Consider the following 143,862-nt stretch of genomic DNA (forward strand, 5'->3'; position numbering starts at 1 on the left):
ATTGGATTCACCACGCAATGCCCTCATTATTGTAACCAGGGTAACCAGGCGCTCCTTCACAATCATCCCATTTTGTCATCCTTCTTAAAAGGGAGAGAAAAGGAGGCAGAGGCTTGGGTGAAGGAAGCGAATAGGAGAGGACAGAAGTTGTCCAAAGAGATCTTTTTTTTTTTTGTTATGTCTTCAACCCGTCATCCTCTGTGACTCTCACTCACATTAGTCTGTGGTTTCAGTTGAGCTGCACCATCCTCCCACTAGGACTTCATATTTCTGTTCTCTCTTCTTTTCCATCACCTTGGGTTCCTACCTGTCATGTTTTTAGATATCATGCTGGCATCAAGAACTTTATCTGGTAGTTTTCCCATCTGTCTCCTCCTTAAACTTCACCATCTGCCCACCTGTCTTTGTATTTGATATCTGTGGCCCGCCTGGGGTGACGTGCTGTTACAACATGCTTTTACTCAAGTTCCCTGTAGTCGGGAATCCAGTTTCCACAGGATTTATGAATTGGCTTTTTGTGTTGCAACAATATCCTGTTTTGTGACTGGTGTATTTTCCACTCTTCATTCACACTTGTTTCATTGTTTCTTTTATATTTCATTGTTTCTTTATATTTTTCTATTCTGCCGTCAGTATAAAAATGTGCTTTACAAATAGATTGAAATAGTTATTATTGCACCATCAAAATAAAGTCTGTAATCACTTAACTGCTAAATAATATTGTCCATAAATGTAATTTCTAACATGATACATCTAAATTGCATGTAAACTGCTAGAAAATAAAAGCTCCCAAATGTTCATAAAAAAATCCAGGACATGAACTCGGTGACCTCAATGGTAACTACAGCTCTAGTGCAACAGAAAACATAAATGACTTGCTGTGAACATTGAGCATTTCCATTCTCAGTTAAATCAGGGCGGGATTATTAAAAAACAGCATTTGAGTTTTGAAACTGTTTCAACCGAAAGTTAACTTGATTGAATGTTCTGTGCTTTGCTTTATGTTAAGATGATGTGGTTTTTAAGAGTCTTCTAGCCACTCCAGAGAAGAGTGAAACACAGCCAATTACTTTCTCTATTTTCTAGTTTTTTTTTAATGGCTCTTTATCCTTCTATGCAAATTAGCTAGCACCATATAATTAGCATGGATACTAATGACTTGCGGCTTCCATGCTAATAACGGATATTTTAGTCCACAGTAACAGGCGGCGCACTGATGCATCAGGGCCGGAGGAGCAAGTGTGTAGGAGGCTGAAGCTGGCTATTCATTCTCCTGGGATACTCATCATCTGGCTCGATTCAGATGCTAAAGAGCTCTTTTGTTTGACCCATTCAAACAACACCATTGTACCAAGCGGGTCTGATTGTGCTACTCTTTGCAATGCCGGAGTAACGTGTGTGTGTCTGTGTCTGTCTGTCTGTCTGTCTTGGTTACATTGTTGATAAATATTATGCAGACGTGTGTGTGTGTGTGTGCGCGTCTGTAGCATTGTGTGTTTGCATCCCAGCAGCATGCGTTTACATTTCCCGAAGCAGGGGTTTTTCTCTGGCGGTGACAACAATGTACCCAGTCATTGAAATGCAGCGGGGCAAATTCAGCCCAAACGTGACCCCGTTTTCTAGCACTGCTGCCTGTAAAGTAGCTCGTAGGCAGAAGCTTCTGCTGAGAGAGGAAAAGGGAAACAGTTGTTGAAATGTCTGGGACTGCTCGGATGTGGAACTTTTCATAACTGCATGCACCCTTTAATCTCAGAAAGGTACTGCACATAACTCATGATACAGTCACCAGCCATCAACATGTGATGATTAAAGCAGTGAGCAGATAGGAGTGGGACGGATCTGCTTAAGACAGTGGGCTTTGTTTTGCAGCGTGTTTTCTGTTTACTTGTCTGCATGACCAGTGACTCTCCATTTGCTGCATCATGTTTCTACCATCAGAGCACTAAGTCAAAAATATCCCTGCTGTTTTATGTGAACCATCATATTGGTTAGAGCACATTTAAATAGGAATTCAGTGTTTGCAAGCAGTTCATGTGTTTCTTCTGCATCCTTGTGATTCTAGATTGTTTTGTTATGCAATTTATTTCAACACTTCTGTAATTTCCTGTTGCTGCATGGGAAGGTGCTCCTTCATTTCTGTAGATTGCCTCAATAGTGTCTTCGCTCTTTAAGTTGTCCCTTCACTGATTTTAAGATGCATAACACTTGCATAACTCATACTGTCAGCAGGGTGTTTTCAAAATGCTGTGTCCCACCCAGTCGTGTGTGTGTGTGTGTGTGTGTGTGTGTGTGTGTGTGTGTGTGTGTGTGTGTGTTTTTTCTCGACTTAAAGGTTGAATTGGCATGATTCCCCTTCTATTATATCCAGAGGTTCTTGTACCGAGGTAGAGGTGTACAGTACATGTAGTACGAACACATTTTCACCTCAAAGTCTTTTTAACTGAACTACCTATAGCGGAGTCACTATTGTCACTGACCGAATCAGTAGCTTTTAACAGTGGAGCTTCTCATTTGTGACGGAAAGCACTGTTATCAGCTCAGCAGTGACAGTTGGTGTTATTTCCTCATTACAAGCTTATTAAAAGACTATATGAAACTGCAGAATAACATGCCTGAAAACGTGCACACAGTGTCTCTTTAACACACATAACCAAAGTCTATTTCTCACATCCTCCACAATGACCTTCGAAAAGTAGGAAATCCTCTCATCCTATACATTTCCAATACTCACTTTTAATCCAACAAGTTACACAAAGCTCCTCGTATGTATCCAGACCCCACATCCCACCTCCTGAAAGATGTGGTGCATCTGAGTTGTCTGGACCAGCCTCAGTGAAAATGAGTTTGCCTCCAGGTTCGTTCCCTCGAGCTTTGGCCTTAAAGGCAGGCGGTAGCAGGGGAGAGAAAGTCTAAAGGAAAAGTGATAATGAATTGACTTTAGGCCTAGTTTCTATTTTGGTTGGGAATTGCTTTGTGAAAATGAGGTGTGAGTCAGAGAAACTGCACAGTGTAGACAGATGGAGGCACGGTGTGAGACAGAGAAAGAACTTCTGTGTCTAGCTGCTTTCATGACATTTTTGAATAAATTAAAAAAAGACTGTATGCTAACACTAATTTGTGATGGGATATGAAATGCGTGAGAGGCACAGGGGCCTCCTGGAGATGGTGCAAAACTCTTAAAAAGCTTGATGAAAACCTTCACCCTGCTGACTGGCTGGAAAGTTTGACTTTATTCACAAGTTGCACCCAGTTTGCTTTCTGTGAACCAGATGTATCAAACATGTCTTAGTGACTGAGCTACAAGGGATGACGCTGAGGTCATTATATGTTAAAGAAACATACAGCATTGTCACACAACACATTTTTTAGCCGATCTAGCAGAGTGGCTCGAGTGATGGCAATGTTAGTCGGCTTTGATACAGACTGAAATATGTCTTGGCTGGATTGTCATTCAAATGCATACCTCTGGTCAAAATTTTGATCTGTCCAATACTTTGGTTTATGACATAAATGTAAAACTGATGACTTTCCCTTCAGCTTCAATTTGCACATTAGCAAATGTTAGCATACTAACAAAGACGGTGGAAATGGTAACATTTTAGCTTCTTAACATCAGTGTGTTAGCGTTTAGCTCAGAGCACCAACATACCTGTTGTCATAAAGCAACTCATTTGTGCAGCAAGTGGAATATTTATCATTGCAGCAGCTGGATAGAGCTGGATAGCTGGATAGCTTTTGATTCTAGAAAACAGCAGCATGTGGTGTCAAACAACCTGCGGAGTTGTAAAAGATTTGGCTCATGTTAATGTTTAGATGCTCACTGTGTCATTGATGATGACATTTGAGTCACAGAGCTAAAGTCCCAAATGTAAAAACTGTGACTATAAAAGAGGTAGAGATGGAGCCTCCTACGGTGTCTTCAGAGCAGGTGTGTGTGTTTATTTGCTGCATCCTGAGCGGCACCATGGAGACTTTCAGCGACAGCAGACGTTATCAGCTCTGCTGAGGCCCCCTCGATGTGGGCCAAGTGAAAAAATAGAGCGAGCAATCAGTGTGGTCCCATGATTCCTAGTGAGCTGTGAAGGAATGACAAGTAGAGTCACATCTCATTCGCCTTGTCACGTACAAACGAACACACACTTTCACACCCTTTTTGTGTCTTTGCTGGCTCAAAATACATAATCTAATTATTCCTGGTAATCACCAGCCTCTCAAACTGACTCATTCTAGAGCGCAGTACTGTGTATATGGACACACGCATGCACACACCACTGACCCTCCCCCTCACACACACATGCGCACACTTACTCATACAAGTGCTCTCCAAACAGCACACTCTCACTTCAGCTTTGCGCAGGATATTATGAAATCTGCACTGTTGCTGAAACTTAGTGAAGGTCGCTTGGAGTCCTCTCTCTCACCCACACCCCCACACACACACACACACACACTTCACCTGGCACTTAAACACACACACACACACACACACATCCTCGCACAGAGAGCTGATCTCCGCTCAGTCCCAGTTCTCTGCTGCTCGAGCGAGGCGTCTGCTGGTGATCGGACTGTCGCCTGAAGCGAAGAGGCCAAGCCGGCGTTGATTCAATTTTACAGCCCAGTCACTCCTTCTGAAGCTCCGATTAGTCAGCCGAGGGAGGCGAGGGGGAGAGGACCAGAAGAAGAAGAGGAATAGTGATGGCTATGGCCGACATTGCGGAGGATGACCTGGATGAGTTGATGCGCGATGAAGCAGAGGACGTCTTCTTCCAGGACGGTAAGGCTTGCCAAGGGTGAGGTGTAGAGTCTGAAAGCAGGCGTGGGCTTACAGGTGGGCTGCAGGGCTGAAACGGCAGCTTGAGGATCCCAGTGAGGTCACACGGGTTGGTTTGTGTCTTGTGGTTGTGATCAGGGTTAGGAAGAGGGCAAAAGTGATGGTTAGCGTGTGGGCCAGAGGGATCTCTTCAGCTGTAGGTGGGCTGGTTTTGCTGCATGGTTGAGTAGCTCTGATATGCACTAATGCTAAAAAGGTTACCACCAAAAATGTATTTATTAAGAAAGAGAAAAGCGTCAGTATGCCTACCAGTAGTTAGATAATTGTTATAATTAGTCAATGTAATGAATCTTTGACTTATGAGAGCTTCAGCTTTCCATTTCTTAAGAAGCTCTGTGCGGAGTTTGTTTATTGATTCTTCTACTTTCACCCTTTTTAGAAAGCCGAGAGCAGCCATGTCCTTTGCAGTGTGGGTGTTCTTGTATAACAGGCAGATGTTTTTAAGCAAGCATTATGCACCACAGTGTTTGTTTTAATGTCTAAACCAGCTGTAATCATAACCTACATTCAGTTGTATCCTGGGAGAGTGATGAGCAGTAGAGTTACTGCAGGACCTGACATCATTCAGAGGGAGATGAAAAAGGGGAAAACGCTGTCGTGTTGAATAATAATTGACGACTGTTCAATGTTTTTGAAACAATTGAAAAATTATCTCTGACCAGGATTGTGGCAAAAGCGTTATGCATAATGATGCTTCATTTATCAGCACTTATAATGTCCCTCTGTGTATCATAAAGTATAATGTGTTTTCTGTTTAAAAGAGAACCTCACCGACACGCGCACATCGGTTGCAAAATGACCGATTAAACACATTTCAAGCCAATTTCTCAACACGGAAACATGCTTGGCGCAAATGAACTGAGGTGTTTAATTGCACACCAACTGTTTGCACTGGACACATTGAAGCTAGTATATTTATAGATTTGAAGACATATTAAGCTCTATACAAGCTCAAACTGCTCTGCTGCAGCTTCACTGATGACAAGTGGACAGTGAGCAGGAGGATATTCCCACTTATTGCATCACTTGGTGTGTAAAGTATGTTAATGCCTCCACTGACCCACTTCTGACTGAAATACACCAATGATAATGTGACGTTCCCTTTGAACAACACAGCCAGGAGGTATGCATGCAGCCAGCTGACTCTCTGCAACCAACCATCCAATCACAGTGCACATGCATGTGGAGGCTGGCCAGCAGGCATCAGTGTGTTTATTCACAGACACAGCTGAAGGTTGCAGAATAGGGATCACTTATATTTTCTGTTCTAATTAGCTCTTTGAATTAGTGATGGAAATTACGCTGTGTGTTTTGTGTTGAATATTCAAGTTTCATTCTCATTGATCCTGAATGCAAATTTGTCACCACTGGCCTATTTTCTTTGTGAATCATTAGCAGTAGGTTTGCAAATCTTTGTGATTGTTTTTTTTTATTTTATTTTTGCCAACAAAAATAGAATGCAATGTTGAATGAACTTTGCTTGAAGAGTGGGATGTGTGATTTTGCAACAGTCTTGTGTAATGTTGTTCCCAACCTGGGGGTCTGAAGTGGGAAATACAGGCAGGAAATTCATAAATGTACAAATATCTTTGTCAAATATTTCTCTAATTGTTGCATATTTCTGCAAGCAAAGTGTGTTGCCGGTAAGGATCTACAGCATGCAACTTAGACGATGCTACATGTTGGTTTAGCTAGTATAATGTTAATGTTCACGGTCTTATTTTATTTAGCTTGTTTGCATGGTATAAAGTGCAACTGGGGCTGAAAGGAATGTCATTAGTTTAGGTAGGTATTTAGTTATTAGTTATACCTCCAAAGTATTGGACACATTGAAATGTTGACCCACCGATGGCACTAGAAGAAAAGCTAACCGATCGTTAAAGCATTACAATTCATCCTAATTAGAACATGAATATCTGTACAAAATTTCAAGACTACCAAAGTAATTTGCTACAATAAATGCAAAACATTGTGCCCATCTATATAATAGTTTTATAATAGTTATTTCACTGGATAAATTAGATCCTGTTTCGAATGCAAGATGAAAAATGGAGTGGGCAACGTAGAAATAGCTGTAAAATAGAAGAAGAGAGGCAATGAAGCGAGTAACAGACATCACACATATAAATATGGCACTGACCTCAGAGTTACAGTCATTAAGAGGGAGCGTATAAAATGTCTTTGCTCTGCCCTTCCAGAGACAATAGGTTGTACATGTCATGCTCACTCTTGCAACTCTAGCTTGTTGTTCTTTTCCTGCTGCGCAGCAAACTGAATTATGGAGCACTACTACTGGCCCGACAGCAGAGAGCCAGAGTGCCTGAGCTGATACAAGCCCACTCCCTCCCTTTTCCTCCCTCTCCTCCTCACTCCCACACAGGGAGTCCAGTTCAGGTCTCATGAGTTAGCAGAAAGACAGTTCACTTTGTTGTTCTTACGTGGCCCGTACGAGTGATTTAGGAAAACTTTCTGCATTCATCAATTTTCTTGTACTTTTCTTTTGGATACGAACACAATTTCCGAGTGTCCAGACCTGTCGGAGAAGTCATGTGCAATGAGTCTGCTGTTATCCAAGCATAAGTTTCTCAGTAATGGATTGTATATTTCATTACTTTGAAGCAATTATGAGTTTGAAAACCCTTCATAAACTAAACTTCACAATTATGTCCAGTAACATTATAAGGGACTCACAGTCGACAGATTGCTCAAGACATGTTGACTGTATAGTACGGTCTTATTAGTGGTACGCGTTTGGTACCACAGGAGTCTGAGTACACTAAGATAGTCCGTAATTAGTAGGTAGGGTGATTTGTGTCTGGATTAAAGTGGCTGTTCACCAAGAATACAAAATAAAACAAAGATTTTCTGTTGAAAAAGCAGCTAACATGCAACGGTCAAGTCCCAGCTGCCCCTGATGATCGCCCCCGCAAAAACTCCTGACTTGAACGACTCCATTCAGATCTTACAGAAACTACAGGCACAGCTATTAAGTGGTTTTACATACATGTTAGCACAAACACAACTCTGCTTTCTTCCCTTTTTATCACACTTTACCACACATGCACAGCACCCATTTCTCTGAAAAAAAGAAAAAAAAACGGCTACACAAAATGAAAACAGATATCAGTAAAAGTGCACAGCAGTTTTATTGAGACCAAAATAAACACAATGGCCTCTTTAACTCCATCTTCCTCCTTATGAGTTATTCAAAGGGCCTGATTTTGCTCTGCTCCTTTACTCATGTGGCTGGCAGCAGAGTGCCAAACAGTGCAAGCAAAGTACACTAGAATAGTGTGTCTTGAAGGGAAGGAAAGCCGCAGCAGTGGGGCTTTAATGGCAATAAAAATAAAGTTAAAGTAGAATATCAGATCGATGGTTGGAATGGTGTTTGCTGTCTAAATAGACTTGTGTTTGACTAACTAGGTCAGAAAGCAGGACAAAGCTGCCCTCAGTCACAAGTGAGAAGCTCCTGGAAAGCACCCTGAATTACGTTTACGCTCAAGAACCACATCGTAAATAACTCTTCCTTTAACACGTCAGACTTTACTTTAAATGTGTAGCTACTTGGCATTTGTATGTGTGTTAAACTGAACTAATTCCCTGTCATGTAATACAATTGTGACTTAGTGAAGAGTTTATCCGCTCTGATGCAGGAATGTTTAGTATTGTTCCTGGTTCTTGTGCAATAGGATGCGTCTCAACTCCTCCACTGACTACCAATTACATAGCAAAACCATTAATTGCTAGGCTTAACAGCTTTTGTTTGTTTGTTTGTGTTTAGTCTGTTTTTTTAAACCTTTTCTGGCTGAATGACATGTAAATCACTCAGACCTAATGAGAGTTTTCATACTTCTAACTAGTTTAGATAATAAATTAAATAAATCCTCAGGGGAGGGGTGTGAATGTAACCTGAAAGGGGTTAAAGCATTGATGTTGTGTTTTCACCCGTACTCTTTAAGCCTTTGCTCAGACTTTGCCAATGGGCTTCTCTTTAATGTCTCACCTGAACAACACCTGAGACTTGAAGAGGGAACAAGTGCAGCAGTAAAGGCAGGACACAACACGCAGGTCTATTTAAAAGGAGGAATGTCCAAAACACCAAATTTCTCATTTCCTCAGAAGGTTTAAGGAGCTTTCCTTGGAACAAGTGATAGGTCAGCATTCCTCCAGTAATCCAGTAAAAAGAAAAAATACAAAGAAAAGGTATCTATAGGCTTAAATTGAGCCACACACATTAACCCAATAATTCCCGAAGACACAGGTGTTATTTGTGTCGCCAAATCAACTAGCAGAATTTCTTCCATAGTCTTTTATTTAACATATATATTTCTGCATTACACTTTAAGCCACATGAGCCTGAATGTTCGTGTTGTTCTGATAATTGTGCACATTAAACAAAGTTGAGATTTATCAAACATATATCTCGTCAAATAGCTTGTTTACCCATTCAAGATAATATAAGGTGATCTAGAAATGGCTGTAAAAATGTCTGAACGTTTATTTATGCACAAAGTAGCTCTTATCGTTACTCATAGTTGAGACCGAGTGTGAATTGGGTCGTGATGGTTTGTAATTTTTAATACGAATTATTCAAATGTCTTTCATGAAAAATGAATAATATTGTGGAGCTATTTCTAAATTACTACTGGTACCACATGCTGCTTGGTGACCAACCTGTTTTATTAGAACTGCTTTTACGTTAATTAAGACAGGGAGCTTGACATTTTCAGTTGATCGTTAACAGTTAGCCTTCACCCTCACTGAAATCTAACTGATTCTATGTATCTTATGATAAAATGCTCATTCTAAAGAAACAGATAAATTTTAATTGATTGTGTAATAAAGCCAGAGGTTTGTACATTACAGCCTCATAATCACATATGGATTCAATTAAATGGAGGCATGAGTATATTGTAGCTTTATCCCACCTTCAAATGCGCTCTTTGAGGAGATCCCATTATGTTATCATGCTGATGACATGAAATCAATCTCTTTCTACAGTGCAAGCTTTCAACTCTTGCCCAGAGGGTGAACCAGAAGACACACCCCCACCACACACACTCACACACGACATTAGCTTGATATACAGAGCGCATGGAGAAGACTGCAAGACTAGACGCTAGGTCAGATTTCACAAATCCATTTCTCTATGTGTCTTGTCTGTACTTGCCCTGTGAGGCAAACCCCGGGAAACTGTATCCTCCTCTGAGCCCACATGGTGCCCACCGAGGCTCAGGATCACAGAGCAGAGAGGAGGCCAGAGATTCATCTGAGAACCATCTGATCTGACAGTTTAGTATTTATATAGAGGGATAGAATAAAGCAATGAACAAGCTAGTATTATAGTTATTAGAGGTTATATTATTAGGTGTTTGTTGCATCTTGAGAATATTTAAAAATGCTGTTTAATAACATAAACTGAACATTTCACAAAATATACATAATACACTTCAAATAACATGTTATGCCATTAATATTAGACAAAATGACTAAATCACGCAGTTTAGGTTAGTCATCTGAGATTCTACATACTGTTGACTGAAACTTACACATATATTTCTCATAAAACAAACCATGGCTACATTTACAAAGGAGCTACAGCCAAGTAATCTTTTGGCCCCCTGGTTAGTCAGTTAGTCAAATCACTAGTTTGAAACTAGCTGCTACTTACTAAGAACTTCTAAGAAAATAGTTTAGTGTTGGATTTACACAAATCAGTCCAGATTAGAATCAATACTAAAAAAAGCATATATATATATATATATCCAGTGGACTGTACTGTAAGGCTTGTCTTGTCAAGGTGTGCCAACTTTAAAACAAATTAAAACAGAAACTAACTTTTGAAGAGAATCATTACAATATCGATCTATTTCCTCGTAGAAAGATTATTTGGTAAAGTGACTTGCTTGACTTTAAAGAGTGTAAATTTTTTTTTTTTGTTTCTTTACTCTCTTTACTTCAAGATCAAATTTGGATTTGTTTTGGATTTAGCAATACAATACCTTCCTATCCAAGCATCCTTTTTCTGGAGCAAACCATTATATTTCTGAACACGACCCTCCTTTTATCACATGAGGACTATATTGGCTACAGTTAAAATGCCATGCAACAACCTTAATGCAGTCTCCAGGCAGCAGAGCAGTGGTTTCAGTCCTGGAGATTTGCAGTCTGACAAGAAAATAATTAAATTAATGTTCATTGCTGTCTGTGAACATTTTGTCAAATTTAGTGGGTGATAATTTGATTTAGTGTAAGTGCATATCTGATCTACAGAAGACATGAAGGACAGGAGAGGCTGCGTTAGAGCCAAAGGGGTCACTGCTGGAGGTTGGAGAATTATCTAAAACTGACTTGATCTCGTACTTACCGGACTACAAAACACACATGCACACACACACATTGACCGACTCGTTCCTCTGCAGCCTCAACATGCACACACTGACTGTCCACCCACACATACACTTGCACTGTCTGGCCATAGATGTCGTGTCTGCCCACAGCAATACAACACACTGAAGAACACGACAGGGCGGTAGTTTGTGCGTCATTGGCCGCTCAGTGTTGGTAATAGCTCTGACCTGAGGGGACCTAGACTGGAGCTCCAATATTACCACTCCGCATCGCCTCTTCCTGCTTCTGACAGTTGGCTCCACTGACCTACTTTTTCCAAGAGACTCAAATTATTTTTATTTTCTGCAATTTTCACTGACAGAGGAGATAACGAGTAATAAGGAAGGCTAAAAGAGCATTTGGGGACTGGGCGTGAATATTTTAATGCTGCAACAATTCAGTAAGCCAGATGATGCAAGAGTCGAAATCTTCCTTTCTTTGTCTCGGCCATAAGTGTAACCTTGTCTTGGTCACAGATGTTTACATGTGGCTTAAGTCTAAGATGGCATTTTCCCTGTACCGCTAACCTTTCCATGTGGTTACTATGACAATCTGTGCTATGCGCAACGCTGGGCGTGCAGGTTTACACTTTGTGGTCTGGAACCTTTTTCACAATGAGGTAATCCTGTTAACATGAAATGTAACAGACCACCCATGACTCTTCACAGAGGGGTTACCTCGTGGAAGTGGGGAGATCAAGTTTTGCTCCTTATTGGGCGGCTGGTCACATATATGTTTTGTAAATTATGACATTTTCTAATTGATGGTTGCTTTTGTAATACGACTTGTGCTCTCTGCCATTGCACCTTTTGTTTGACGTACACCTCACGGTAAGATGCTTATATAAAAAGGGATAGACACACATGCAGTGTAAGTAAGAGGCACAACTTTAGTATTCATTTATTTTTGTGTTGCTGACCATTGATGAATGAATCTCATGATGTCCCCACAAACTCCTGAGAAAGAAATCTTGCTCCTTCTTCAACTGCTGGTTACTGACTTTGTCTGTCGAGTCTTTCGTTAGCCAAATAGCAATTTGTTTATCAAAGCTTGAATTGCTGAAATCAGCTGCTGGCTGAAAACAGGGCTGATCAGAGAAGTTTGCAGACCTGAAAGACTGAAAAAAGAGACTAAAAAGCTCTGTGGAGCTAATGGAAGACCGCAGAGTTGTCGGATTATTCTCAATGGACTTTTCACTATGAGCAACCCAATTTACCTCTTTTACCTATATACATTTAATCCATGTCTCCATATTTTAAAAAAGTACTTTAGCTTCAAAATATAAGTAGTCGGAGAGAAAAACCTGTTCAGAATGAAAGAATTATTAATATTGCATCCCATAGTGGATGCATTTGCACTGAGATGATATTGTCGGCAGCCGCCTCCAGTCTGCGGGCATCTCCAAGCTCCTCGGGGGAGAAGCTCTACCTGCAACTTGTCATTAGGAGCCGTGCATACAGCCTGTTAATGGAGAGACACAGTTTGTTGTGCAACTTTGCTCAGACATATCAAAGCTTTAGATTTATAATTTAAGAAGCAATGCAGGAGACACACCTGTGTAATCAGAGATCCCCCCCACACACACACACACACACACATCATGTTGCACGTTTCTATGTCTTTGCAGTAAACAGAACCCAACGCTGAGTTGACAATGTCAGAATTTAGATTCAAGTTTGGCATTTACAACTATGGAAGTCCAACAATGACTCAACCTAAACAGAGCTAGTAACCGGAGAGGAGGCAGCATTTTCCTCTGGCATTTTAGTGCCCACACTCTCACTCTGACACACACACCGTCAGCTGTGCCCGGACATCGCCTTGCCTTGACCTTTCTGCCCTGCAGTCATGTGGCCTCTCTGACTCATCCTGGTTAAGTGGTTAGAATTTGTCAGACAGAGACGAAGGAAATGTTTAGAGAAAAAGACAAGTAACATCAATATTTAAATAAGATCAATATTATATGTAAAGGACATAAATGCTTAACTGAATGACACAGCAGAGAATTGTTGGTAGAGCGAGTGGCGTTGTTTCATGCGGCGCAGGAGACCGAAGGTGGCGACCAAGAGTAGTTGTAGCTTGTACGGAAGGAAAGGAACGTCTCTGCTAGGAGGTCAGTGGGGGTTGGCTTCATTCGTACTGCTGTGTATGAATATGTTTATGAATGGACATGCATACTTGATACATACTGTTTATGTACACAATGATCTATAGTTATGGTTAATATAGTGAGAGAGCATTTCGATAAAGTCTTGAGACCAAAATAAATGCATTCTAGCTTTAATAGTATGTTTTAAGTGCAATGGATTGTTTTATCCACGGTATTTAAGAGAAGAGTTTCTGTAACATTAAGCATACAAAGCATCAAACACAAATTCTTATAAAGTTGAATATTATAATGTAGATATTTAGATGTGTGACTTTAAAAATACCTTAGACTGTACATCAAAAAGAGCTGGATAATTAAAGTTGCTGACATTAAAGTTATAATTACACTGTGTTACTTTGTTGCTGACACTATATTTGAGCCAAAGTGAAATTTCTGCTTGCTGAGAAAATTCTTGAAAGGATTAGAGCCGATTAGCACGTTGCTAAATTACCTGTTGCTGTGCTTTTGATTAGCAACTACTATAAATATCTGGTTATGCATCTGTGTGAGTGTGTGTATGGTTTTCTCTTTGTGTGTGTGTGTGCGTGTGTGTGCGCGTGCGTGCGCGCCGGGAGCATGTGTGTGCACGCTGGTTCTTCAGTAAATATAGCCGCTAGTCGAGGGCTGTTGATGACAGCCATAATTACAGGCTGAACTGTTTAGCAGCTGAGAGTCTAGGAGGAAGAGAGAGGGGTGTGTCTGGGTGTGTGCGCAAAAATGTGTGTGTGTGTGTGTGTGTGTGTGTGTGTGTGTGTGTGTGTGTGTGTGTGTGTGTGTGTGTGTGTGTGTGTGTGTGTTAGCGCCAGCTGAGGGGCTTATGGGAAACCATACAGAGTTCCTTGAATGTGTGCTACACAGCATTTCATAGTGTATAGAGGAATGTAGGAAGGTTGGTATGGTTTTACATGTTTGCCAGAGTAATGTTTAACATTACATTTAAAGTACGAGTCCCCAAAGAACATTTAACTTTGGACCAATCATCACAAAGAGAAACTGGGACAGAAAAGGACTATATGAGGTCAGTTTGGTAGAGATGTGTGACTGAATTAATTTGGCAGTGAGGTGGGAAAGCTCACTGAAAGCAGAACAAGTGGAACTGCTGCATACGTCTTTAGCTTTAAGGGACGATTCTGGTTAAATAAAGTCAAATGAATGAATGAATTAGTGTAAATACAACATATTGTGGTTTTGCGCATGGTTATGTGGAGGATTGTTTGACTTGTGACTTCCTGGAGTCTTGTCATCCATATGAAGTTGCCAGGCAACCAGAGGAGACTCAAGGGAATGATTGTGTACCCGTCCAAGAAATAGATGCAATCAAATCAAATAAGTGTACCACATTGAATAAAAATAAAAAAATAAAGGTACCACATTGTAAAAAGAGAGATTTTCATGTGCTACGTAAATACTGTGAAACTCTCAACGCTCAATCCATGGAGAAATACACACACATACACAAGCCACCAGGAATTTTGTAGTTTTTACATCACAACTATACAATATATAGACTTTCACAGTTAAAATATATTCTTAAATACATTCTAAATGTGCCACAGTTTATTTCCGGTTGCAGGAAAGATTTCTTGTTGCTGTTTTTTTTTAAAGCTTACAGTATCCTCCTTTTGGCACTTTGCCAACAAACATAAGTTCCCTCAAAATTGAAACCACAAAGCTACTTTTCTTGCCAAATCTGTACTCACATTAAAAAGATGGACCAGAGGTGAACAATCTGTGAACCTTCCCTTTAAGATTAATCACAGCAACGAGTCATTATGAAATCCCTTCCTTTACTAATACCAAACTGATGGATCAAAAGGGACAAGCCATTTTCTGCTTCCTTTGCTTCTTGGAAGGACGAGCTGAATTGGATTTGTATGGACTCAGTGGAACAGCATATCCACTTATGGAGGGCAATTATGCTGGCAGGAGCACCTCAAGACCAGTCACTCTACATAAAACCAAGTTGCCCCACAGACATGTGTTTTCCCGCAGCACTCAAATAGCAGCACCTGTGAGTTTCAAGCTGTTTGCAGCTCCTAAAGATGGAGACGTTGGAGCTTTTCATGGTTTCCTTCCATGTAATTCAATTTGTCCAGGGAAAAGCAATCCCTGTAAACCCACTTGAAACGAACAGATTGGAGAGGTCATTTTGAAAAAGCCCCTGTTGTTAAGCTGTGTAATCACAGATAATCACTCCATCATTTTCACAACCTGTCAATACAGTTACGAGGACAAATATAACTTATTGCATGCAGTGGTAAAACGCTGCAGAAAGAGGCAGGTCCTACTGTACCTCTGCAGAAGTCTGGTTTGACGTCCAAGTGAACATGAAAGGTCTAAGTTTAAACCCACATGGCTGAGATGGTATCAGCTCTCACTCCTACTCTGGACAGCATCAGGGCCATTTTGGAAGAGTAAAGAGAAATGCTACAGACAAGTTCATAAGTTGACAGCGGGTTAAATCTGATGCTGAGGCGTGGATTCATCCTGCAGGCTGGACTGGTGTGCAAAGGGAGAGAGAGAGAGAGAGGGACCAGCTAATGCCTGTAGCAATACTACACAAACTACAATGTACTGTATATGTGTGCAGAGCAGTAGAGGGATCATGGTCTTCATATTTTTTACTCAAAATATGTGGATTTTAGTTCCATGTCATGCAGTTTACACTCACTTATTCACTTACCGTTGATGTAAAGGCCTGCAATTTTCGTATTCACTTTTCACACCAATCACAGTGATTGGCACAAGCATTTATTTACACAAATTATGAAGATATATATAATATTAGAATAAACAAAATTATAGAAAATATATATATTATTTATATTTGAAAAAGGTTTCCATTAGAGACACTGCACTCTGCAGACTAGTCAGTCTATGATCTTCAGACAGACAAAGAGAGACAGACCATACTCCAAATTTGATTCATGCCCCCCCCCCCCCTCCGGCTCACGACCGCTTGGCCCCGCCCTCTTTGTGACATCCTCCGCTTCTGATTGGCTCTCCGTCATTCAGGCGGAGCGCTGCGAACACAAACTGGAATGTGTGTGAGGGGGTTCAGTGTTTGCTCTGGACGGCGGCTGCACCGAGAGTCTAACCGGGGAACAAACGTCGACCCTTTATCGCTCATCCGGGCGGCTGGTTCGTTCTTGTGGGAGATTTATTTTTATTTCATCTTCATCGCGAACAGCAGCAAAACATCTGCGTTGAAAGAAAACAGCGCACTTTCTCTTGTTTGTATTTACGCATGGATGGAGAGGCGCAGGTAGACGGCCAGAGACGCCACTGAGGAGCCACTCGTGAAGTTTTGCAGAGGTAAGTTTAGTCCTCGCTAAGTGCAACTTCAAGGAAACTAAAAACACGGGCTGGTGTGACGCTCATAAGAAACCAACTGCTTACTCTGAAATGTGGGGGAAACGCTTCTCGGGGCAGTGGGTTAGTGGAGCACCGCGATGCGTGAGTTCACCAGAGATGCATCTCATTGGAGGATAAACCCACAAATAACACGGATTTTTAAGTCGAGTTTTCTGTACATGGATATCTGGATAGTGCAAAGGATTAGACAGTAGTATTAATATATCTTGTTTTGGCGATTGCTTTTCGGACAATTTAATTAAAATCATTTAATCATGATGTTACTGACCAAATATTGTAGGGTTGACCAATGTTTTTTCCACAACATATTTACACAATGATACTTTTGATAAATAATCATCAGTAATGTGGATGAAATAGCGAAGTGTGTAAAGACACATACTAGAACAGCAAGAACATTCCGGTAAGTTAAGAAAAGGGCATCACTTTACTGTGTTACAGCCTTTTAAACCAAGAAAAGGCACACGCTGGTCTCGTATCCCGATATCAATATAATATCGATATTTGCCCTAGTTGGAATCGTCTAATGGTACATGTTTGTCGCATCAAATTAAAGAAATCTGTGAATTACAAAGATTTGGAGCATTTCCAGCCCTCTAATTAGGCTACGTGTTGTGTTTTTTTCGCGTGCTCTGTCGTTACTCCTTTTGACAGATCATGTGTTTTAAAGAGCAGCGTCAGGCCCTGAACTTGCTTTGTGTTTCCTGGAGACACGAGAAACAAGTTTAATTGGGGTGGGGGTATTATGAAGCTTGTGCATGTATGTATCTGTGCATGTGGTTGTGTACTTTCCTGACGAGAGGGACACACACACTTGTGATGTGCATGTGAAACATGAGATAATTAGGTCAGGGATTTAAAAAATGCCCTTCCAGGTTTGTTGAGGATGGAGGTCAAAGGGTATCAGTCTTTTGTCATGCATTGTGCACTGATGCCACCCACAGTGGATCTGCCTGCGGAACCAGAGCAGCAGTACTGATGAAAATCTGTATGTTTGCAAAGTAAGCAGCCTTGGCTGTTCTGTCAGGAGATATTTCCAGTTGTTAGAAGATTTCTACCTGCCAGATGGTCTGCAAATAGTTATTTTCTTCCTGTGCTTTCTGGGCTGTGAAAACACCCCATGGACAAGTGTGAATTCCTTGATATCCTAAAATCCCCTCCTTTTGTAAAAGTGTGCCAACTGAGCCAGGGTTATCTTTTCAGCTGCATGTCCTCCCAAGTTGATCAAAAGCAACAATTTTACAAGCTATCGCAAGTCCACGATTCTCAGCCAACCAATACACTTGGAAATAAAAACAAAAGAACAAGAACATCTTCCACCCAAATAAGCATGCAGCTTGCAGCAAGGATTTCCCCCCGGCTGCTCATGCTGTTTCTGAGAAAAGGCTTCTTTTTTTTCAGAGCTAAATGCTCTTTCAGAGCAGCGCCAGGCTGACTTTGATATGGTTAAGTGGAAGTGCTTTACTTCCCTGCCAGCCTGTTCGGGCCATGGCTAAGCTGTTTGAAAGGGGCTGGAGACGAAGGGGTAGCATGCTTGTGCCAAGCCTAGACGGGCTGCAGGGATGCAAGAGTAGACTGTTCCCAGACTCCGCTCACCTTCCCTCTATTTTAGCCCAGCCGGCTTTTCATTCCCCGCATCTGCTCCCTCAGTCTCGGCCGGCTTTCTTCTCCCTCCTTCTTTTCACTCTCTATGTCTTTCACTTACTTTGTCTCCACTCATGCAGCGAAAAAGCACTCACACACACACACACACACACACACACACACACAGCCTATCCTCCGCTTTCTCTCTAAAGTCTCATTAAAGGAATTATGACTGTGTGGTTTGGACGAAATTCAGCGTCTCGGTCGTTTTGTTGGTTCTTTTCCCCCAAACTGCTAAAACACAACACTGCAAATGCGATTCTAAGGAATGTCGGCATCATCTAAACCAGTAACGTAGGATTATTTGTATTGATAAATCTGAAATTTGAACTACCGGTGAATTAACTCTACGTTCCATTTAGTTCAACCTTTTCTATTGTGGAGCACCTGATCCAGCAACTGAAACAAAAACATCATGTAGCAGATCGCAACTTTGGTCCAGACTGAAAGAGCTCAACAACTATTGGAATGATTGATTTAAACATGTTTATAGATATTTTTGATCTTTGGATGATACATCCTAATGACTCAGGTGATCCTCAGATTTCTTCCTATAACTCCATCGCTCTAGAGTTACCTCATTGGCCGTCTCACACTGCTAATTCAATAGAAGCAGATTATGAAGGCTATGTAAAGGCAAACCAAAAGGAGAAGAAATAGAACCGGGGTGTTGCATTGTGCTTGCAGCCATGATGAAGACTTTAGTGCTTTTAACTTCTATTGACGTCTCGCACACGGAGCACTTGACCTTTTCCTTTCTGCAGGAACACCCACTTGCACTTCTTGGGAATATTGCCTACCTCAGTGTGTGTGTGTGTGTGTGTGTAGGTGGCTGGCTGGCTTTGCGCAGCATGTGTTGCATGCACATACATATGTCTTTCCATCTGTGATTATATGTGTGGTTTGGGGGGGAAACATAGGCCTTACATTCTTACAGGAGGAGTGCCTCCTTAAGTTTTCACAGCTGATAGTTATTTCATAAGGCGTGTAGGCTGCTGAATGTTTGTTAAATATTTCACTGGGACGCACCGTGAGAGTTGGATGACAAAAACAACTTAAATAATGAAGTCAAGTCTCCTGCTGAGTTTCCATGATCCAAACATCCAAATTTAACTCGACCTCTAGTCTGCGCCTGAGAAGCTTCTTTGGTATAACTGGCAAGAAGTTGATTTTGTTCGAGTTCTCTGATGAAACATGAATCTTGCCTTTTGGGGAAATTGGGTCGCTATAGAAGACCGTATTTTGTATACGTCTGTTTCTAAAATACCAGTTCATTGTTACAGAGTGACTTCTCAACATTTCCCTCCTCTCTTGTTTGGGCAAAGTGATTCATCACATGCAGAGTTAACTGACAATCCTCCATTTAGATTGTGGTTTAGTGACACCAGGATCTGATAAAGAAGCTGTCGCGTCTGCTCCAAGTCAGAGGTTATCTGGTCTCAAGATGGTGGTCTGGCCTTGCTCGCCTGTCCCGACATGTCCTACTCTACGATCACAGCCTCCTCACGGGGGTGGGAGGTATTTGTGTGCGTTGGGAATTTCTGGTGTCAAATAGGTGGGTTGTGGTTGTTCGAATGGGGTTAAGTGGTATGTGGAGGGAGGGGCAGAGGCAGGGAGTGGAGGGTTGACTTGGACAGTTGAGGCGACTAGCTTGTTGGAATGAGGAGTGGAAGTGGGAGGCGAGACAGGAACAGAGAAAGAAGACTATGAATGTACAGACATTCTTTGACATTCATGAGAGAGAATACTCATGCTAGTGAACCCCCTCGACTGTTTACCGAGCGCCAAAACCTGGAAAACTAATGACATTCCCATCAGCCTCAGCTGTAGTTTGTACTTAGTGCTAATTAGCTAATGTCAGCATGCTAACACTGAAGTTCAACTAAGGTTTAACTAACAACACTAAAGATTGTAAACATTACCTGCTTAACATCAACATGTTAGCTTTGTCATTGTTAGCATGCCGACCTTATCATTCTGCCTCATAGAACTGCGAGTGTGGCTTTAGACTCTTATCTTGCTTTTAAAGTGTGAGATAACATGAAAGAAAACCAAAGTAAATGTCCTCCTCACAGGCTGTTCTCTTCCGCTACAACCAGTACTCTCAGCTGTGTATCAGTGACCATGGACCTATAGTTACTGAGGTCAGTGCTGCTTAACCACAAGCTGTGGCTCAGACGAATGCTGGATGACAGTGAGGAAAGAGTATGTGTAGCTCACTAGAAGTTAGTTTAGGTATAATGTAGGAAGTCGGTGTATCCTGCAACACTCACATATGCATAAATGCATGTTTGTGTAAGTGTGTGCATGTGTGTTTGTATTTTTCTTCTCTGCTGACCACATGAGTAAGAGGCAGTGATGTATGAAAAATGATAACCGGAACAATTACGTGCTGCTAATGGACTAATGAGTGAGAGTCTGGGGGGCATCCGTCAATGTGTGTGGTTGCTGATCCACCCTTGGGCTTTTCATCTTTTAGTACTTTATTATTTCCATCACTTTCCCTCCCTTCCTACCTCCACCCTCCTCTGTTTCTTACAGTCCCTTCCCATCTGTCCACCCCTCCCTTCTTCTCTCCTCCTGGATACAGGCAGAGAATTTATGGTTTGAACCCGTCCTCACCCTTCTCCCCTGTTGTCTCTGAGCATATCAGCACGGGGGTGGTAGAGGTGTTCCTTTATTAATTCCCTCGCCAACTGTGTTACCATGCTATGAGGGTCCACATATGCACCACATGGCATATCTACAATTGACGTCATGTGTGACACATATATGTGTTTACACACACACACACACACACACACACACACACACACACACACACACACACACACACCTCTGGTTGGAGCAGCTGGGAGCTGTAGCAGTGTTATGATTGCCATAAGCGTTTTAGGGTCTTAAGCTGATAATCTGTCTGTTTTGGTATTTGGTGCGCTTCCTCTACAGCATCCAGCAGCTGGATAAGACGCTCTTGGTTCACGTTTGTGTGTCATGATGGTTTTATATCCACTTCTTTGTTTGCCAGCATGAGAACAACATGCAGATGCAATCTCGTTGTGCCAGCAGGCCTGACAGTTTTCTTCATAGTTTCGTGTAATACGTTGTCGATGTGCTGTCGACATCGTGATGGATCTCTCAGCAACAATCAATGCTGTACTTTTCTTCCCAGCCTCCCGTCTCTACTGCCTCTGTGGTTATCTCGGTTGTCTCTTGCTGTTTTTCCATAGTTTTTTCGCAGATTTTGTTTTTGACACTTCATCCTAACCCACAATACAGAACGCTGAGTTTCAGTGCTGTGATAGGCACAGACACCGTTGAAACATTTTTTCGACTTTCTGCACCTTTTTGTGATTGGTTTCTTCCATCACAAAGTAGATTTATTTTTATTTATTTTTTCGGAGGCACTGGGAAGTGGGTGTTCCTGTTACCTAGCTGCCTCGGCGTGGCGGCGACACACAGCTGTGTAGTCACTTGAGGATGGGGGTGTGACACTGCTCCTTCGTCGTGAGGAGAGTTGTTACCAAGATGACGTTCTCTCTTTTAAACTGCGCATCTCCTCCTGCAACAATGTCACGATGTCTCGTGATCACTAAATGTCCCATCCGACTGGAAAATTGCATTTTTTTTATGTCTTTCTTTAGCTCGGTTGTAAAGGAAAAGGTCAAACGAAAATTCAGTTGTGCGCATAAAAAAACGGCATTTAAACTTTGTGGGCCGTTACACAGAGAGCTCGTCAGTCCCAAGACTCTTGATTTTCTTTTAGACTTTTCCAATTACTGGCGCTTGGACGGAAAATACTGTAGATATAAGAGTCTGTTGGGCTCCCAAAGACTTGGATTATGTTGGCCGTGATTCACCTGAGCTCTAATTATATTGTGGCCGAGCACTTTGTCTTTTTTGAAATGATGAATCACACTTCAAGTGATTCAGCTGCACGTCCCCAGCAAGCACTTATGCTTACTAAGCTACAACACACTGGGAACACAGTGAGTTTTTGAGTGTCTCTTGACCTTTTCTGCAAGTCCCCGCTTCTCTCCCTCTCATCTTCCCTACTCAGTCTCGGTTATACACTGCAGATAAAAGCTGACACGCCATGAAAAACAGAATAAGAAACCTAGTAATACATACAGGAGAACTCAGTGGGACCAGATGTGTGTGTGAGGTATGTGAACAGCTGTGGCTGAGGACGGTGAGTAGGCAGGTGAATGAGTTCACATGATGATCGTCTTTTTAAGTGGTGTAGTGGATGACGTGCCTGTATTACTGCTTATCTGCAGCATCGTCCACAAATGTACAGACTTGATTGATCTCTGCGTCTGAATCCTTTTGTTTCTGTCGTTGTTTTTCCTGTCACTCTATCTCTACTGTCACTCTTCGTGTTTTGTTTTTGCTGTTTAATTGTCTCTCTTTATGTAATGACTCTCTTTAGAAGCACGCCTACTTCCATAATCCAAATGATTAACTCTAATTATTCACATTTTAAAGTAGTTACTGTGCTCGTTACTGTCTGTTTGCAACTTTGATGTTGAATGTTCCAGTCTAATGTTTTTCAAGTGGCCAGATAGCAGAGAAAAATGCCCGTTTCCCTGCTGTGTCTTTACCCGAGGCAGCATGATAATCTCCACAGTTAGTTGAATTATTTAACTGTGAAACCACAGTTTAGGGAGAAGAGGAACAAGTATTCCCTCCGGTGTATTTCTCTCCCAGTGAGAGCTTATTTCACCCCCAGACAATGTCCTAGGTCATTCCCCTGCACATCCCTCCATGCCTCATATTTAAATACACTTGCCATTCTACTTTACACTTGTCACCTTCACACTACACTTACGTTTCACCTTAAGTACTGCCATCTGTTGTCTGTGCACTTTATTCAAATTTTATATTACTGTAGATTTAATTGTAAATATTCCTCCCATTATTGTACTTTGTTTATCGTTAAATGATTATTGTTAAATGTCATGCACCTCCCGCCAGGACAAATTCCTTGTATGTGAAAACATATATGGCAATAAATGGTTCTGATTCGGGAACATGTGGAAGTGTCTTTTTCTGTCAGCTTTCCTTTCTTGCTTCAGCTGTATGTTTTTATTTTTGCCCAGCCGCTCTGTAAATTGTTATTGTTGACATTATGGTTATGTCTTAGTCAAGGCAGCAGGAGGAACGAGTGGGACAAAAATCCACCATGACTTCTGTTTGTAAATCACACCGACGGTGTTTAATGCATTGCTGGTGAGGGAGAGTGTGCATTTAAGGCTGTACTGTGAAATATAACCAGAAAGCAATAGAAACAAAAGACATGAAGCGTGCGGATCATGGATGTAGACCATAGTACGTTTGTTTGCCTGCTGCCATGGACTAATTGTACAGTTGTAGCATGATTTGCTGTTTTCTGAATTTAAAGTGCAGTGCAGTTTTTCATACATTTTGTGTCATCCATGCAAATATTTTCCTGAAGCCGAGTAGCTCATCTCACAGTCCTGCCACCTTCCCATTATGAACTGTGACAATAGCTGGCAGGTTCCCCATGGTTGGCTAATTCACACAAAGCTGTACAGCACTTTGAGCTTGTATTATCACAGTAGCAGCAATCAGTGAAAAGAATGTTGTCTTTCTTTTCCTGCTAAAAAAAACAAATGGAGCTGAAATAACCAGCAAAATCCTGTTATGGTCACTGCATTCCAGCGCTGCAGCGTAGGTGGTCACTTTCAATCAGACTCACACATAACAGACAAATCAAAGAAGAGCAGGTGGGGAACTGGTTCTCATGCCGGCCCAAATTCACAGGGATGCTGCAGAAATTTATCAGACCTAATTTTCTAACTTGTTGGTTAATTGATTGACAATGTGTCATAAATACAACTGCTTATCTGTGTGATAAGCAGTTAGAAAACGTTTGATGTCATTGTTGTACTCGCAATGGACTGGGAAAAGGTTTCTAATCTGTGAACCAGACGCAGGGTCTTTTTTTTTTTTTTTGTATTCCATGTATTCTACTTTCTAGTCAACCTGATGCCTACATTACCCAGAATGCAACTCAACCGCAAATGGCTGTGTTGGAGATTCTGAGGTTTTATGCTCACCTAATTGATTCTTAAGCATGAGGCGTGATCTCTGGAGGTCTGATAAACTCACTTTGAGGTCACACTCCCAGATTAATTTAATTTTCTATCTTTCAGACCACACCAACTCACTCACCAGCCTTCACTGATCCCTCTGGAGACACAAAGTACTTTAAATTATGTTTTATTAGTGCTGGGCAAAGTTGACAAAATGTAATTGATTATTCGCATGATTTTTCTGTGATTAACAACGATTATCGCATTATGCGCAAAATTCAATAATGAATGAAAAACTAGTATATTGCACGGTTTTATTTCAAAGTAATGTTATCAGATGATATAACGGGCACTCTCGGCGCAACAGAAAGTTGACATACTATATCAATCTGTTTTCTTTCTTTTTTCTGAACGGGTACCAGAAGAAACATGTCTTTTATCACGTAACAGCATAACAGTCTATGTTCAGTAGTAAGGGTCCCTGTTAGAGTGAGGTGAAGTGGTCTAGCACCCAAAAAAAAGTACACAGCTGAAATTTACTGTGCAGGGGACTTTTTAGTCCGATTTTTTTATTTTTTTTTTGTCTTGTCTGTAAAGCCTACTCCTTCTTTTGTCCATGTTCAATTTGTTGCAGTTCTAATTCAGCAGCACTTGCTGGACTCTGTTTGAAGTGGCCCATAAGTAACCTTTCTGCATTTGGCCAGGACATTGTCAAACACACTGTTCTGGAGAGACTGTGACAGAGACACTGTTCTGGAGAGAGTACGAACGCAAGGGACTCGTAACAGCAGAAGTCTCGCAGCAGCATCATATTTCTTCACTATATGTGCTGACTTTATTGGAAACGTTCCACTGCTGTGCAACGTGAATACAATGACAGTCAAAGCAAGTGAAGCAGCACCCAGTTCATCAATATAATGAACTGTAACTCTGAGATAACTGTGGTTACCCAGCGATGTCCAGTAGTCTCAGCGAGAGAACAGTTGGTGCACGTTGTAACGTCGTCACTTGTGTAGTGCGCTCCGTTTCATACAACTTGTGTATTCTCCTGACGACGGTGCGTCTTGAGGCTCATACGCTCCGTCATCCGTTGCGATTCTAAGGACGCTGGTTGCATCAATGCTGTGTAACGCCTTTAAGGTACTTCAGACTCATATACTCCGGTGATGAGACAATTCCAGTTTGCAGTGGTTACAAATAGCTTTGCTTTTATCAACCACGCCGTCTGATAGAGATTTAAAAGTGCAGCACCTGTGTGCTCCCAATGCTCAAAAAACAAACATGCTGTTAACGCATGATATGATAAAACCATTGTCGCCGTTAATGGATTGCATTCATAACGTGCCCAGCCCTACTTTTTATGTAGCGGTAGTGCTCCTGTAAAGACCTGTGAACGGACTTCGTTGTGTAGTGGAGCATCAAAAATATGACAGTCAGTACAACATCAGTACGACATCAGTACATTTGATTGACGGGTTGTGTTTGATACCACTGTTTGACATGTAGTAATGATTAATTGTCTGTTAATACTCTCTGCAAAGCAGCATTGATACTGAGCGGATCAGGCTGGTGACATGGTGGATATGCAGCGTTATCAGAGTTGCTGGGGACAATGTTGTCATGGGACATTTACATTTGGCTGCAGCACCTAATGACGTTGTGTGTCGACACTCAAGTCAGCAACAGACACACTATGTGCTTATGTCGTAATCTCTCAGCTGCTTTCTACCATACTCTCTAATAATATATAGAAGGTCATGAAAGTCCATTAATCTGGATTGTACATTACTGGCTTGGTTTACAGTTCATACAACTGATTACACGCTGCTGAAATGTCAGCATCAGCTGCCCTTAATGTCGCTTTAGTCCAGACACGACTCCGTTAAGCTGGATCTGATCATCTGTACATTTAAATACCATCCTGGCCTTAATTTTTCCTGCATTCACTGCTCCACTAGGACACTTATGACCTATAATTAAAATGAAATATGGATGTACCCCACACTCACTCACTCACACTCTCTCTCTGGGGTTAAAGAGCAGAAGGAGTCTTTTGAACACAGAGGTGGACAGAAACAAGCTGTGGTTCTTGTTAAACATTATGGCTTAAAAGAAGGATTTATAGACACTAATTATGTACAGATTGAGGTGACGCATAAATCCAACACTGGCCTCTAAAACCCAAATCTGAAAATTAGATGTCAGATTTAATGTTGGCGTGTGTGTATTTCTGTAGCTTGTTGGCAACATTTCTGACCTGTCTCGACTTTCATGGGATGGAGCCGGCACTGGTCTCTTTTCTTACACACATACCACACACAACACACACACAGCAACAGATCCAGTTCCCAATCTGTCTGGTAATAAACCGCATCAGATGACTGAATCAACTACCAGCTGATTCTAGTTCGTATTATTTCTAATGTGACCTGATGATAAAGCTTTGGTTGTTTTTTGTTAAATCACTTGCCTTGGGAGGATGTCTGAGATCAGAAGCTTTGGATTATTTGGGTCAGGGTTTCAGGCTGCTTGATTAGTTTGGACACAGGGTGATGTATAAATGAACAAAATAAATGTATAATTTGGAGTAAAAGGCTTATTTCCATCCTGGCTAGAAGTGGAATGAGAAGAATAATATCAATCTCTGTGAATATGAAGCCACGGCTAGCTTAGTAGGAGTAGTGAAAATGGGGCTAAAACAAAGAAAAAAAGATTAGCAAGCTTTTTTTAATCTGTATGCTAAAATAAACTAACCGTACAGACATGAAAGTGGCATCGAGATCTTCTTTATTAGTAAATTACTCAAATGTCTTGGCAATTTTGCTTAGTGGTTCAAAACATTACCTTCACTAAGGAAGTCATTTTTTTGGTTCTGTTTGTTTGTTTGTTTGTTTGTTTGTTTGTTTCTCATCAGGATTATAGAAAAACTACCGGCACAGTTTTCATAAAACTTGAGGAAGAGAACCCATTAAGTTTGGGGTCGTGTCCGAATTACAAAGTAGATTCATTCATTATTTTTCACTTAAGGAAACGGCCTTGGCAGAGGTGTGTGCCCTTCTAGTGATACATTTGTTTAGCACAAGCGTACGTGTGAAATACTTTGTCGCTGCCACTTGTCAGTTCATGGTTTTTGACAAATGTTTGCGTTTCTTCAGGAATTTTCCACCATTGTGGCTATTCAAAATGTTACAAAGAGGCATTGTAGAGATGACTATTGACCAAGCTATTGATTCTTTCTGTACCTGAGGTATCATTGCTGCATACCTGCATCACACAGGAGGTGTTGACATTTCTGTATTGCCTATTGATTTATTTTTGCGTGTTTTGTTTGAGAGATGGGATCGCTGGAACCAAAAGCTGGTGAGTCTTAGTCAGAGGGTAAACATGTTATTCATCATCACCCAGGTGACTGCAGAGCCATAACAGGGTCTTAGGTTCAAAGGTGTGCGTGTGCGTGTTTCTGAAAACCAAAATAATGAGCTGAACTTTTCTTAAAAGCTCAGTAGACCTAAGGGGAACTGCAGAGTTGGGTGATAATTGTCTGAGTTTGTCACTACAAGCATCACCTTGTAAATACACATTGCAATTTAATCCATTTAAGATAACAAGATAATAGCAGCTTTAATTTCCTGCATCTCACATGATGACTAAACTACCTTATGTCCGTACTGTACGTTTATAAAAACCCACAATTGTCTTTTATGGATGAAAACCAAACTCATTAGTAGTTTTATAAAAGGTTTTAGATTGAGTGTTAATCTGTCGTAATGTTGTGAAAAAATCTCCTTAAAACAACTAGATTTATTCAATTTTCTCACCAACGCAAAAAATTTTACATTACATTTTGAACACATCATGATAACATTATTATTTACCTTCGCCCAATACTCATTTTCACTAAATGCATCACAATGCAACTCAAAGGAACCTACGTACATTTGCCATTGTTAATTATCCGCGGTCACATGTGAAGGGGTAAACCGTAAAGGAGTCCGTACGGATCGTGTGGTCGACAGTGGTCCGTTACACCACCACTTCTAAGTCAAAGTGTTTCGCCGGCATTAAACTCAGCGGGCTATTCTCTGAACCATCCTTATCATTAACGATGTTTCATTGCCACCTCCATAAGGTGATCTTGGCATGTTTCATCAACACTGTCATCTTTAAACAGTTTCCTCCCTTTTTCTTTTCCTGTCCTTTTAGCACCTTTTTTGAGAAGACTTAGTAAAGATGAATAAACCCTCCTTCCTCAGGTGGAACCTTCCTCAGCACTGATTACGAGGCTCTCTTATTCTGGAGTCAGTTTCCCTTTTTAAAGTACCGTAGATATAAATGGCCAAATCCAGCAGTCAGTCAAGAGGCAATATTATGATCTTTCAGCTGTAGAATCACATTTGCATGAGCAGCACTCTGGTTTCGCCTTTCATAAACATAACTGTGAATATGCGTCGGCATGCAGATGTGTCAATGACACTCACTTTACCTGCAAGTAACTTACTTTTGGATTTAGAAAATGTTCCTTCCAAAATGGTCAACAGGTTAATAGGACACGTGATGAAAGTGGGATTAAAACATGGTGCCTTTCATCTCAAAATTAATTTTATGCACTTCATGCATGCATGGAATTATGTCGACAGTTTGTAATCTGTAAAGAGTTAAAGTGTCAGGATTTCTTGCTGCAAGTCTTAAATCTTAACTTGTTTTTTTCTGAGGGATTTAAAGAAACTTTTGATTTACATACCCTGTTATTGTAGATTAATACGTGATAATATACAGTATATTGACCAAAGTGAAGGTCCCTTAGTTTCTTTTTGATCACAAGCGGATGTGCTCATGCAAAACCAAAGACATGAAAGTCAGGTTTCCTCACTTTTTTTCCAGTTTTTTTTTCCCAGATTACAGAAAAAGAAGAGGCAGAAAGAAACAGTGTAATATGTTTTGGCTTAGGGGTGGAAGCCTGCAGCCAGTTTGAGCTGAGTTTGGATCCACACCAGTTACCCTCCTCACTGAACCAGTTCACACAGACATGGACTCATCAAGGGAACACTGAGCAGCTTTCAGGCACGCAGTTGCAACCTGCAGGCTGTGTTGGAACAAGTCAGTCCATTTCCAGTCATGTAAACAGTATATCATCACTATTGCATTTATTCTGTCCTCTTTGTTTGTATCTTGTAGCCAAACTCCTGCGTCTTTTTGTGCACCTTTCTCCCGTCAAATCTCTTCTCATCTCTTTGCTGCTTTATTCTTTAATGTCTTCCTATTTTTATCTGCATTTCATGCCTCCCTAAATACAGAAGAAACACAATTAGAAAGGAACAAAAGGCAGTTTAAGGACGCTTTGGATAATATTTAAAGCGGCATCTGTAAACGATCTGAATATAAAAAAAACGTATTTTCCAAATTAAGGATTGGTGCTTTAAAAGCCTCGGTCCTGTAACACGAGGGTGTGTGTCCTACTTCTTGGCAGTTGGCTCTCATAAGCTTTGTTTTACGTAACACACTTCATCCCATTTTGTCTGCTGTTGCCATGGTGAGGCTAATTTATACAGGCATTAAAAATTAGGCCCCTGTTCTTAACATGCACTTCTGTGTGTCTGTGTCTATACGTGGGGATAATTTATTTAAATGTGTGTGGCTGTTAATAAGTTTGGGTGGAACTTGTATAAAAGATGAGAGTGATGTGAGTGAGTGTTTTGTGCAGCAACACCTGAGAAGACGAGAAGCTCAGAATCAATGTGATTGTCAGTGAAGATTTGAAAGGCTGTTTTGTTTACATACGCTCAATATCCAAAATATTAGGCATATTCCTAATATTTTATTGCAGCCTATTTTTCACGTTTTCATTGTCTTGAAAACCTAAAAAAAAATCTTACGACCCTCCTTTTCCATCTCCTCTTTGTGTTTTCTGCAAACTTCATAAAAGAAGTAAAGTTGTTTTGATAAAACAAGTCAGAACTGACCTCATCTGTATGCTGCTTCATGGAAAGAGGAATTGTTTCTAACAGGATTAACAATTAACGTACATGTTTATTAGTGAACGGAAGAAACGGAGGAACAAAGGAAGAAGAAAGTGAGTCATACTGTCAATGGGGAGAAAACAGGAGGTGACCTCGGTGGGAGAAATTATTGGAAAAATCAATTCTAATGTCGTCACCCGAATAAGAAGTGCTTAACATAACTGATTTAATTACACAGTAAAACAATATACAGATAAGCTTGTTAATCAACTTTTACTTACTAAAAATGTTTGACTCAAACATTCACTAAGGACAAAGTATACAATTGCATCCTTCCCAAATGTGTATTTTAGATAATCAGATTTGGAAAACTGCATTTGAGGATGCTGTCGATGTTATTTTCAAATTTTATTAAATACAATTCCGTTAAAATCCACAAAAGACTCCCTCCGGTCACAATGTCTGCTGGAGGAATAACTGATGATCAAGAGTCGTAAAAACAGCAGACATCCTTTTAAGGGATGGATTCCTCCTGAACTGTATCCATTAAAGAAAATCATAAACCATCTTTAACACACACACACACAGGTTAATAAGGGGTGATACTGGCATGAGAGGACAACTGATGTAATCTTAATTTGCTTTTAGCTCTCAGAGGCCCATGTGCATTAATGCATTAGCTCCCAACCCCCTGTGTATCATGTGTCCACTCTCGCCAAGCTGCAGCTCGGCATACTGATCAATCTAATGTTAACATATTCCTCAAAGAAAAACACTCTCGCACCTCGTCGAGGGCATTTCAGGCTGTTGGTGTGTGTGTGAGCGCCAGAGAAGAAAGACCAGTGAATGGACTGATTCAACGCGGGGTAGCGGCTGGCACCAAACCAGAAGAGAACCAGAGAGTTGGCATTGTTGTACCTATTCTGAAAGGCGGTGACACTAAAAGGTGCCGAGGAATGACTTCTATGATTCAGTGACTGTGTGTGTGTGTGTGTGTGTGTGTGTGTCTTTATACGTGGGGACCATTTATTTAAATGTTGAGTTTGTTTTGAAGGAGCTTGCTAAGGGTGGGAAAGGTTTTGGGAAAGTCCTGGACGTGAGTGTGAACGTTTAACACACAACTCGTGCCAAAATGTTTTTTACAAAACGCATCAAGAGTAAAAAGGCTATATTTTGTATAACTTTAAGTGAATGGCAAATATGTTACTTTACAACCAGTTGCAGAATAATTCCCAGGATCCAAGGTGTTGTTGATGTTTTGTCCGACTGTCGGTCTAAAACCAAATTAATTCTGTTTATTATCATACATAACAAAGAAAAGCAGCACATCCTCACATTTAGAAGCTGGAAACAGAATGTTTAAAATTTTTGCTTGAAAAAACACTTGCTTTCTAGAAATAAATGTTCATGTTAAAACTCAGGCATTGGCTTTGTTACTGAGGGAGAGAAGGCGGTTACCTTTTCATAAAATCACATGTCTCCAGGTGGGTGGGTGCCCCCTGATAAATGAATGTAGGACAAACACTGACTTCATTTCATGCAGTCTCCGCCTCACGGTCAGCATTAGATTTTAGTAAGCCCACAGTGTAACTCTAAATATGAAGCTTTTCCCACTGTTTAAATTGTATGAGTGTTGTTATTTCACATCTATTCTCTGCTGACCGTAAGTATACTCTCATTCACTCGAGTCCTCATCGTTGACAAAACTACCTGTTTGTACCATTTGGGATTATCAGGGTACTGCCGGGACTAAACTGCTTATTCTACCTGGTATCATTATGTCCAGTTTGTGTCCACATTCTCTGGTCCTCTGTCTAAATCTACGGGAAATCTTTGAAAAGCGGCTGAAGTGCAGGGCCCAGCCCATTCTGTGATTACCCAGAGAACATTAGGTAACAATGTACCGTGCATCATTTCTCTCCCACTGCTCTTCTTTTAGGAGAGTGAGTCAGAAAGTCAGAGACAAACCCGGCGAGGCAGACGACTGCTGTTTGAGCATTCAGAGAACAAAATGGGCTAAAAATGGTTCAGAACATTCGGACAAATTGCTGCTCTCCTTTTTGGTCTTTCGCCTGCTACCACCCGTGTTTAGGGCAAGCATTAATTGATTATTGCTTACCATGGTCATATCAACATACAACATGCATCTGGCAAATGTAAATTAGTATAAAGAATATTGATTTCTGCAGCTTTATTACTATTGTGATATTTATTTTAACCATTTTGCGTTGCACAACTTGTGATTAGCCCACAACTTGAAATTAAATCCAAAGAATATTATATATTTTTTTTCACAGATAATCCAGTCTGTAGAAGATATATTTTTGGCTACATCTAAACAATGAAAACAGGCCAAAGCATTGATCCAGCCGTCGGGGTCCTCTGTGTTAAAGTGAGCCAGCTTCTATTAATAGCCTCAACAGTATCGGACTCACCGTTCTATTGTTCCCCAAAACAACGCTCTTGTGTGTGTGTGTGTGTGTGTGTGTGTGTGTGTGTGTGTGTGTGTGTGTGTGTGTGTGTGTGTGTGTGTGTGTGTGTGTGTGTGTGTGTGTGTGTGTGTGTGTGTGCGCTTTTCATTTGTATGACAAAATGAGCCCCACACAGGGATAGTCTGTCCTCTGGAGAAAGAGACAGATGGGTCAGTGGCCAAAAAAAACAAGGCATGTACAAACACAAGTCCCCACAAACAGTCACACACAAATCGACAAAAAGGTCCCTCTGTTTTTCAGAGTTGTTTAACTGGTAACGCTGCGGGACGGTTTATCTTGTTTGTGTGAGGAAGAGAAGCCGGCTCACAGGAGAGCTGAACACAGACTTCACAGGATGACTCCTCGCTCGTCAGTGGAGCTTAATTTGATTGGACAAATCTGTCTCTCTCCTCCCGGCATTTTTTTTCCTTTTTAGCTCAGTTGTGTAGTGATACTGATTAACAGAAAATGACACGTCCTCGCTACAGTCCTCACATTATTTACAATGAGATCAGTATGTTGGTCAGTTGAGCTAAAGTTCTTCATTCAGGTTTACCAGTTTTAATTTTGACTTTCACTGCATAAACCATTGCTTTAAGGTAACATGAAGTGTCTGCGGCACTGTTGGCAGCTTGCTGTGACTCAACGAATGTAACTGATAGTGGAAACACTGAATTTATTAACGACATTGAAAAATAAACTGTATTTGTTGATGGGTCATGTCTGGCCGATACCTGACCTGCTTAATAAGGTCAGTATTGGCCCCAAAACTGCAGCAGAATGGTGGATCCTTGCTTTGTCTGATATGGAAGTTATTCACTGAACGGCCCTTTTAAGATTAAATACCAACCTGCTGCCATCGGCACCATAATCTGGACAAAATCTCAACATGCTCCTTTAAACTGAGATTCAGTCATCTCTCTGGGCACTTCATCTCCTCTTCATCATTATCTGACAGCTGTACGTGGACGTTTCTCTGTCTATTTTCAGCTTGTTCCCAAAGTGCCCACATGAACCAAGTTGCATTCCACATCATCTTTAAACAAAAAAGATGAAATCTGACATGCTGCTGCTGCTAAATATAGACACAGTGATGAAAGGTGTTTTAACTATAGCAGAAGCTGATTAGATAAGAGTCATAGGAGAGTGGATTGTTTTTTCTCTCCTGGAAACATGTAAATTAGAATTTCTTGAAGGCGAAGTTGCCTTTTTTAAAGCAGATCTGTGGCGCAATCATCAGTGACTTCTACTGCCACATTTAGAGTCCAACCTCTTAATTCAGGTAGAAAAGATGGATTTATGGATAGTGACACGTTTTATGACACCTGCTTGAGGAAGGAAAACGGCAACAATTGAAATATGTTTGCAGTTGAGTGGCTTCATGACTGATGGGCCAAGGCGCTGAGACATGTTGGTGCAGGCTCTGAATGCTGCTCGGCCGCATCGCACATGGTGAGCTTCACCAACAGCACCTACTTTGTCTTGCGTTGCACAATGCTCTCTCCACGCTGAATAACCTTCTGTTGACAACGTCTGGGTGTTAATTGAGTTTACGGCATGCTTTTGTTGTAAACGTGATCTTCTACTGACCCTGAATCCATCACTCGCCGTCCAAATATGGTCAATAGATTTGTGTGTAATGGATTTGTGTGTCTGCCTTTTCTCCAGGAGTGTCGTCCCGCGTCCCAGAGATCATGGCGGCCGGCACCCACTCCCCTGGAGGGCCCAATGGTATAATCCGGAGTCAGTCCTTCGCCGGGTTTAGCACGCTACAGGAACGACGTTCTCGGTAAGTCTTTCAAACTGGTGGTCTGCTGATGCTCCTCATCTATGAAATGACAATTGAAGTCAGGGTGTCAGATTGATTCATAAAGGGTATCGCACTGATTTAGTATTGAATAAAGTTCGGGGAGTTGCAAGAGACAGATTATAATCAAAGCAGAAAACGAATCCTCAAAAAAAGTTAAATCCAACTTTTAATTAGACCGTCTCTGCCCACATCTTTCAAATCTCACACCTTCTTTTTACTGAGGCTTTCTGTCCACAAGTGTGAACTCTGAAACCCAAATATAGATAAACCTGATGAAATCTTTAGGTTTATTTTCTCAAACTTTATAAAGATCCTCCACAGAAGACAAATTACCTGTTTTTACAGGTGGGATTATTTGCTGCTTTCTATGCATTGGGTTGCATATGGAAATCAGCACCAGCTGTTCCTGACCTGTAGGGTTAAGGACGGTGAGACAAAGTCCTCTTTTTTTTTTTGGTAAATCTTGCATTATTTTTTCTTAAATTGGCATCAAATAAAATCTTCTGATTTCAGCCAGTAAACCATAGTAATTTCACTAGCGTTCATTCACTTGCATAAGATACGGTACAAACAAAAACAATCTGGCAAATATATTTAAAATCTGTGATTTTGTTGGAGAGATGTTGATGGAAAAGACAACACATGAAAAAGGATGATGTTGAAGCCAAGATACGGGATTTTAAGAAAATGGCAGCACCTCTTGGAAACTTTTTGTTTTTATCCAATATTTTGTCTTTTGTAATGAAAATATCTATCTGTTGAGTCTCTACTCTACATAACCCTGCAGAACAGACACTGTTGAACTCAACATTTTTATAAAGTCCTGCAAAACTTTTATGTGCTGACCACTTTATTATTAGGTTGTACTTGTAACCAGGCCTAGATTTAAACTTGCAGACAAAGAAGGAATTTGATAACTCAATAATCTGGTGCCAACCTTTATTATGTTCAGCGAGCCACAGCAAGTCTTGTGATCCTGCAGAGGACCTGCATTTTAAAGGGATGATCAGCGTCTGTTGCATAACCACACAGCTAACTCTGTTTCCTGAAGATTGTTTCATTCACAGCCCAAAGCTGGTGGTGAGAAGTTGGAGATCGCTAAAGGTCTTGAGAGATTTTATCTGCGTTCCTTCCTCTTTGACTCATTTCTGACGGCTCACTCAGTCGTCACATAACAAAGACCACTCACAGAAAGAATCCCTTACTATCTTTAGGCTGTCAATGCCTGGTCCTCTTCATTAGCCGCTGGTCCTGCTGAAATAACCTATTTGAAGATGCTGTCCCCCCTCTTTTCTCTGCTCAGATGGTGAATAGGGTAATTGGTTGGAATGACTCGGGTGTGTGGGTGACTGACTAGTTACCATTCTGATAATGAGCGAGGTAGAAAGCTGCACAGATGATGAAGGGGAACTCTGAAACTCGGCATGGGCTTTACATGTGTGTAGACAGTGCATGTTTTGTGTGCATTTGCGCATGCATGCATACTGCAGACGTTGCAGTTTGTCACAATGATCAGTCGGTATGGAATTGTGTTTGCATCTATGCATATGTGTGTTTCTGTGTGTGTCCCTGCCAAGAGACCCTTCGACAGTACAGCTTGCGTGACCCCAAGGCGACGCAGCGCTCTCGTTCAGTCGTGCCCTACATTCGTGGCAGCTTAGCTCAACTTGTGCTGTGTTCCCTGGCACGAGGCAAGACGTGGTACGTTCCAACTTGTCGAGCGTTCGAATTTGATCAGTTTCATTAAGTCCAGGGTAATTGTCATTTGTCAGCCAAAATCTTTACAGGTTTTAAAAGCTGAGATGTGCATGAGAAGGAAAGATGAGTGTGACCTAGAATGGGTTGATGTGAGGAGAGAAAAAAGGCTTGTGAGGTGGCTACTGTGGAGAAGAATGGGCTATTTATTCTTTTTTTCAGCATACAAACTGGTTTATGGTTCTGACATATTTAATGGAGCTTTCAATCAACAAACTAATTCATTTTAGTGCGATATCAAGCAAAAATGCCAAACATTTGCAGATTTTTACTTTCTTAAATGTGAAGTGGCTGCTTTTCTCTTTGTATGACAAAATGTTATCGTTAATTAATAATGGTGTGTATCAGACAAAACAAGACATGATGACATCACCATTGACTCTAAGTGTTCCTTGTTGTTTGATGTTTTGTAGTCCAAACAAGATAACAAATACATTACAGATAAATAATTAGATGTACCGATTGCAATTTTCTTGAGCAATTTCTTAAAAATGTCTGACCTGCTGATTACGATTTTCTTTCTAAGACCTCAAATTAACAATATAAATAATAATTCCCTCTAATATTTATTTATTTTGTATATAGCTGCAAACACATCTATACAATCTTTATTCATTAAAGTTTCTCACCAAAAACTACATTTTACAAGATTTGTTTGAACGCATCAACATTGTAATTTACCATCGCCTCATTTTTACTGAGTAGCACTCAGAATGCAATGTAACCTCACGCAGTGGCAGCACCGCAAATGTAACTACAAAAATAATCTTTAGTTTTAGGGATGCACCCATCCACCTTTTTTACTCCTGATGCCAATTCTTGGGCTTTGGGTATCATCTGATACCGAGTAGCTAATACTAGTGTTTTATTTAATAAGATGTATGCTTCACTGTGTGGAAGTGACTGGGATCATTCTTTTATGTCTATGGCAATATCAGGCTTGACTTTAACATTGCTTTCTTGACTGTGTAAAAAAAAAATTATAAAATGAATTCATAGATATGTATTATTTATTTAAATAATGGTATCTGATACCAAATCCAGTTATCAGACCAATATGCAATGTTAGTATTGGTGCATCTCCAGCAGCCCTTTTGTACACGTACGATATTATTTAAAGGACCCTGCGTCGTAGTACATCAACGAATGAACTCTGTTTTACTCTATCCACATTTGTTGACGCCCCCCTCCTTGACTAGGTCACACTGTCTGTGGGGAAGAGAGTGAAGAGCACTGAATGTCATCGATTGCCGGGAGTGTGATTGCGCCCTCAGTGTGTGTTTTGTAAATTCACTCCAGCAGAAGATGAATAGCAGCCTCACACAGGTCAGACACAGAGGGTGGGGGCGGAAAGCACATGTTTGCATGTGTTACCAGATATATGCGCACACTTGTGATTTATCACACCACTGTGATGAAGACGTTCACCTCTGAGGTTATGCTGTCATGATGTTTGACAGGTTTTTGATATGATATGTATGCGTCAGTCTTGTGCGACTGTGTAATCTCGTGAAGAGACTTGACGAGCCCCTCCATCAGACACATGAGACAAATTCTCATCTAACGCTACATTATTATAAGCAGCTGCAGGACGAGTGATCTGAAATACTGTGGAAATCCCATGCTAAATATTTAATAGGAGATGTAATGTGTCTTTGTTCCCAAACTCTACGATACCGTAATTCAAAATCTCTGCTCTTTTTCCACCATTGCTCACAAGATTAAGAAAATTCCTGCCCCTGGGGACCCTCTTTTGCACTCACTAATGTGTGTGTCCGTGTGTGGTTGTGTGTAGGTGTAACTCTTTCATGGGGAACTCAGCGGTGCAGAAGAAGCCTCAGTCAAAGCCAAAGAAGCCCCACCCGTCGGGACACAAGGGAGGCAGCAGCTCCAGGGACCCGCAGCCCAAAAGACTGGAGGAAGTTTACAATGCACTCAAACAAGGCCTGGAGTAAGTACACGTATACTGTGTAATCATACACATCACTCAGTCAAGCAATGAAAATGTCTTCCTTTTCAATCCAGTAACTAATCAAAGGATCCAGAGTAATCATTTATTGTTACGTTAGTGAGACGTCTTGTGAGGGAAATGTCTCGGTACATAATCTCTTTTCTTTTAATTTTTACATTTACTGCCTGTTTTTTGGTATAAATGTTTATATATGTGTTTGTCAATCTCTGCGTTTAAAATCAGTGTATGTATATTAAAAAGGAAATACAAAGGGCAATCTATTTAAATGTGTAAAGTGTTTTCCTTTATTTTCCCGTAGTGAGTATCTAGAAGTTCATCAAACAGAGCTGGACAAACTCATGTGTCTGATGAAAGACATGAAGAGAAACTCTCGCCTGGTGAGAAGCTACCGTACATTATATTATACACAAGCAACAGTGTAGTCCTGCCTTACCCACATCTTAAAGGACATTTCAGCAAATGTGCTTCATCACTTTCTTGTCAAGAGTTCGATCAACAAGACTCAAGGCTGTACTGAGAATATTAAGTCAAAGCCAGGAGGCACTTAGCATAGCTTAGCATAAAGACTGAAGACGCAGAAACAGCTAGCCTGGCTCGTCAAAGGAACTTCTAAAGCTCACCAAATAACAAGTAGTAACTTGATTGTTTAAATAATACAAATATTTAATTATAAAAATGGAGTTTTAGAGGTGCTTTTTTTAAACTTTTGAACAGAGCCAAGTTGTTTGCGGAGATGCTATTCGAATCAATAAGCTAATCATCTTACTCTAGTTAAATATTCACTTATGTATGAAATTGCATCTTAGTCTCAGTAAGAAAACATTTCCCAAAATAACAAACTATTTATTTGAAGGCCAAAATAAATGTTTCATGTGGCTGTCATTGTGGCTTTAATCTCACAAAAAAAGCCGTAAGAACTAGCGTTTTGGCTGATGGGATCTCTTCAGATTTCCATTTTATTTTTATTTGAATGATCATGCATCACATACAACGCTAAACCATCGACTTAAACATCACATATTCACACATGGTGAACACATTTTGATTTGCTACAATGTACACAGTCACAAACACACACTCACACATATTGTACACGTTCAGATTCAAGGCTGCCAGTGGAAAGGGTGTTTAACAGGATCTTTTCTAATGGTAGACAACTATAGTCGGCGTTGCATTTATTAAGCAGCTTCAGCTCTGCCTTCTGTACTAACTGTGATTGTCTGTGTTTTTTTTTCTCTCCAGGGAGTGCTCTACGATCTTGACAAGGTAAGTTGATGGAGGGGAGGGTCTGCTGTAACAACTGCTCCAAGTTTGGCGTGTGCTGGAGGTGTGCTTTGATGTTAAACAAAAAGTGGAAGGGGGAAAAGCTGCTAAAAGCAGAAGAAATGAGGGAGGAAGGACAGAGTGGAGAAGTGAGAGGCTGAAGGGATCGAGGAATAATGCAGGAAAAATGATGAGAGAGAGAGATAGTATGTGATGGGGCAGGAGAAACCGCTTAACTAATGATCACAAATGTCTTTTTATGCAAAACTGTGTCTCATCGTGGACAAACAAATCATTATGTTTACAGTTTAAAACCAGATGTGGGCACTAGTAAAATATTGTGCTTTGTTTGTCTTTCTGCAGCAAATCAAAACCATCGAAAGGTACATGAGACGCCTGGAGTTTCACATGAGCCAGGTAAGAACTGATTGATATCAGCTCGTGCTTAAGATATATCCATCACAAGTTGTTTGGGGTTCTGTTCTGTATCTTTAGTCAGCTTTGTTTTCTGCATTCATGTGCTATACTTGGAAAGCATCCATCAAGTACTGTTTAAGATTTCACATCTCAATACCTCCGTTCACTTCAAGCCTCTCCACATAACACCAACACATTCACTCAGAAATCCACAATACTAGGGCATATTTCTGATCAATAGTTTGACATTTTGAGAAATGCGCTTATTTGCTTTCTTTATAGTTCAGAAGATCACTGTCACTCTCATATCTGTCCGTTATGTATGAAGCTATAGCCAGCAGCTGGTTAGCTTAGCTAAGCATGACTTTGCTCATTCCCTGTGTTTTCAGTCTTTATGCTAAGTGAAGATAAGCAGGTACGGGCTGTTGCTTCATATGCTGTCAGTCTTCCTCCTCTAACTCCCAAGCAAGAAACCCAATTAAGAATTTGTCATTGTGATAAACTAATAATTCACAGACTTCCTGCTGGTTTATGTTGAGTTTTAACTCCACGCTTCACTGACTTTATCAAGTTGGCTTCAGGTCAGGTCAGGGTGGTATTCCTGCTCTTTTCTGGTTTATGCATTGATGCATTAAGGATGTTTCCAGCTGTTGATGGTTGAGGTCTCCAGGTAGGGAAAGTTTTTTCCCCCGTCTCCTCCTTTGTAGTCTCCCTCCTGGTTGCCTATTTGGAACATTAATCCCCGGCAAGGTTGCGAAGCACATCCACATCCCGGTATTGTAGTCCTGTAATGGTCTCCCTCGCTGTGCGTCACATCAGACGTGACAGCAGGCAATCAGAATACACACACCCAAATAACAGAGCCGCTCTGAAAACAACCATGGTTACCCAAAGACGAAGCCTTTGTAGTCCTGAGAAACCAGCTGTTGGGTGACCTTAACATCTATGTTCACATATGTCCTGACGGACTATAAACACTCTCCTTCAGATGTCCATAAGCAAGCACGTGTCCAGGACAATAGGAAAGGAGACAAAGAGACAGTCCATGGACAGATTTGTTGAACTGTTTCTGAAGCGTTGAAGACAACAGGGAATCTGGGTCAGGGTAGTTGGTAGGCTGCAGAGGGAAGTGATTGTCAGGGTCCTTTTAAAGAAGAAGAACGGGAAGGAGAGAGATAGAGGAAATATAGAAAAAGGGTCTTAGAAACTCAGGGAATGTATCTGCCTGCATGCTCCACTTTGGCCTTGATAACAAAGAGAAAACACAAGCAGATACAATGCTTGTTCTGTCTTGTGAAGTTGTCACAGGATGCAGTTGAAACAAACACACACTCAAAGCCCTTCCACTTAGCATCCAGCATTACTCTGAAGCTCTTCTGTTCTTTCAGGCTGTGTGCAAAAATAGATTTGAATGCACTTGTAAATATTTGAGGTGACTTGATTTGTCTTGTCAGGCAAATAAAAAGCCTCAAAAACCAAAGCGTAACTAAAAGAGTTAAATCTAGCACGCCCTGTGCTCTTTCATTCTAAATGTGTTCCAGTGCTCCTTTTCCAAAGCCTTGTCTTTTCAGAGACTGTCTGACTTTGTGCAGGTTATTGGATGGAAATGAAATAGTGTAAATGTATCCAATTTGTGCAAATTCTTTGTCATTATTTAAACCAGTTTCTCCCCTGGCATTACTGTGCAACAGACGATATGATTTGAGTTATTTGACTGTAAGAAGTCAGTGAGTGTAGCAGATGTTTGTTTTACGTGTGTGTGTGTGTGTGTGTGTGTGTGTGTGCGTGTGCGTACGAACGAGATGGGCTGCAGCACTACATTATGGTCATTATGTAAGTGAACGTGAGATAACCAGTCTATTAGAATTGTTTTATTTGAAGGGAGTATATTTTAGTGTCTTAAACATAATTGATTGGATATGTAAACAAAGCATCGGCAGGTAGATGCAGTATAATTAGGACAACAAAAATGTCTTCAAAGTTTTATATTCAGCAGCTGTGAGCTATAGTAAGTATGTATGTATGTGTTTGTCAGTGTTTGTGCTTAGGTGTCCCTCTTTGTGCAGGACAGCAATCATCCATCAGCTGTGTGTGTATGTCTGTCTCACATCAGCCCGGTCTTTTGTTCGTGCTCCTGGCTGCCTGCAGATGTCCGAGCCGTAATTAGCACACATGGAAGAAGCAGGTGGCCCAATACAACCCCTATGATGTCCTGCATGGGATAGGGGTGTGTGTGTGTGTGTGTGTGTGTGTGTGTGTGTGTTGCATGGTTGCTAGTTTCAGCAGGGCATCATTAAGGAGATGAGTGACAGAGATTGAAGGTGGGAAGAGCAGCTGCCAGGGACCTCCTCTTCCCCCAGGAGAGGGAGAGAGAAAGTGTGTTTATGTGTTAATCGTGTGCCAAATTCAATCCAGGATGAGTGTAAATACTTTGCATGTGATTATTTTTTAATACAAGTCCTTTTTTCTTTCTCCTATTCCCTTGAATGCTAATCCACACACACACGCACGCGCACACGCATACGCACACACACGGTTCCCCAGAGACAAGCTTGTGTGTTTGATGCTGTTTGATGCAGCCCGCCTGTTTTAATCTTCTTATAATCACTAGCCCTCTGGCAGTAAGTGTTTGTGTGTGTGTGCACACCTCACATCCCTCAATCCAGGATAATGGCCATATTTTAAGAGGATTCTTGCCATATCCTAAAGATTCACTGCTCATATTTAAAATCCCATCGTTTAAAGTCAGATATACAGTCAATACAGAGTTAATCCTTTATAACTCCAAATGATGCTTCATAAAAACCTAACAAAAAGTGTTTATTATATAGTGATTTTACAAGGATTAGCTCAGGAGGGACCTAAAATAACAAGTCAAAATGGATGCTTCACCCTTCATAAAGGTGAACAAAATATTATCCTCATCCTGGGCATAATTGATTCCCCAATAAAAATGTTCCCGTAATCCTTCGCTGGGTCTCTGAGCCATTCAGGTTTCATCACGGCTGTAATTAATACAGGGACTCGGTGTAGAATACATTTACATTTAATATCCGTTCACATCTGGTAAGAGTTAATTAAGAAGGTTCTAAGGACGTTTTTATGGTATAATTTTTAATTCTGGTTTGTACAATGATGTATATTGTTTCAGAATGAATGTAACCAAAATAATCCATTATTTATATTAATTATTATACATTGTACATATTTTCTTGATTCCCTGTTTAATCTTTTAGTGTATAAAATGTCAGAATATATTTTAGCAAATATCCATCACAAGTCAAAGGAGGGCAAGGTGACTGCTTTGTCCAAATAAGAGTCCCAAAATATTAGATGAAATAAAAAATACAAATTATACTTTAGATCAGAGGTGGGCAAACTGCGGGCCGGATCCGATTATTATAACATAAAAAAAAAATAAAAAAAGTTATAGTAAAGACCGCTGTAGCGCTTTTCCTTTCCTAAGTAAAGTTTCCCGAAGCACGATGACCACAACAGACAGTTGATGTTTCTTCATGCTTATTTATTGCACAGCGCTCTTTTAGGCTTTCCGTGTGTGTTCTGCTGCAGCAGAAAGACCGCTGGTCTGCCTTCTGTTGCGCACACGGCTCTGCTGCAGAAGAACACACACACGAAAAGCCTAAAAGAGCGCTGTGCAATAAATAAGCATGAAGAAACATCAACGCTGGTCTGTTGTGGTCATCGTGCTTCGGGAAAATCAAGTCGGGAACAGAGAGGCGCAGCAGTTTGTACGCGCCGTGCGGACCGCTGCCTGCCGTGTTCTGCTGAACTAGAGCGACACACAACACTTGCTGTGCTGCGCTGGTCAATTCCACCCCTCCCCCACTGATGCCACAGACAAGGGCGACACTTTTTTTATATTACCGTAATATACCGCAAAACACTGAAAATCTCCACTTCTTAGCGGTCAGAATCCTTTTTAATGTCGTAAAGCGTTAACTTTAGAAGAATTACGGTAATATTTATCACTTTCTGTCGCCGGAGACTGGGTTTTTACTACAACAGTTTTAGAGTTGTAAAATGAACTGACAGCTGCATGCAGAGTATTTTTCCTCAGTATAACTAACATAACTAACCACATTGACCCACGGAACTGCGCCACCCTGCGCGCTCATGTCACGTGACATATAGGGTTCTGTCTGTCAGCCTCCTGCATTGATCCCTTCTGTCACAATGAGTGGACCCAAGAAAAGACAAGTCGACAGTGAGTGCAGAGTCTTTAATGAGTGGACTGCTAAGTATTTTTTCACCGAAGTACGATCAAATGTCTTATTTGCCAAGAAACCATTGCAGTATTCAAAGAATACAATATTAGCCGCCACTTTTCCGCCAAGCATGCTAACTATGCTAGCCAACAGTCAACAACAGAACAGGCGGCTACTGCTAAGAGGTTGGCAGCCAATTTAAAGAGTCAGCAAAATATATTTTTTTATTTAACCAGCGAGTTGAACAAAAAAGCTGAGTCATTTACGTTATATTCTCACACCGCCCCCTGCCGGCCTCGCCGTCGTCCAGTGTAGAGCCACGGGTCTCACACCGCCCAGCACCCCCTGTGGCGGACCACAGGCTCCCCACCTTCCCTTTGGCTCCAATAATCTGTTTTACCAGATACTCTCATGTGGTCTGCATTTGGGTCCGCAACATTGTCCTCCCGTGACAGGTTCACACAAACACTCTCCATCCATCTGATACTGGCCCGGCCCGTCTGTCAAATTTTTTTATTCAATGTGGCCCCTGAGCCCAAAAGTTTGCCCACCCCTGCTTTAGATCCATCTGAACAATTTCTATACGAATACAAAAAAGTCAGAAGACTAAAGCTTGACAATGAGTGTATGCTAGACATGGCATACCTGTAGACATGTATTATATGTTGTATGAAATACTTGTTTTGGTTATTGCGTGTTTTATCCGCCTGCCTATTTTTTAGTTTCCGTCTTGTCTTTGTTTGTGTTTTGCCTTTAATGTTTTTTTTTCTTATTTTCTGGGGTGAAATGCGCCCGAGGTGTAGCAATATGCTGAAGGCCGCCCTCTGGAGTGGAGCTTGGCTGACCTTCATAAGGACATTTCCTTGAAGGCAGCAAGGGGCGTTGTAATTGGGGAAAAATCAGCTTAATTAGCTCATAATTATATGATTACTGATTGCCAGAGAAAAATGATGGCTATTCATCCGCCCCAGTTTGTGAAGGCCCAATTTTGTGACGCACCATTTTACCCAAATGAATAACCTCCTTGTAGATGTCTACTCATTTGTGTGCGTACAATAATGTAGTATTTCTTGACTTAATCAGTGCTTAATCAGCGTCAAGTTCTTGACGTATGAATTGTCTCTTTTGACTGTAGCTCGGCTTCATCCACAACTAAAAATAGAGTTTGCTTCTCATGTTTTTCCTTGTTTTGTCATAAACAAACAAGTTTTAAAGCTGTTGATTGATGGTTCGGAATCAGCTGCGCTCGAATCTGAGAGCTGAGAAAAACAGTTGTGGTCGGAGGTTATTTTATAGCTGGCTCAGCTCAGCTGCTGCAGCCCCGTCGCATACACCACATACCACAGACAGACAGACAGACGGGGCTGGGTCCCAGTCGTGGGTGGGGGTGCTGAGCGGTGGGTGCCGTCTGTGTATTTGTGCCCAGATAAGTAAGTATGACGTCATCGGGTTACATGACCCATCCTAAGGAACACAAGCATCCCACTTTCACTTCCTACCACAACCCCTCATGTGCCAAACAACAACAACATGCTCTCTGTACAAATGTAAACATGTCCACATACACAGTCAGCGTCTGGTCACACACACATGCTGGCGCTTCATGGTTTAGACACAGAGATACACAAACAAACACTCAGAGAAGCTGTGAGGATGGCAGGAGCCAGAATGGCCCATTTTCTACCGCTTCTCCCTAATGAGTGCCCATAAAGAGCGCAAGGCATCAATATTTCAGCACTCTAGTCAGGCTGAAATATTTCCCTTTGATGAGGCTCACCAGAGGTGTTTTGTTTTGCCCGGCTGCCACTCCGATCATATGTGAATTCGTGGAAGGCAGGAAATCAGACAGACGGGATGCTGACAATCTGGATTGTAAATTGTGGTTTCAGGGAGAAATAACTTTGAGTGACTCAGCAAATTAAACAAAAAATAGATATTAAATGGATTACCATGCGATTGATCTTGTGATTCCCCGAGGATGAATCCTGCCAATGTTGGTGATCCCCTCACTTTTCCACTCGCACAAGCCTGAGGTTAACATCTGCTTCTGGATGACATATCTGGCTTTCCACCTTGATGCAATTGTTTGAGGGGGGGAATCCTGAAATATGCTAAAATGAAGAGAAAACAAGACTGATAATTAAAGTAAATACATTATTTTATATACTTGTATTTTTATATATACTTTTTTTATAATTAATTAGAAAGTACCTTGTTAAAAAGAGGAATGTGGCCTACAGATTTCAGACCACACAAGCTCCATCCCCTTTGGTTTTCCAGAAAAGTAAATGTTTCACTATTAAACTCAATACAACTATTACTGCTGTGGTTATAACATCATCTTATTCTGAAGATTTAATTCCAGTTAAAACTCCAACATTTCAGCTCTCAGTAAGGCAGCAGGGTGTTAATGGAGTCGTTCCCTCTCCCTGTGGCTTTGGGTTTGATCAGGCTGGTGCTGCAAACTGAAGTCAAGCAGACGTCTCCAAATGAGCTCTAAACGCCGTCTGTTCCCCCCGCATTGGGAGTGTCCCACTGGGGTTGCGCAATACAGTTACACTGATGCATACCAGCTGTATCTGCTCAGTTGAGGACTCTTCTACTCAGTTTATTTGTCTTGTCTCACTTGATAATTGTTCTCTCTAAATTTGTCTCAATTTATTTTCAAGTCTTTCATAGTTTTTACCTTTGCAGTCTCTTACTCTTTTCCTGAATATGAACATATCAGTCACAGTTTGTTATTTAGAACATATTTTATTTAGACCATATTTTAATTAATTATTGAATGCCTATTTTTGCTGTAGTTGAAGACCTGTTGATGAATGTTACTGACTACTACTGCTCAAGCCCAAAGCTGTGTTGGGCATCCTTGAATGAATCCCAGTGAGACGTGAACACATCCAGAATAATTTAGATGGCAGTTGGAAGTTTTTTGTGGAGTTTGCCTCCTGCCCAGGGATGTTTTGATGTATAACGTATGGAGGGTTTCAAAACTTCAAAGTCCTTTCATTAGCGCGGAAGTTTCTCTTTTGTCTGTTTGCAAACTAATGAACATGAAAGTTTGCATGTGTACGAATGCATGCGTGTCCCTGTGGAACACTTATTAAAGATGGAGGGACTCTGTGTGCATTCAGGTGGATGAGCTGTATGAGGCCTTCTGCATTCAGAGCCGTCTGAGGGACGGTGCCAGCCGGATGAAGCAGGCCTTCTCCTCCTCTCCCTCCACTAAAGGCACCAAGGAGAGCATCGCAGAGGTCAACCGCCGCTATAAGGAGTACACAGAGGTACTGGCATAAAGCAGCAAATTCTACGGAGGAGTTTTGAATGGAAACCCAGTGTTGCCAACTCTTTTCCAATGAAAGTAGCTAGAAGGACTAGCTCCTTAAGTCCCTACATCTAGCGAGAAAGTTCCCAAGCCGGCAACACTTATTGGTAGTTCACTCCGGTGAATATCAATCAATACATTTTGGCCAAATTAAATGATTGGATGGGCTCATTACAGCGACACAGATATACATCACAATATACTTTAATATCTATTACAGATTACTGCTTACACTGTCGTGTGTAAACACTGACGTGTACTGTCACATACTTATAAAATTACCTTTAAACCCTACACACACACACACACACACACACACACACACACACACACACACACACACCTACCTGTCCAGAGGGCTTACAACAGCTCTCCTGACTCCTCTGCAGTTTGTGTTGACTGTCTTTGTCAAAGACTGTCGAGATAACTTGATTGCTATTGTTGTTCTTGTCTCGCGTAACAATGGGCTGTTTATGTGATTAGTATGATCTATGTCTTCTCCAGAACATGAGCACGTTCGAGAGCGAACTGGAGAACCTGCTCGGGGAGTTTCATATCAAAATGAAAGGTGAGGGAAAAATGTCAAGTAAACGCACTCGCATACCGATCTTGATTACTGAAATAAGAGGAATTAATCCACTTATATTTACAAGAAGGTTTTTGTTGATGAGCTGACAAGGAATTATACTATATTCACAACACCACCTACATACTGTATTGAGCATCATTATTGGAAAAGTATTTTATGCTGTAATGTCCGTTAAGGCCTTGTGTAGTGTAATGAAGACACTGAACAGCTACATTGTAACTCAGTCTGCTAAAAATCACCTAAAAACAAACAGTTTACTTAGCTGTTTTTTTTTGGGGGGGGGGGTTGCCCATTATCCTGTACAAATGTTGTTTTTAAATTCGTATCCTTCCTCTGACAGGTTTGGCCGGTTTTGCGAGGCTCTGTCCTGGAGACCAGTATGAGGCAAGATCTTCTTTTTTATGTAACACAGGAATGTTAGTTAAGAGTTAGGACAGGACAATTAATATGTTAAGTTCAAGTAAAGAACTAAGTTTGGTATTTTCCAGCAGAATGAAATGATGGAATATCTAGTGTTATTGAAAAATACTGCAATAGGATAGAGCATATGCTATGACGCTTACTTATTTTTTTACACTGCCTTCCCATCCTTTCCATCCTTCAGATCTTCATGCGGTACGGTCGTCAGCGCTGGAAGTTGAAGGGAAGAATTGAAGTGAACTCCAGACAGAGTTGGGATGGAGACGAGATGGTCTTCATGCCTCTCATCACTGACCTCATCAACATCAAGGTACGGAAGAAATCCAGATAGGCAAGCTTTGTACTTCAGTAAATCAACGGTGCAGGGTAAAAAAAAAAAAAAAGCACTATGTAGAAATCAGGCGTTCAGCTCATGTGTACGTTTGTTTTCAATAACAATATCCAGGACAGAGTGGTGATTATTCTGACAGGCCATGACCATATTTAATAAGAGCGGGTGTCGGAAAACAATATTCACCAACAATTATCTAACTTCTGTCTTGATGACTTTGTCATTATCATCGTTTATCATGATCATTTTCTTGACCTGAGTTGTATATAAATGTTGTCTTTGGCCTCAGGTGACGGAGCTGAAGGGACTGGCCTCCCACATGCTGGTGGGCAGCGTGATCTGTGAGACCAAGGAGCTCTTTACTGCCATGCCTCAGGTGGTGGCTGTGGACGTCAACGACCTGGGGACCATCAAACTCAACCTGGAGGTCACGTGGTAGTAAGTTGACTTTTTATGTTATTCATCATATGTGTTATGTAGTTTTTTTTTTCCAATAAGTTTGTTGCTTTATATTCATTAAGGGGAAACTTCAGCAGGATAGTTTCACTTGAGCCAACACAAATATTAAGGGTAGATATTATGTGTATAAATCTAAGATTATCTGATGTTTTTGTTATTTTTTTTCATGGGATTAATTTAATTTCATGCTCAGTCCATTCAGATGAGTATATTTTGTTTTCAGTTTATGACTGAAATGTTTGGGGATAAACATTTAGTTTGTAGTCTTTCAACCATGTATTTCTACAGAGAACACTATGATCTTATCTCACAGATGTGCAACTCATCAGTATGGTACCATCAGTATGTTAATCACTGGTTTATGTTAAGTTACAACTGTAAACACCTACAGTAACTGTTATTAGTGTGGTTGCTTTAAATTCAGTCGAAATTAGTTGTACTTGTCTGCCATCTGGTGGAGAAACATGGTCGTTACAGGTTACGAAAGTTAACGAAGCAAAAGATATATATACACATATAGATAGATAGATAGATAGATATCTATCTATCTATCTATCTATCTATCTATCTATGTGTGTATATATATGTGTGTGTGTGTGTATACTTTATTCATCCCCAGGGTGAAATGTGTTTGTGGCAGCAGCAAGCACATTACATAGTAAATATTAAGTATGAAAAATACTCAATATATACAATAGCAGAGCAGAAATATTAATTTAAGAAAATTAAATAATGAAGAAGCTGCAAGTATATACAGTGAAAGTGGTGCTAGGGTTATTGATTATTCAATTGAGGGAGGATCTGGCCATAGGTGATTTATTATAAATTCCTATAGCAGTGGGCAGAAATGATCTCCTGTATCGATCCTTATGACAGCGGCGCTGAATCAGTCTGTTGGAGAAAGTGCTCTACTGTCCTTGCAGTAGGTGGTTAAAAAAGAATCCTCCTTTGTGATAAAACCAAATGAATGAGATCATGTATGCAGTACATGTAGGTAGGCATAGAGAAATAATAATACGAGTTGTGTTTCGATCCACCCCTAAGCCCCTTCGATGTCGAGGACCTGAGTTTGTCGTCTGGTAACGTGAGCAAAGCCACAGCACTCCAGAGACGAGTGTCCGTCTACAGCCAGGGCACGCCAGATACCCCCACTTTCCAGGACACCTCCTTCTTTGTGAGTCCAACACACAATCCTCCTTTAGCTACATTAGTGTGGTGGGAAACAGAAGTATTTGTGGAGCCGAGAACAGACGAGAAAAAACTCTGAACATTGTGTGTTTTAGGCTTATGACGGGGTCAATTGTGGGGAAAGTGGTGCTTTTTGTCTTTTACACCTCCATAGTGCCAGCAGACTAACCTGTCTAAACCCTGTGCATAGCTTATCATGGCCCCATGATATATTGCACACATTTTTTTCTGTTGATGCATCATGCTTATGTGAGCAATGTCAGTGCTACCCCTAAACTAACCCTCACCCATTTCCCTGCTATCCTCCTCTCCTTTGCATTTCCACATCCAAACCCCTTACCCACACTCTGTCCCACTACGAGTTTATCATCCCTTCCTGCATCTCACTCCCCTGCCCTCACTCAAATACCCAACACCTTGTCCTATTTGCCTGCGTGCATTGTGTGAAGAAGTGGCGGCCATATCCCGTGGAGCGCCAGCGCCTCTCCTTCCTGCACATGCTTCGAGACACCCTGCTAGAGAAGTTAAGGCTCAGTCGCTCGTTTGGTGACCTGGCCTCACTCCGGCCAAGGCCCAAATCCAGTCTGGAGGTCTATGTGAGTGTGTTGCGGCCCCTCAACCTTTTTGTGCCCCCTACCTCATTGACATGATGGGGTTGCACTGTGTTCCTCTGCTGATGTGGACACACTTGGGCTTGTCCAGTCCTTTTTCCTATGCAGAATGCTATGTGTGGCTTTTTGCATGTTTATTTGCACGTTATGTTGTTTTTCTATTCAGATTTAGCTTACTGACTGATTCTGTCTTGGTTGAACAGCTCCGGTCTTAAAAATTTAGAAAGAAGAGCAGAGTTAGATTGGATGTCTGCCATCTCTTTTTCCACTTGAGAGCTTTCTATTGTACTTTTTCATCTTACATGCACTGGTTTTAAGCTTTCTCTCATTCTTATAGCTACAGTTGGTATTTTCTTAATAAAAAAAATATTTTTAATTATTTTTGCTCAAATTGTCACTATAATCCTGACAGTAGTGAATGAGATAGATGTTCTGTGAAACAATCAGGTTCCTCTAACTTTATTTTAGTGCTCCTGATGCCACCGTGCCCGAAGAAAAACAATCCGTGTGGAATATCTGATGCAGCTGTCAAAACCACTCATCAAACTGTCAAACCAGGCAGCGTTGATCAAATACGAATCAAGATTTTGTTAATGCATTGCCAATTTCTCACCTCCAAATGTATTTAGAAATCTATTTTAGTGTACTTTAGTGACCCAGCCGCCATATTGAAAGCAGTTGAGCCAAAAACAAGCACCGCCCATCGACTGGAGCATTAAAATGACCAACTGTAGCTTTAATCTTCCATTGTTATTGTGACACATATTTACTGCTCTGTCTCTTCTGTCAGTCCACTTTACCAGACGATGTCTTTGAGAACGGGGGCTGCGGTGTGGCCGAGTGTAAGCGACTCTCCTTCACCTTTTCGGACACCTCTGGTTCCATGCCCAGCCCTGCACCGAGCTCCCACTCCCCAGGCCAGTCCAACCCTGAGATCACAGTCACGCCTCCAGAAATCGACCCGTCACCTACACAAATCCTTCCAACAAGGGAAGACTCCATCGCTGAGGAGCATTTAGTGGAGGAAGAGGAGGAGGAGGATGTGGAGGATGTGGAGGAGGAGTATGAAGAAGATGGGGAGACGGGTAGTCGAGGAAGTAGGGGAACCAGTGCCAGCCTCGCCAGTGATGAAGCCGAGGTGGCAGAGGACTCTGAGTGGGAGCGCACAGAGTCCCAGCGAAATTCTAGCTCCAACTGTGGTTCAGCCGTCCCGTCCCTCTGCTCCGACGGCCACCTGTCGACGGTGGCTCCAGAAGATGTTTTCTTAGACCACACTGACGAACTGAAACCTGTGGAGCTGGACACAGAGGAGGCGGGCAGCTTGACCCGGCAGCTTGTGAAAAGGCTGACTTCTTCGGAAGTTGTGGCGCCAAGTGGGAGCTCCATGGACGGAGGAGGAAATCTGAGCTGGGCAGGAGAGGGGAGCAGGGCTTTCCTGGAGAGCAGCCTGGAGGAGGCCATCCACAGCCTGCTGATGAGGCTGGAGTCACTGAATCACCGCTGCCGAGAGCTGCAGGACCTGGAGCAGGAAGTGATGCGTCTGGAGGACCTGCTCAAGGTGACTGAACCCTTCTGTCTCCGCTTCTAAGTTATATTTGCACAACATCTGACATGGGAAAGAACGTAATAAGAAAGCAAATATAATACTTTCAGGTAATGTTACTTCCAACTAAATGTTTTTTATATTTATTTATTTGTTTTTACTTGTATCTTGGACCACAATAGTAACTACCTACATTACACAATCCTTAAAACGTAAACTTCCTCAAACAAACAAGAAAAAATGCCAATGCAAAAATAGTGATGACTAAGTATCAGAACATTTCAACTTTCCACTGTACTTGGGGCTTTTATTTTGAAGAGGCTGTCTTCTGTAGTGCATCTGACCCAGATGTCAGTATATTTAAAAAAAATATATAACGATATTAATAAATCAAAAAGTTAGTTTGAAAGCAAAACAAGATTGACTGACTAAACTTGTTACTTTCGATGTATGTACTTATTACTTCAAAAAAGTAATTTGATTACTTGAGTTACTAGAATGCACTTTGACATGTTAAGGATTTATTGACCCATTGTCTCCTCCCTTCTTTTTCACAGTACCGTCTGCCGGGTCACAGGAGCCGGTCATCCAGCCTCAGTCTGACAGTAGAGAGCGCCCTGGAGAGTTTCGACTTCCTCAACACCTCTGACTTTGATGACGAGGATACTGGAGATGATCACACCGTTCTCAGTAGCCCCCCACAGAGGTCTCCGCTTTTTGATACAGACGGAGAAAGGATCGGGTGAGTGGGAGACATACGCATGAAAGCACTCTGTGTTTACTGACATTGACGCATGTTGTTATTGTTTCATGGCGTTCAACTGCAGTGTTGAAATGTCTGCACTGAGAATTTTAGATAAAAAGCTGTTGTTGCGGCCTCACATACGATGAAGTAGGATACTTCTTGCATGTTGCTGAACTATTGACAACCATTTATCAGTACAGTAGATCACTGTTGGTGACTGGGTATTTGTCTCTCAGTAGCCAGCACCCAGAGGCCAGAGGACACCTGAGCGAAGCCCTGACGGAGGACACCGGGGTGGGCAACAGCGTGGCAGGAAGCCCGCTGCCGCTCACCACCGGAAACGAGAACCTGGACGTCGCAATCGTCATCCACCTGCAGTACTGTGATCACCTCATACAGGTAGGGCTCCCAATGACATCTGGGATCATTTTTGGGAGTATAAATGAAGTCATAGTTGACACAATTTACTGCAACATGCCTTTTCTTTCTTCCTGTAATGGCAGTTGTTGACCAGTGGGTTAGGGGTGTGGCAGCGTCGCAGTCTTCTCCTCAAACTGTCTGAACAGACTGAGCTGTTAGAAGAGCTAGCGGAGCTCAGTGTGGACAAACTGGGAGCAATTACATCTTCTGCAGATAGTAAGTACTAGTGAAAACCAGTTTACTTAGTTTGTGTGTTGTGTGTGTTTACCATGCAACATTGTATCTCAAAAGTAGCAATCTTGCACCGATTTATGTTTTTATTATTTAAGTATTCTATGAAAGAGTATTACCGTGCAATAGAAACGTTTGAATTTTGCAGCGTTTGACCTTGTGTTTTATCCTTTTTCTTTCTCAGTTCTCCCGGGCCTCGCAGAGCGCCCACAGCTGATGACTCTATGGTCGGAGTGCAGCGGGTCGCCAGGACTGTTCCACACCACACTGGACAGAGTGTTCAAACACATGAACCAGAGCTACACAGCAGTGCTGCAGGAGAGACACCCACACAGCGCTGACACAGGTTGGATCATCCACATTATCTTTCTGCAAACATGCCAAAGGTTGCACTTAAAAAAATGTCTTTTTGTTTGTTTGCAACACGGCCTTGTTCCTGTGTTTTTTAATTATGGTTAGATTTCACTTGAGTCACTAATTTGGTTTTAAACTTTTCCCTGAGGGGAAAATGTTATCATTGTAGCTGCTAACAATATCACGTGGTAGAAAAAAAAAATGCGGCTAAAAGAAGTTGTCTGTCAACACAGATTTAGTATTTAATAGATCTATACGATGCAAATGTAATTCCAGTTGACAAAGCAACTTTCTCTAACTTTAAATGTCTTCCTCTTCTCTCCAGTGATTGGTGTCGTCGTGAGCGAGATGGTGGACAGGAGCTATCTGGTGGCAGCACACAGTCCTACTGCCGCTGAGCTCTCCCAGGACGTCCTGACCGTGTTTCAGTTCCACAGCTACATCTTACAACATGAAGTGCTGGATATGGAGACGCACCTCCTGCATCTGGCCAGAGAAGGTGAGGCACAAGGGTGACATTCACAACACTGATCAAAACCCTCTGCCATTGAGTCGTGTCAATTCCTCCACTATAATCATTCATTGGTCATTCAAAACCCCATTTATTTGTATATATGTATACATTTGTATATAAGAGCAGATCAGTTAAACCTATTTTTACTTGGACTTTCTCTCCACAAGCACCCAACATTGTACATAATAGAAAGTAGTGCTTTAATATATGACTTTAACTTGGTTATTAAAAAGGAGTTGAACACTGTTAAATTCCTGGATTGAAAATAAAAGACAAACTGCAAAGATATCAATCAGAAGCAAAGGTCATGTCATGAGTACAGAAAAGCCCCGTATGATTTACGCTCTATGCAATATATAATATCTAAACCTCTGACCTGTGTCTGTGTCATCCTTAGAGATGTTTGCTGAGGCTCTCTGCAGTCAGGATTATGCTCAGTGTCTAGCGGAGCTGGAGGAGGTGCCGGTGTCATCCTTGTGGCCTAGAAACAGCACCCTGAGGGCCCTGGCCTCCCTGCTCACTGCAGAGGACCCTCAGGTCAACAAGGCAGCAGCCAACTACCTCTCTTCTGCACCACACAGCCACTTCAGGATCAGAGTGAGTAGTGATACAGAGAAGGACTATGTTTGAGAGATCTGAGTGTTCAGAGGCAAACGGCCTTTGAAATGGTGTTGACAGATGCCACAAGCCATGTTTGAATGTTCATGTGGGTTTCTACAGGCATTGGACTGCTACACCCACGCACTGTCAGAGGCTGGAGTTCAGAGCCAGAGGGCGGCCTGTTCGGCTCTCAGCTGTCTGCAGGTCAGTGGCCTATTACATCATCTACAGCTGTGGTACTGGGACGATTTGGAGCTAGTTTAGGTCTCCTTTTGTGTCAATTGAGGCAAACTTTCTAAGAGAAACGATTATAAAAGATTCTTCAGTTCAGAGAACGCTAATATGAAGCTTTAACAGTCTGAGTTGAGTGGTGTCGTCTTTTGGAACAAAACGTGCAGTGCGTTTGCATGCTGAGCCCCAGCGGAGGGATACTTCCTGGTAGCATTTAGGCGTGTAGCTGGGACACAACACCGGCAACAACATCTACACCCAACTGCCAGGTCGAAGATAACCGCTTGATTTGGCTGATGAGACTGTTTTTACATCGGCTACAGCTGAAGTATGAGAAATGATTACAGCAACACAAATGTTCTTTCAATGTGCGTTGCATTTGGCATAAATGGTTTTCTGTTCAGATAATGTTCACGGCATGGTACCAATTTAATCTGTTTCTATTTTATTTTCAGTGGTGCTATGATGGCTAATTTAAAAAGAGGAAATAAAATGTTTTTTGTTGTTGTCGTCTTTGTACTTTACAAGTGCCCTCTTACAAAGCTCTTCTGTCCGTCTGCAGGCAGTAGAGAGCATCAAGGCGGTGGTAGCACTGTGTGATTCAGCTGACGAAGAGCTTCGCCATGTTGCCATAGAAACCCTGCTCACATTTGGTAAGTAACACATTTATGGAAAATCAAATGTTGCTCAGCTGGGTCTTTGCTCCACTTTCATAAATCACTTCACAAATCATTTGGGTCGCATTTTATACACAGCTGTCCCAGTACGTCACACTGAGGGATGCCACAATGTCCGATTTTCACCGCTCTACTTTTGTGGCCAAAAGAATTCACAATAACAATGTTATCTATAAAATGCTATCATATTCGTCTTTCACTTTGCTCCTTGTATTTTGAGTGTAATTAATTTGCCAAAAGAGACAAAACACTCTAGTGTAGGGAGATTTAGAGTATAATTATTTAAAAGGTGCTGGATTATTTACCCAATTGTATCTTTTGTGTATTATTAACATGATACCAATATTACATTTTTGAAATATGACACTCCAAGGCATAGCATAGTAAGTCATAAAAAATCTAAATAAACAAATTAATAAACAAAAGTCATAGTATGTCATAAAAACTATTAAAATATGAATGATGTGTATAAATGGTCTGTACGTATGATACAAAGACAAGTTTATTTTCTTCAGACATCTGTTGGACCTTACTTGATGTCCAACAGAAGGCAACATTTATCCCTACTGAGGCGTCACCAGGACAATCTAGAGTGTGGATGCTGCTGATTTTTATTTTATTTTCAGTGATTTGTACCATAACTCACATTTTGGCTTCAAACTGAACTACAGTATTTTTACCATTGCAAACTGAGAAGTAACATTTGCCATCATTAAAAACTGCTTGGGGGATACGGTGCTTACAGATGACCCTTTGTTTGTGGCAGGTGAGGAGGGGCGACTGGCATACGAGCAGCTGGACACGGTGCCCGGGGAAATCCTCCGCCTGGGCACGCGCCGGGGAAACGCCGTCACCACTGCCTTCTGAGCCATCGCCACCAAAAGCATCACAAACGACATCTCAACCCCACCTTGGAGGACAGCACTGCCACCGACTCGGCTACACCCCACACGGCACACCTCACAGGGCTGTTAATGACTGATCACTTTATTGATCTGCTTTTCTGCACAGACTTATGGATCTCTACACCGCCACATTAGACCACTGTTCTTACTGACACTGCCTTCTCATAGGAACTAACACCAAACAAACTGTGTCAACCACAGACACACAACCTATACCCCTCCTGTACACACACACATTTACACTCCTCGATTGTCCATCACACCCCTACGCTTCACCCCTTCCTCTCCCTGCTTTCTGAGCCAGGCGGACACATTGAGTTTAACTGGAGAGCACACATCTGACTGGAAGCAAAGCCGCTGAAAGCTGCTCCAAAGACTGAGGAAACCAGAATTTTGAGCAATGCATCTTCACCTTTCGCATAACCTCATTCAACAAGCCACCACACCCAACACTTATTTAATTTACCCATTGATAAATCATCATCTTGATTGTTACAGAGTCGGTTGTGTCATGCAATATACTAACTATGATCTTTGTATAATCACTGTCTATCATTAGAAATGTTTTCTGGCGCTTTTGAAAGATTTGCACTGTTGTAAGGCATATAAATGTGGCATATTTTACACAGCCAGTGTAATATATGTGCTTGTATTCAAAATATATTTTTAGGTTGTTTTCTAGTACGTTCCATTTTGAGTTTCAGGGATTCTTGTACAATTGAAAGATGTGTGGCAGGGAGGACCAATAATAAGTTGAGTGTCTTTCTCAGAGGAAGTGATGTCGTGGTTTAAAAGCCCGGCTTTAACAGCAGTTTTACAGTCTTGAGCAGATTTTGACCTCTGCTATCTATTATTTGAGGAAAAGGAAAACCTGAAGGGTAGATCTGAAACAGGTCAGCACAGTGCCCACGTTTCACTCGCTAAGCAGTTTATATCAGAGTTTTCTCATACTTGCAGTTGAACAAGTGCAATTTTCTGTACATACGTGACCTTTTTGCACCTAGATGACATTGAACGTCAGCTCTGGTCATTTACGCCTTGATGGTCAAGGAGGAGGAAGGTTTCCACAAATACACTCTTGTTGATATATTTTTTCTAACAGGCATAGAGCAAGTCCAGGACAATAGATTTGGTTTAGGACCGTGATCCAATACCTTTACAAAGCGGAGAATACTTTAGGTTAAGTAGAAGCCTCGTTTTGGCTAACAGTATGTGAGATAATGGCAGGATTAAAAAGGTTGCTTTTCTTATGATAAACTGCAGAATTACGTTTTTCTGTTTTGGGTCTGTTTTATTTTCCTCCATCCTAACTGTAATGTGGGAAAACTGACCCGACATAAGCGGCTATTCCAACTTTTCTCATTGTAACTGTACTACTGAGTCTTGTGCTGGTGCACAACGACAAAACGCATATTATTTATTATTTACATGTAATTCTAATATTATTTGGAGTTATACTGTAATAGTGCAGATGACATTATGTAAATGAAATGTATATTTATGTTCTATTTTGGATCAGGTCTATTTGAAATATTGTTTAATGTTTAAAAAGACATCCATGATATTATAAGGAAAATGATCTCATGCTTAATTTTAATTGGAGTTTATTTTGAAGGAATTATAATAGATGAATTATTGTTTAAATCATATTTCTTTTTTCTAAATGGTATTGAACATAATGGGACATTATATATTAGAAATGTTACTTCATTACTTAGAAGATTTACTGTAACCAAAGGCCGAATTAATTTTTAAATTTTACTAAGAGCTAATGATTCCTATTGGAGAATGTATTTTCAAAACATTTGCATTTTGGCCAGAATAATGAGACTTATATTTCAAAGCACACAATAAGACAAACCCATACTATATTAATCGTGTTATTTGGTTCTAACTGCACAGTCCAAAAGCCATATTGATTAAAAGCAAGTGGTAATATTTTTATGAAATTCATATTTTCTTTTGTAATATCTGTAAATGTGTGAAGTTCTTACTAAAAGCTGAAGATCAGTTGTTTTTTTTTCTTCTAAACAACCTTTTGCAAAACATGCTCCGTATTTTAAGTAATTTCTTCCATGATGCGAATAGCATTACAGTATTTTTGGGAAAGTATCCAATTAATTCACTCATTTAGGGTTTGTTGAATTTCTTTTTTTGAGTGAACTTTTGTTTTACAAACTTGCAGTTTACCAGTGTTAAGTCAAGTTGGTTCATTGGCTGTTCGATTCTTTATCTTCACAAAGTACAAGTTGTCAAAATGTGCACATCTTATCTCTTATTCAGAGAGTAGTTTTCAGAATAACTTGATACACTTCTTTGAAATTGATCTCGATCCATCTTTGTGGTCAAAAGCTTCTGTACTGATCCATTTAGTTGCATACTACAATTCTCCATTGTGTTTGGCAGCATTTCCTCTGCTCATCAAAAGATGCAATAAAGTTTATTTTTGCATAATTAAAACTACAAAATTGTGGATTTTTAAAATAACTGTTTTAGATGTCAGCTTTGAATGTGTGTTTTACATTTAAATGTTCATGGGATTGTCATAAGTGAAATGCAAATTACCTTCCACTTTTGATTTTATATCCAAAACAACTTTATAGATAAGGGTTTATTTAGCCTTTTTATGAAAAATAATTTAGAAAAACGCATATAGCTTTTTTTAATTGAGAAAGCATAGTATATATCTCGAAAAAGTCATAGGATTGCATGTCAAAAGAAATCATAAAATTAGCCATACAGACATGTTTTGTATGTTGACAAATGTGATACAAATGTAATTGTTTAACATGACAAAAAACTGTCAGTCATAAAGACACAGTATAGCTTCTCCAAAATAAGTATGGCGTCAAGTAAGTCACAGCGAAAAAAGTAGTATGTTAAACATGTATAAAAGTCATAGTATGTAAACAAAGGTCATATCAAAAAAGTCAGTATTGTACATTGAAAACAGTCAACATAGATATGTAGGAACAAGTCGTAGTATTGCATGTAAAAAAAAGGTCCTAGTATACAATATTGGAAACAAGTCATCATAGTATGTATATTGCAAAAAGGTATAAAAGTGCAGAGTTCAACCGGGTTGTCCTGAAAAAGGACGATCTAAGCAACTAAATAAAAGATAATATAAAAGAATTGACTTACTTTTAATAGATACCCTGGGGCAAAGGTTTCAAATACTATCTGCAAACTGAAGATGATTATTTTAACAATGAGTCTAAAGGCTTTACTGAGCTGGATACATTTCATTTAACAGGGCAACCTCCTTCCATAGGTTGAAGTTTAAACCTCACAGAAGTCCAGCTTGTCAATGAGCATATACACTTTCAAGGATCATTTGATAAACATTTCACTGTATTAAATTAAAAAGCACTGGTTCTGCAAAATATTCATTAAAAAGTTAAAATGCATCTTATCAATGGATTTGTAATGAAGGGAAACAATATAAAGAGCGATGCCTTTCGGAAGCAAGTGACTGTAGGTTCAAGGAAGATGTTTTACTTTTTAGAAAGGAATTAAAGCCGAGTAAAACTGTCTCACAATGTACAAATAAGTCTTGCAGTCAAAAAGTTTCTCTGAAAGTAAATTTACAGTATCAGCAAAACAGTATCCATTTATAAAGAATGCATATATACACACAGAAAAAAAGCCTCCTGTAATGATATACAGGAGTATTGTATGCAGCAACATGTTACTATTGTAGCTGGTTGAGGTGGAGAAATCGTGTGAGGCCAATTTATAGTGATCAATTATTTGTTTAACTGTTAATTAAGTACGGGATGTTGCCTTCTTGTACCCATAAGAACTTTGGTGACTGAATTCTTAACGAGTTAAAGTCTTCCCATCAAGTATCAGTGAAAAGAGCATTGCAGTAATCCAATAAAAAGAAAAGCACAAACTACTTTAACTGGTGGGCAAAGAAACAGTCAAATATCCACAACACAATTTCTCTTTAAAAAAAAGAATGTTTTTATTTGACATTGGGCTTTATGTACAAAACTGAGCCACATTGCACAATTTTACAGTGTAAATCAAAACACTACAGGGACATGTGCTCGGCTGCATCAGGCAGTGCATGTAGGCTTTTCTCCCCAGACGCTTCATAGTAGGAAAAAGGCAGCAGTTATGTCACTTTGTTGTCATTGTCCAAACAAGGTGAAGGGGCACATAGGGGTCCCAACCAGTTTGGGTAGAACATGCAGCCTTTCAGCATCAGCACAACCAGCAGCAAGTAACTGGTAGAGCTGCAAGGCTTGCTGTTAATTCCTTACTCAAAAAAATAAAATTACAAAAACATTCCCTCAGTGCAGTCATTCACATCATTAATGGCTCTGGTCTAGTTAAGTGTTCCAGTAAGACAGGACATTGCACCAGGGCACAATACCAGGGCCATAACACTGAAGCCAATAATAATGTAGCTATCACTCATTTTACTTATTACACCTGTGCATTTCCTACATTGACTTCTTACAATGTCTTCTGTGTGATAGTTTTAAACAACGGAAAGTACAGAAAAAGCTAAAAACAATAAAACCAGCCCCATTCTGTAAAAGGCTTAAAAAAAAAAAAAAAAAAAAAAAAAAAAACACAAAAAAGATTGCCATTTGAAGTACATCAATTACTTTGAGCCATTTCAGTCAAATGGATGGCCACTTGCTGCTGCCAAAGCAAAAATGCTGCAGACATGTAAGGTCAAAGTCCCATGACACACAAGAGGCGTGTCAGTTAGTCCTTCTCTCCTGAAGGTCCAGCTTGTTCGTAGTCTGAGGGCTCTTCTTCCTCCGAGTCACACCGACTGGACTCAGAGTCTTCCTCCTCACTCTGCGCTGCCACTTCACTGTGGTCACGCTCCTCCTCCTCACCCACGTCAAGAGCAATCTCCCTCAGTTCCTCCAGATTGTCTGGGCTCTCCCCTGTCAGCCTCTTAAAAAAAAGATATTAAAAAAAAAAAAGTAAATACAAGTAGGTTCCTCAGTGTAGTCTAGTTTACTAGTTTACTGGTTGTTGAAATAGCCCCATCTGAACATGTGATGACAAATTAAGCGGTAAAGAATTAAGCCAAGTCAAGCCTTCAGAGGTAATTTACTAGTATATGGTAAGCGTGTGACCAAAATTAAGTTATGAGCACAAAATGTTTCACTACAGACTTCAGGATATTACAAACAATAGCATTGTGCCTACCTCAATCATATCTGCCAGGTACTGTACGTGTTGCGCCAGTTCCTGTAGCTCAGCATTTTCACAAGTTAGCTGCGTTATCTGGTCGTCTTTGGCTTCAATGTCTTTGTGCAACTGGTTAACAAGGAGAAAAAAAAGATGAATTATAAACACATGCCTGAAAAAGGTTAAGAAGAACATGGCACAATGGGGAAACTGAACACAGCCATTATAAATTAACATTTCTAGAGTGCATTTTACAGATAATCATGGGCTAACCAAAACAAAAAATACAGTCGAGTAGGCCCAACTTCCAGATTCGCAAATTGAAAGCAAGTCTACTCTGAGTGTACAGGTTTATTATTACAAGATTGGTGCCAAAGATAAATAAACAGATTTCAATGAGTGCATTTAGGTGCAATGTTACTTTAAAACTCAGTGCCAGCTGGACTGAAGCCAGTTAAGGTTGAGACAGAGCGTGGGAACAATTCAATTGACAGCTAAACATTAGCCATCTCTTAGAGATTAACTCACCTTCTCATTCTCCTGTAAAACATTGTACAAGGCCTTCCGACGCTCATCTGCTATCTCTTTCCAGTAGGTGGAAGGAGGAGTTTCTACAAAAGGGACAGAAATTTAGCACTATAGAGAAAATAATTGTCCATACTTTGCATGCAATTCGTAGATTATGGAATGGATGCCTACCTACAACCATAAGGTCATACGCCTCATTGGACGTGCCATTTGTCAAACACTGAGTTACTTCAGTTTGTGTAGACTTTACTTCTACTTTCACCCTCTTTGGACGTCTGGTTTGTTCTGCGCTCCAGTGTTTCCTTTTGGGAATGACCTTTCCTACCTAAAGAGAAAATAAAAGCTATAACATTTTAAATGTTGAAACCCACTAAAGGCGGCAACAGATCAATATTTCTTTTTAGTGGAACAGCTCTATACAGTGACTTTATCTACTGCAAACATGGACACCCAACTTAAATGACCTCCTGCAACAAGTCCCAACATACCTGAGCTGACCTTCCCAGGTCTTTGTTGCCAGCTGAGGGTTGGAGGACCTGCAGGGTTTGCCTTGGGCATCCCATTGCCTTTTGAGAGGGTGTGAAAAAGCTCTGTGAGTGGAAGACAAAAACACTCAGTGTTAGCTTACAGAGTAGATCACAAATTGTAGATACGAGAATGGTTAACAAAAGGAAAAATCCTAAACACTTACCAGATGCATTTTGAGAAACAGAGTCACACGGGGTAAATTAACATGGACCTGTGTACTAATTTTCAAAGCCTCTATTCACTAGGGCTTAGCATCACTTTGCATGCTTTACTTTAGTTACACCGTCACCATGGGAGAGAGGGCATAAGTGAAGTGGCTTACAACACCAACAACACTGCTGCCATGTGCAACAGGCCCACAGGTGTCAGAACAGGGGCAGGGTGCAAAACGTAACAGCCGTGGGAAAGTTACTCCTCGAGACTCATTACAGTGCCACAAACATGCGCACTCTGTTAATGTTTGGCCACAGGGTTACAACTGCTTGTGTTTTTCATGACAACAAAAAGTCTGAGGGAGAGAATGTCCAACACAATACCCATGAAATAAAAAACATATATATTTTAAATCAAAACCATGCAGGACCCAAGGAAGCCAAATAGTGTAGCTGTACTTAAAATATCCAGTCTATTGATAAAATTTTTATTTCTGACATATATAAAATAATTGTAATGGACAATATTAACCGAGAGAAGGCAAAAAACATTGACAGATCCCCTTTTTCTAATAAATTTGACGCATAAGTACATCTTTCTGGTCTCTGGCCTACATATAGCTACCATCTAGTGTGTGACGATATCAGACACAAACAATGGCACAATATAGATCGTGATAACATCCTAAAGTTACTGTATATCAACGAAACCAGTGAACATTAAACCCTAAAGGGCAAGATAATTTGAAGGACACATTTTAAACAGATTAATCTAGTTACTCACCGTTAAATTCTCATTAGACCTTTGCTGGCTGTGCTTTAACTTTCCACTGAAACTCATTTTCTTTCGAGATACCTGGTGGAAAAACAGAGCGTCACTACACATAAACTTAACAAACTTGAGGGGGAAAATTACCAAATAAAATAGCGTTGTTTTCAAAATTAGAAGGTAACGTTATGCCATTAGCTTAACGTTAGCCTCTAAATGCGACAGTAGTTGATGAACGTGTACATTAATGCTACCTCCTTCGCTTTAGTCGCTTTAAGCTGCTCACACGAATATCGATAACGTGACATGTGTCGCTACCGCTGTATGAAAAGTTAGTCTCGTTTAAAAACACAGGCAAAAGGACAGACTTAACGCTAAATGTACGATGTTTAAGAGACAGTCGATGTGGAGATAATTAAATGAAGTATATATTAATGACGCTAAACGTTAAACCACTTACCGTTGTTGAGTAACACAGGTCGACGTTGCAAATACCCAAAGACTGCCTATTCTTTGCTCTCAGGATCTCGCGCCAGGGGCTTAAATACGCCTACTCAGTCACGTGACAAAGGCGCCCCCCTCACGGGGGAGTTTTTTTCCGCTCAGTTGTTTTTTTTATCCGCGTGCGGTCACATGTCAAAACACGTCACATCTTTGTAGTTGACTGTGCAGCCATTTTGGGGAGGCTGTCGTCGAGCTTGTGTGTGCCATTACCAGCTGCCTAAAACCACACAAAGAAACCAAACGGACAAACGTTGGACGACACGCCGTTAACGATGGGCCCGCCGGGAGACAGACCACGCCACACGTCGACTGAAAGAACGGAGGATTTCAGCTGGATTGTCGATTTATCTTGACATGGCATGCGGCGGGGCGAGTCGGAGGTTGTGACGACTGAAGAAAAGAAGAGAAAGAAAACAAGCGCAGCGAACACCTCGAAACTTCAGACGTGGAAAAGGGGGGGTTTTGTTTAGCTAACGTGTATTGTGTCATTCAGCGTTTGTCGTTGGTCGGCTGTTGATTCACTTGCTGTTTTTTGTCGATTAAGTTGTTGACAAGACGCCACTAACGCAAACCAGACCGAGCTAAAAATGCCGAGCACGAGCAGAACCAGTTAGTCAGTCACCCCTGCAGGTCTCTTGACTCTCACAACACTGGCAGTCGCGTTGAACCTGGCGAGAAAATGTAAACGCGTAGAAAGATGACTGTACGCTAGCTAGCCAACCACACGTGGGCCTCGATTAAGCCAGTCAGTCAGAAGATAAGATGTAGCTATATCATCGGTTCACTACTAGTTAGTGTTGGAAGTGAATGCCTAGATTAGCTTGCTAGCTCACCTTAGCTAGTGTGCTAAAAATACGCCCACATCATGACTATCGGCAGTGGCAGCACCGCAGGCCGTGGGCCAAGTGAGTGGCAGTGAAAGTCAAGGAAATGTCAAGGTACTTTCGCAGTAGTCTTCGATGTTACCCGGTGCCAATATCTCCTGGCATCTGTATTTACCTGCCATGTTCGTCTGTATCCCCAACCCGTCTTTAACACGCACATAACGCTGTATCTACAGAGAAACAAACATTAAGCGATAGCCATGGATGAGGGACTTTGAAATGACCCAAATAATATAATATTTCTATGCTTGCTAGTCTCTGTAGTCGTCAATTTCACTAGCAAAAAATATATGTATAGTCGGTATGGGTTTTTACAGTAGCAGCCATTTTAGTTGATTTCAGTAAAACTCTCGGTAAAAAAAAGTACAAATTTGAGTTGCTCTTTTCTTTAAAACTCTGTTGATCCCTTGTTGATGGCAGGTTGAAAAACGCTCATTTGGCTTAAAAATCATGTCTTAAAACATGGATTTATGAACAAGTAATAAAGGAGATGTAGTCTTAGCTTGTTGACCAATCCCCTCCTAAACACTGCCCGTTTACAAAAAATTTAAAAATGACTTAGTATTGTTTCTGATTTGTTGAACTTCTCAGTTGATAGTGGGGATTTTATAGATCTAGCATAGAGTTGTTTGATGCGTTGTTTCTGCAAAGGGTAGCTACCTCCATCCTTTATCCAACGTATGAATACAAAAGTACAGAGTTTTGCCAAAATATTCTGCACAAGAGAAGAAGACGCTACCATCAAAATCTAACCATGGGGGACCCAACTTCTCGAAGAAATCAAACAAGAAATCGACTACGAGCTCAACTTCGGAAGAAAAGGGAATCTTTGGCTGATCAGTTTGACTTCAAGATTTATATAGCCTTCGTTTTCAAAGAAAAGGTTTGTCAGTAAAATGGAAGAATACAGAAATTTTTGACAATCCTAAATTATACTTGTCTCATACTTTGACATCATTTTCTCCATCTCTTTGCACATAGCACGATTAAACGTTGGAGTCAAACCTGTTTCTTTGTATGTGCCCACAGCAAAACGACTTTAAATACAAGTTTGTTCCTGTGTTTATTCATTACAGAAGAAGAAGTCTGCACTTTTTGAGGTAGCTGAAGTGGTGCCAGTGATGACCAACAACTATGAAGAAAACATCCTAAGAGGTGTGCGAGATTCCAGCTACTCTCTTGAGAGTTCAATAGAACTCCTGCAAAAAGATGTTGTGCAACTGCACGCCCCCCGATACCAGTCAATGCGAAGGGTAAGTCGGTGCATCGTCTTAGGGGGGGACTGCTTGAAAAAGACAAAGTGCAACTGTGTTTTACATTGTTTTCTGTTTCACAGGACGTGATTGGCTGCACACAGGAGATGGACTTCATCCTTTGGCCACGCAACGATATTGAGAAGATTGTCTGTCTACTGTTCTCCAGATGGAAGGGGGCCGATGATGAACCCTTTAGGCCTGTTCAGGTCAGAACGTGGCACCTCGGCAGATTACTTGGGCTGTAAATGTTTGAAGACTGCTGTTATTTTGATTCAAATTAGAGCAGCATCCAAATTATTTTCATTACCAATTAATACGGCAATTACTTTCTAGATTAATCTGTTGATTGTTTAGTTAATAAAAGGTTAGAAACTGTGTTTAAAATGGTTTTGAAAATAACCTTTATGTGCATGTTATAATAACCAGACATTTTAAATCATACACTACCAAGTAATATTAATAAAATAATGAATGAATGAATTTGATTTGTGAATCACCCTGCTTTAGTCAATATGAAACCATGTATTTCTTGGCTCACAAGTCTCTCCTCTGACTTACAGGCCAAGTTCGAATTTCATCATGGAGACTACGAGAAGCAGTGCTTGCATGCTTTGGGTCGTAAAGACAAGGCTGGAATGGTCATGAACAACCCAACACAGTCTGTGTTTCTCTTCATGGATAGACAGCACTTACAGGTGAGTCAGTCCACTGAAATTATGTTACTGATTTGACTAACTGAAACCCCAGACAGCGTTCTAACACACTTAACAACAAATGTTCTCTGTCCATCGCTTTTGCAGACTCCTAAAACCAAGGCCACAGTGTTCAAGTTGTGCAGCCTCTGCCTATACTTGCCTCAGGACCAGCTGACCTGCTGGGGTGTGGGAGACATCGAGGATCACCTCCGCCCATACATGCCTGATTAAGGCTTCCTGCATCACCCAGCCATACAGGAAAAAGCCCTTCCCCTCCCTCCTGCCTAAGCCTTCAGAAGCAAATTGATGTACTCATCTCCATTCATTTCCTTTTTAAGATTTGAACTTGTGCTTGGATCTCTCCTGTTTTTGTCACCTACTCGTTCTCCCCTCCCTGACCTGAGCTGATTCAGTTCCCATCCTTGTCTTTTTTTCCTCATGCTCCCAATGTTCCTCCTCTTCTCTCTGCCATTTTTGGATTGGTTCCCCCATTTTTGTTCCTTTTACTCCCTCTTCATTCCCGCCTCACTCACTCATACATTTTTGTTCATTTGAACCTGCACGAACATTGATTTTGAGTGGTTGGTTGTTCTCTTGGAGCCGCACTATCAACAGCACCGGTCATTGAAGGAACTCTTTATGTTGCATCAAAACAGGAACAAACAATACACAGGTCTTCACGGTGGTTCTCAGATGGACGTGTTTAATATCCTTGTTGTCATAAGAAAGGATTGTTAAAGCTTGTTTGTAATGTCAAAGGGGTTTCTAGAACAACTTTACACAATCTTTTGACCAAGGACAGGTGTGAATAGGTTTTTAAACACCTGTAAAAGAAAACGAGATGAACAATATTTGTCAAATCATATGGTGTAGGTATTGCTTCTTAAAAAACGCCTTAGTTATTTTTTGCTGGACTTTTAAAAAAATGTTTTGGTGTCATTTGCTTTCCTCTAAGACATGCTGGGCAGGCCTTTGCTAAAATCTTCAGTGGCTTTGAAAGGCATTGTACACAAAGTTGAGACGTGTTGGTTAGCTGTTGGAGGTCATTGTCACCGTTAAAGCACCATTCATTTAAGCTACTGAAATCTGTTTTATGTTTTGTTTTATTTGGGGTGTGGGGTGGTGAAAAACTGAAATGGTGACATACTTAATGTTTAACTTGCATAACAAAGTTGCTAAAGCTAACTGATTTTTGTTTAATTTGACCTACTAAAATGAAAATAATTTGCTGCCATGCTCATCAAATTAAAATTGGGCTTGCTTGAAAATGAAGTACATAGTACATATAATTTTGCTCCTTGTTGATTCAGTGTGTTCAGTTAAAAGGGTATTAGGCTTGTAACTTCTGGGTTTTTTTCTGTTGATTCTCAAATCAATACTGCTGAGCATATCCCAATACAATGCAAATTCTGAAAGCATAACTCTTGTCTGTTTTATTGCATGTGCATGAAATGGTACCATCGATACAGTAGTTGGATCAGAAGTGACTGGCCATACAGCTATTAGTTTCTCTGGAACTGTTAATATATCTATGCAACATTTGTTTAGTAACCAGCCAACATGGATTTGTTGCACTCGCCACTGTAATCTCCTTCTTGGTACAGTCAGTGGATTTGAGCACTATTTTTCTTAGTCCCTTGTTTTGACAGTTCACTTATGTGATGCACAGAGGGGAGACGGCTTAGCTGCTGCCGAGGTGTTTTGTGTGTCTCCCTTGTGCTATGAGCTTCCCTGTGGCCTTGTTAGTGAGGTCCACAGTGGCAAAAGCCAGCGTCCGTCCTTGCTTCAGAACCTGAGCCGTGATGAGTACGTCCTCTCCAATCTTGGCAGCATTCATGTATCTGTAAGACATTGACATTTGTACTTTTATAAAGTTAATCTTCAACCTGACCTGTTTTTAAACATACTGAAGGTCAAGGCCTGAAAACAGGGCTGCAGATACCGCTGACGACATGGAAATCATGCCCTCTGTATTTCTTCTGGGGCATTTAGGGTCTTTTAGGAACATGGGTTTGTGTTTTACCACAACTACTTATCTGCCATAAGTAGTTTGAGCAAATATGGCGGCTGATTGAAAGATCCAAATAAAAACAATCTATAACATTTTAGATATTCTTATTGCCATACCTAAAATGTATTAGAATTCTATGAAATATGGTTCAACTTTAATAATAGATGTATGCGTATATATGCATGCAATTAAAAATACATGAGTAATTTGGAGGAAATAAAAATGAGAGCAGCTAGTCATCGAAATGGTTTTAACCAGTGTTCTCTGAGGTTACATTTGTTCATTTGAGAGCTCAAATGTCCTTTAATATCTACATTGTTCATGGACTCACGTTATATTCATATCCACACTGACTCCTGGTGCTCCCCTCTCAGTATACATGATAGCCATGGTGGATATGACATCGACCAGGGTGGCTGTCAACCCGCCGTGGAGCGTCCCTCCCCGGTTGGTGTGCTCCTCGTTCACCCGCATCTCACACACCACCTTCCCTGGAATGGCAGACAAGACGTCCACCTGAAGGACACACATGTCTACCTGTTACAGTGCAACTATGCGGATGATATTATTATTGGTCAAGAATTGCTTCAGAGTGTGTATATTTACCTTGCTCAGGACTTTGTCAAAGCCTGAATGATCTACCATCGCCTTCATTATTTGCTTTAACGAGTTTAAAGATAGTGAACCCATATTTAACGCTAAAGAAAATGGCAAAATAAAAGCGTTCAATGTCAAACCACCGTCTCTGGTCACACCTCTGTTTACCTCAGACCTCACACCGGAAATGGTTGCATTCGATAAATCGTCCGGGCGAAATGTACAGCTAATCGGCTAGCGTTAGCTCAAGTGCATCGTCGTAATCTCGGTTAAGAAGACAAACAGCTCCAGGTTAATACTAATACAATGTAGTTATTAATTGGTAACTGCCCGTGTAATCTAAAGTTCTTCGTGTTTAAGTATACGAAGTAACGTTTCTATTTTGCTTCGCTGGGATTGGTTGGAACGTTAACTGTAACTTTTAGCTACCCGAGAGCCTTTCACGGGTGCACCTGAGATAACGTGCAGAGAAAACATGGACTAATGTTTGCGTTAGTCTACTTATACTGTGGTTAATTCTGAAAGTAAAACTAGTGGCTGGAAAACATGGCTTCTAATGTTGTATCAGACTCGGACAAACCATCGGTTTCTAATGTGGAACAAAGCAGAAGTGGCCTCTGCGATGAGTTTGCTGCAATAACAGGAACCGATAGCGCTGTGGCTCAGTGCTACCTGGCTGAAAACGAGTGGGAGATGGAGGTACAGTAGACAACCGAGGCCTCTCAGTTGTAACATTAGGTCACATAGGTCACTATTGCAGCAAGATACAGAATGCCATGATGATTTTATGGCAGGTTTTTGCAATTCTACGTTGCTGCAGTTTATTCCACTGATTAAGTCAGCCTCTCAGGCTGGAAAAGTGCTAAAACATGTTTCCAAATATGTTATGGATGTCATGACATTCTTAAGAATGTCATGACATTAAGGCAGTTGTCCCTGATGTACATTTCCAATTGTCTCTCTATCAGAAAGCTTTAAACTCATTCTTTGAGGCTGATTTGGAGAAAGTATTTGAAGAAGATTTCCCAGAAAGTGAGACCAGCCCCAAAGCAAAGAGGCAGAAAGTTGAGGAAAAACCTCCAGAAGACTGGTAAGTCAACGGTCTTCCCTCCTTTGACACTCTCCAAGCTACTTAATGTGTTCAATAACTCCAAATGAATCAACGGTGTATGCACATTTTCTAGTATAGATTTGACAAAAGACAGTCCAGCCTCCACATGCAAACCCTCAGAAGAAGATGACAATAAACTGTCACTAATCTCCTGGAACGTGGATGGACTTGATACAGACAACCTTGGAGAGCGCGCCAGAGGCCTGTGCTCCTACTTAGTATTGTAAGCTTGTTTATCTACACTGCTACTCCTTGTTGGCATCACTTGATATTTGATTTAGTCTGTTTATATCAGAGGTCAGCTGCTAAGCACGCCTGAAGAAAACAATGGAAAGATGGCAGATAGCATTTAAAAGGTGAATCTTGTCTTCGTGTAGATACACTCCTGACGTGGTGTTCCTCCAGGAGCTCATTCCACCTTACGTCCAGTACTTGAAGAAACGGGCTGTCAGCTATCTAATCATTGAAGGTGTGTTATGCTCAACAGGCTTTTTTTTTGTTGCCAAATACCTTTTGACATTTGTCACGGGAGAAAAAGCACAGCTGCAAGTAATACAATGAATAATGTCTGAATTCCATTTGGCTACTTCAGTTTTAGGGTCCTGGTATTGTTCACTGTTACACTGGTTTTGCTTACTGGGACACTTGAATAGAACAGAGCCTGTGCTTTTCCTGATATGAGTCAAAATGTCTGCTGTTTAAAAGATCTATGATGTAGGTATTTTCACTGGAGATTTGTCTCCACTCTATTTGTATTACATGATGGCTGTCTGGTGGTTCCACAGTATGTTGGACTAAATACAAAAAATAATAAACTGAGGCTGAGACCTCTGCACTTTTGATGACCAGGTGGCGAGGAGGGCTACTTTACCGGGATGATGCTGAAGAAGACGAGCGTAAAATTTTCCGAGAGCGAGATCGTACCTTACCCTACAACTCAAATGATGAGGAATCTGCTTGTAGCTCAGGTTCGTTCAAGGATAGTTCAGTCCAAATACTCAAGCCATGTTCAGCTCCCCAAAGTTGATACAAAGTGGATTTTTATATCTTTGAAATCAGGTAACATTCAAAGGCCAGAAGCTGTGTCTGATGACGTCCCACTTTGAGAGCTGCAAGGGCCAAGCAGAGGAACGGATGAAACAGCTGCGAGTGGTGATGAAGAGGATGAGAGAGTCACCTGAAGATGTCACTGTCCTGTTTGGAGGGGACACAAACCTGAGGGACACTGAGGTCAGTCATTTATCTCGGCATCGAAACAGTGGTGTTCATGCTCGCATTTTTTGTTTTTCAATTCCCCCCTCCATGTAACAGTGTACCTCTCTAAAATGATTGCCCTGGGCTCCATATCAGGTTGCCAAGGTGGGTCTGCCCTCCAGTGTCTGCGATGTGTGGGAACGACTGGGAAAGCAAGAGCACTGCCGATACACATGGGACACCAGAGCCAACAACAATAAGAGTGTTCCTTACGTCAGTCGCTGCCGCTTCGACCGGATCTACTTCCGCCCGGCTGCCAAGGAAGGCGTCCCATGCCTGGCCCCTGACCACTTGGCCCTGGTAGGGCTGGAGAAGCTGGACTGTGGACGCTTCACTAGTGATCACTGGGGAATCTACTGTAGCTTCTCTGCTGTGTAGAAATGCACAAAACAACCTGAAACATCGCAGTTTAAGTTTTGGATTTGCTAGTGTGGTTTGTTTTGTGTTTTACGGTCAGTAAAAACACTTTCTCTGTAAAAGAAAATTATCTGACCTCATCTAAGGATGGTTACCTGTACATTTTATATTTTGATTTGATCAGTTTTATCTTCTAATGTGTCTCTTATTGGAGTCTCTTTTTTTTAATTGGTAAATAAATGTAGTAAGCACCACTACATTTCGCAGCACTGTGTATATGTAGTATTGCTACCTGAGCACTAGAGAGCACTACAGAGTTCAATGGCAATTTTTTGAAAATGTACATTTTCTGATTGCAGTGCAGAGTTCAGTATTTACATAAAAATAAAGAAATATCATTCTGAATAGTGACTCCGTAATTTAAGCGATAGGTCCATGAACATGACCCAAAAGCAAACTCCTCACAATTGTAGACAAACTCAAACATTGACAATGTTGCAATGCATGTGCAGCTGATTTAACCCATGGATCCAAAACTATGAGTGCAGCCCATATTTATATAATTAATACAACTGCGGTTTTTGTGCTATGTCACAAAAGTTGTGTTGTCAAAAAGGCATGAGAATAATATGATTTACTTGCACCTATAATCTACAATTATATATTATGACCTCAGTTCTACCCTAAACCTCCTCCTCACAGTCTCTGCCATCACATTGTCAGGACGAGTCCCTCGCCTCTCTCTGTAATGCACTCTTCAGATCTCAGTATGTTTTCGCTGCAAACAGACAGCATAGTTTCTACAGCAGTCACACAGCTGACCTTAGGAGCGGACACAGATGCGACTTTTCCCTGGAAGCGGGCGTCATCAGAGCAGGCCTCCCTCCCCCGTTTGTCCCCTGCTCAATGGTTCCTAATTAGCAAGGACACATGAGCTACGTCTGTCCAGCTCTAATGAGTTCACCTAAAGCTTGAAACGTGAAGTTCAAAAGAAAATACTAAATAGGTGATGTCTTTAAAGTTATGTCCCACTAAGATTCTAAAACCCAATACTGATATTCACATTTAAGAAAGAAATGCAGAAAATTCTAACATTTGAGAAGCTGGAACTAGGGACATGTTTTTGCATTTTTTTTAAACATGTAAAATGAAGATTAATGACAATCATCAAAATGGTTGCAAATATTTTGTTCTGTTGATTGTATAATTGATTTACTGTTGAGTTAGTGTTGATAGTCCAGTATGTCGTAATGCAATTAACTGATCAAAATAGATTAACGGTCAGCATGAATGGTCAGAGACAAGGGCATAGTCTACAGTATAAATACATTGATTTTAGCTTCAAGGCCTGTACTGATGAGCAGCAAAGTATTGTCAGATAATGGAGCAAAATGGTTTTCCAACATCCTTTGGAACTGCATTATTCTTGCCATATTTGTGTACCGAGCAATTTCCCGATCCACCAATCCATAAACATCCGCACCACTGCGTAGACGTATTCCAAGATCATTTCACTCACCCGTTTTTTTTTTTTCTACTACAATTTCACTCTGAGATGTGTATGTTTTTTTCAAGCACCAACAGCTTCCCAGAAGTATTTTTGGAGCTTTCCTCCAAAAGCATAGCCCTCAGTGAGATCTGGGGCTTTCATTTGAGGCCCGTCAAAATGAATGTTCTTGGTTTTGTGTGGACGTATCTGTGTGCTGGTGGAGAGGCTCTAGGATGAGGTTTGTCCTTTGAGGCAGGGTTAGATGATGATGGATCGGACACAGCTCCGACCCAAGCCCGGAAGAGATCGGTGGACTGTGTGAAGATCGGCAGACAAATATTTTCTGCAGCTCCTGGTAACAGATGGAGAAATCAAATGCAAAGAGTGTTGTCTGCTGCCGTGACTGGGCTCTCTGGGTTTTTGTATTTTTCTATGCATTGTGAGCAGATGGCCGTGGGCAACTTTCCCATTGTGCGTGTGTGTGTGGTTACATGGGCACAGCACTGTTCACAAGCAGGATCTATCTGGATCATGTCTGTCAGAATGTCCACACAAACACCCACCTCCCCCTGTACAGATAGTCTGTCACAGGCAGGGCAAGGGCAAGCGTAAGTGGTGCTCTACATCACCACTGCCACATCCATCACCACTTCACATCAAAATTGCTGTGACAAACTGCCCCAGAAGCCAGCATTATTTCTGACCGTACAGTGCTGCTTCTGCTGCATATTTGAGGACCGGCAGCTATTTAGAGATTTGCAAGATAAGGGGAATACTTCTGAGTGAGAACATTTTGTCTTCTATCACTCAAAGGGTTAAGGATGAAGCCAGGTAATATTAAAAGGGACTTGTGCTAGGATGTGGGGCGAGGTCATGACGTGTGGCAGGATTTTAAATGTCGTCAACAACATATTTCTGTGAAAACCTCTGTTGAAAAGTCTGTTTCGCCACTGATACCAATTACTTTAGGCTGCTAAAATCCAACAAGGTTGACACAGTTTAGTTAAAGCAAACAAGGACAGTATTACAAAGTATCCAGAGCTATAACTTATCAAACAAAAAGTGGATTAGATACAACACATTAAAGCAACAGTTTAATATTTTGGAAAATACTACTTATATGCTTTCTGGTAGTGTTAGATGAAAAGGTTGATCTCATGTAATTGTTGTAATCTGTAGTTTTATATTTCACATACAAATTAAAGTTTTTCTAATCTTTCCATCTATTTTAAAAAGTGAATAGGTAACTATTACTTTTAAATTAACTTTTCTTTTGCAAAGAGTAAATACTTTTACTCAGATAAAACATTGTTTTAATATAAAAAGAAAGAAAAACAGAAACAAAGAAGTTGTAACAAAGTCTGACAGTTTTTATTTTCTCTCATAAATAACACTGAACAAGCGTAGTACAGCGATAAATATCAATGTTTATACACTGTAAAATTCTCTGTATTACAAAATACAGTATATGTGTAATGCAATTGATACAGATGGGAAGTATTGCATTTCATAGCACCAAACGAGACCCTTAATGCGACCCTTTAAGTTTATGATCTCACATTTTACTCCTCCTTAACAGTCCAGTTTTGTGTGCAGTTACAGCCCAGATTCAGGTCTTGTGTGGGTGTCTATGAAATATACTTCCCGTAGGAATCAGTTGTTGCATAACTATGTCTAAGTTAAATAGAGCCCACCTAGGAGGAACCAAAGTCTTTACTGTAAAACTGTTCATCTTCCCACAATGTCAAGTTTTCAAAATCCCAGTTGACAGACTAAAATATTATGAAGTGTGTCCATGGTGGTCAATCAAGTTTCACATACTTGATTTTCGTATTAAACATGGTATAATGTTCACTTCTGAGCAGAACAGCTTCATCAAACCACACTTTGTTTGGAGGGTAGAGACACAATATCCCTGCTGTCAAGTCAATTCCACATCTTTGAAAAATGAGAAACAGAGAGTTGTAAGTAGATTTTATAAACCTTGCAGCCATAAAATGTTCTCATCTCCCTCTACGTAAACTTTCAATTCAAGTAAGAAACTGGAAAATGTGACTGGGTTGGATTCAGAAGATTTTCATGTGACAGGATTGAGGTTAACTTCAATAAGCGACGAGCAGGTTTAGGGACTCTCCAAAAAAGGTGATACAGATATGAACAAGCTGTTCTGGTCACACGTTTTATTTCTTCCACAGAACTGGCAGCTCGTCATAGGCAGCGGGAGGTAATAGGCAGGTTGAACACTGAAACACAAACCTGGGAATTTTAATACTTAACCGTACAGAGGAACATGATCAACTTAAAAACTAAAAATGCAGTTTCAAAGGATAAATACATGTTAAAGAGAAGATCTTCAACGTCGGGAGGAAACCGTTATTCCCAACACTTGGCAACACATCTTACTGCTAGGACTTTGATCATATTTTTCTTTGCTTTCGACTTTCAAACATTATTGCTGAATTTGGACATGAGGGGCCATTTCAACCAACATTTAGCATGAACATAACTCTACAGCTTTTAAGAGGACTGACAGCATGGAATGTGGAGGGGAAACATTAAATCTGGCATTGAAAAGAGAAAAAGAAAAACATTTGTACAAAAATAAAAAAACTAAATGTTTTGCCAGCATTACAAATATAGGGATATAGATCAATATTTCATATAGGAGCCCTTATAATTCCTCATCCAGACTTTGTCTGAGGAGCAGCATCACAATAATTCATGTAAAAATAAAAAATATTAATCACATTCATCACTTAGTGTCCATGTTGTGTTTGATTGTCGGCTTCTGAGACATCACTTTCAATTTTTGACCAACCAAACCTTCCAAGTTTAACATATCTGTATGAAATATCTGTTTGAAGTGGACTGTGCCAGAGAATCTACAGCATGAGAGCGTGTTGTATTATTAAGAGCTTAAACACAAAAGATGTTCATAGATCAATTCTATAATTACCAGCATCATTAATAAAATAAAGGATAAGTCACATGTAGCCACAGCTCAGGTAAGGCCAGTGTCATGGCGTCTGATAAGCTTTATCAAATTATGGCACATAAAAAATAATAACCTCTTTATCTCATCTAGCTTACTCGTCTATAATGTATATGTACAACTTGAAATAAACAGAGCCAGGTTAGTGTTATTTTGATGAATGAGTGCATTTCTGATTAGTTTGGTTTCAGCACTGAAATAGGACATTCATGCCATTTTGTCACTGTTTTTGATGTATTGCACAGAATTGTCAAAACTACCGTCTCAAACAAAACCTATGTGATAATCCTAAAGAATGATCTCACAGCTAAATAACATGTTTAAACAAAACAAATGAAAAATCACATCAAAATTAAGCATAACCATTTAGAGGAACGCTTGACATCTCGGCAGCATGTGGCTGTGCTACCGAGGAGCTGATCACGTCGCACTTCAACTTTCCTGGCAGAAACAGTCCTGAGTTTCCTGCTGTGAAATCTGTTCTCCTCCCCAGCTGCTCTTATCAAAACTGCAGAAGCGCCAAAATGATCTCCGGGCAGAAGAGGCCATTTCAGCCAATGTGGTCGTAAGCCAGCAGAAGTCACAAAGTAATGCTCGACGAGAGCTTTCCCCCTCGCTCCATAGTCCAAAAATAAGACACTTCAAAAAAGAAAATCAACTGGACTAAAAAGCCAAATCTTTCAAAAATATTAATAAGGCCCTTATTATTTGTACTGTGAATATGACATGGATGAATAAAACAAATGAGATGTAGTATGAAAGAAAGGTGCATAGGTTGGCATTCTTTTGACACTGAAATGGAAAAACAATTCCTTGGTTCTGTAAAAATCTCCAGATTGCACATTCATAGGGTTAGCAGGCAGTTAATGCCTAGCTATTGTTTTTAATGACTCACTTACTCACTCAGCCACCTGTAATAGCTCTAAACATCATCATTGCATTGACATCTCTTGTAAGAATAGGTTAAGAAGTACCTTAATTAAAAGAAGAAGAAAAAAAAAAAAACTCCCAAGATGATGTACCGCAAAACCACTTCCATCAGCATCGTTTCTTCAGAAGGTGAAGGTCCCACACTTCTAAATCACCGTACCTGCTGAAGACGTATGCTTTCCTGGTTCTCACACAAGGGTGGCCAGATTATGTTGTTGGAAAATAATGATCCACGGCAACAACACAATTCACACACCTTTTAAACTCAGCGGGTTACCTTAAATTCTTCATTGTTGCAATTCGGGAACCAAGTCGTACGAGCTACCGCCTTGTGAGTCGGTACGTGTTCACACCACATTAATGCAGTTTCCACTGCCTGCTGTCGCCCTCTTGCTGCAGTAGTTGAAGCCGCTGTGATTGCTGGAGGAGCCATTCATGTGTGACGACTTCAGCTCCATCTGGCAGGCGGCGATGGCGGCGTTGAGCTCTACCTGTGCCCGGTGCACAACGTAGAACATTAGGCCGATGCTGATGACGATCTGCAGAGGACAGAGGAGGAAGTCACGATCAACATGACCGCACACAGCAGTCATTTCTTCTATATTCGCTTCTGAGGCATTCAACGTACAACGACTGGAAACAGCTTACCTGACCAAGATTCTTGATATTTAGTTTGTTTCTTTATTTGTCATTGAATAAATACATATTTGTATGCATAACGTGTATCCTAGTTGGAAAAAACAGAAAGAGATAACTGGGCTCCTGTAGATAGAGTTTCCCACCACCAGTGTTAGAAAAGGCTTTTGTATGATTAAGGCCAGTTGTCAATTTGGAGCAACAGCTTTCCGTTCTGCATGAGACACCGATACTTAGTAAATCTTAAACTGACCCTTGACCTCGAACCCGCTGTGAATTTGTCAAATGTAAGAAACAACCCATTCCTTGGCACTTGTGAGGTTTAAATGAAGTTGAACAGGTGTTGGAGATGTGGTGACAGCCTTTAAGTGACCTTTGGGTGAGCTGAACCGAAGTGTGGGCACATTTTGCATATCTAGATAAGGCTTAGTATTCCTTTAGACGTTTACGTAACTTAATACTTAAGGGAGGAGCAGATGTCGATGCTTGTGCACTAGGATAAGGCTTGACAAGGGAGGGAGAAACACTGCTCCACCAGCAAAACATGTCACTAATGTTGATGGTCAAACCAAGACACTACAAAACACTGACTTTTAAAAACCAAATCCAGGGTTGTTTCAGGAAATGAGCATCTTCAGATTTAATGTATTATCACCATCAGCTCACCTGTAGGCTGAACACAAAGTAGCCGCTGACGCTCTGCTCAGCGATGACGTCCTCCATGGTGCGTAGCGTGGTGCCCAGGTAGGAGTTGAGAAGCTGAGTGGGCAACAAACCCACAGAGGAGGCCACCAGGTAGTTTGGCAAGGACACGTCTGTGATCTTAAAATAAAGAAACATCTTACACACTTTATGCATTCGTAATTAAGACTATGGGTTGGAGTTCAAAAGTATTTCCTGCACTGTTTCAGATTCGTGAATTTGGTTTGAGGAATCCAAGTCCCTGCCGGCCCTTGTTTAATAGGTTTAGGTTTATCTTTCAACAATTAAAAACAAGATAGAAATTATATTTTAGAACTTAAACTTCATATTCAAAGAGATAAAAACTAAAGCTAAATGACTACCTCCATGTTTTGTACATTTGCTAAAAATATTAGAGATAAAAGTTAAGTCAAAACCAGGTCAAAGGTGGATATCTAAACCAAACACTATTTGATTGAAATTGTAGCCATTTTTCACCAATCTGCTCTTTAACACACACACACACAACAATTTGTACTAAGGGTGTACATCATTTGTTTAAACATGTAATAATTAATGAGAGATATATATATATATATAGATATATATCTATATATATATATATATATATAGATATATATCTATATATATATATGAGAAATGATAAGAAAGAGTGGATAACCATCCAATCCAGAGGCACTAATAATAATTCACACTTTGACAAAAGGAATAGCCAAATGACTTGTCTTTAAATGTTTTTGATACAATAAATAAACAATAACAACTTTTGGGAAAATATATTCCATATTGAGCCACACAAAATAAATCTAACTTGTGTATTTTCCTTGAACTACAACCATCTAAATATATACACAGGTCTGCGTTGCTGTCACCCTTGATGAAGTGATGACATAAGCCACCGTGTGAGGAAGTGACCTTGGCACTGTGGCAGATAGCGGTGTGTCAGGGTCCGCGGTGTGTTGCTGCAAGACACTGCCTGGGCCAAAATGCTATTATTCTAGATCCAGCCAAAAGTGTCTCTTCGCATTGTTAAATCCTAAACCCTTTCCTGTCATCACACTAGCCTGGATTCCAATTCATAGGACATCAAAGGATATCAAAGCCTGGTTAATCAAGATAATAACATCAATTTGTTTATCCTCAGTACGTTCAGTTGAGCATTACTTCCTCCACACTGTCGTGCAAAAGGCCGTTCTCCTTGAAAGAACAGCACTGACGTGTCCACACCCTGTGTCGACACAATCAAAATGCCTTCAGGTGATATCTGTGACATGACATGTGAGCCTATCAGAGCTGCACAAGAAGAAAAGAAGTATATTCTCTTTCCCTCAGACGTCATTCTCGAGTAGTGACACAAATGTCCTCTGAAGTCTCTTCCCAACCCAGGCATCTAGCATATGCAACTGTATTATATATGACCAGGGAAGGGCGAGTCTGTGTTTTTCTAACCAAGCAGAGAATTCCAACTGAACCTCCTACTCGTTTGTGTAAGCCTGTGTATCAAGATCATCTCTGAATTCAAGTGAAAAAACACCCCATTCTAGGCTTAACCTGATTTATTCAGAGCAGTGGCAATGCTGGTCTGAGGAAGTAGAGTCTCTTGACTACATTGTAAATTACAGGATTGCTACAATGATGTTGTTTCTCTTTTTATCTGGACTCACTCTGGGTTTATCCTTTGTAATGAAGGGTGAAGAACAGGGCGTAACTAAAGGCTGTACAAACATTTGTGCCTGTTAGGGTCTGAGCATGAGGCATCACAGAAGGAATTTCCTCATCAGCCCATTATGACAGCAGAGGAATGGGGCTAGGCCAGTGAGCAGTGACACAATGTTATAAAACACATATAGGGGCCTGAATATTTCCACTTTGTCCACAATAGATTCACAAACATTTTTTCTGAGCCGTCCCATTGTTTTGCCAACTACTGCAGTCTTGGTGCCGGGTCGTGTTACCCGCTATACTGTAGCACCATCCACTTCAGCAGAAAGAAGCGGGGGGTACAGTGAAATGTAGCCTCATCCATAGAAAGTGCTCACCAAGGGCAGAGCGGACAACACATAACTCCACCACGAGCCAGCTCGGGACGGAAAGTACCCACCCACGGTTTGTGTCACCTTTTATCGTGGAGAATAAGATACAATTTCAGCTACGAGCAACCGGTTAAGATAAATTACAAGGTGTCCAGTCAAGAGCCTGCGTGCTGGCGCGCAGGCTCTTGGGATGTAAATATGTAACAGAGGAGGCAAGCAAACAGGGGGATTCAGCATATTGGCCTGCTTCTGTCAGGACCGGCTAAACTCCCTGCTGAAGGCTCCACTCTGACCTTCACTTCTCCAGCAGGAAAAAACACACTGAGGTTTGTGTGTGTATATGTGAGGAGTCGACAGCTTGACTTTTGTATTTTCTGCAGTCCCGCTGGCCTCGAATGAGGGTTTACATGTTAAACCTGCAATAACTGATTTAGGAGGCAGCAGAAACTAACATCACTTTCTAATTTGCCATTAAACTTGTTCGCAATCTACAAATCTGCTTATTTACACATCCAGCAGTTACGGAGGAGCTACAATACTCTTTTAGTGTTTCTGGCCATCTGGCAAGTCTAATACGGTCTCTTTTATTTCGGCACTGTAGTTGCTAAATGCCCGATGCTATTAAAGCAGTGAGAGTGAAGGAAATGAGGTCAAACCTTTGCCCAGAATGCAGGTGCTTTAGTAAAAAAACAGTCTATAAATATATAAACCTAAAATATGTCATCTCAAAAGTCATCACAATGAGTCAAACACAGTCAGGCTACATGTTCAAAGACAAACAGCTGTCATAAATTGAAACTAACCAACGGGAATATAGTATATTATTTGAACTGGCATACAACCAAATATGACCCACTTTTCTAGCAGCCATCATTTTTCATAAGTGTTTGTTTGCTTTCCCCTGTGGATAATGACCCAGAGCAAGCAGAAGCAAAAATAGTATTTTACAAGGCTGTCAATTAGCCAGCCTTTTAATTTGACCCTTGCAAATTGATTGTGGAGAACCAATAATGCCAGTGACAGATGTAGCAGCTGGTCAACATAGTGTAAACCGTCTGTGCCTTTGATTTTGACACCTCGTTTTCCCCTTAGCGAAGTGGAACAGAAAGTTCAATGTTGTGAATACGGTTAAAGCCACAGCCATGATCCTTGTACAATTGAGACACCGCAACCTTTGCACAGAGCTACAGTATGTCCCAGACATGGAGCCCACAGTATGAGCAGATGACAAACAGGTTTCAAACAAGACATAGAAACCTAGCCAATGGCTTTCTTTTATCTGACTGACTTAAAAAAAATGTTTTACAGGTGAACCGCTGGCTAAAGTCTGGGCCAAATACAGAAGAATCATTCATTTTTAACTTCACAAACTGTATTTTAGCTTGGAGCTCAGAGAAATATTTTCCGTGTAACCCTCACACACCGGCCTGAAAAATAACTTGTAGAAGAACAATCTTCTTATATTCTCAATTTAAAACATCAACACTTTAACAATGGAATAATGCATTTGCATTCAGACTCATCCTTCCTTAAACAATTGCAGCACAAACGTTTACTGCCTGCAATGACTCTTTTTCCTACAGTCAGCTGATTCCTGGGACTCTGACCTCACTGTTGCCCGATGACTACTTTCCCTTATCTGAAAGTGTTGTCTTAGTCATAAATATTAAGCAACTTGCTCCAGTGTCAACTGTCTAGAGCTACAACGAATAATCAATTAATAGATTATCTTATCTGATCAAAATATATTGCAGACTAATTTTGATGATCGATGAATGTTTTTGGTTTGATGCATTTGTTTGTCACAAGTGATTGTAAATTGAGTATCTTTTGAACCACTTGTCAAATGCAACAAGAAATCAGAATACATCCCCATGAGCTGTGGGACAAAAACTCATGAATGCCAATTTGGGACAAAACAACCAAATCCATTTTCCTTGTAATAATTACTACACTGTGAAACACTTTTTCTCATGTATGTTGTCACTGTCAACAGTCAGGTCTGATGTGTCAACTATAGACATTTAGCTGTAGAGGTATTATTGTTGAGAGTTACATCATTCTGAAAAAAGTTTCTAATATTTTGCACCCCTGTGTATTTAAATAGGTGTAGACGAAGCATTAGAAACAGCTTTTTACGATGATGAAATCAAATGGAAGTAAAAAATGGAGTCAAAAATATTTTTGAATGAGTTGCATGAAGTGAGTGTTTATTGTCGGGTGGTTATGAATGTTTATAGAGCGGTCAAAAAGCCAAAGCCCAAAGAAATGTCAAAGTAAATCAGTTACACCAGAAAACGTACTAGTTCTGCAACTTACAATAACTGTGCTCGTAAATCTCACTGACGTCATCTGTTTTTTTACTTTTCCAACCTCAGGCCTGTGCATCAACTCCGTTATGCTTTAAGCCATAAATGCCTTTCAAGAGACCTGATTCGTATTCACTTCTGGATGTTTGTGCTACTGTTGGTTTCTGCCTTTACCCTATTCTGATTCTCTTGTTGCAAGATATATTTTCCATAAACACAATGCAATATTCAAAATAGCTTAAGTTAAGAGGAATGGAAATATCAGTATTCACTTACACAGAATCTATAAATCCAGCTGCTTTCTGCCGTGTTAATAGTTTTAAATGGTGCAATCTGCTTTTGAAACGAGATGTTGCTTAAGTAGGAAAGATTCACATTTAACTGAAATAAACTAAACATTGTCCTTTTCGCTCAAACATTTCTAGTTATATTTTAGTAATTGTAAGTAATACACTGGTTGAGAGTCAATTTGACCAGCATCATATTTCAACTCAGAAAATATGTGGTTACATATTGATTAAAAAAACACCTGCACGGAGACTCAGATTTTTATTTTTTATAGATGGACGTTTCATCTCAGTCATCTTCCGTCAGATCAAAATCTTAGTTTTGTACGGATGTATATAGTGCCGTGCACATTAACAAACTGCAACTCTGCAGTTACTTGCTTAAACAGAGGATACAAGCTGGCAACCACATGAAACAAGTGTTAGTGCAACTCCAGTGCATTGAAGTTTTGATTATTTAAGCTATAATTTCTAAACTTTTGCAGCCTTATTATTTCATAATTTAGTGCGAACAACCCTATGAATATTATCCAGGAGACTAATGTAAGACAAGTAGGCTATGTGAAGGGAATTAATCTGAAACGAAGATACAAGTGAGGCACTTCCAGCTCCATGTGAGATATATTGTTTAATGTGAGGCAGTGATTAGTGTTATTTTAAAGCAGTCTGGCTCGAAATACTCAAGAGATCCAAGCCTGAATGGCCACATAAAATAAAGTTCACCCTCAGGTTGGTACTCTCCAATAACCGTTCAATTACAGCTGGCAAAACATCTTTCATTTGCATGAACTCAAAGCCAATTTTCTACAATATAGTAACACATGCCTCAAGGCTTTTACCATTTGGAGGTATCAATGAGTCGACTGAGATGGGTAATCAGCAAATATAAATTATTCATGCCATGTATGAAGGTCAAGGGCCTCGGGTTAAGTGTAGGGGTGCAGCTTAAAGCAAAATCCTGATACTGCTTAGCTATATAATTTAGGTCACATGGTGTTTGTTGCCTTGACCAATTAGTTCAGATTTACTTTACGGAAAAACAATGATGTCCATGATTAAGTCTACATTGTGTACATCACAAGATCATTATTGAGTTCAGAAAAAATATTGCTCCACATATGAAAACCCAAACTAGGACTTTAAATGTGGTACTGATAGTTTGAACTGATAAAACACTTGATGTCCCGAGGCAACAATAGAATATATTTTATAAAAGCATTTCCTCTATCTAGAAGAGGAATTTCCTTTCTCCAAGGACTGGCCTCAATTTTCCCTCCCTGCTATTAGACTTTGGTCTGCTTTGTGGATTCTTTACCATTTATTATTTATATATATATACATATATTTTTTTACTATGTCTCTTGTACTTTACCCCGTAATATATCAATAAAGGAATATTTGATCTTATCTTGAATAGTGAAGTAGCAGGTCACTTATTATGTTCAATGTCTAAAATTCATCACAACAACATGTGATACCACGGTCTGTTCCTTGGGGCTGGTTTCCAGCTACTTATGATGTATCCTTGTGGTAGATTGGCCTAGCAATAAGATAAGTATTTACTTCTAAAAATAAAAAAGGTCACAGGTTTGGTTCTCATGACTGCAATGATTTGTTGAACAGTTCTCCAGTAGGTTAATGAGCTCTCCTCCTGGCTGGTTATTTGCTGCGACCTTTCTGCTTAAACCTATGAGTTTACAATTAACACTATATGACTATCTAATGTGCTTCGAAACTGAAAAGGAAAAGCTGTTAATAGTGTTTTCATACTCACCGAGAAAACTGCATTTTGGAGCCCAAATGGTATAGGGGTGAGTCTCGCTAAGGCCACAACTTTAAGTCCACTTCCTCCCTCCACCACTCGAATGACAGCACTGAGCTGTTCACTGTTCCCAACCTTGTTTAGCACCCACTCAGTCAATAGACGTTTGCACGCCAGGTGTGCCACAAAGGTCCCTATCAAAACTCCCACCATAACCAGTCCCATGCCCAGCACAAAGCCGTAGAGGTAGCCAGCTGCCACATTAAGAACAATATATCCCCATCCACATGGAAACGATACGATAATCAAACCAACTATAAACAGCAAGGCTCCGACAAGGCTGTCCAGGCTCTCCACCCAAAGCAGAAGGTCCTTGAGGTATTGCCGAACCAGTGCAACCGAGGAGAAGCATACAGCTGTCAGAATGCACGCCAGCAGGGCGCTCTTGAAGCAAAAGGTTGTGATACAGCATGGGTGTCTGAAATCTCCACTGTTGCTGAAGGACATTCCTCCCGTGTCACTGATGACCTCAGGGTCTCCATCTGACTTCCCTGTGCCAGTCCCTGTCTCGTCAAAGGCGCTGCATATCAGGATGTCGATCTTGTCACACTCATCCGTGGCACTCTTCTGCAGCCAGCGGTTCAGCTGAATCTGCGCCTTACCCACTGCATGCTTGACAAGCTTGGTGAAAAGCTGCACAGTCGTGGACCCTGACATTGACATGTTGGCCCGAAATTAAGCTCTGGGGACCCGCAGAAAAGGCTCAGATGAGCTGTCCGATCTGGAGACGGCTGTGACGTTTGAGGTTTCCAGACAGTCTTTTAAATCAAGCGCAAGTCCATGCCGAGCAATATCAATTCGTTGAGCTTCAACAGAGACATGTGTTCATGAACTTCAAAAGGGTGGCTTTAGCAGTGGGGACCCATTGCTGTGAGACATAAAGATGAAACCCGTCACTCTCCTTGTCCATTACATGAATTGTCCAATGTAACCATGTTTATCTTGGGTACTCTAACTGGACAACGTGCCAGTCCAAACACTTAAAAGTGCCAGTCGTGGGGTCTCTGTGTGAAACACTCGCCATATTCAGAGTTGTAACCCCTCAGCTCAGGACAGAGTCGATGGACGGATGGAGCTGTGGGGACGAAACAGTCCGATTCTTCTTTAGACCGAGTTGACCAGAGTGCAAGTGCTGCAAGAACATACACTTTTACGACTCTTCCAGCATTGCCATACAGCTAACGGTAACGCACTAGCATGAATCAATACACGGCTAACTTACTCCTGCCGTTAGCTCAATGACGTTAGCTCGCAGCGAGAATAAAGTCCACCTTTGCATCTCAGAGACGGAGCCGCCGTTCGCCTCCTCCTCGTACGCTTCTCCCGTAAAACGGAGGCACAAATGAGACGCAGAAGTCGAGACAACAGTTTACTCTTCCTCTGGTGGGCTGGCTGTTGTTGTTTTTAATCGTCGCCTTCCTTCCACACTAGAAACTGCTGCTGTTGACGCTGTTAAAGCTATTCATACACCACTGTTTGTGTCCCAGAATGCCAAGTGAGCCCAGCACACGTGACCAGCCGTTTGACTTTCTCATCCAATCGGAGTGCTCCATATCATCGCGAGACTTTCGCAGGTTTTACGACAAGTGATGTTTGTTTTGGATCAATTATCAATTATGGTGGTTTTCTGCTGCCAGCCGCCGCTACCACAAGAGCAGAACAAACTGCTAGCATGTCACGATGTGGTAGTGTAATTATTTAGATGAGATTACTTAAATGAATAGGGCATTCAAATCCAACCATACATCCAGCTAAAGCCAACCCGTTAAGCACGTTATCAATTAGGAAGCAGTGGTGTAAGATATTTTACTTATTTATAAAAGTAGCAATGCCACAATATACAATTATGCTTAATACACCGATCCGTTAACATTAATTTTAATATAGCTTGTATAAGTAGATGTATCATGCTGGTGTGTTGTTTACCCTTTAACAAAGCCTTTTATGTTTAAATGCATCTTATGTATTTTTCTTGATCTGAAAATGTTACTTGTTTAAATTAAAGTAAAGAAATGTAGACCACATGTTTACTTTAACTGGTAGGAAGGATATATGTGTTGTAAACTCCACTGATAATTAGCAGTTTTGGAAGTATACGTTTTACCAAGGTGAAAGTAATACCACAATGTCCATATTCTCCATTTCAAGTACAAGTCTCCATCCATCCATCCATTATCAGCCGCTTATCCGGGGTCGGGTCGCGGTGGCAGCAGGTTCAGCAGGCCGACCCAGGCTTTCCTCTCACCCGCAACACTTTCCAGCTCATTCTGGGGGATCCCGAGGCGTTCCAAGGCCAGCCGGGAGATATAATCCCTCCAGCGTGTCCTCGGTCTTCCCCGGGGTCTCCTACCAGTTGGACGTGCCTGGAAAACCTCTAATGGGAGGCGTCCAGGAGGCATCTTGACTAGATGAAGTCTACTTAAGTAAAATTATGAACAAAATGTACTTTGCTTACTAAAACTACACCTAATATAGAATTCTAGGCTTTTTAAGAACATTACTTAGTAATGTAAGCCTATTTAGATACATTCTGTCATTGGAGACACGTTTTATGTATTTTTTATGTAATTCATGGAAATCATATCACACTCACAAAACTGAAGTATACTTTTTTTTATGTGTGAATTGTTATCATCATGTATTTCTGAGAGAATACAGTAACGTAGTAGCCTGAGGGGAATTTCCTTGCTTGGCATGCTCTCCATAACTTCATAATGAGAGGAGTGAAGCAGACAATATGTGCATTCATGCATCTGCCACTGCTCACCGCCTGCCTCTCCCAGCTGTGGGTAAATGTTATTTTGTGGAAGTCCTTAAAAAACTTTCTGTGGCCTCCACTTTCTTCTAAAGTTTTTATGTAAATGCTGCATATGTAGACGTGGATAGAAAACGATTTTATTCAATGCTTCACATTCGCAGATGCTTGTAGTTAGTTTGACTGCTGTACTGTAGTAACCTAACGCTCCACTAGATGGAACTGTTATTCAATGTTACAACCAAACCATGTACCAGAACATCGAGTTGGATTATTGCACTATTGTGGAAACATTTAGCACTTGACAATCTGATGCAATTCATAACCAGGTTGTATTGTTTCACAAGCAAAGCTTTTGTTAGTTTCTATTGTGTTTTTCCCTAAAGTGTATTATCCCAATTCACTGTTCCAAAGGCTTGCAAAAATGCTGGATGTAATGTTTTTTATGGTGCTGTTGATGTTACAATTTGATCAAATAAGTCAAAACGAAGATCAATTAAGTTCGACTAGAAGTGCCAAGCAACTAAAATCTAACCATGTGAACTTTCAGGAGCAGCACATGTACATTTGGAAACCGTTAGAGTTAGTTATTTTGTATATTTTTATGTAAAAAGATGTCAGAAATGATGTATCACATTGTGTATGACTACCATAGGGAGACATGCCACAGAGAGCTGTAATTATCTTTTGCCTGGCCTTGGTATCTTTTAACACAAGTTTCTACTTATATATCGAGCATTCCTTTCTGGGCACTACACGATATGTGTGCTTATCATGTGGCTGTAGCCTATATTAGACAGTATACATGTAAACTAATAAAAGTGGTCTGTCACTGTAGACAAATTATATATTTTCAGGGATCTGTCAGTAATTATCCTGTGTACCACAATATTAAAGTGCAAAACAGAATGTGCTTTTGATTGACACTTTGCCTGCTCCAACGGAGATACAGGTTTGGACTCATCGCAGCAGCAGCTGAGGCAAGTACTGCGCTGTCAAGCCTGACAGAGACAGCCAGCACATGACAGGAAGTATAAGACAGCTTTCAAAATAAAAACACAAAGATTGTGTCGGTGTGTCGCAGCAATTCAAACAATAGCCTCAAAAGTACCCACAGAATAACTTAGATCATACTTGACTGAAAAAAGCGTGGAACGAGAAGAGAGCAGACAACTTGTGTTCCTACATTGTATTGAGATTGTAATGAATGGCAGACTTGTGAAACTTTAATCCGGAAGTCATGTGGTTTATTCCGGCTAACTTGACCGTGTCAGAGCTCTGGACGGCGTGAAGCAGTCCCTCTTTCTGACCATTGGCTTTGATCAGATAAGAGGTTCAAGCCGACACATTCCTCAGCAGTTTGAAGTGAAGCTACATTTTAAAAGATGGATTGTTCAGAGGAGGTTCAGTCTGTGTCTGAGGAGCCCAGAGCTCAAATGGAGCTGAAAAAAGGAATGTCGATTTTCATAGATGTAAGTATAAAGCATTTTAAAATCATAACCTTTATGTAAAAATATATATATATATATATATATTTCATCTCTACTATTATTGCAAAAACTTGTGCATAATGCAGAGTTATATAAAATGTGTTTTTACAAATGATCTAGATAATAATGCATTCCCTGTAGGAAAAAAGGGGAAACAACTATCATGCTTCCCAGATTGTTTTCTTGTTGATTTTCTTTGATTATTATTGCATTTGAAGAAATACATGCATTTTACTTTTTATATTTCAGTGATATTAGTATTTAGGTTACAGGATTTTCGATCATCCAAGTTAACGGCTCCTCGCATGCATGCAGTACAGAGGGTTCCTTTTTTATAGAATTTATCAATTAATCAATTTGAAAAGGCTGACCTTTTAATTTGGCTTTACGATGTTAGGATGTCAAAGGCTTGCAATCCATTTTTCAGTCAGTGTTCAAAACCAAATATCAAGTTAATTAAATGCTATAAGTCTTCTTAGTTTGACAAAAGTCAGGGTGTTATTCATGCTGGCAAACCTATAGCTGAATTAGACAAAACCTAATATTGATATACGTTTTGAATCTAAAAATGTAGTTTAAAGTGTTGAAGAATTCCATAAGATCTCCCTCAGATAATGATACTATTAATATTAAATCACAAATAATATCAGTACTTTGCCTCCACTGTATCACAGCACTGCATTCTGCCTCACCACCACTTCATTATATTCCTCCCCATTCTTCTACTCTTTCATTTGCTCAAAATGTCTTAATGATAAACCTGTTGGCTGCCTTCCCTTTGTGACAGAGACAGGGAAGGATGCACATGGCAACCAAGAGTTATTAACGGTGGAATGCATTGTATAACATCAAAGGACTCACTGATGTTGAACAGGTGCTCTGCAGGGAATGAAACCACTGCTTGTCATCGAGTTGGTTGTCACAGTGTATAGCTTGGTATAGCTTGTTGTTTCTAGACATCTCCTATAGCTTTTGCTTCAACCGGATGTTAGTCATTAAACACACTGACTTCAAACAGTTGTTTCAGCCTGGAGTAGGTCAGATGTGATAAGGCTCCATATGTGTTTTTCTTTATGATTTTAATGCTGCTGTGGTGTCAGATTTTCACTTCAGGAAAGAGAATCATCTGACTTCTATTCTTAGTTGAATTCATTAATTTTACTCATTAGATGTCAAAGATAGAGAAGAGATGAGATGAGATGTGATTAATGAGATGAGAAGAAAAGAGATGACATGAGAAGAGAAGAAAAGAAAAGAGAAGAGAAGAGAAGAGAAGAAAAGAGATGACATGAGAAGAGAAGAAAAGAAAAGAGAAGAGAAGAGAAGAAAAGAGATGACATGAGAAGAGAAGAAAAGAAAAGAGAAGAGAAGAGAAGAAAAGAGATGACATGAGACGAAAACAAAAGAGAAGAGAAGAGAAAAGAAGAGAAGATGATATGAGATGAGAAGAGAAGAGAAAAGATGAGAAGAAAAGAGATGACATGAGAAGAGAAGAGAACAAAAGAGAACAAAAGAGAAGAGATATGAGATGAGAAGAAAATTAAAGAGAGGGGAAGAGACGATAAGAGAAAAGAAGAGAAGTGTGTATGTGTGTGTGTGTGTGTGTGTGTGTGTGTGTGTGTGTGTGTGTGTGTGTGTGTGTGTGTGTGTGTGTGTGTGTGTGTGTGTGTGTGTGTGTAAAGAGATGTGAAAAACCTAGAACTGAAATAGAGTTTAGGTTGTGGATGGCAGAACAGAAGAGGCAACACAATCTGATTAGCAGGAAAATTAGAACAGATTATGTAAGTCAGAACACACAACATACTGCTAAGAGCAAGAAGAAGGTGGGTGGATATATTACGAGTATTTTTACCCTTTTGTAGCAAGACCCACAAGCGAGGAAAATCCAAACACAGAAGAATGGCATTTTGAAATTTAGATCTTGCACATTCATTGTTATGCTGTCAGATTTAGCCTCGAGTGGAACTAGACATATGTTAAAATGATTCTTCATCAATATAAACCTGAGAAGAAGGGAAAATGGGCTGTGCTATTTTGAGGTGGTCCGAGCCTTTTTAAGCTGATGTTCTCATTGCCACTCACTCGCCTTTCATCTCCTCTGGACTCTGGGACAGCACTATCAATAATTTAATGACACACTGCTCTTGAGAGTGTGATCGATGATTCCCACCCCAAACACACACTTAGCCACACACACACTTTACTTTTAATGATGTCCCTTTTTTTTCCTTTTCTCTTTACAGATTTTACGGAGAGCTGATAAAAATGGTAAATATTGCACCAAAAGCTCCCTCCAGACTCGCACACATACACACACACACACACACACACACACACACACACACACACACACACACACACACACACACACACACACACACACACAGTGTCTTTGGCATCACTTCAACATTTCTTTCACGTGTGTAAAAACCCACTTTCTCAATGAAATTCTGATCATGACTCTCTGCTGATCATGGTCAGTTTCCATGGAAACAGGAAACTGACCATGCCCACTGAGGTTCAGTTTCAGATTATTGATGAAGAAAAGGGTAAAAACAAATTGTACCAGTTCAACAAGTTATCATGGCAATTCACAATTAAAGACTAGGAGGTGTGCAGCTGGAGGTCGATGGTTGATTCTGCTATTTTTTATCTCAACCATCTTGTGCGACATTATCATAATGTTGAGTGTAAATATACAAAGTGCATCTCCCAGCCCGCCAATCAATCTCCACACTGCCACCCAGCAACTCGTGTGGAGACATGTTAACATGTGGAGAAGCATCTATTAGTGAGAGCAGAGAAGGAAGGAAGGCCAAAGAGACAACACTGTAATATGGAACAGCACAAGATTGAAAAGCAACGTTTCTCATGCATAGAGATGCAGGAACGAGTGGTGAACACACAGAACTGGAATTTCCATAATTACCAGCTAACAAACAGAACTACCATGAGGGCCAATTCGAAGTAGCATCCAGAAGGTTCCTCTGACACAGCGGCTCACTAGCCAACCAAGGCATGAACTGTAGCGCTTATCATCACAACAGTTCCTTTAACTACCAGCTTGCGTGCCATATGGGGGTTAATATTTCATTTAGGTCAGCAGTAGTCTGGATCCAGGACATTTCTATCTTTTATTGCACACTGGCCCTGCATTTTCAGAATGTTCTCCATTTATATGCAGTCAAAAAATACTTTACCACTAATTTCCTCTGAACATGTAGATTTCATTTAAATAACTTGATTTGTAAAACTAACCTATCCAACATTTTCAGATTTGGGATTTTATTTGTTCAATTTTCAGATACATTTTCAATACAACCACAATCATAATGGTATAAAATCAAACACAAGTTTCACACCATTTTTTAAAATTTCGGGACCCACTCAAATGTCCAGGGGAATCACTGATGTATTGCTAATTATTATAATAGTTTTCTGAAAAACATTACCAACGCGTGAACATGACAGTATCTTTTTGTATTGTAGATTATAACCCTGACACACGGGTTACGTTCAGCTTGTATCAAACGGTCAAACCACATTAGAGTGTTTTTAATTAAGGAACAAACTGAAATATTGTTTTGTTTAACATTTTGACAGAGAAAAATTAAATAAAAAAAGTATTTTCTCTTAGTGGAAAAAGTGGATAATCAGAATTAATTATTCACATGGCATGATTCATTATCCCCTCACTGGGAATGATTTGAGGTCTTGTCATGCAGCAAAATAAGAAGTCATCCCACATGTTTTTTTTCAGTGTTGTGCAAACAGCACCAATTGTATGTCAGGTCCATTCCAAGATTATTTCTGAGCTCATCGAGTGAGTCACTGGGCGCTTGATTTGTGTACATTTGCTTTTGAAAATCTCTCTGGCTCACATAGTGACATGACAGACATACTCAACATCACCTCCAGAGCAGCAGGTCAGCAGAGAACATTTAAAGTTCAGCCACCTCATGTCACACAAACAGACAGAAACTACTGCCGAAGCTGTGTGGAGAAAAGATGTCGCCTGTGGTTTATTATATACATTTTGCTGCATGATATTCAGTTTGAGGCTCCTCAAAACTGTTTATTTTCACTTCATGAATATTTCAAATAGCTTGGGCCTTTTTATTCTCAGCTTAATTGCAGAGACTCAAAGCATAATAACGACTAATTGTTTACGATTACCATCAAGTTGGTCTAATGGAACAAATGGTGATGACCCTTCAGTGTTGTTTACTATGATAGTAAAAACAAGGAAGAATGTTGCACTGTGGAGTTAATTTTATTACCTCCTTTTCCACTGTTGATGGAGTTTTATCTATACACGCTTGATATCTTTTGATGATTTGGCCCCTGCACTTTATAACATGCTGCATCTATGTTATCTCAAGTTACCTTCAGTTTCATCAGTTCAAGAAGTGGACCTACATTATTCATTTAAAGTTCCTTATGGAATGATGGTTACTTAAATCTGTGCTACTGATAACCTTTAAATCTTTTCACCTTCGTGATACATTTCCTTACAAACACAAACCAGAATGTTCATTTGACCCACAACTAATCTTGGGAATGAGGAATCATGTAGAAAATGGCCACCTGGTCTCACAGGATGTTGCAGCTCTGACTGAGCTGCACTGACACTGTGTTGACAAGCTGCATTTGTGCTCCGTCCCCAGATGATGGAAAGCTGTCCTTTGATGAATTCAAAGCCTACTTCTCTGATGGAGTCTTGACAGCTGAGGAATTACAGGAGCTCTTCCACACAATTGACACTCATAACACAGAGTAAGTCCATTCATTACTCTATCTTGTTATTATTGTATTCCATGGAGGACAGAAATGAGATGTGGATGATGAAGGAGAGGTATCACGATGCTGTTTGGAAACAATGAAACTAGTGGCAGCTTTCAGCCGTTTAGTCTGTAAGGTATCTTTGTTTTTACTCATGTGCCATTGAATTAAATCCAACTTTCTTGTCATCCAGGGAGCAGAGAAAATGTGAATATTTGAGGACACAGATGTCCCTTTCCTAAAACTGCTATAAAACTACTATAAATGAATAGTAAAGTCACTTTCACTGAGTTACATCTTTAACCTACATCAGTCCAGATCATAACTTCAAAATATTCATAGATTTTAAGAATGTTAACCCTTTAACATGTATTCATTAGTTAATGATTTCATTGAAAAAAATGTAGATCCCAGTACCACAAATGTCAAGTCCAATTAATGCGAAATGTGTATAAAATGATGCTAGAACATGAACATGGGGAGGCTATGTCCAAAATCGTTCCTTTTTTCATTATTTCCTTTAATAACACCCTTTAAGATTTTGAACAATGTGGATTCATCATCACTTTAAGGTTTTTCTTTGTTTTCAAACTTTAAAGTTGCTCAGGCTAAAATATGATGGTTAATTAAATCAATATTTAACGTTTAGGTTGAACAACTGACTAGTTGGAAATGTTAATAGAAACCCTCTTCTCTGCCGTATTTGTACGGCAGAGAAGAGGGTATTTGTCACAATATTCAGAAAGCTAACACAGTCATTTCAAAAGATTATATTGATATTTTAATGATGATTGCAGACATATTATAGTTGCTGTATTATATATTGTTTTTATAAGTGTGTGTGTGTGTGACATGGCATGACATGACAGTAAAAAAGGTAATTGTATGTTTTATCTTTATTGAATGCATGCCGTTTTAAATTAACTTTCAGTTTGTTAAATTGAATCACACTCTGAAATATTGACTTCTCTTCTTTGATGATTGTTCCATTGAAATTAAATTATTCTGTTTACTGACTTAATTGGAAGTGGATCAAAATCACCAATAAACCTTCCAGCGTTGACGTCATGGCGGCCTGCCTTTTCGGTGAAAGTGATGTCATCGTCATGTGACATGGTGGCCTTTACACGTCCTTAGCAGAGATGTAAGGTCTTTCTATCTCACAGGAATGGTCATTGAAAGCTCAACTGTGGGTGTGGTTTAAAGATTAGACGAAACAAGAACGTTAAAAAAAACTGTTCATCTGGACAAATAATTATTCTTAAACTTGATAAATGTAAAACTTAAAATAATATTTTTCTGTTCTTAATATTTTTAAATATACATTTGTGTGATCATGTTCCAATAAAAATCACAGTCAATGTGTGAACTAATAATCATTTTACAAAATGTCAAACTAGTCCTTTAATAACACTGAAAGCATCAAACAAGTCACTTGAGGAAAACTCAAGGGTTCAGTGAAGTTTTGCTTTGATGGAAATTGTCAAAAAAAACAATAAAAAAAAGATGAGACGAATCTACTTGAATAAAACCTCAAACATCAAAGGTCTTCTCATTGGTAATTCGGCCCCTTTGTGGAACCACATCATGTCCACGAGAGCCTATACCACGATGCAGAAAGATACAGGAAGTGAAAAGTAAGCGTAAAGAAACTACTGAGTGAGATTTTAATACGATGAAGTTGATGTTCATAAGTGGAGGCTTTGGTCAGCTCAGTAAAGTCAGTCAGCATCTTCCACACTCAGCTGTGGCGGCTGCTGATGAGTAATAGGAGCAGCATGATGGCTGTCATTTGTGTCATCGGAGGCAAAGAGTTTTGTTTGACTTCATTAACACTGTTTAATTTCTGAATTTACTCAAGGCAGTGTGTTGATCGCGTTACGTCCTTCATTGGTTTAATTAAACATTGTTTTGCAACCAGAAAATGAAACACTTTGAGCCGCAGCAGCTGAAGGTTTATAAAGACTGTGTTTCCTGCTGCTCTAAGTCCACCTTTTTAGAACATCTCAACAAAGGTAAGACGTTTATTTAAAAGTAATTTACCACAACAGTTCCAGGCAAAGCTGTAATTATGTTTAAGTATAAATTTTTTGGGGTGGCTGTAGCTCATGGTGAAAGTGAGGTGCCCTTGAGCAAGACACTCAAGGGCTTGCATGAGTTTCTCCCAAAGTGCCTTATGGCAGCAAACTGCTCTTAAATTACTAAGGATGGGTTACATGCAGAGACCAATTTCCCTAAGGGGATTAATAAAGAATACTTTCTTAATTCTGACATTTACTTTTCCAAGACGGAGTGTCATACGCAGTCTCTTATTACAGCGGCCACTGTAGAGCGGACAGATTTTCTATTATTTCTCTCTTTGTCTGTTCGTCATTATAGCCTGATTTTCTTTTAAGTGAGTCTTGGGTGCATTTGTCCAATTGTATTTAATTAAAACATGTATAAAGGAGCCCAGTAGTAAGGCTGCCTCTGCTCTCATGCTCTGTCTGCAGACATGTAATTTGCAAGTGTGTTGTATTTACTTTACTATTTTATATTTTACACAGATAGCATCAGTTTTTTATTTTGCTGTGATATTCCAAATGTAGACAAAGCAGGTGGACTAGTGAAGTTCAGGATGTATTAACCAGATTAAGGTTCAAACCAGGAGCTAAATGGAAGGAAACAGATGTCAGGTTCCAGATGATAGAGGCTTGCCAGTAATGACACGAGGTACATGGCAACTTGTGTCTCGTGTAAATGAACCGGTGTATGTACTGAGGGACTGATTAAGGGGAATGAGTGAAGCAGGTGAGTGACAGGGTGGAAAGGTCAGGTGACTGCAAGGCTGATGAGGGGAAAGTGGGAACAGGTGAAGTTGAGCAGAAACATGAAACACACAAATCTATTTTCAACAAAATTGTATTAAAACTTTATATATTTTAAAACTGTATTCTAAATATTCTTGGGCCAGATGAACTGCCTGTTTATGTTATAATTTTTTCCAACCTGAGTCCACAGACATATATGTCAGTAACCCTACCTGTAAGTAAGAAAGATATTACATCTGCGCTAAACGAGGATATCACTTCCACCAAGATATCAGGCCTCGATGACATCAACATATCAAAAACAGAAGCTTTTATCCTCAATGTAACAACAGTCTCCAATCAAAAGTAAATATTTCAGTCTGCAGACTATCATTTAACTTTACTGTTGGAATTGAAAGTCAACTGAAAATTCTGGCATTCAATAAAGACTAAAACTGGTCAGCTGTTACTGTATCACATGTTCAACCCATGTGTTAAATATTTACCATTCATTTTACACTCAACTTTTCTTCTGAGCAGCTTTGAAGTAATGACAGTTATTTCACTGAAATGGCAGTTTTCTTTATGTGATCATTATTATATATGACATCTCCACACTCATAAACTATGTTGCAAACCCACCAAAATCTTAAAAACGAGAGTTACTGTATAGGGGTGCTGAGCTGCATCATTTTAATATAAATGTCCCTGTAATTCACCCTGGCATTTGTGGTTTCTAAGGAAACCAGGGGATCTCGACATTTAAATTAACTTATCCACTAATCAACTCTGAAAACAAATTGTTATGTATTTTAACGTTTTAACTGTTGCTTGAATTGTCTGCTTTTCTCCTTTGTGCAACATTTTGTCATGACCATGACAAATGTTATAATGTGTTATCCTCATCATGAGAGTATCATGATATCTTAGACACTAAGCTTTGTCAACAATGATGGAGATATGTATTTCATATATGTCAACACTAGAATTAGATTAACAAACAAATATTATTTGCATGTTCAGATATATCGTCTTCGTTGCAGCCACCATCACTGTGCTATCTGATGAAGCACAGAGAACTTCAATGGACTCTGTTTAACCAAAACAAACATGCGCCTCATTCTGTGTTCATTTCACAGATGGCAAAGTTGTTTAGAAGTAATTTGGAAGTCTCAAATCGAATCCTGTATTAATTAAAGAATAAGTCACTAAGCTCCGAGGGCTGCGTGACAGGCTGCCGAGGCTGCTCAGGTTGATGTTGCACACTGCACGATTATTCAATACTTCACATTAAAAAAAAACCTAATATTGCGTGTAGTTTGAAATGCACAGAGTTTAATTTGTACATGAATAATTTGTAGTTGCAGTCACCCATCAGGACTAGCATGCACAAAACTCCACTGTGGATGTTGCTCATCTTTTGTTACAATATGAAGTGCTTCACTTGTGCATGGCTCATTAGTAGATAACTAACCTCCAAACAGTCCAGTTTCAAGACACATAAATTAGACCTTTCAGTGAGTAACTCGGTTTAGTGTTTTAGTGGTCTTCCTCCTCCTGCCGTCCTCTGTGGCTCTTACAGGTTTCTCCTATTTGGACTGATTGATTGCTTCAGCATTTTCTCCCCTGTGAACGACAGCTACAGTTCATGTGGAAGATAATAGAAACCTGTAATTCCCCAACCTCCTTCATTGTAACAAGGAATAAAATGTACAATGACACATTTTCTACTTTAAAATGCTCTCTGCAAAATAAAGGGTCTCCTGTGAGGGATTCACTGTCTGGCAAAGCAACTAAATTATTAAACTATGACAACGATGTCATGACATATTTTATTTGTCATCGTACACTGATTCACGTAACCGTAGTCCAGCAAACGTTTTAGAGGTACAAGATTAATCTGGCACCTCCTTTAAACTTTTTTGAAATTATTATTATTTTCATTGAAATGTCTCTTTCTAATTTTGTTGTTTTGCAGCAATGTGGACACTGATGAACTCTGTGGTAAGTTGATCCTTCACCTACATGAGAACAACTTGTAATATTAGTAAAAACTAAAGCTGAACTGTTCCAGCTTTATCTTGCTTACGTCACAGTCAGCAGCACCGTAGACCCGGCATAAGGAAAGAACCATGTCAGATGTTGTCACATGTGCTGTGACCAAACCCCTACAGGCTATGTGTGACTGAGCTGTCACGCAGCGCTGCTGAAGAAAAACACCTACAGCCCTGTCCAAGTTGTTTAACTCACAAAATGTTTTCTCCTTTATGTTGTCGTTCTGCTGTGAAGAGTATTTCTCCCAGCACCTCTCTGAATATGAAAATGTTCTCGCTGCCTTAGAAGACCTGAATATGTCCATACTGAAGTCAATGGACAAAACAAAGAAGGTAAGATGAGAAAAATTAAATCATCATTTGAAATATAAACCTGCTTTTCTCAACAAAACACACTTGCTACAATACAATGTTAATATGGTATGTATGTAATCATATCTGTATTTATATCCCATTTAAATCTTCCGGGCTTTTCCATTCATCCCCATATGTTTAGCTGCTCAAATAAATATACAAAGTAAACGGTGCAAAAATAGAGGGTGAGTGTGTTTCCATCTGAAAAAGGGCTGTGACATTCGTGGCAAATTGTGTAAAAGAGAAATTGCAGGAGAAAAGTCTGCTAAATGGATGCTGTTTCTTTTTCTGTTCAGCAAATGATCTGCTCATATTCATATATTCATTTTAATTTACATGTGACACATTCATACAGAGACCCACACTTCCACACTGGCATCTCATGCAGAGCACATAATGATAATAATAAGAGATGTTTGATTTACTCACAGCATGTCCTTAACTCCACGTCTCCAATCTCTCCCAGCATGCTCCTCTGCTGCCCAACTGGCTTCGTTAGATCTCCCATCAGATTTCCATTACAGAGCCAAAAAGGACGAGCCAGAACTTATTCATGCTACTAATTAACCCCCAGAACAAAGCATGTTATGATTCTTTTTGTACATGTAGCCAACATAGACAAGGAATTAAATGGGTTTTGGCTGCATAACCAAACATATACTGCTTTTGATCATGCCTTGGATAAAGCTGCATGTCCTCTTGACCTTACGTAGAGCTGTGGCAGAAGCTGAGTACCTTTTAGACTATCGGTAAAGGGAAGAGGGATTACGGAGGAGACAAAGGAAAACAGATGGGGATGAAGGTAAAGGAGCAGAGATGGAAGAAGAAGGACAAGGATTTGGGGTTTGGTAAATGTTTGGACACTTATTGAACAGAGAAAACAAAGAGAAATAGCATCAAATAATTCATGATTTCACTAAATGCATATAAACAAACTTGACATAGTATAAAGTAAAGAACCAATTTTTATCCTTTGAATAACTTTTTCCACTCAAAGAGAAATGCATTTTTTCTTTAAATAGGTTTCGAAAAGGTTGGACCTGCAGAGCACATAAGTGAATTACATGTGTCTTCATTTCTGCAAAGGAAATGACACATTCAGACACTCCTGCAATACCTTTGAAATCTTAGACCTCAACTTGCGCTGACCTGTGACGAAGTGCTAAAATCTAATTGCACTCAAACTAATTTTCTGTTCTCCGGGAGAATAGCTGAGAGCAGGAAGTGAAACAGGAGAGAAAGAAGAGAAACAGCAGAGGCAGCGTGGATATCTGTTTAAAGATTGATTTGTCATTCGAAAAAAGAATATTCATTTTGCTGTGGACTTATGAAAGCCTCCAGCTCTCATGAGGTACACTGGAGAAATCAGTCTCACAAATCAAGTTTTTTTCCCATCAACACCTTGTACACTCTTGTTCCCTCAGATATAGTCTATTAAATGGATACTTGAGTTCAAATTAAATCAAATTACTGTGCTTGAATTGGACAGAATTGAGGAGTTATTGACCAAGGCAATATCTTTGAAATCCAATAACTACTGTGAACACTCTGATGTCCCCCTGGCGTTTCCTCTCTGGAGCCTACCCAATGGTTTTCCCATCTACAATGCCATACATTATTTGACCTCAAATGTGTCATACCTAGAGAAAAGGAACGTATGGCAACCTGTATATATCTGTTAACCAGTATTCTCTTAGGAGGGAGGAGAACAGATGCTGCATTAGTGAAGCTCAGCCGTCTCTGTCGTGAACTGTATATGTATTTGAGTGGGTGGTCTCTGGCTGAGGATGTGTGTGAGGGGGCTGGCTGCCTGTTTTGTGAGGTGTTCCTTTGTTTTTGCGTTGGAAAATAATTATTAGTGTGTATTTGTGCGAGCTTACGTATGCGCAAGCTAATGTGCTTGAGTGAGTGTGTGTGTGTGTGTGTGTGTGTGTGTGTGTGTGTGTGTGTGTGTGTGTGTGTGTGTGTGTGTGTGTCTTTGTGTCATCAAACATCCATGCACATGTGCGGGGGAGCTGGAACAAGATTGCACTCTGAATCAAAGCCAGGCATGTACTATGTGTATCTGTGCTGAGAAACTCAAGGTTTCATTTGCACAGATACTCCTGCCAACGTTATTTAAAGAAGTCCCGTACCAAACCTCCTCTAGCAGCCCAAGAAGTTGCTGTGAACTTCACAGTTTATTGGGTTTTTAATGATGAAGATAAAAAGAGACAATGTCTAGTGGATGGTAAAATGCACATATGCAATCTGTACAAGGAGTTGTTGGCAATTTCAAAATTAGCAAAGTAATGTATAGTATTTCCTAAATGGGTAATGACACATAACTAAATTAAAACACAGACAATACACAAAATAGTCATTATTTAGATATAAGCTAATGCTAATTGAATATAGGCAACACAACTGACCTGACATTCAAAATGCTGTTTAATGACTTTATGAAGTGAGCATTTTACACAGAATGTCCTAACTACAAATCACAAAAAAGTAAACAGACACTGCAAGTTAACTGAAAAAGAAAGTGTTGTGTTCTTGTTGTGTCTATTTGCAGGGTGAAGTTGAAACTAGCCTGTAATTTCTTAGAATGAAAGAAGGATTTTACACACAAACGTAATATTATTTTCATTAATATCTTGAGAAATTCACCCCCAAACTCTTGTTCTGGCACTTTAAAGGTAATCAGTAAGAAAGGCTTTCAATTTTCAATCAGCTTCTTTTTGACATTATTCGATGATGTTTTGCAATCAGGATTTCTAAAATACTGAAGTAAAGTCATTTTGCAATGGATGTGGTATGATTGCATGGCAAGGTGGAGGTTAAGTAGTCACAGCCCAGACTATAAGGCTCAAACAGTGTGATTTTTAGCAGCAGTGCGTCGCCTCCAACAAAGAACTAATTTGACCTTTTGTACAACTGAAAATGAAAGATCAATGAAAAGGAAAAAGGAATTGCGGACCTTAAGCTGTTTAAAATGACTGCAGATTGGTGAGGTGGACACACACACACACACACACACACACACACACACACACACACACACACACACACACAAAGGAACAGATCACAGGAGGTAATCTATGCTCAGATGGTAGACAGGAGACTGACCTTTACCAGTTTTGTCGTGACTCACTCTCACCGAGTGAATGTGCCTGTGTGTGCATGTGTGTGTGCATGTGTGTGTGTGCATGTGTGTGCTGATAGTCAGAATGTCAGGGGATCAAACAGTACTTATGACCAATAGCAATGCTGTGTTTTTAAATCAAACACAGCAGAAACCAAAGAGTTTTATTTAGTTATTTTTCTTCCTGTGAAAAACAGAGTTACGGTTGTTTATGCTCACATTTTAGGACTAGCTGTTCCATCTTTAATCTGATTTGATGATACGGGAAAAGTCTGAGTCTAATGATCTGCTATATATTTAGGAGAAGAGTTCAGCTCAACAGACTGTAATTAGGATGTGTGTGCAATTCCACAGTCTGATAAATGAATCCAGCTTTTAAAATCAAGACATCTTCTTTTATTCTTTTGAAAACACAATAATTACCAATCCCTGAAATATATCTTTCCGTCTCTCCCACTCTTTCTCTCTCTGTCTCACACACACACACACACACACACACACACACACACACACACACACACACACACACACACACACACAAAAAATCATTCTCTAATTTTCACGAACAATCATTGTTTGTCGAACAAAAAAAAAAGGGAGCTGGCTTGCAAATAGCAAACTCTGTTGATCCGAGCATCAATCGCTCTCCTCTGATTAGATCCAACACAGCACTCAGTCATCCTGCTCCGGTCCAAAGGATGCCTCTCCAAAATTACATTCAGTGAGATTTTTTTTCAATTTACTGAACAAACAAAACAAATAATAAAATATACCCTTGATTCACAAAATGACACATTATACCTTGACCAGAAATACTCTAAATTATTTCTCATATGTGATGAGGATTGAAGTCTGCATTTTTGATGTTATGTTAAAAATATTTTTCAACATAAACCATGCAAACATGTTATCTGCCAAAACATATGCAGATACCTGTTGCGCCGATCAGAAACATCAAAACAATGAGGCCAGGGCTATAGTTATGTTTTTTAACATGAAAATCACCAGAATGTATTCTGTCATTGAAACTCATTGAAATGTAGCTATTTAAAAACATACATTACTTCTGTCCTTAAATTATTAGTCAAATTTGAATCTTTTACAATATCATATAACTGCTGTGAAGTATTTTTAATGTAATGTAATACCTTTTGTGTGCTCAAATGATTACACTTTTTTTTTTCTTTCTATTTTCTATTATTTCTGACAGGGGCACTTAACCAATATCACATGACGATCAGTTCAGTCATCATGACTGATGCTATCATCAGGTTTATCTTAATTTAGCCCTGAGAATCATTGTTTTAAGGACTAAAGTCGGGCTATAGTTTTGTCCCGACTTTTCCTTTTCTAGCATATCTTTTGTAAGTCTCCCAACTTTATGAAAGTTCAATACTAAATCGCCTGGGTCACCCTTTAAGAGATCGAATGCCTGTTTCCATCTTGATAAATGCTCGATGGACGTTTGGGTCAGCAATGAAAATACATCCAGTTCCATGCTCAACAAATAATTTGTATTTAACAAATATATTAGAGACAAATAAAATGATATTCAGTGTGATTTAAATGTGGAAGTTGTACAGAAAAATGTATGATTCATTTAGGAATGAATGAATGAGTTATACGTTTGGAGTAACATTAATTAACACAACAGAAACTCACACTTCCTTCCTGTTTTACCTGTAAATATAATGTACTCATAAAAAGCTCCTCAACCTTCTTTAATATATATATACGTTGAGTTCTTATTGTATTCCCTAAATAGTTATGTTGTCTTCTTATCATCCATTTAAGATTGATCAAATACCAGTTAAGAGGCATGCTTTAGGAGATGTTGAGTGTAACATTGTTCTTCTTTCTCTTTTCTCTCTCCTGCAGCTGTTTTATGACATATTTTCTGATTGATTGATCTTTTAAGCATTGTTTAATTAGCAGAAGCAGTCTGGACATTGAGTGACTCCTGACTGGCATGTGAAACGTGTCGCTGCATTCTTTTTATCATGCCTCCCACTCTAAAACTCCTCCACCTCCTTCCTTGTGATCGACAGGATTATCAGGAGTCCACCCACCTGGAGCAGTTTGTGACCCGCTTCTTGCTGAAGGAGACAACCAATCAGCTACACTCACTTCAAAGCTCTCTGGAGTGTGCCATGGAAACCACAGCGGAGCAGACTCGCCAGGAGAAGTACGAACAAATCTTTCACACACATACAATTAGCCCTTAAAACATGGACAAATTATATTGTACAATGGCACCTATAATTACAGTTATCACATCTAGTGTGACAGTTTTGTCCAAACCACGCACACTAATTTGCATCCCACATTTTAGGTTTAAGTGATGCTTTCATCCAAGGTGCTGTGCAACAACGCAGGTTCCTACCCTGTATTTGTGAAGACCACCTGCTCTTCTCTGTAATCCAGCATTTATCTATAATCCTTTATTTATTTGATCACTCTGGAACCTTCCTATGGGAAATATATACATGCAGGGAAAAGATTAAAAAGGGATTGTTAAGACTTGAGAGAAATACAACATGGAGGCCAATAAAACACAACCAAATACAAGGAAAGGTGGTTTCAATGGCCGGAAATCCAAATTACGTTATTAAAGGATATTGGGGATAGCAGTAAATTACTGAAGGAGAAAACAAGAGAAGGACCTTTTCACATAAGCCCCTTTTACTCAGAGATTCTTCAATACTGCTGTGAAAAAAGACGCGCCGGCTTTGCTTTTTCCCACTGAACCAAAAGACAGTTTTAATGCTGCCTTAGGCGTGACATGTAACATAATCGTATGTGTGTGTGTGTGTGTGTGTGTGTGTGTGTCTGTGTGTGTGTGTGTGTGTGTGTGTCTGTGTGTGTGTGTGTGTGTGTGTGTGTGTGTGTGTGTGTGTGTGTGTGTGTGCATGGCATCGATTCTTCTCTGTTACTACCTTTGCTGCCGCCTCAATGGTCAGAACAGCTCTGTCACCCCATTCTGTGTTTATGCCTTTATTATAGAACAATGAGGCTGAAATATACATTTCAATGAATTCACCTAAAGCTGCAATATTGAATATTAAGAATTGGAGGAACTGACTTTTTATATGATCATTGTATAAAGGTGACATTCATAGTGATGAACGCACTCTAAATTATCAACAACTCTACTGTCCCACTCAACTCTACAGAGCGTGTGTGTGTGTGTGTGTGTGTGTGTGTGTGTGTGTGTGTGTGTGTGTGTGTGTGTGTGTGTGTGTGTGTGTGTAGGTTCATGCAGTACTCGATCAGTCTGCGTCCTCATTCAGAATTTAGTCCTGCTCGGTTTATTAGTGACGATGACTCACCAGTGTAGTACACCAGGTTTCATATACGTTTATGGTTCATGCTATTTAAAGGACAGGTGATGACGTACCGTCTTTTCGCGTCTCCTCACCTGTCTGTGTTCACAACAACCGAGCAGTGATTTGCTGCCAATTTCGTCCAGTTTGACGTGTTTATGCTTGAGTTCAGTTTGAAATGATCAATGTGTTCCTTTTCTGCCCATGTTTAAACGAATTCTCAGAGGGCAGAACATGATGTACTTTGAGACTCCCACCGACTCTTCCCCTTTTTCTTGTCCTCTCCTCGCCTCCTCTAAATGTTTCCTACTCTCTATCTCCCTCTCATGTCCAAGTGTGTCTGCCCCTTGCTCCCAGAGCTTCTTCTCCTCCAGCATCCGTCTCTGAATTGCCACACTTCAATAATTCCCCTGTGCATCTGAGTGCTATCACGCTGTTCTTCCAACATCTAGAGAACTTGGTTGTTTCTCTGGTGGCTTAAAATTGGTTTCTGTGGTCATTTTTTTGACGTGTGAAGAGGTGAACTGGAGCTCATACTTATGCTTAAGCTTTGTATTCATAAGTTGTACTGTTTCTTTCCTCTTGGTGATTTGTTGTTATTTGCCCAATATATAACCTTTTTTTAATTGTTTTATTCATCATTCATCTGCATAATCATTTCATTATTTTAGTAAATCATATACTGGCTTTAAAAAAGAAAAGGTGAAACATGGACAAAAAGGTCCTGGATCTCTAATTCTGGCCACATAGTTTGCTCTTAACCTCCTCTTCCTCCTTCTTTGTTGACATACAGGAAGGAACATGAAGAGTCAAAGGCTGCTGATCTTTACTGGATTACTGATCTCAGATGTGTTTTAGAAATTAAAGTATTACAGCATGACTCACTGGAAGACCTGCTGCATGCATCAAGCATACACACACATTTCACTCGTGGGTTAATTATGCATTCTGCATTTATCCCAGATGTAGGAGGGGGCATTTAAAATCTATTATAAGTGGTGTCATATGAAGCAACCATGTATTCTCGACCAAAAGAGATCATTCTAAATAAGATCAGAATCGTTTAATTGCCAAGCACGTTGCACATACCAGGATTTTGACGCAGTGAAAGGTGCATGACAATAAGCATAGACATAGAATAAATACAAATAATTATAACAATAAACTGCAATAATAAAAACATAATGTAAAGATAAATATGGTAAACAACAAACAGATAACAGGACTCTTAAATAAGTATATATTATAATATAAAAGTGGCATGTGTATTTTAATAAAGAAGAGAAAAGATGTGCAAGGTCTAATTGTCCTGTGGATGTAAGAGGCTGAGTCAGTTGGGGTCCCATGCTTTGTCGACTGCAGCTGGAAAGAAACTGTTCTTGTTGTAACGGTTACTAGTACCGGGGTACAGGAACCCAAAAGCACAACACAGAGACAGATAGACCATGACAGTTCGGTTTACTCAAGTTCAGTCAGGGTCAAGACCGGGAGATCAGTCATAAAGGCAAACAAATCCAAAAGGGGCAGGCAGAGAATCCGTAGTCGAGAACAGGCAGATATGGGATAGTAATCAGGAAAATGGTGAGGGACTGATGAGGGGATGTGCTGCAGGTGAGATGGATGTTGGAGAACCAGGTGAAGAGAATGAGAGCTGATGCTGTGGGTGGATCTGAAATGACAGGAGAGTTTAGTAAACAGGTAGGTGGGATGCAAACAAGCTAAGATGTGGTGGAATGTGTGACATTTGTGGGCTGAGGTTTTCCTCCTGCCAGAGGGAAGGGAACCCAACAGTTTGTGTTGAAGATGTCTGTGAACACCGGAGACAGCTGATCAGCACAATGCTTCAGGGAGGGGAGAGACAGAGTCTGGGCCGGCCGCTTTGTGGGGGTTCTGACCTTTGAACAGCCTGTTGACGTCTCTCACCAGGACAGAGTCCTCATTGTGGTGATGACTGTGATTTTAGTATATTAGAAAACACAAATCTACCCATATATTATAGTTATAATAGTTACTCTGTATGAGATTTACTGTTTAGTTAAAGCTAAGAAGCCAAGTTCTGAATAAAGACAAAAAGTTTAACATTCAGAGAGTTAGATGAGAAGATTCATACCACTCTCAATGTCTGTACACTAGACATGAATCTACAGCTAGGCGCTCATTAGTGGAGCTTCGGCCACAGCTAAATCAAAAATGTTGTAAATATATTGAAAGAAATGGCAAATACCTAAAACATGAATTATTAAACAGTTTAAGCTAAAATTGCACAAACATATCAGTGTCAAGTCTGAAGAATGTTGGAGAGCTTTGCTTAAACAAAAAGATTATCACAAAGCACACTACAGCACACATATATAAACATGAGAATGTGCTTTCACCTGCGCACACACACACACGCACACACACACACACACACACACACACACACACACACACACACACACACACACACACACACACACACACACACACACACACACACACCCTGAGGTCTTCTCAAAATATGGGACCAAACAACTCGACAGCTCAAAGATAAACCCTAGGTGATGTCACTATGCGGCTGCATGTACTTTGTCACTGGCATTAGCATCACTGACAGACCAACACAACATACAAATATAATGTAAACCTGGACAACTTCAAGCCTGAGCTGAGGCATTTATTCATGAGACATGTGTGCTTCGGTCACCTGGTGCCAGACACCACAGATGAATAAGGTACAAATATTTAACGAATATTTTTACCACCATGAAACTTCCAGTTGATAACTTACATTTGGGAAAATATTTCATAAAATAAGTTTCAATATGCGTATCTAATCTGTGCTAATTGAAATGCCCTCAACATGAATCTGAACATTGTATAAAGCTGCCGGTTCAAATTATGGTTTCATTTTTTTGATATAAAAAGGTTTTTACAGAATTAATTTTGAATATCTCTTTGTATCTTCATACATTTGAAAATACTGTCAACAGCCATAAAACAATTTTGCCATCTTTTTAGTAATGTATTGTTCCATAAATCAGGCCATGAATGATATATGAACAAACCCATCTGTGAAACCTTCAGAGTATAGATAGGATTGAAACGGGAAAGTTTGGTGTATGTATGTAAGTGATATGGAAATAACTCAGAGAAAGAGTCTGAGAAAAAACTAATTTAGAGGAAATGGCTTTTAAAGATATGTGTTCACATTCTGTAAGACACTACAGGTGAATAGGGAACTAAGTATTACAAGTTGTATGCAATGTTATGGTTAAATATGCAAATTAGATATTATCTATTGCTAACTTTTGGTGAATTTAGGAGGAATCTATACACGCAAAATGACAAAGTAGTCAAATAAATACCTAAATGCGTAATTTGGATGTTTTGTTTTCACTAACTATCGAAAAACGATGTTTTCACTTGGGGTGCTTCCTCCTAAATGATATTACAAAAATTAAAGAAAATTAGTTGTCCCTAAAATTGCACTTCCTATTCATTTTTGAGAGTCAGCAAAGCACAAATCCAAGTCAAACATTTTGTGGCACCCATCTGTCATGTGGTGTGTGAAGTGCAGCTCAAAAAACACAGAGCAAAAGTTAATTTAATGTCAGTTACAAAGGCTTTTAACTGTAATGCAATCTTAACAATGTTCAAAGAAAATATGCAGAAATATTGATCTCTCCCTGTTGTGATGTCAGACAGGGCCCGCTGAAGCCAGAGGTGTTGTCCATCCAGTGGTCGGGTCGTCGCTCCAATCGCAGGCTTCAGAGGAACAGCAGCCTCTCTCCTAACAACCCTCTCCTCAGTCTCGTCAATTCAGGTGGGTTTATATGTTCTGCAGTCTAATGCTGCACGAGTCGTACAAATAATCAGAGCGTTCTGTCTTTCATACTGCAGTGCTACACTTGATTTATGTTGTCTTGAAGCTGCCAGCAGCATGAAGCTGTTTGACCAGAGTCACAGTGTCTCCACAGGAAGCAGGGCCGAGCACAGAGGGAGAGCAGGGAGGTCGAGTATGTGTGAGAGAGAAGCTGAAGCGAGAGGCGGAGAGAGATTGAAGTGGACAGTTGTGTTCTCATGTGGTCCCGGGTGTCCAAAGGCACTTGAAGGCTTTAGGTCAGAGGATCTCAATCTCAAATCACCATGTGACGACCCGTTCACACAACATAATCACTGAACACAAAAAGCTCCAGTCATAATATACATACATACTAGCAGCTGCAGGGTAGAGTTAGATATCTGTCGAGCGCTCCCTGGTTTGTGATGCACAAGTGCACCACCAGCCTGCAGTGTGTTGATGCATGTTTGAGTTGTGATGCGTCTCTCTCATGCAGAGCTGCTCACAGTGGACAGGATATGTCTTCAATAGTGGGCAGTGAGAGACGCAATAAACCTGAATGAATACAATCATTACCAAACAGTCCTGTACTCCCAATTGTCCCCATTGACTCTTCACAATTGTCACAATGTCAGTTTCACTAAGGATTATTGTGAAAAAAAATCACAATTGCAATTTCTATTGAATAGAATTATGCATTTTGTCTCTTTTTTGGGAAAGGAGTTACACTCAAAATACAAGCGTAGGGATGGAGAGTCTGTAACAAGAGGCGCTGGATTATTTACACAATATTGTCCTAAGTGTAAAATCAAGATGATATAAATAATTCACGTTTAAATATCAGTTATTGTAAATATATCAGGACATCCCTATACTCCCAGTGCAAACGGAGTAAAACTATTTTACATTTTATAGGATTATGACTTTTCATGATGAGAGAAATGTTATATAATATGTAATGTTTGTTTTGCCGAATATGCTACATGTATTACATGCATATTATTAATGTGTCTTGTTTTGTATTTTACTGCTGTATTTTTGTAAAGACAAATGTCTTATTCTTCTTATTCAACGCTATTGTTATTGCACAGAGTAAAAGTACAAAGGCAACTAAATGCAGTTTCAGCATCTGACCAGAAGTGCAAAAAGAAGCAGTAAAAGTGCAGTGCAATGTGCTAGATAAATAACAGTTATTTTTAAGGCTCTAAATCCCAAATTTGGGGCCTTAAAAATAAACTTGACTTCCACTGTGGTTAAGTTGTATTGTTTTATATATTTTTTAACTATTGTTTGAAGTCATTACTATAATATACAATACACATTTCATTATATATAATTACAATTATTAAAACAAAAGCTAAATGAGAGGAAAACATAACTTTATAATAAGATTCATTCCTTACTTGTCGTTGTATGTAACATACATACATAACATTTTTATTAAACCTCCATTATGTCATCAGCAATGGTTGCTGGGAGACTTGCGCTGAAGCTGCAGAGCCTCTATAAACTTTGAGTACGCGGGTCAAAGCATTTCTATCGATTGTGCGCTGCATTACATGAAAGGACACCATGAAATGTCTTCTGGGACACCGTCACCTTTTGAGAGGTATCCGGGTCACACAATCAATGGAGGAAAATGTGTTTAAAATACAGCCGATGTATAGCAGCACCTTTCATCCCTTCACCTTTCTTCTTCACTCTTTCCGTCTGAACCCGATCTGTGTCTCTAGGTTTTTACGAAGAAGACAGCCAGTGGATGATTCAGGTCAACCGACTGCAGAGGCTCATTGACCGGCTCGAAAAGAAGGTCATTTCCTTTTTTTCAACCTCTTCCAAACAATCCGCTCCTTCCTGCCTCCTCCTTCTTTTTCTTCTTCTTCTTCTTCTTCTTCTTCTTCTTCTTCTTCTTCTTCTTCTTCTTCTTCTTCTTCTTCTTCTTCTTTGCTCTTGTTATTTCTATCTTCATCTGTTCCCTGTCTCCATCCCGGCCATCTGGTCTTTACGTCACTCTTAGATTAACCACAAATTATGGCAAATGGGTTTATAACGATATAAACAAATTATCTCAACCCAACAACACCCTCCCACAGAAACTCATGAAATCTGAGAAGTTTTGTCTATTTTATTTCCATTTTGGATCCTTTATGGGTCTCTTCAAGGGACTCAAATATAATCTGAGGGGCCGTGAGATGGTTACTGGTTATGGTTACTTTCTACCTCAGCAGAGAATGAAGTCGCTCTCCCTCTGTGTGTGTTATCCGAGCTTCTCCTTGCTTTGTTGTTATAGCCGGCTGGCCGTGCATGCTTTTAATGCATGTGCATATATTCTCATAGCACCCTCCAGTTCCCCTTCATGTGAACACTGCCATCTCAGTCAGCACGCTGGCCGTAGTTTATACTGTTAGTGCTTTTAGCTCCATTAGCTGTGACCCGCCGACTCAGACGTCGCCATGTTGAGAGTCGTTGAGAGGCATTCAAAATGCTCCCAGTCTCGTATTATGAGGGCTCACCAGTCGAGACGGTGTCCAGTTATTACAGGAGATGGTGCAATATGTGCACATTCAGAAGTATTTGCTGTTGAATTAGCAAAATGTATCACTATCATCATACGACATCCCTGTGTATTTGTTCTGCAGGAGATCCGGCTGGAGCCTGTTGAAGAGGAGGTCTTGGAGAGCAAATCGGTGCGTTTTTTCTGACTTAAATCTACTTTTCTACTGTTTATGATCACTCTGTGTCTCCCTGTTCTCACTTGGGGAATTTAACTGAAAGAGAGGCCACACTGAAAATATCACTGAGCGGTTGTCGTAGCAACAGCAAGGCTGCAACTTGACAGAATCATATTCCCTTCTTCCTCTGCACCGACTGCGTTTATCTTTAATCTTTGTGTTTAAAGGCTCAGTATCAGACTGAGAGGTATGTGGACGTGTGAGAAAAAGAGTGTGTATACCAATGTGTGTTCTCAAATATATATATATAACACATTATATATATAATATATATAGTAACACTCTATTAACAGGGAATTTGTTTCGGCCTCTCTTGCGTGTTAACCTTCTGGAAAATGTCTCCTTGTGCTTATATGCTTGCAGCGCTCAGGTGTTTGTGTGCATGTTATCATTGCCTGTTTAACTTCAGCATTAACATGCCAAAGCAAAGGGAGGCTGTTACTGCCCGAGCTTCATGCCACTCATTTCACGGCTGAAAGACCAAAACAAACACTATCAGACACATGAAGACATGAAGAACATGTATAGGATTACATCATTTGTTACCAGAATAGGGAACCCAAACCCAAATATTACTAGTATTATTTTGGAAAAGGACCCTTGACTTTGTGACAATGGAAGATGGACACATTTATTTTAAAGGAAGTTTAGGCTACTGTTTCATCGGACAAGCCACATGTTTTTTTTGGACATTTCAAATGAGAAAAATTCACATGATATGGACAAAAATATAGGGTTGGACCCAAATTCAGAAAAGGATGCGAAGGCAGCGGGAGTAATGTGATTATTTAATAAAGAAAAAGGGCTTGAAGCCAAATGTCCAGAGGCATGCAGGAAACAAACAGCTAATCCATAAGATTGATAACAAGAAATAAACTCAAAACACGAGGAGGAAACTATCCCCAGGAAAAAACTGGTGAAACACTCTTAGTATCGACAAAGAACTGACAATGAAACCAAACTAAATACAGAAGGAGAGCAGGGTGATTACAAACAGGAGGAACACATCAAGGCAGAGCTGACAATCACAAAGCTGGAAACACACAAAAGCCCGACGTAAAACGAGACAAACTAAAACAGTCTGCAGGTTTAGTTTGTTGACCGAAACAGATTTGTGTGACAGATTGTACTGATGAGAGATATTTTATTAAACATCTACCCTCAGATTACATTTTAAAACAAAGAGTTTTATGAATGGATCTTATTCTTAAATGAGTCCTCCCAAATGAATAAACACTGACCCATTGCGCAACATATTTCATGTGTAAAAATCACCTTTTCAGCTGCTGCATCTTCTTATACAAAAGCAGAAGCTGCAATTAACAAATATTTTCTTTATTGATGAATCTTCCAATTTCTGGATTAATCTTTTAATTATTTTGTGGGCACCAAGGAAAGAGTCCGTAACAGCAGGTCATGGCATACTACAACACCTCATCAGAAGAAAGTCCATCAAAATATGAAGAAGAGGTCTCCAGCAAGCATAAAACCTATCAAAGCACAATCTAAGAGTGAATTTAATTTTCTCCAATTTAAGGAGGAACAGGATATCATGTAACCATGCTTTGATGGACGGGGGTTGTGAAGATTTCCATAAGAGAAGGATCTTCCTACGTGCAATTAAAGAGGCAAAAGCAATAATATTGTCCTGAGTCGCTGAGGTGGCAAGGCTGTCAGGAGATCTACCAAAAATAGCTATGTGTGGGGATGGATTAACGGTAATACCTAAAATGTCAGAAATGGATTTAAAAAAGGACTGCCAATAATTATCTAATTTGGAACAGGACCAAAACATGTGAGTCAGGTTACAAGGAGTCTGGGAGCATCTACTACAGGCTTCATCCATTGACTCAGGATACATTTTAAAGAGTCTATGTTTGCTGTAATGTAGACGGTGGAGCACTTTAAACTGTATGAGAGACAGCCTAGCACAGCCAGAAGAGGAATTAACAAATTTTCCAGAAATTCTCAGAAAAGTTTGTTTGTAATTCAACTTCCCAGTCTGCTTTAATCTTATTTACCGCAGACTCCTTAGTTGTGAGCAGGAGGTTATAAAGGAAGGAAACCTGACCTTTGGGCAGCAGTCTCACCTCAAGGTAGCCGGTTCGATCCCCAGTCCCCCCATAGCTCACATGTCGAAGTGTCCCTGAGCAAGACACCCAACCCCCAACTGCTCCCCGGGCGCCTCACAGGGCTGCCCACTGCTCCCTATCCAGGGATGGGCCAAATGCAGAGAACAATTTCCCCAAGGAGATTAATAAAGGATACTTTCTTCTTCTTCTTCTTTCTTGAGTGCCAGGTCTATGCCACTGAGGCTCGGAGCTTGAGGGAATGTTGGCGAGTGGGTCCTAGCAAAATCGCGAAGTTGAAGATATCGGAAAAAGTCGGAGGTATTTAGATTGAATGTAGAACACAACTGGTCGAAACTGGCAAAAACGTCATTAATGTATAGATCACCCAAACAACGAAGTCCATTCCTCTCCAATGGTGTAAATCGTGGATCATTCTTAGCTGGTATAAAAATATGATTATTACAGATGGGTGTTGCTTTAGGGAGGGAAAGTGTTTTCTAATTTGCGACCATATTTTAAGTGTGTGTATTACCACAGTATTAGATGTGAATCTAGAGGGAGAAAGACGGAGAATATCACACACTAGTGATGGGAGAGACGAGGAGGAGGGGTCACACACTTACAGAAGGAGATCATCAGTGTAAAGTGAAACACGATGTTCAACCCCTCCCCTTTTGATCCCTTTAAACCCTCTGGCTGACTTTAAAGCAGCTGATAATTGCTCAATAACACCTGCACCCTTTTTAAAATCACAATTCTGTATCACAATATGTATACCAGAAGTATCATAGCACCGCAGCACAAATGAAACCATGCATATGAATATTACATGTAACTGTCATGTCTCATCATGCACACGTCTCAGCAATGTGTGAATTAATAAATATGTAATTGGTTTGTGTCACTGGGAATAAATGTGCTGCTGAGAGTAGGACTATGTGACTCTGTTGGTGTGTGTGCATGTGTCCCCTGTGTGGGTGTGTGTGTGTGTGTGTGTGTGTGCGTGTGTGTGTGTGTGTGTGTGATTGTGTGTATGTGAGAGTCTGTGTTCCTCCCAAATTAGCCACTGAGAGAAAATCTCGAGGCGTTTATCAGTCACACAGAGACACATAATTAACACACACACACTCACACCACATGCCGGCGGGCAGTCCATTCACTTCCTGTTCCCATCAGCCACTCTGTCTCTGTCAACAAGGCTTCATCTGCCACGGGAAAGGATCAGCGAGATTTATATTGTCATGATTATAGCAGGTTTTCCTGGTTCTCGTTCCTTGCTGTTCATGCCTTTGTTCAACAAGATTCAGATGCTTGAATTTTTTTATTTTTCAAAGTGTAAGAAAAGAGAGTAAATGAGGGAGCAGGTGTACAACCCCGCCAGAAGGTCTCTGAACGTCCCACAGCGCTGTCATCCTCTCTCTCTCTCCACCAGAAGCAAATCCTGACCTTCTGACCCTGCGCGACCTCACGTGTGTGTGTGTGTGTGTGCGTGCGTGTGTGTGTGTGTGTGTGTGTGTGTGCATATGTGTGTGTGTGTGTGTGTGTGTGTGTGTGCGTGTGCGTGTGCGTGTGTGTGTGCGTGTGTGTGTGCGTGTGCGTGTGCGTGTGTGTGTGCGTGTGCGTGGTGTCTTCACAGCACATCCTGATAGTCCAGAGGCAGCTCTCAGTGCTGGAGGAGGAGCTGGAGGAGTTTCGTTTGGCTCTCAGACAGTACACGGAGTCTGCCTGCGCCCAGACTGGATGTCTACAGTCAGTTTACATTCACTTTGTATCTGGATTTACTCCATATATTTGTGCAAAAGGTTATATAAAGAACAGTGCGGAAATAAATGACACATTCAAAAGAAAAAGTAAAAACCAGTCCGCAAAGAGCAGGAAACGTGACATGTACATTTAGTTGGTTTATTATCTGCACACACTCGACTGCACACATCTATCACATGTTCATCCTGTCATTGCTTCTTCCTTTTTTCACTGTTAAAACATTAATAATTTTTGGAGTATCTAATGATAGATGTTGTACAGATTGTAAAGTCTTCAGAGGCACATTTGTGAATTTAGAGTACAATATAATTGACTTGAATTTACTAGCTTAAAGTTTTAAAGTGTAAAAGATGATTCTAATGAAGTAATGAGACTATGAGTAAGATATTCACTTTTGTTCTCAACCTGGACATGTTCATTGAATATATATTATATGCCTTCACATGGATATGAAACAAATTGCATCCATTCAGTGGCGCTTTGAATAATGGTGATTTTGTCACAAATACTGATCCTAAGGTCAGGAGTGAACTTATTCAAACTTATTAAATATCTTGCATGCTCAGTCCACACATTCATTTTGTGGATGTTTAATGAAATTCAAATAGAGATGTTCAGTTGTCAGATGTATGTGAGAATTATTGTTGTTCTTCAGTATTATTTCCTTTTATTTTATTTCTGGAAACAAAGATAGAAGGCATGTCCCCTAAATACCAAGATGTCTGTAATCTTTAAGGAATTGATTCCCTCACAGAAATAACACATACCTTTTGAGTTTTCTCTATCTGAAGCGTGATTTACAGGATTATGGCGTTTTTATCCTTTGACTCAAATCTGCATTGAATTACATCATCCCCTCTGATGCCGAGTTCTCATATGAATTACATCCAGGATATAGAGTGCAGGCTCTCTTAATGGTTCATTTCTGTCAAATTTTCACTGAGAAATCTTAATGAGATCATAAGCAACATTGAATTAATCATGAAGCTTTAAAATAGAAACATCAAGGAAATGGCTGTGATTTTCTTTTTCTCCATTTCAAACATTAGAAAAACACTCACATGAACTGGCACTTTGGTTTCAGAGCAAATCCAGCAGCCCAGAAGATATGCTTTGTCACAGCCATTTCTCTAAATTCTAATGAGATGAAAACCTCTGGCACAACACTATAGTTATAATTTGAGGATGAAGACACAGAAAGTATTATTTGATAGATTCACGTTGCCTGCCTCCTGTCAGAGAGTGGAAAACAATGCAGACAGACAGGCTGTCCTGAGGGACACAATGTAGCACACTAATTAGTGATTGCATGACTTGTGATCTCTCCTCTTTTGCGTTTGGCAGCATCGCAGTGCAGCGACTGGCAAATGAATCACGCTTCATTCTCTATGAATTCTGGGAGCATAACAACGTGTGGAAGAAGTAAGTATTTTGCCGCACCATATGCATCATGACTAATGCACCGTGGCTTCATCAAATAAACCCCAAATGATGTTCTTTGCTCAGTTTGAACTCCCTGAGAGAAGGTCTGCTTCACTCTTTTTTGTATACATCTTTCATCCCTGTTGCTTCTTTATATATTTTATCTTTTATCTTGTGTGTTTATTTGTATCTTCAAGTTGTACGGCGCTACTATGACAAGAAATTTCCCCTTGGAGATTAATAAAGTATATATCTATTTTAGTAGGACAATGTTTGTGACTACAGTACATATTGTTTTAATCCAAAATAAGGTCCCATGTTAGTCAAATAGAAAGGGTGGGACTTTGCCTCTATAATTCTCTCTATTGAAGTTATCCCAACATACAAGGAGATGCAGAATCCTGCACAGAATACCCCCATAACACATTTAAAATATCAAATAGCATAAAATATACAATATAAACGTAAACATAGACATGGAATTAGTATGTTGATACAGCTCATTGGAAATGTTTTATATTTGTACACATTAAGGTCACTAGTTTACAAAACTAGCATGCCGAAGGTGTCTATATTTTACTCTTGTGAATCTTCCTGTGCACAGTCACCTGCAGACCAACTACAGTAAGACCTTCCAGAGGGGGAACGTGGACTTCCTGGAAACTCCTGAGAGCATAACCACCATGCTGGTTCCTGGTAAGACCCTTCATGAGAGCTCCAGCTGGTTCTCCACTCACATCACACTCAGACCTATCACACCCAATAAGATCAAGATAACGTTCACCTGACTGATCTTAGACTTCTAAAAGGTAAAGTACGTCTATCATCAATCAGGAAGATGACCCTCAAACCCTCAGAACTTAAGTTTAAATTCTAGTCACGATGCCAAAGTTTTCAAAGATACCAAGAAGTCGTGCTGTGAGATCTTTGATTAGAGTATTTCACCTTGTAACTGTGATAAAGAATGTATGATGTCGATACATATTGAGCTTGATGGTTCATTCTCAACTTTGGAAACAGTTTGCCCACAAAAATAATTTTAAAAAGTTTTAACTTACTCAACTACTGAAGCTTTCAATCACACCTCATGGCCTTCCTCGGAATAAGAATGATAAGTTATCATGGAAAATAATTAATATATATCCAACCTAATAATTATGATATTTAATTAAATAATAAAACGATCGACATGGCAATCACTCCAGAGGAAGGCCATGAGCTGTGGTTGAAAGCTATAAAGACAAGTAAGGATCTTGTATTTTGGTTGTTTTACTCTTTTTGTTTGATTGTTTGTTATGTTTTGTTTATATTTTTGAGTCGTTATTGCATCTAGCTTTGAAGCTAATTATGTAAAAGGTAATTTAACAGTCACATGGTCAGCTCATGTTAAACTGTCACTCATTTTCATTCATAATAAGTCGGCTTTTGTCCAAATGTTGATTTTGTGTGCAAAAAAATGTTTTTTCCAGCAAACCAGCAATTTTCTTTGTGTTATTTCACAAAGCATCACCACCCGCTTCACGTAACCAGCCACAAGCAGCGCTGAGCGCAATGCTGAATACATTTGTCACTGATTACATGGACACACACATGTACAAAATGCACACAGCCACAGAGGAGAGAGTGCTCCGTCATTTTTTAGGGTCACTTAATTTCTTCCTCTGCGTCTCCTCCACAGCTTCTTGGTGGGTCCTCAACAACAACTGAAAGTGTACGAGCACCCTTCACAGATCGTCACTGATGGATGCCGAGAGCTACCTGTCAACACATCAGGAAGTCCATAGCAGCACACACACACGCGCACACAACTCAACACAACACAACACACACAACTCATGAAGTCATGGTGATTAGTATTTAAGACCTCCATGTCCCTTCATAGTTATAGGTGGTAGTCTGAAATAGTCCACACGTATGTGTTTGTTTACACTCCTAGACGATGCTCTGACATCCTAAAAGCAATGACCTCATCAGACGGAGACCCATCTGATGATCTGACATCATCACGGTGTTTGAAGTGACATCATCTGCAGCCCGGAGAAGATCATGAGAGCTGAAGCGAGCTGTGTGTGTGTGTTTTTGTGTTTAAGAGAGAGAGAGGGAGAGGGAGAGAGAGAGAGGGAGAGGGAGAGAGAGAGAGAGGGAGAGGGAGAGGGAGGGGAGGAGAAGGGAGAGGGAGAGGGAGAGGGAGAGAGAGAGAGAGAGAGAGAGAGAGAGAGAGCGAGAGAGAGAGAGACTTGTATCAATTGTAGCAGCTCTGGCGAGCTCGTTAAGAAATCATTCTGTTGTTTCTGTATTTAATGTGTCCAGTAAGATAAGCATAAATAAAGACGATATATTGTTGTGTATAATGTGTTTACCTCTGATTATTTGTTTGTTTATTAGTCTGCTAACACCATATCTCATAAACATCATCTAGTCGTGTGTTTGCAGAGTCAAAATGGTGATTTCACTTGAAATTATAATGGTGAGAATCATGCATTTTAATGTCACAGAAAGTTGACTACATGTCATTGTTGGTCTGCTCCGTTCTGTGTGTATCCTGATATCTATGGTATGAGACCATACCATATCACACAGTCTAAGCTTTTAACACAGCTAACTAAAGTGCGTTAGCAAATGTTTGCCAATGGCACCACCACGTGGACACATACTAGTACTGCAGCTACGAAAGAATAGGCCACTGAGAATCATTCTGGCTTTTCAATTGGTCGGGAAATATGAGTCACTATGTCAGCTAAATATTTTGTAAAACAGGTTTATTATTAATCTCATTACTTTCATAGACTAAGTAATCACATCAAATAAGTAAATCTGCAAGACAACTAAATAAAACAATTTTCTCCCACACAGGCGTTATCAATTCCTCTGGCTAATTAGTTGAAATTCAGTTAATACCCGATTACCTACAAACACTATCTACCAATCAGAATGAAGATATAATTTGATGATCAACAGCTTGTACGTGTCCACACAGTCCAGAGAAGAAGTCCATATGTCAACATAAGTGGGGAAATGTACAATCAGGAGCACACAGCACATGTTGAACTTGGTTTATTGATATTTAAATTAAGCTATGATAGGAAACAATGCCGTCACATATTTAAAACGTGTAAATAATTAAAAACTATGTTTGGTCTGCATTTCTTTTGACCTGGAGACATGATCGTAAAAAGGGCTATGCATTCTATAAAATGTTACATTTTGGTTTGTAACATTGTGATCAATTTAGCGTAATGATACACATCTGAAGAAACAAAGCTAGTTATAAAGCCTTTTAAACCCAGGCCAAAATGTTCCTCTCGCTGCAGGTATTTTATTATTAAGAGAACATTATGATAGCGTTGGACTCGTCAGCAATCAGTTTTTTTAATATGTTGTATTTGTATGTATTTGGTCCTAACAAGAGTGGAGGAATTATTAATAGTCCCCTATTGAATAAGTGTATAATACATCGATATAAAAATAATCTACATCGTATATATCTGCAAGAAGAAGTACTCTTTGGGGAAATTGTCGGCCTTTCAAACTATATTTTGTTGAGATATCATTTTTAATATTGAATTATCATCAATGACACAATTGTGTCAGCAACATTTTAATTGTACTTGTATTGTTGGAAGGTTTAATCTATAGTCTGTCAATTAAATGTAGTAGAGTATAAAGTACCATATTTCCCTGTGAGATGTAGTGAAGTGGAAGCATGAAGTAACCTGAAATATAAATATCTCTAAATTACAGGTACATCCCTTTTGTTTGAATCTTGTATGCAGGCATGTCTTTAAATGATTTGTCTGAAACGTCACAGCCAATGAGCAATCTGTACAATGCAGGCAGTTTTTGCATTTTATTGATAAATTATCATTTTTAAAAAGACCCACGAGCCATCTTCTGCTTTCACCTCGCACTACAGTTTTCCAAGTACTGAATTTGAACTATGTACAAAGAGTTCTTTTTTTAACATTGTGTTTACTTCATCATCACCATCATCAACATCCTCAACATCCTCATCATCACATTCAAAACAAGGTTAGAAGTTTGAGCTGCGCCCACGGATCAAGGTGAAGAGACAGGAAGCTGAGTTAGCCTATAGCGATGCTAGCCCAGAGGTCACCACAGGTCACAGAGCGGCGATTATAAGCGGAGGGAGGAAGAGGAGGGTTTACATTCTAACTCACAGGCAGACGGCGCGAAGACAAAAAATAAATAATCCACATGCAAACATAAATCACCATGTTCTGGGATCATATTCCAACATTGAGAAGGCAACAGAAGTGCAGTGAAAAACTAAAAAGGGAGGAACGGTTCAAAATAACTCAAATAAAAAGGTTATTGCTGGAGTTAAAAGCTGCATGGCACCAAAAATGAACACTTTCATATTTTTTTAAAAACAAGCTCCTGTTGATCTTTTAGCAAAGTTGGCACAAGTGGGCATTCAAGATTTGTTTTTTTTAAACTGATAATTTAGAGAGTTAAAATCATATAGCAATACTATGTCAGTACACACAGGCAAGATAAAAGGTTACAATACAATATGGGTATGCAGCTTTCTGCAGCTGGAGTTTAACTAGCAGCAAAACAACACATACAATTGCATATAATCGTAGTGCAATGGGCAAACGGTTCGTAGGAGGTTGTCTCATTTTGGACTGGTCAGTAACAAAAGAAATCAAGCGCTCAACAACAAAATAAAAAAGGTCCAAAAAGACCAAATCCAACCAGTTTGCTCAACTATCTTTTTTTTTTTTTAACATTATGTTGTCATTCGTAAAGAAAAATCTAAATGTTTCAAATTTATTCTGGATTTGAGTCCTTGTGGACGAGTAGGAGGACTGATTGACAGACATTCGGCTTGTTCAGCGAGTCAAAACTCCAAAACCTTCCAGACAAAAATAACAAGATTCAAGATACATCTCCAACATACACCTCTCCAAACACACGCAACACCTCTCCAACACACTCCTGGCCAGACGCTCTGAACATGACCGCTTTGAAATCTGAATGAAAAAAAACAACTCAAAGTGGGGTTTGTTTTTCCAGCCATGCCAAGTCCGCTCTAGGCAAAGCTGTTCTCCGGGTAGCTGACTTTGATAGCGCCCCAGTAGCAGGCTCGTATCAGACAGATGAGACCCAGCAGGTAGGCGAACGCCCAGGACACGTAGGTGGCGTTGTAACGATTGGCGAAGTCACGAGTCCCAACCTGTTAATACAGAGAAGAAGAAGAGAAGGTGGGTGAAAAATCAACACCAAGAATATAACCTTCTCTGCAGAAAATATAACTTCTTTTAAATCACTTCATAAAACCCATTTTTATAGAATTGCTTTTAAGTGATGTCATCATTTGATGTCCTTTTATACAGTTATTTTCTTTACCTGTTTTTGTTTGTGTATCTTATTTATTTATTTGTTTGTTTTCTATTCCATTTGCTCTTTTTGGTTGTTTGGTTTTGTTGTATTCATTGCCTTTATGGTATGGTCCTTTTTTGTTTACCGGTATTGGCGTTATGTATGACTATGCTTTGCTTCTCTGTAGAGCACTTTGTAAACTTTGTTTTAAAAAAAAAGGTGCTATATAAATAAAGTTATTATTATTATTACCATTTTATCTTGCAGGAGAGCGATTAATACAATTACGGTATGTCAGTGTCCAGTCAGACATCTACTTCATCTTCTTTTTCATAATCTACGTACACTGTAAAGCACATTTCTCAAGTGTTGTGATCATCTGATCACAACACTGATAAGTAATTTAGAGATGTCCAGATCTCGGCTGTGTGAGTGAACATTTCTGCTCGTCGGTTGGTCTTCCACTTTGGTCCAGACTTCAATATCTCAACATGCATGAAATATTAAAAGGAGCTCTGTGTTCCTCAGAAGATGAAAGCTACCGACCTTTCTGAAAGCTACCGACCTTTCTGATCCCCTGACTTTTCATTTAGCACCACCCTGTACTTCATTTGAGTCAAATATCCATCCATTCATATTCCTCTCAGGATGAATTGTAATAACTTTGATACCCCTTCATTGTGACGCGCTTTGCAACTTCTGTTTTGAAAGAGTTACTTATATAAAAACAATTAACACAAACAAGACAAAGACCGTACTTACCGTTAAACCCACTCCAATGAAAATGCAGATCATTCCTACAGTTATATAAGCACAGCAACGCCTCCTTGGGAGCGCACTGCCAACAGAGGATCTGTAGAAAGATATTAATGAGAGAAGCAAAGGTCGGTCAGACATTTCAGATACATAAGTTTTGTTTGTCTTAAATCCTGGTCCTGTGAGAAAGAAGATTTCAATCTTCTATCTTGTTATATTTGTATGTGTTATGGTTGTAAAAAATGCATCTGAAACCTTTTGTGTCGCAGTTAAAATAGTTTCATTATGATACTGACTGATGTGATTCCCTCCCATTTTCCCAGTGATCTCACTTTCTAGCAGCCAAAAATCTCTCTCTTCCTCTTTTACAGTACATTAAGCGCCGGAGGAAAGTCACATGGGCAGCACATGTCCCAACATCCAGACTGCATCACAGTACAAGCACACGTTGACCGCTCCTCAGCACAAGGCTGGCATCATTTTCTTTGTTTCTTTTTGGCTTCACCATTTCTTTACTTTCCTCCCCCTCTCTGCTCTCACATGCCTCTCATGTGACGGGACTCAAGCATTCTTAAGGAATTGTTGGTATTCAGATGGCTTAAGGGGAGCCCGATCACCTGATGTCTTACCTTCTCTTACTCCTTCTGCTGCTTTTACGTTTTGTCTTTGTTCAACTCAATGTTCACAATTGTGCCACCTGACCATCTCATTCATTTGGCCTGTGACCATACATGGAGCAGACCTTTATTTATTATATATTTAAAGATTTAAGGGCGGAATATCACTTGCAAAACAAGAAGTAATGAAGCAAACAGAGGGGGACTTTCCTCTGTAAAGTGCTACTGTACCAAAAAGTATTGGTTCCTTATAGTATCATGGTAAAATCCTAACTCCATGGTACTTCATCTGTCCTTGTCTTGACTTATGTTGCAAGGGCAAAGAGAGTTTATAGGGAAATACAGTCTAAGAAAAACAAATTATTATTATTATTATTATTATTACTACCATTCACTTCAAACATAATTATTGGGTTGATGGACTCCCAGAAGAGTAGAGGCAACAAAGTCCATTGTATGTTTTATTACACTTTCACTCCTGACGGTTGGATTATCATAAAAGACTTCATGTTGTTGTTGAGTTGAGTTTCCGTAGCAGAGCTATTTTTGTCACATGTTTTTTTTTTAAACTTGGTTTGTTGCTTCAACACTCCAGCGATATGTATTTTATGACTTGGGAACTTGTATGTGCGTGACACAAATAACTACTACGACTGGAGATAAAGAAAGGTAGATACAAACAGAGGGAAAGAAGAGAGGGATTTCAAAATATGAAATTAAATATGAAGAAAGATGGCAAAAGAGATTGAGACAGACAACGAAGTTTAGAAAAAGATGCAGGAATAAGAGACAGAGTAAGAGGCAAAGACAGCAGATTGTTATTCTGAGACAAGGCTGTCGTCTCAGCATCACTGTCGATAAAATCCCTATCATCACTTTCAGACCTTTTGAAGCCCCCAAACATGTCTCAACTCTGTGACCCTCCTGCATTATTACCACAACGTGTATTGAGGCCAGGCTCTAATTCCTGTCACACGTCTAGATTAGCCTGCATCACCTGTCCAGACCTCCAGAGCTCGGCGACCGTAAAGTAAGCCAAACTAAACCTCTCCAGCAACAAGAGCTGAAAGTCAAACATTGTTATACCGTATTTCATACCAAACCACAGCCCAACATGACTGAGAATTGATGCCAATGCAGATGTGGAAAGTCAATGATTTCAGTCTTTTAAAGCATTCTCCTTCCTCTAATATAGAATGTCTTTTTTGTTTGTTTGAAGACTACACCTATAATCCTGCATTTTAAGCCCATTCTATGGGAAACATTTAGACTTTTTATGACAATTAACCATTTTAAGGACATCCAAGTCTGCATCAATATTTGTTACAAAGTTACATTTAAACTATGCAATTTGAATGGGAGAGCAGCTTCATATCTGTGTATGTAGCAAATAGTTGATTGCTGCTATATTAATATACAATATATTGCACCTTTAAATTAGTCTTCAACTGTAAAACCAGGGAAAGATTATGAAACTTTGATAATAATTAATGCACAATTGATGTTTTTTACACTTAAGAAAGTTTCAAGAGTCTGCAAAATGATTTTCAAACCACACAGAAATTAAATGAAAACCACTGGCTGCCTGCAATGGTAAAAAAGAAATCCTCCAAAACCGAAAGTGATCAGCTAAGTATACATGAGTTGGAGCTAAAAAAGGGAAACCCACAGTAACATTTCCACCTTTGTGAGGAGGTGTGATGGACTCACATTTTTTTGCAGTGGGGACACTTGGCTAGCGTGTTAAACCGAAGCTCCATCCACTGTGAAGAAACAGAGAAGAAACACTGTTTAGCCACATTACAGCAGCATCCACACACACACACACACACACACACACACACACACACACACACACACACACACACACACACACACACACACACACACACACACACTATTATCCGACTGTACTTTTAGAACAATCAACACAAGGTCTAGTGGGAATGAGTTTACATGATCAGTTATGATAGTTTGGAGGTTGTAAATCTATTTATTAAGTCTGTATTGGAGAACATGTGAAAAAGTAGGCTAAATTAGCATCTAAGATTACTCTTATGATATATTAGTTAGGGTTGCAAATATACAATTGTTTCATTCAGGGTTTTGATGTTAAAAGCAGTGATTGATTTAAGGTCGTATTGACACAAGTTTAATACGTGACTTTTGACATCTGGCTTGAGAGAAGGAATGAAAAACTCAATAGGAATTGAGGCCAAACCATCTTGATATAAAGCAGTATTTTTACTCTTACAAATCAAATACAAATTGCTCTTTAACTGAAGTGCCCTTCAAAGCCAGACATCTACAAAGTCATATTATCACCCGTGTAAATAAGGCCGCAGATTGAACTGGAGCAGGTTAGGCTGTTGTTAATATGTCCACCAGTATGACCAGCTTTCTCAACCTCGTGTTGTACTGGGGGAGAGCCATCGCTGGGGAGGCCAGACATTGGGTGGGATGTTTTGGCGTCCTCACTGCCCTACAGCCGGCGCAAGCAACAATTTGCACACGTTAAGAGGATAATACCACTGATTTTGACATGCTAGTCTGTGTCAAACTGACTTGATACCTCTTCTGCACAGTCTCCCTTCAATGAGACACCTCGCGGATCCTTAAAAAAAATATGGTATTTAAACCATGTTTAAATACCATATTTATAACATAATATTCTATTTTCATTTCAACAAAGAGAAAAAGTCAACAGGAGAGGAAGATTGTATTAGCTCTTATGTGCGCTTTGGACTAACTTGAATAAACTATACAACCCAGAAGAACTTGCAACTATGCTATAATACTGTAGAAAATCCTCTGTGTATATCACTAAATGTGGTTTGACTATCAATATTGTCCATATACATGTACCAACAGCAGCTCAGCAACACACGTATGCATGAACAACTGGTTGCGATTGGTTTAGATTTTAATCGTCTTGGTGGGTTTACGCACGAGAAAGGTGTTGCCACAGTGACCGCAGACCACCCGCATCCCCTCAGGTTGGATGGGCAGTGCCGGCTGGGCGGGTTGCTCCTCTGGGATCACCATCACTGGGCTCAGGTTGATTATCCGTCTGCTGTCGAAGGAACAAAGAGATGGACAATAAATAAATACAACCGAGCCAAGGCAGGAATATAAAAGTGTTGATGACATGAAAGGTCTTGATTGGCATTTTGTTTGACTTAATATAAGAAGTAAAACACACAGACTGAACTTGTCTGCTTGCTACCTACCAGTTTGGTCGAGGACATCCTATCCTTCTGGACGTGTCTTTACAGATGAGCAGGCAGTTACAGGGACACCTCACGTATTTCTTCCCTGTTGGGGGGGTTTTGATGGGCTGGAAGGCAACATATCAAAATCCACATCAACATCTGGTACAGCTCTAAAAGGTGGACATTGCCAAGACGAAAACTAGTCAAAGAATTGGCATTTAAAGCCAATGGTTTCTCTTGATTGCCGACAAATGTTTTATCATGCAAAATGATGCTGCGCAATAACACAGAAAATGCATGTTTAATTAGTGCCAAAGAGATGAATGTTGAATTGATTGTTGAAAACGAGACGAGTGATAACCAGCTCAAATAAAAAATAAATAAATCTGAAGACTAAATACCTTCACTCAACTTGGCAACTCCACACCAAACATCATCAATAAAGCCGTCACCGGCTCAACAATGGCCTCCACCTACCGTAGCTTCATTGCAGACTGTGCACTTGACCACGTGCTGATGCAGCTTTCCATCCAGATTTATGAGCGACTGACAAACGCGGCAGTTGATGACGGGCACTCCGCCAGCATCGGGGCTCGCGATGGCTGTGTAGGGAGGAGGTAGTTCGGCTTTGAAAAGAGGAGGAGGGCAAAGCACACAATACGGCCAGCTGTTAACAGCATGCGTCAATAAAACCTCAGACATTAAAAAGGACCAAATCAACAGGAACCTTAAGATTTTAGACATCACATTAGAAATCGAATTTATTGACAAAATGTCATTGGTTAATAAAAGCCACACAATGCAGCTGAAAGCTGTGGAATGAGATCAAGTAAGTGGAATTTTATAATAAGCATATTAACGGATGATGATAATCTTTAGTTGCAGCCCTAATTGTATATTAAGCAGCCCACAACAATATGCAAGGCAAAAAGAAACAACTAACAATCACAATTCTTACCAATAGGAATCATTTTCAGGACTAACTCAAAAAGGCATATAACATACAATTTATTCAGTTATGTCTCTCTTAGTAACTATTAAACCAGCCTGGAAACACTGCTGTGCATACTGTATGCAAACCCATGACAGCCTGTTTACAACTCTGATTGCTCAACATGTGACTCCTCTCTCTTTATCAGGAGCCGAGCACCACTCTGTGTGTTCAAGAAAGAAACAAAGGGCTCTTTTAGATCCCAACGTGATCGCAGACAAATATCAGTAAAATGTCACACAATTCATTCATAAATACGTGGATAGAAATAAATAATTCATGTCCGATAGAATCCAACTCTTTGTGACTTTAAAGAAACATGAAACAAGAAAGATGTCCGACCCATACCCATTTATTTGGGACATAGAGGGTTGAAGACTTGTTCGCTTGGTAGATCAATTGGACGGGCAGCTATTAAAATATCTCTGCTAACGAGGCTAATAAGCGCCTAAATACTTTGGGTGAGTAAGGAAGAAAAAACAGGCCACTAATTAGTGTTTTATAAACAAGTGTAATCAACCTAACTAAATGGCCAGACTTTAAAAAAAATTTCTCTTAATGTCTGAAAGAACTACTGTGATCCAACTACAGTTGCCAGTCAAATGAACTCTGCAGCGTTTAATCCCACATTAACCTATGTTATTAGTCTACATTCCATGTGTTTTACTCTTTAAATGCATTTAATCCATAGCTTTGCACCAGTGACTATGTTTACAACTACAATTGTAGTAGTCAAGCTTACTTTACAATCTGTGTCATACTTAAAGCTCCAGTCAAACATTTAATTCAACCTTCAACGAATTTAGAGATTTGATGTTGTAATTTATGGCTGAAAAAATATCTGACCATTTTACAGCAAATTTTCGAAATAAAGAAATACAAAATAATTACATTTAAAATTATAAGCAAAGTCATATGTCATTTGTGTGTCTGCAGTTATACTAAATTGTATTTTCTGCCATCTTAAAGACCAGAAATGTATTGAATTAACTGAGAAAATTATTCAATCGGTCAATCAATGGTCGATTAATGTAATAATAATTTGATGTGGCCATAAACAAATGACCATCAACCGCAATACAGTACATCTCTTGTGCTATTTTCAAGTCTACGTTAAACCTGATCCAAGTCGACTGACCAAACACATAGGAGGCATCTAATCTGACCAATTACCAACTTCCTTCACTCTGAATGAGATAATGGGACGAGGCAAGAGGTAAACGTGCTTGGCTATGAGATTCAGAGACACTGGACAGTTGACACCACAGGGAAATGATGAAACACCCCGTCTACAATTGGGCAAACGTGGCTAGAAATACAACCAGAGTATGCCAAAGACTAGACACTCCTACTGTGGACGGGCAACACAGTGAATCATTTCTATTTAGTCGAGTTAATCCAAAATGTATGAAATAAAATCCTCAACAGAGTCATCCCCTGTCTCTGTAATCCACCACAAGGTCTCAATCTCAGGAGAGGCCTGTTTCTACTCGCCTCTCTGCTGGGAAGTTGTCCTAATGCATGTCTGAAACTGAATAGGGCGGCTATAGGTTTTCACCGGCTGTCCTCGGAGCCAGAGGTAAGACGAGAGGACGCTCTACTACAACGCCCAGGAGCACAACAACATGCAGCCACCATCACGCCCTGCCTAGCTGGGGCCATCAGTGGTTACGTGACGTGTGGTTTGTGTTGAAGAACGGCTGGAAAGCTACTGTTGGACACAAGCTGCTCGGGGATGTTTTCTATTATTTGTATTCTGCTTCCTGTTCCTTATGCGACATGAAATAAAAACTCTCTTTAAAAAAAAGGTGAAAGGGCAAGGCTCTGTATTTATGTTATCGTCAACAAAACCCATGAAAAGATTTTTTTAAATAAAGAATGATTTTGTCTCTGTATTTTCTGTCTCACTTGGCCCATTAGCGCCTGCTAAAGAGGTGACTCTTTAACAGGCCACGGACTCAAATGGGAGTAAATAGTTTATTTGTTGAGGACTATTACCAGTTGCTGATACAAATACACATTTGGAGCTCCAGTGTAGGGGTGAAGGATACGGCCTTAAAATAATGTCATAATACTTACCTAAATATTTTTTGCAATCACCCTTTTTTGGCATGATGTAGCTTTGATTACCATTGAGCAGACATACAGTGATGGTGATGATCAACCAATCGTTGCCACTTGAGCTAACTCAGAACATGCTGCGTCTTGTCTCGTTGGCAATTCAGTTACTAAATGACGGCGTATGTGGACCTTTGTCTGCTGAAGGTTTTCAAACCACTCTCACACCACTGAAGTTGCTTCCTTATTTAGAGGAAACTCAACCACAGTGCTGAGCCAACAGCAACGCTGCTTTCAGCCGTGTGTGTCGCTGCTAATCATGTAATTATAGTAGACAAATATACCAAAATATTGAAATATTTTCATATTCGCATTTTACCAGTCGTTCCTTGTACAATATGACATGGCACACCTCTTGACTCAAAGTAAACTACAGTGCCCGTTGACTGTGATGAAGGAACATGTCACTTTCACATAATAACATAATTTACTCAATCCTAATAACAGCTCACACTCACTCAGTTTCCTACATGGAGCAGATTATTAGTCAAAATACCATCTAAGTGTTGGCTTCTTTGACTCTGATTATTCCATTTAGCAAATTGGCAGATAGATGATTTAACAAACACAGAGAAACCGGAATTAGCCATAATCCAGACTACAGAGAGGGAGGGAGGAGAAACTGGGCCATCAAATCTTCTGACATTCATTTCAGCTTTTACTAAGCCAGTGCTGAGACATGGAAACAGGCTGTCAGTTCACAGGTTATTAGATTCCAGCATTAAAGTCTTTATGAATAATCCGGTGGTGAAATATGAACTCTGCAAGATTAGAGTGCGTCAGAACAACAAAATATTCTTTTTTTTTTTTTTTTCCAACACTGTTGTGCTTGATATTATCCGTTTGTCCTGAAATTCTCTGAAAGAGCATTACGTGGTCAATGAAGCCATTCATTTGCAGCAGAACAAACAGAGTAATGACATGTCAAAGAAAGCCCACAACAAAAAGGTACAATTAGGGGGAACACAGTGCACAGTGTCTGAAGCTAAATTTGCTTTGCTACAAAACATAATCCGTTGATATGAGAGTCTGATCTGGATGTTTTTGTAAAAACAGTAAGAGGGAACTTTTGGGGGGTTTTATATTTAGTAATGCCTCCAGCCAAAAGAAATAGCATGTGTCTTTGTGTATGTCTCCAACTTCCAAATGGGATTTGATCTTCTGCTACATAAATTCAGAATCAGACTACATTCAGTGCAAAAGCCAGTCCTCCCAGCAGCTCTCAAACTGAGTGGACTGGATTTATGAGCAGTAATTGCCTGGGTCATTCAGCCCTGCATAAATCACGGTGCTGTAACCTACATTCAGCTGTTTACTAAGCAAAATGTGGACACTGTGTCAGTTTCCTGGCTGTTCAAGCACATGTATTGTACTGTATTGAAGATAAAAGAATATATTCAAACTGATCCAAGGCCAAATATGTGTTGTTTACAGTCTATTTTGCATGCAAATGAGCTAACTGAAAGCTAAATGTCACACATTGTGACATTTTTGGCATGCTTTGGGGTTCGATCCCATCCAGAAGGACACATCTGGGCCCTTTGTGGATTTGCAGCTGGGACAAAAGGCTGCTTGGCTGCCTTCATCTGCAGTGGGTCATCTCTCCCCCGTCAATCAACAAGACAACAGCCCACCTCCAACGAGGCCTCACATCACGACTCATGGGCTACCTTTTCTTATGGTGAAGAGCCAAAACATTACAGGCCCCATCGAGTCTCGCTGAGAGCATGTCTGCAGTAAAAACAAAGCTTGCTGTTATTGTAGGCCCCTCTTCTCTAACCCACTGCTCCAGTTCTCACAGTGCAAGCTCCACCTTTTCCTCAGCTGCGGATTGATTGCCCTCGCCTCGTCTTGCAGTTTTATTTACGCACAAACCCGATACGCCCAAGAATGATTCAGCATGCGGGCAGCGGGGCCGTGTCTACATGTCGTGTGTTTACCTCGGGGACTTGAATCCTGCAGGTACGTGGGAGCAGTGGGGGTCACGTTCTCAGAGTTGGGACCCGACAGCAGCGGAGATCGCTCGTCCATGCCCTCGGAGGCCATGTCGTTAGCCGTGGACCGCGGGACTTGACGGGCAGAGGACGGCGGGGCAGTCTCCCTGGCTGCACCGAGGCTTCACTCAGCACGCAGGAGCAGCCGGCGGCTGGTTGTTGGTGCTGCCGAGTCGCTCCGGTCCAGCAGCCCCGGTGACGGCAGCCTAGAGGAGGGAGGAGCTCCGCGGTGATCCCCTCTCCCCGCCCCTCGCCGTGTCGGCGAGGGGCCCACACCTAACCCTAACCCACAGCATCTAAAGTACTGTGATGGAATTCAGTGCAAAGATTATGTCCTGGATTAAATGGTGTGTGACGCCTGACGACACATGCACGTGATTATTCAAATGTTAGTGACTATTGTCATGAATTACTGTGTAAAATGTCCTACTGGGACTCCGAATAGTGTTTTATTGATTGATGATGGAGGGATGGATACAGTGATACATCAATAAAGCAGCGATTTCCACTGTTTGCCACTAGATGTCACTGTAGGATTACTTGGTTCTGTGCAGTCGATCAGTATAATATTACCAACCTGTATGTCTTGTGAGCTCTTAAAGCGAAGCTATGTCCACTTACAATCCCCTCAAGACAAGTTGTTTTTGTTTGTTGCTGGGTTGTAAAAATTCTTCCTCCTCAGATTTTTTTTATTGGAATGAATATGTGTATTAATGAATGAATGAATATATACTTTATTAATCCCCAAGGGGAAATTTCGTGTCGCTGTTCTCCAAACGGTTTGAAAATCATCACCATCCAGGGTGATCTGCATTTTACCTTCCCATTCTTGAAGTTACAAAACTTGTGTATAGTGGTTTATCCAATAATCTCAATCTGTGTGTGTGTGTGTGTGTGTGTGTGTGTGTGTGTGTGTGTGTGTGTGTGTGTGTGTGTGTGTGTGTGTGTGTGTGTGTGTGTGTGTGTGTGTGTTTTCATTCCTCCCCTAACATTACAACACTTTTGATAGTTTGGGCCAATTTTCGCCCCTCATTCCTTGTTGCTTATGTCAGGGTGTAAACCTCAGGCTACATGAATTCATTCCCTGTTCATTCAAAAGACTCACTAAACAAACACAGCTGTTGAGTATCAATCTTTGGGACCAACTTCTGCGTTCATTTTAAAACTTTTGTGTTGGTTCTTAAAACCGCAGGATAACACGATGTATCTGAACTGATGACAAACTGTTTCAGTACACATGTAGGATTACAGGATGTTTAGATGTTTAACATTCAAGCCTGGCTCGTTTAGGACATTGTAAAATGGCTCATAAATTCCAGGAGCATCACACCTCCTACTTCATTCACAGATTCACTGACTTGAGATCTTTAAACGAACACAAAGCTGCAAATGAACCCTTTACCAAAATAAGTGCAATCCTGCAGCATTGAAACTTGATTTGAATTTGTTTAAGTATAAGTTACATACAATTCCTACAACGGACTCTTTCTCTTTCCAACATGTCTGTCTGGTGTTCGCACTTGTAAGTCAGACTACAAGTTTCCTTCAATTACTCCACAGACCCTGACGGAAAATCTTCGCTTCTGACTCTGCTGTTACCGGGCCAGTAAATAGTGATTCACGTCGCTTGTGACAGACTGCAGTCGACGGCTCATTTTTTCCGACCACTTCAGGCGACGGAGGAGCGTCGCAGCCATCGCAGACTGCTTCGTTGCTGTGGTTTCTTTACAAGGTAAGACAATTGCATACACAATACATGAGTGAAAATGATGCAAGGTATTTGAGGAAAAGGATGTTTTTTATGAGATAAAAATGTTGCAGTGATGAGGAGTTTCGGATTAGCTGTGAGGCTTCCCTTCCTAACTTTCTACTGCTGGCAAACCATGAAGCTAACGCAATGAGAGTAAAGCCTCCGGATTTATAAGAACTAAAACATAACCTAGGTTTCTGCTTCAGCTTTTTTGGAAATGTATAAACTACTGTACCGAAAGAAACATGTGTTTGTTCTTTTTAATAAAAGTAACAGGATTTATACTTTTATTTTGAAGGTAAAATGTAATTGTGCCTGTATTGACAGTTTTATACCAGTTAAAAGTCTCACTGTTATTCTTAACGTTATGATAATAAGTTTAAGTTTACTGGCCCATCAAAATCTCCATCCCTCCACATGCAGACTGTCTGGAAACTGCATGGGATTGTGCGTATATTTTTGTTTATTAGAATTAGGTTTTATATCATGGCTCATCTACGCACCAAAAAATAGTATGGAATTGCAGATAGAGGAAAGCTGTTGTGTGAAAACAAGCTTTGTTACAGGAAAAGACCAACATGGGAACAAAATGTGTAGTGGATTAGGTCAGTCATGATGCCAACAAATGGCCTTTCCAACTTTACGTGTGCGTGCGTGTGCATGTGCGTGCACGTGTCAACATGAAAACAGCTCCACAGTTCTGATCTAGCCTTCATGTTTCAGCCCGTTTGGAGATGCTCCAGAGGGCAGTGAGCAGGGCTGTGCTCTGCCTGTCCTGCTCCCTCCTGCTGGGGGTCTGTTTCCCAGCAGAGGGTGCAGGGGCAGCAGGGCCTCTCCCTACTTTACCCCCTGAACGGCAGTCTGGGGAACCAGACCTTGAGGATAGGGAGTGGGGTTCTGGATCATCTCTTCTGCACCTGCTCCACAGCTTCCCTGCTGACAGTCCCTTTGTAACAGAGACCCCAGGAAAACCAGTCAACTGCACCCAGCGCTTCTGGTTACCACCATCCTCTGCAATCTGCTGGGAAAACATAGCTGAACCCAAGGAGTTTGCCAGGTCCCGCCTGCTTGTCCTCCAGAACAGGGCGGCCCTGCAGGCTGTGTCTACCACCAGCGGGGTGGAGGAGGGAGGGGTCTCCTACGAACTTCAAGCCAGAGAGGAGGTCCAGGGCATCCACTCAGACCACCTGAGTGCAGTAGAAACTATGCAGAACATGGAGAAGGAGTTTGCATCTCTGGAGGAGACAAGGAAAGAAGGAAAGGAGCAGGGAATCTTCACAAGGTGAGCAATGGAAATCCATGGACTATTTGACGAATTTAATAACCTAAGAGATTGTTTACAAATTATTGTGGAGGGGGCTACATTCCTATAATTCATTAAATAACAATGTACAACAATGTAATAACATGTAGAAGAAGTGGAAATAATGTGAACCCCTGATTTCTTATTTAATGATAGACAGGAATATATATATATATATATATATATATATATATATATATATATATATATATATATATATATATATATATATATATATATATATATATATATATATATTACAGAGACCAGTCACAAAACAAAGCTACTGTACAGAGACAAATTAATTAATTCTGATCCAAGTAGGATTATTCCTAAATCATTGTTACTGAGGCAGGAACTTTGGATCAGTGTTACTTGTTTGGTCTAAACATAATGCTGCCTAAATGCCAAAGAAGACAGAGTGGAAACAGCATCCAGACGAACAGTTAAGTCATTTCAAGTATTTTTCAACAGTCATCTGGCTGAACATCTGCTGAGACGAGGCTCTGCCACTAAAACATCTGCCGCCAATTAACGCAACTCCGTGCTTTCTCTCTATTAGATGTGAAACAACAGACTTTTATTTCATAGAATCTTATGCAAAGTCATGTGTAAATGTGTGAAATAAACATGGTTTGTCATCCCTTTCAGTATGAAGGAGCATCTTGCCAACACAAGAGACGCCATCAATGGAAGAGAGCACATGGCAAACATCCTGGAGAATCATTTTTCTACTTTAGAGAACACTTTGCTTAACATGCAGCTTCGATTGCACAAACTCATCCGGCAGTGACCATAACAAGGACCGATTGTCTTATTTGTGCTGTATTCATGTGCATTATTGTTCAACAATGTAGCAAATGCATGCATGCTCAGGATCATGTTAGTAACACTTGATATGCACCTTATGTCACCAAAGCACCAAAATGTAACCTGTGTAAACTGCTATCAGCCGAGATAAAGAAACCTCGCTATCAGGGAGATTTAATGCACATGTAGCTGATAAATCACGTTTTATATTTCCAATTTGCGGAGTTGTTCCACTTGGAGATGTCATGGTCACACTAGCTGCCTTTAGTAAAACAACAAGACTTTTGTGAAGCTGGGAACAGAAAAATTGAATTGTTTAAACACATCATTCAACATAAATAAACTGCATATTCATATGTGTATCTCTTTGGTTGTGGTGTAAAACACATGCAGAGCAACATGAATATAAGACAGCATGAACTTTTATTTTAATATCAAATCTAAAATCATTTGCAAATGCATTAGGATGATGTGGTCAGCTGCTATATACACTTTAAGTATTCACATCTATTGGGCTGATTGTACATTTTCCTTTGGAAAGATAAAGCATATTCACTTGTATGTAGTTTAGATGGAGAAAAAGAGGTATTTGTATTTTTGATTAGTTTAAACAACTTTCCAGTATGATAAACTACTCGTAAATAAAACATGCCACTATCTTTTAAAACTATCATGTATAACTTAGAATCAGTAACATTGACCTTTCACTTTGAAATCAATGTTTGACAGAATCTGTAAAATAAAGTGTTCACGCAATCATATCAAAAGGCAATCATAACTCATAACTGTGGAATATTATTTCTTGGTCTGTTACATGAAGTTAGCCCACAGAGGGCTGCAAATTAAGAGAAAACCATTTACTCCTCCCAATTGTTGTGCATGCAAAACAAGCACAACATTTATCAGACATTGTTACCAGAAAACCTTCAAAGATCCAATCCAATCCTAAAATGTCAAAATTTTGAGGCATGATTGCATTATGATTTATCTAAGGCTGCTTTGTTTAGGCCATTGTTACAAATTTAGATTTCTGGCATCAAGTATTTATCTCAGACATACAGTACAATTCTATGTTTTCTTGTGTTTGAAGGTGTGATCTCGAGTCTTCACATGTTCCTATTTGTGGCTTTATTTTCAGTTCAATGCCCACTAATGTCTTCCATTATCCCGACAGCTGAACTCGCTCAGTGTATTTGAAAGCATTGAGAAAGTTCAGAATGTCTCTTCTGCCAGAGCTCTCAATGAATGACAGGACATGTACATTTGATGACATCTGTCTGGACAAGAGATGCAGCCAATGTCCTTTTTAAAAGTCAGCGGCGTCATCGTCGTCGTTTTCTTGCATTTCCTTCAAAGACTGAAGATAATCTCGAGCCAAGATTTTCTTAGGCAGGATATCTATAAAAAAAAAAGAATAGTACACTGCGTCAAACTCGTTCTTACTGGCTAGATTTATACTCTTACTGTCGCTGTAAAATGCCGTCCCTGACTGTTGCAGCTTTTCAAGCCGTGTAAGGTGCTGTGAAACAGTGTTTACAGTGTCTTAATGGGTGATGACTGGTTGTGGAAATAAGGAATAACCTTTTAGAGTTGGGAAATAAACAAATATAAACCATTCAAATGTTGCTGAAAATTTACAGAAATGTACAGGATGGTTTAAATCCCCTCTCATTTGATATTGATGTATAGCATAATATAGCAAATTTCCTGGAGAAAATTAATTTCAAAAATGAGAAGAAAAAAAACATACTGCAAACAAAATTCTACTGCTGTCAGATATTTTCTGTGTTGATTCAACTTCATGATCATTATGTAGGATGTAGTTTGTGATGTTGTATTGCATTTTTAATATTTTGTCAGAGCTATTTATATCAATGAGGGTATAAATGTGCAACACAATACCACAAACTGCTCCATCCATAAACCATATAGTTGATTGTAACCTACCTGGAGATCAGATGCCTTTCTATTAGACTGCATTCATTTGAGCTAGCTTTATGTGTACACAAACACACACAATCGTATAAGGGCCATAACTTACATGAGCTCTGCAGGGTTCATAGACATTTTGACCAATGGATTTCCATGACTTTAAACCAAATTTCCATGATCAAACATTTTGTGAAATCTCGGTGTATATATGAAAAAATGTGAGAAAATGTAGTATTTAAACTAACAATGGGAATTCCAAAGCATACAGTATACCTTATATACTTCTTTCTTTTAAAAGCATATTAATTATTTCAAACTCAGCATAAATGAACGACATGAACAAATGAATATAACAAATGTCCATGACTTTTCCAAAACTTTGGGGATTTTATTTTTTCCAAGGACTTTTCCAGGACTGGAAATAACCATTTTAAAAGTCAGTTTTTCCATGACCGTGTGAACCCTGGCTCTGGAAGGCTCCAGGTTATTCTAAAGTGTAATGCTTCAGTGGTAAAGAGTTAGCAGGGACCAACATTACACGCTGCAGGAAGACCCTGTCGCTCCATCAGGCTGTCGCTGGGTCTCACCTGTGAGAAAGTGGAAGGTATCCGTCTCCTCCGCGGCGTTAGCCAGGTCGGTGTAACAGAGAGAGTTGGTGTCTTTACCGGGGCCGTTGTTGAATGAAGCCACCGCCAGGTGCTGCACAAACAGCTCCTTCAACAACACAACACAAGTCAGGACAAACTCAAACGTGAAATGGAGCAGCTATGTTTACAGGAAGCTAGCAGCGTGCTAATAATCCTCGACTGTATGGCGCTAATATCCCTGCAGCCAGGGATCCCGTTACGGCGGCTTACTGTTGCTTTGGTGGTGAGGAAGAGAGCGTCCTGGTTGATGCAGGAGACGTCAGGGGAGCTCTTCATTATCAACCTCACTCTGGATATTGGGAGGGAATTGTTTTTTTTGTTAGTTGACGACTGGTCGTCTTTGTCTGGAGTATTGTGAGACATCTTCATGGAGGACTCGCGCGGCGCCGACAGACAAGCGGAACTTGAAGTATGTTTTGAACGGTGAAGCGTTTCTTCTTCTTCGGATTAACGGAGATTGGCGCCGTTTCAGTGGATCACTGCCACCTGCTGGAGTGGAGTCACACGACTTTTTGTGCAACATAATTATCCCCCCCAAAAAATGTCCCAATATTACTATTATTGTCATATATCTTTCATATTACTTTTTAGGGCAATATAATTACATTATTCTATTGCTGAAGGTTTTACTATACACATATGTGAACTCTTTTTGCCCCCCCCCCCCCCCCCCCCCCTGAATATTTGTATGGTATTCTGTCATACTGGTTTTGTATAAATCAATTAATAATTAATTACAATGGATTTGGTGTCCAACAATAAAAGCTCAACACACAGGTTCGGCGTTTTCTCATCCAGTCCGGTGGCGGCGCTTGACAAAGGACTCGCAAACCACCGAAGAAGAGCCGACGTCAAAGAGGCGAAGAAGAAACAGTGGCGTTCGCAATGGCGGTGATTTGGCTGCGAAAATAAACAGTCCAGGTTACAATTAGATGCTGTAGTAATTATTGCAATTAATCTATTGTCATATCTGTCGCAGAGAGGACATACCTGTCTCTCCATTTGTGTCATTTGAAGGAGTCACGTCAGTGCGGTGTTGGTGACACACAGTTAGCAGGAGCTGAGCGAGCAGCCATCGTCTCATTGTTGAGCATTGGAGTAACGTTCATTTCCTCGTTTACTGATCCTTAACGATGCCGCTGGGTTTGAAACCATGCTGTGCTGTTTGCAAGACGAACTCTTCCTCGATGTGGAAGAAAGGAAACCAGGGAGAGATCCTCTGCAACAACTGCACCGGAAAGAGCTGCAGCGGCGGCGCCTCAGGACCCTCCATGTCCTCCATCACTCAGCCCAGCAATGGCGGGGGAAAGCAGGTTGGTTATTGTGTGTTAATAAATGTGCCTTTCACATGTAATGTTCCTCTTGGGTGCAGCCCAGACTTTGTGGTTATTTTAAAGGGAACCGTCACTCTTAAATATAGTTCACCTCCCACTATGTGAACTGGTTTTACAGAACAGTTGTGTACATTTCAAGAAGTACTTCCTCGAGCTGAACAGCATCATAGGGGATTTATCTTTACTCATTATAATAAGTTCCTTGGTCCCTTGGTGACTATGCAGGGACTTGAGGACGGTTCCTTCAATTTCAGTGTTGATCCTGTGAATTCCACCGAGACATAGGCTAAACTTCTGTTAACAAGTCCACACAGCTGGGCACATTGCGCTACTTCTAAGCTTAAATACCTGGTTTGTGTTGCTTTTAGTCAAAGCAGGAGATCCACAGGAGGTCTGCACGGCTGAGAAGCACCAAGTACAAAGCTCCTGCGTCTGAGAAGAAGGTTTCAACAAAAGGAAAGGGAAGAAGACACATATTCAAACTTAAAAATGTAAGTTAGAGATGGATTTCATAAGCACATTTTTCTGTTTATCTTGTTAATGTGCTGTGCTTTTAATACATGTATTTGACCCCTGTGTGTGATTTATTTCCTCAGCCAATCAAAGCACCAGAATCTGTTGCAACAATCATCACAGCAGAATCTGTATTTTATAAGGTATGGTGTTTATTCTGACTCGATATCTAATTAATCTATCCCATTTTCATCTGAAAGCATTTCCTGATCAGCTGATTGCAGCTTCAACTATGACTGTTGTACTAAACCTTTATCCAGTGATGCATGTGAGAGAACCAGACTGTTTTCATTCTTAATATGTATACTTGTATCCTTAGGGTGTATACTACCAGACAGGAGATGTGATTAAGGTAACGGATGAGGAAGATGGGAAGCCGTACTACGCTCAGATTCGAGGATTCGTGCAGGACCAGTACTGTGAAAAGAGTGCTGCACTGACCTGGTTAATCCCCACACAGGCCAGCCCAAAGGACCTGTTTGATCCTGGGACATACATTGTTGGTGAGCAATGCGAGATTCTTTAAAAAACACATGTTCAAGACATTTTTGTGACAAGTTAAGAACAGTCTGTTTTGTATTAGGTCCAGAGGAGGATCTGCCTAGAAAGATGGAATACCTGGAGTTTGTGTGCCACGCCCCCTCTGAATATTTCAAGTCACGGAGCTCGCCGTTCCCGACCATCCCCATTCGACCAGAAAAAGGTTACATCTGGACCCACATAGGACCGACACCAGCCCTCCCTGTCAAAGACTCTGTCAGTGGCAACAGTTAACACAGCTGTGTGATATGGACCTCAGTCTGTTTCTTTTAAACAGACTCATGTACATTTATGTAATATAATGAAAACAAAAAATGGTTCGCCACAGCCATTCCTTCACAAACAAGTTGTAGTTTCAATCAAGTTGTTTACATATTACTTTTTTCTGTAGATATAAACAAGAAAGCTCTTCTCCATCATCACTTTGTCTGTGATTGTTTCAGAAAATGGTATATATTCATTGATTGAGATGCTGTGTGGGCAATAGACTTTTACTATTTATTTTTTTCTTTCATTTTTTGAATATAATAATTGTGACAAAGTAAGATGCTGTTTGCAAAGTTACGGTGAAAGAAACTGAAATTGCCGTGCATGTTAAGTGTCAAAGCACGAGACTCTGAAGCATATGTAGATCTGATGTGTCCTTTGTTCGAGCGCCCACTGAATCTTTACCTCGTTTACAGGTGAGTTGTATGATGATGCTCTGCAGTGGTGTGTACTTGAGAGACTGTAAAATGATGATGGTTCTGCAATGTGGAGACAACTGGTGGTCAAAGCATAGTTTTCTCCGGAATACAGCATCAAGATAATACAGATCATAAAAGGCCATCCAAGTAAAGCATGCACATCCCTACACTGCTCACATGCTATATTCATATGAGCCAAACTGCGCCATCAGTTGCCTGGTCGTTAAACCGGTGTATATTATTGATATTATTGATATTGCGCTAGTCCCGCCCTACAGAGCTGTGATTGGCTAGTAGTACTTTTTTACCTCTATTGCCCAGCACATTGTCCGGGAGAAGTTTGCCATCTCGACTTTCTGCT

The 143,862-nt window shown here is 40.2% G+C and overlaps 11 protein-coding genes across 11 annotated transcripts; 6 read left to right on the plus strand and 5 right to left on the minus strand.

The window, feature by feature from the left end:
• Nucleotides 1-4,695: 4,695 nt before the first annotated feature.
• Nucleotides 4,696-57,421, plus strand: ripor2 (RHO family interacting cell polarization regulator 2; the record flags this gene model as incomplete). The annotated part of the gene is made up of 23 exons (XM_079232461.1): nucleotides 4,696-4,774; nucleotides 34,542-34,662; nucleotides 38,234-38,389; nucleotides 38,709-38,787; nucleotides 39,653-39,676; nucleotides 40,037-40,090; nucleotides 47,451-47,600; nucleotides 48,146-48,209; nucleotides 48,571-48,614; nucleotides 48,835-48,960; nucleotides 49,271-49,419; nucleotides 50,485-50,614; nucleotides 51,078-51,224; nucleotides 52,030-52,797; nucleotides 53,340-53,524; nucleotides 53,764-53,926; nucleotides 54,031-54,163; nucleotides 54,363-54,524; nucleotides 54,858-55,031; nucleotides 55,444-55,643; nucleotides 55,767-55,850; nucleotides 56,440-56,530; nucleotides 57,321-57,421. The coding sequence occupies 23 exons, from the start codon at nucleotides 4,696-4,698 to the stop codon at nucleotides 57,419-57,421; spliced, it is 3,384 nt and encodes a 1,127-aa protein (XP_079088587.1).
• A 4,646-nt stretch (nucleotides 57,422-62,067) lies between these two features.
• Nucleotides 62,068-65,115, minus strand: gmnn (geminin DNA replication inhibitor). Its single transcript, XM_079232348.1, has 7 exons — nucleotides 65,060-65,115; nucleotides 64,615-64,686; nucleotides 63,639-63,740; nucleotides 63,322-63,475; nucleotides 63,151-63,233; nucleotides 62,641-62,751; nucleotides 62,068-62,382 (listed from the first exon to the last, which is right to left on the minus strand). Exons 2-7 carry the CDS (start codon nucleotides 64,669-64,671, stop codon nucleotides 62,185-62,187), a joined length of 705 nt encoding a protein of 234 aa, XP_079088474.1. The 5' UTR covers nucleotides 64,672-64,686; nucleotides 65,060-65,115; the 3' UTR covers nucleotides 62,068-62,184.
• A 178-nt stretch (nucleotides 65,116-65,293) lies between these two features.
• cUnh6orf62 (chromosome Un C6orf62 homolog) lies at nucleotides 65,294-69,206 on the plus strand. Its single transcript, XM_079232315.1, has 5 exons — nucleotides 65,294-66,870; nucleotides 67,064-67,240; nucleotides 67,324-67,449; nucleotides 67,804-67,938; nucleotides 68,044-69,206. The coding sequence occupies exons 1-5, from the start codon at nucleotides 66,742-66,744 to the stop codon at nucleotides 68,167-68,169; spliced, it is 693 nt and encodes a 230-aa protein (XP_079088441.1). The 5' UTR covers nucleotides 65,294-66,741; the 3' UTR covers nucleotides 68,170-69,206.
• Nucleotides 68,501-70,702, minus strand: acot13 (acyl-CoA thioesterase 13). Its single transcript, XM_079232316.1, has 3 exons — nucleotides 70,556-70,702; nucleotides 70,281-70,465; nucleotides 68,501-69,779 (listed from the first exon to the last, which is right to left on the minus strand). The coding sequence occupies exons 1-3, from the start codon at nucleotides 70,637-70,639 to the stop codon at nucleotides 69,620-69,622; spliced, it is 429 nt and encodes a 142-aa protein (XP_079088442.1). The 5' UTR covers nucleotides 70,640-70,702; the 3' UTR covers nucleotides 68,501-69,619.
• Nucleotides 70,703-71,004: 302 nt separating this feature from the next.
• tdp2b (tyrosyl-DNA phosphodiesterase 2b) lies at nucleotides 71,005-73,651 on the plus strand. The gene is made up of 7 exons (XM_079231991.1): nucleotides 71,005-71,245; nucleotides 71,515-71,636; nucleotides 71,731-71,880; nucleotides 72,035-72,126; nucleotides 72,507-72,625; nucleotides 72,717-72,887; nucleotides 73,008-73,651. The coding sequence occupies exons 1-7, from the start codon at nucleotides 71,093-71,095 to the stop codon at nucleotides 73,287-73,289; spliced, it is 1,089 nt and encodes a 362-aa protein (XP_079088117.1). The 5' UTR covers nucleotides 71,005-71,092; the 3' UTR covers nucleotides 73,290-73,651.
• Nucleotides 73,652-79,026: 5,375 nt separating this feature from the next.
• On the minus strand, nucleotides 79,027-87,131 carry tmem64 (transmembrane protein 64; the record flags this gene model as incomplete). Its single annotated transcript, XM_079232415.1, has 3 exons — nucleotides 79,027-79,218; nucleotides 79,982-80,137; nucleotides 86,421-87,131. The coding sequence occupies 3 exons, from the start codon at nucleotides 87,129-87,131 to the stop codon at nucleotides 79,027-79,029; spliced, it is 1,059 nt and encodes a 352-aa protein (XP_079088541.1).
• A 3,477-nt stretch (nucleotides 87,132-90,608) lies between these two features.
• necab1 (N-terminal EF-hand calcium binding protein 1) lies at nucleotides 90,609-120,679 on the plus strand (the record flags this gene model as incomplete). The annotated part of the gene is made up of 13 exons (XM_079232030.1): nucleotides 90,609-90,695; nucleotides 92,957-92,981; nucleotides 95,381-95,489; nucleotides 100,263-100,288; nucleotides 100,574-100,671; nucleotides 105,865-106,001; nucleotides 110,823-110,944; nucleotides 112,696-112,772; nucleotides 113,602-113,649; nucleotides 117,403-117,515; nucleotides 118,875-118,952; nucleotides 119,557-119,648; nucleotides 120,631-120,679. The coding sequence occupies 13 exons, from the start codon at nucleotides 90,609-90,611 to the stop codon at nucleotides 120,657-120,659; spliced, it is 1,041 nt and encodes a 346-aa protein (XP_079088156.1). The 3' UTR covers nucleotides 120,660-120,679.
• Nucleotides 120,680-122,768: 2,089 nt separating this feature from the next.
• On the minus strand, nucleotides 122,769-134,168 carry pip4p2 (phosphatidylinositol-4,5-bisphosphate 4-phosphatase 2). Its single transcript, XM_079231899.1, has 7 exons — nucleotides 133,933-134,168; nucleotides 129,361-129,509; nucleotides 128,902-129,008; nucleotides 128,621-128,744; nucleotides 127,382-127,434; nucleotides 125,061-125,151; nucleotides 122,769-124,152 (listed from the first exon to the last, which is right to left on the minus strand). Exons 1-7 carry the CDS (start codon nucleotides 134,036-134,038, stop codon nucleotides 124,009-124,011), a joined length of 774 nt encoding a protein of 257 aa, XP_079088025.1. The 5' UTR covers nucleotides 134,039-134,168; the 3' UTR covers nucleotides 122,769-124,008.
• A 2,297-nt stretch (nucleotides 134,169-136,465) lies between these two features.
• LOC306748474 (uncharacterized protein) lies at nucleotides 136,466-137,832 on the plus strand (the record flags this gene model as incomplete). The annotated part of the gene is made up of 2 exons (XM_079231650.1): nucleotides 136,466-137,018; nucleotides 137,691-137,832. The coding sequence occupies exons 1-2, from the start codon at nucleotides 136,471-136,473 to the stop codon at nucleotides 137,830-137,832; spliced, it is 690 nt and encodes a 229-aa protein (XP_079087776.1). The 5' UTR covers nucleotides 136,466-136,470.
• A 1,288-nt stretch (nucleotides 137,833-139,120) lies between these two features.
• chrac1 (chromatin accessibility complex subunit 1) lies at nucleotides 139,121-140,797 on the minus strand (the record flags this gene model as incomplete). The annotated part of the gene is made up of 3 exons (XM_079231651.1): nucleotides 139,121-139,247; nucleotides 140,369-140,495; nucleotides 140,639-140,797. 3 exons carry the CDS (start codon nucleotides 140,795-140,797, stop codon nucleotides 139,156-139,158), a joined length of 378 nt encoding a protein of 125 aa, XP_079087777.1. The 3' UTR covers nucleotides 139,121-139,155.
• A 764-nt stretch (nucleotides 140,798-141,561) lies between these two features.
• gatad1 (GATA zinc finger domain containing 1) lies at nucleotides 141,562-143,134 on the plus strand (the record flags this gene model as incomplete). Its single annotated transcript, XM_079231656.1, has 5 exons — nucleotides 141,562-141,741; nucleotides 142,131-142,253; nucleotides 142,359-142,418; nucleotides 142,595-142,778; nucleotides 142,859-143,134. 5 exons carry the CDS (start codon nucleotides 141,562-141,564, stop codon nucleotides 143,047-143,049), a joined length of 738 nt encoding a protein of 245 aa, XP_079087782.1. The 3' UTR covers nucleotides 143,050-143,134.
• Nucleotides 143,135-143,862: the final 728 nt, after the last annotated feature.

The sequence above is a fragment of the Taurulus bubalis genome (assembly GCF_910589615.1).
Source record: "Taurulus bubalis genome assembly, chromosome: 16".
Taxonomy (NCBI): Eukaryota; Metazoa; Chordata; class Actinopteri; order Perciformes; family Cottidae; genus Taurulus; species Taurulus bubalis.

Bases quoted from the DNA above. Each gene is read 5' to 3' on its own strand.
- gmnn (XM_079232348.1), bottom strand. From the start codon at position 64,671: ATGAGTTTCAGTGGAAAGTTAAAGCACAGCCAGCAAAGGTCTAATGAG. The intron at 63,476-63,638 runs GTATGTTGGGAC...TTTTCTCTTTAG, and splicing joins ACCTGGGAAGGTCAGCTCAG to GTAGGAAAGGTCATTCCCAA. The intron at 62,752-63,150 runs GTGAGTTAATCT...CTTGTTAACCAG, and splicing joins TTTTACAGGAGAATGAGAAG to TTGCACAAAGACATTGAAGC.
- cUnh6orf62 (XM_079232315.1), top strand. From the start codon at position 66,742: ATGGGGGACCCAACTTCTCGAAGAAATCAAACAAGAAATCGACTACGA. The intron at 66,871-67,063 runs GTTTGTCAGTAA...TATTCATTACAG, and splicing joins CCTTCGTTTTCAAAGAAAAG to AAGAAGAAGTCTGCACTTTT. The intron at 67,241-67,323 runs GTAAGTCGGTGC...TCTGTTTCACAG, and splicing joins GATACCAGTCAATGCGAAGG to GACGTGATTGGCTGCACACA.
- acot13 (XM_079232316.1), bottom strand. From the start codon at position 70,639: ATGGGTTCACTATCTTTAAACTCGTTAAAGCAAATAATGAAGGCGATG. The intron at 70,466-70,555 runs GTAAATATACAC...TGTGTCCTTCAG, and splicing joins TTGACAAAGTCCTGAGCAAG to GTGGACGTCTTGTCTGCCAT. The intron at 69,780-70,280 runs GTGAGTCCATGA...AATGTCTTACAG, and splicing joins AGTGTGGATATGAATATAAC to ATACATGAATGCTGCCAAGA.
- tdp2b (XM_079231991.1), top strand. From the start codon at position 71,093: ATGGCTTCTAATGTTGTATCAGACTCGGACAAACCATCGGTTTCTAAT. The intron at 71,637-71,730 runs GTAAGTCAACGG...CACATTTTCTAG, and splicing joins GAAAAACCTCCAGAAGACTG to TATAGATTTGACAAAAGACA. The intron at 72,626-72,716 runs GTTCGTTCAAGG...CTTTGAAATCAG, and splicing joins GGAATCTGCTTGTAGCTCAG to GTAACATTCAAAGGCCAGAA.
- pip4p2 (XM_079231899.1), bottom strand. From the start codon at position 134,038: ATGGCCTCCGAGGGCATGGACGAGCGATCTCCGCTGCTGTCGGGTCCC. The intron at 129,009-129,360 runs GTAGGTGGAGGC...GTTGCCTTCCAG, and splicing joins CAGTCTGCAATGAAGCTACG to CCCATCAAAACCCCCCCAAC. The intron at 125,152-127,381 runs GTGAGTCCATCA...ATCTTTCTACAG, and splicing joins TGTCCCCACTGCAAAAAAAT to ATCCTCTGTTGGCAGTGCGC.